Raw genomic sequence first — 143,239 nt, 5'->3', positions numbered from 1 at the left:
TCTACAGATCCATAAGTAATCTATCTGTCTTTGTTCTCTTCATCTTCAGCATCTGCATTATCTCATTGCAGAGAGCAGCAGCGACAGAGCACAGAGCAGCAGCGACAGAGCACAGAGCAGCAGCGACAGAGCACAGAGCAGCCTGTAGTGTGGTGTGAACTGCAGCTGAGACAGCGTGGAGGCCATCGGATCACACACACCTCCACGCCTTTCACTCACCTACCTACATACATTTGTTTGTTTGTTTTTGTGAGAACTTCTGAGCAGAGCTATCACCTTTTCCCTCTCATTTCAGATAAACCGGCAGCAGGAACTTCCAACATGGCCACTTGGCCAGGTCTGTGTGGAGACTGCAAACTCGCATACTCACAGTTAAGGGACGATTTTCACCGCCTGGAGTCTGAAGTCCGGAAAAGGGAACAGCTGATCGACGGATTCGTATCCGTAGCAGCGGCCCAGGCAAAGCATATCTCTATGCAATCTCAACTGGTCTCGGATACTGCGGACACTATTCCCTGGCTACCCGGCCCTGCGGACGGGGAGTGTAGTCGGTCCTCCGACCACGAGCTGAGAGGACCTGCTATAGACCCGACCCATAGCTCCACTCCAAAACCATCCTGGACGGAGGTGGTACGCCGCGGCCTCCTGAGAAAACCAGCTGGGGAGTTTCCGTTAACCACCTCCAACCATTTTGCAGTCCTGACGGAGAATACTCCCTCCCGGGCTTCCGCTACCCTTCACCCCTACTCGTTGGCGCAGACGGAGGTAACGTTAACTCAACGGTTAGATGCAAGGCTTAGCGAGATAGAAGTACGGCTCCGCACCATGGAAGCTAAGACGCTGGTGACTGCGGGCGTAGCCGATGCGGCCCAAACAGACGTGGCTCCCGCTAACCGTCTCCCTGCAGCCCCCGAGCAGCCGGGGGGCCGGGTGACTGCTCCCGGGAGGCTTAAACCTGGGGCAAAGCACTTGACTCGCCAGCAGCCACCTCGCGTTACAAACGGGTCTTCTGCACCCAGCAGAGTTCTGGTCATAGGTAGCTCTATTCTGAGAAACGTGAAGTTAGCTAAACCAGAGGCTACAGTTACATGTATACCCGGGGCCAGAGCAGGAGACATTGAGTCCTACCTGAAAGTACTCCAGACATCTTTACATGTTGAACCTCAAACAGCTCCAACTGTATGAGTGAATACTAATTCACACTTTGCATGTTTTGAGTAATTAATAGAAGTTTTAAACCACAGAATAACATGTGGGATGTGTAACTCACCTTTCAGGTCAAGATTTGTGTCATCAACCAAAAAAAAAAGAAAAAAAGAAATAGCATGAATGCTACATCATCCTTAATGTATATAGAGCTTCCTGTTTGCAAGAGTGTGTCAGCACAATTCAATGCTAAAATGCCCTTAACCTTTGACCTTCGTGGGGAGAACACTCTGTGGTGCAGAGCCGGCTGACGTTGGATATAAAACATATCAAATTAATACGAACTAATTTCATTCACTAAAAATTGGAGCGCAGAGCTCCTCCGTCAATCAATGAATTTATTTGTTTCGTGAAAATCGTACAAGGTGAAGTTATAACTTTTAAATGTATTTGTTTGGCCCAAAATCACACATTTGCCTCGGAGGGCTTTACAATGTACAACATTGTATTTGTGCAGGCCTAGTTATTGACCCATTTATTGGCATCAAACTGGAGTCCAGAGAGGCAAGAGGAATAGAAAATATCAAGATTGGTGCAGAGAGCAACAGTTAAACAGACGACATTATTAAAGTGTAAAGATAAAGAAATAATAATACAAAAGTAAGGAACAATGAGGAAGGAGTAAATAGGTAGAAAAAGGAATTGACATGATGAACCATGTTCAAGGGTTCAGAATCTGTCCAACCGGAACAAGAGCGTGAGAATTGGACGGGACATATTAAAAAGACTGAGAAGGAAACGTCCTTAATGCTAAGAGCTCAGAGGGAGAAAGAGAACAGTGCGGACTTCAACATTCCCTTTCACGAAGGCTAGGGTGAAGGATATCAAGAAAGAGGATTCTCTTCTTTTTTTCAAAATAGAGGAAGGTATTTAACTGCACTCACAGCTTCATCTGAACTGAAAGGAAGAGCTTGTGTTGGATTTTCTTTCTGGGCTTTAGAGAGTGAAAAGGAGGATCCAAAATGTTCAGGTTACTCGGTGCAACCGACACTCGTAAATCACTGTTCACTAAGCCTCATCCCCTTCTGTTGCTACACCTGTCAAGCTCTCTGCCCTCGCCCGGCACACAATAATGCAATTCACAATGATAACAGTAGCAGATAACTAGCCAAGATGTTTGTGTCATCTTTTAAACAATTGCTCCTTGATTTCAGAGCGAAGTAGCCAAATACAGCTTCTCAGTTCTAGTCGACAGTTTTCTGAAATAACAAAGGATCGCCCTTCTATGCAGTATGTTTAAGTATTGCTCTTGTATACTACAACCCCATGCACACTATTAAATCATGGATGGACATCCACAGTTTGACTGGACAATCGGGAGGTTAACTTCATAAATAGTTGAAAGAAACTGCTGTCTGAAACCATGTGGCAACCTACGGTTCTGCCGAGTGAAGCCAATGCGGAACCATCAGGGGGCGACTCCTCTGTAAGAAGTCTGATTGTGGAGAAGTCTATTCCCTCAGTAAACATTGTAAACATGAGTTTATGGTCTCAATCTCTAGTTTCAAGTCTTCTTAAATGCAGCATGATGTTCATTTAGTACATTATGGTCCATTTAGAGACAAATAGACCATAAAAGCGGAGTATGCTTTAGGGTGGGCTTACTGTGATTGACAGGTCGCTGCCACTACCAGAGAAGTACACGGCGTCTCTACGTCACTCCTCCACATTCCAAATATGGTAACTTCTGTTGCCTGTTTGTAAAAGGTCAAGATGGCGATGGCTAACTTGTTCAAGTCAAGGCTTCATAACGGCATTCCACAAACCAATGGCTGACGTCACGATGGCTATGTCTACTTCTTATATACAGTCTGAAGTCTATGTCTGAAAGTTTTTAAAGATTTGAAAAGTGTTGGTCCAAAAAGTTTTAAAAGGATAAAATATATCTGCTGCTCAGCATGTTGAAAGATGACTGAAGGAAAAATGCAATGTACCAATCCAGTCTCTGACAGTATGATTACTTATTCTAGGGACAGTTTGAATATCATATTTTTATACTATTTAGGTAATCTTGTTTTTGATAGTCATACCGTGAAGAGAGAATGAAAGCACAGTGCTGGATACTGCCAATCAGAGTGATCAATTGGGTCCTGAAGTGTCATATGTTTTGGTGTGTCTCCAACATAGTTCAGTGGGTTTGCCTTGTCCTGTCTTGTCGTAGTGAGCCACAGTGGAAATGAGTATCTGATTGTTCTGCGGTTTTAATCCCCCAAAGTTATGCAGCGCTGCGCTGTGCTTCGGTGCTTCCCCACACATGGGCGAATGGCTGATTGGGCTCTCACTTTCAGATGGATCAAACCTAATCTAAGCACAGATGTGATGAAGGAGAGAGAGAGTAGGAGGGGAAGGTGTTACAGCAATCTGGGAAGTTGAAGTTCGACCGACAACTTGTCTGTTCTCATCACGGAAACTGCTGTTTGCTGAATGACTCCACTGCTTTACTATTACATCTGGTCGTGTGGTTGTAGAACACTAAGCGTGGCCTAAGTAGCTTGTACTTTCTGTGAGACGACACTTACAATGACACAGATGCCTTGTAAGGCAAGGAGCATCTTCTCTCATGTTGAAAAATTACTTAACACTGAGGATCAAGATATCATTGTCTATCAAATGAGCATAAATACATCCAAAATGTTGATAGTGACCAACTGAAAACAGCCCAGTAAGCCTTTGAATTACGGTAATATTGGACAATTCTGCGCCTCCAATTCCAACATTCTCACCTTCGCACACCTGACTAATTTCTGCGTGAGGCTATTGAGGCAGTCACCTATATAACATCTAAAAGTATGAGTAACATAGGAACAGCTGAGTTTATTTATGAGTTTGCTGTGGTATGTGACAGGGACAAAGGGGGGAAACCCAATGGAATCCAACTGCTTTCCTCCACAAAGAAGCAGGACACAAACTTTTCAAAGCCGCAATTCAAGCCAACAGGGGAATTTGATACATAAAAGATAGAATAAAAACACAAAAAGAAATACTCCGTCAAGCCGTCAGAGCTACCATGGAGCACACACTGTCACTAACTGCAATCTATGAATAAATACATAATTTTTGAAAAAAGGAAAAAAAGCGATTTTAGAGACAAGTAGACAGAAGCGTCTACAATATGTGTTTGAATGATATATACAGGATGTCAAACTGATTCAGCAGCAAACACGATAAAAAGATAAAGATAGAAGCTCAAAGTTACAGATCACAGTGTAAAAGTGAACCACCACATCACCTGGTGATTGACAGAACACAATGACATTAAGTAAGAACATTGTTTCTGCAAAGCCGGGCAGGTCTTTATTCCCTGTTACAATCGTTAAGAAGCGAAAGCAGCATGTGTATACATTCAGTATACCTTTAGTAGCGAGTCTAGCATAGAGGTGCTAACAGTAGTTCATGATGTGCTAACGTACTCTGCTAATGTTAGCTCCACAAGATATTACGTAGAAACGTAGATCTTTTTCCAACTTCTCCAGGTAAGAAGTATCATTACACAACGGTTAACCATGACGAGCTCTAAATCCACAAAACCAGATAGTTGTCGGACCCTGGTCCGAAGGGGACCGATGCTACGCTATGCTTGGCCAGTCTGTGTTCGAAGGGTCAGTTGTGAGGATTGTTGAGAAAGCATTAACCACCGCTGACTTTCAATTGAATTGTTCTTTTTTTATGATCACTCAGGGCACACGGCCTTGTCCTGAAAAGGGGACTTTGTCTCATATTCTTCATGAGGGGCATTGTGGGGATGCAACTCCCCAACCACATACTAAGGGTGTGCCGTTTTCAAAATGAAGCCAAAGTCAGTGTCAGCTGAACACTTTGGCTTGCGGGGCCTCTGACCGCAAATCTCAAGAGCGAAGCTTTAGCTCAGCCTTATCAACGCTAAGTGCTGCATCTCACACCAGTAGGCCCTTCCTCAGCCAGCTTCTTCCTCTTAATGCTCAACACACAAAACTCAACTTTGGCTGGTAAGTAGACTACTGGTGTTTTCCCCAGACAGCCTTGTTCTCACAGCAGAGACCCCCGACACAAACAGGCACCCACTCAGACACGGAGTCGACGTTGGAGGCCCTGTTCTAATGAAGTGGGCTTCCTGTGGCGAGAGCAGAGGGAGGCTGTAATTACCTGGAGCTCTTCAAACGCTGCTGTTTGGAACACAACAGGCGCTCGCACCAATGCACATTAGTACACATTCAGACACACGAACAGGCTCACAGACACTTTACCCTTCTACTGGGTGCATCAAGCTAATGATAGACTGCAGGGGAAGACACTTCTTGGAGCTGTACGTACTGTATGTTTGGCTGGGGCATATGAAGGTTGACGTGCCTCTGACTCATCAAACCTGAGAAGTGTTTCTGGAATTGAAATTTACACTCCTGTTCATATTCATATATTATCATGACAACAGTCGGCACACAGAAAGTTGTGAGTAATTACTAAGCAAATACATATGCTGACATTTATGTTTTCTAACCCTTTTGGAAAAAGCACCTATCGCGGTGAGATTGGCGCTTGCTTTTGGGGAGTGACGAGGTCAAAGTTTCGGGCGCTTTCACACCTGTAGTTTGGTTGATTTGGTCCAGGCCAAGGGGGACAAAATGACAGACATTTTAGTTCTGGTCTGCTTCCTGTTCACGCTTACATTTTACAAACAAGCCATACGAGTAGATATGAAGTCATACCGGCTGCCAGGTAACTCATTGATTGGACAGTTTTGTCAATTATCATTCCCTCCCCACTCCCTGCTGTGCTGAGCTTGGTGTTTCCTTCGTAAGTTAAGTTAATAGTCCATTCTACATGAATTGGTTGACCGGAAAATTGCATTTTATGCTGGTGTTGATCCTCACACTTTTGTAGGATCACATCACAACAAGCCTCAGCCTGGTTCGGTCTACACTTTCTGACCTCTGACCTTGACTTACCAACCAACAAAGTAAGTTCCTTGAAACCATTCCTGGGCTTTATGATGGATGTCACCATTCAGTTTTCCTCCCAAGCACTGAAAGCTCTGGAAAAAGAAAGTTATAAGACATAATATACCTTAAACCAGTTCAGCACCTGCTCTGCCAATGCTGAGTAAAAAAGGTCGTAATCATCTGACCATGGATTGGGTGACTTAAATTTGTAGTATTCCGTCTGTATATAAGTAAGCGTGTTGTTATTTATTCACTTTCGAATGCGTGTTCCTGTTCCTCAGACATCATCAGAGCAGATGCCCAGCCTCAAAGCAGCAGGTTGTTGTTGTGTGTGTGTTCTTGTGCGAATGCTGTGAGGGGCCTTTTCTGTCAACATCTACAGCCTCCTGATGACATTAGAGTTAGAATCAATGTCTCCAGTCAAAGTCTTCAGTGACTCTTCAGTGACAGTGCTCACTTGATTTGCAATAGCAATAGGAACAGAGTGTTCCGCTGCCAAATTATTGGCCCTTTAAATCTTATGGGGATATTATCTCCAGCGCAAACTGTATTTACAATTTTGTCTCGTTTTGCACTCGTAGAAATAGATCTTTAGTTTGGTTTATGTTGGTGCTATGTGTCATCACGTCCCCTGGAGTGGGTTGTCTTCTGAACCCTAACTCTAGTTAAAAGATGTATGTATATATATATTGCATTATTATGTACATTTCAAGTTCTGTGCAAAAGAATGATGAACAAACCTTACACACAGCTTATTTTGTTCGTAGAAATATGGAGAAGTTTAAATGGAAAACATGTATCTTGGATACTGCGTTCATAAGTCATGGAGACAATGCAATGAGCTGTGACCACAGCAGATTATCAACAGTTGCGAATAACAATGGTTAGATGAGGACTTCACTTACAAGTGACCTCCTAAGAATGTATAACAAACAAGGTTTCAATTTATTCAAACACCAATTTCCTTGGAAAGTTTAGGCTAAAATCATCCTTTATTGCCATATTGTGCCGGGTTTTCCCAAAGTTTGAAAAAAACGAGTTTGAAGTGAGAATGTGATGTATAAAATGTGCTGACACAAGCCATGTACTTCCCTGGAATTATACATGATATCCACCATGACAGCTTGGCATTCAATTCAAATTACAGTATTCCAAATATGAGGATGTAGCAGCCCACAGTGGGTATTCAAAGCCTTCCTTTACTGAAGGCCATCACAAACTTTGACCTGTCGGCTCCTTTGCAAACTGCATAAGTCGTTCCCACAGTATCACAGAAAGAGAGCTTTCTGCTCTTTAAAGTCAATCCTATCTTCTCTTTTACCAAACCGCAGCAAGCTGTCTCACTTGTGAGATAGAGCTGTGAGCCGGCGATTATTCATCGTTCTGTAGGCTAAAGTGGTGTTTAAGAGACATATCTCCATCCAGATAAAGGGAGAGCCACACACACACACACAGAGATGGCCTTCCTCTCTGTAATGCTGTGCCTTGTGTCAGAGGAATAATGCTCTCCTCTTCTTTCTCTGTCTTTGTCAATATCTGACATGCTTGAAATCCCTGTTTGGTGTTTCAACAAAAGAGATTTTGTTGTCAACAATGTGAAAGGAATTAGATGCTTTTCAAATGTAGAGCCAGAATGCTTGTTGGAGCGGCAGTGACTTGTATCACTGAGGGAGCAGCCAGCCGCTGGCATAGGAGTGTGCCAAGTGTCTGGCTGCCTGTGTGTGTGTGTGGGGGGGGGGGGGGGGGGGGTTAAAGCTTGACAGAAAGGCCTTAATGGTAGTCATACTGACTATTGTGATGTGAGCTGCATTTTGTCCTGCTTGCTTTTTAAATCTGGGATGTGCTACCCCCTTGTTTTTTTACGGTAGTCATTTTGGATCCAAGGAAAAAAGCCTGACGCATAGTTCGCCCCTATTCACTTTCTATGGGAGGTGAGCGATTCACTAGCGCATCAGAACACTCTATGTAAAACCACACACAGCGCCAGCATATTGACACACACTCCGAATACATTTGCTTTTCTGGATAGACACACTTCAGCCACCCTACCATGAAAGATGTGGTGGGGGAAGGACAAGTAGCGACAAGTGGTTACAAGACAAAAACAGACCAAAAGACCAAAACAATGCTCTGTGCTGATTTCGTTTTGCAGTTCATACATCAATGGAGAGATTGGATTGAATTGGATGGACTGGTTTTAAACGCCGTTTTTAACCAAAAACTTTTCAAATTTACCTCCCCTACGCCAATGGCGTCCATGCACTTGCCAAACCATCGCAAGCAATGTGGGGTTCAGTGTCTTGCCCAAATACACTTCTCCGTGCAGACAGGAGGATCCGGGGATCAAACCGCTAAGCTAACCATTAAAGTGACGTCTTCAACTTGTTTCGTCAGTGATACAATGTGCGATACGTATGTATTTCATAACAATGTAAATCAGAGAAAAATCAGCAAACCGTCAAATTTGAGAAGCTGGGACCAGGACATGTTTGGCTGTTTTGCTGATGAACTCACTTCAAAGGATTCATGTATAATCACAGTTTTTGGCGATTCATTTTTTCAGTGAATTGAGGAGTCGGGATTGTCGCTTTCTTTATTACCAGCTGATTTTTTAGGCCTGTTATATATATATATATATATATATATATATTGAGTGTGATGGATCAATAAATCCACGGTTTAAGTATCTGCAGGTTTATCTTTCATGATCTGCAGTTTGAATGCGTCGTCTTTGATTCCGAGAGGTAGCGCTGTGCACAACCCTTTCTTTATTTAATCCAGGTGCAGGAGAATAAATAAATAACTGGACTCTTTTATTTGTTGCAGCCCCATATCATGAATTGTGGCTGACAGAGTGCAATAACAATGTATTAAATGGAATTCTTGCATATTTGAATTTGCAGGCAACACAACGTGCAGAATCCTGACCGAGATTGCTGCGATTATCACCTGAATGAGTTCTGTGAAGCAAATCCGGCCGCTATCTTGGCAAAGTAGCTCACCGTCAAGTATTGTATTTTCCATATCAGCGATAAGAGCTTATTAGTGTAAGGGCACACAGGGCAAAGCATGCTGGGTAATGGAAGGAGACAGGAGGAGAGAGAGTGAGAAAGATAAGAGTCACTGAAGAGACGGACGTTTTTCTCCGTGTTCAAATCGGTTTGTGATTGCCCGCGTATCGCTGTGTTTGTGGAGTGCCCCGTGTTGCCAGGGTGACAACATCAGCCATCACTTCCATTACTCATAGACTTTGGGGGGGGGGGGGGGGACACACACAGGACTCACTGAGCTACTCGCTGAGCTGTTCACCCACCAATCCGACCTGACAGAGGACGCCTAATCAGTGTCTGCCCGGGGGAGGGGGCTTTGGGACCATTTTTGGAGACTTCCTGTCTGAAATTTCCCCCTGAAACGGTGTCAAGAGAATAAACTGAGAGAGCGGGGTCATTAATGAGCGAGTGAGTCAATGACTCTTCCTGCGAGACGCTCTGACTCACACCTCTGTGGGCTTCCAAGCCTGTTGATAAGATTTCAGCATCATGGAAGGTTGATGAACGGTTTCTTTTATCTTCACGATCCAACAACAGAGGCCTGTCTTACAAACACAAACAAACGATTGTGACGACTAATGAATTAGGATGAATAAACATGAGCGCCAGAGCGACATTAGGAGGGTGAAAACTAAAACTGGTGCTGCTCCAAAAGGTGCTCTGAGGTAAAAAGCAGCTTGTGTGAAATTAACTGTGTTGATGCTGTTGGGGTCTGATAAATGGCTTCAACATGTGCTGTGGACAAAGACAATCAGGCCTTCACTTTGTCGAGCAAAGGGTTCATCCTGATTTGTAGTTGATAAGAGCAAAGGGATTTCACACTAGGGTGTGAATTCCCCCCCCCCCCCAAATAACCATGGTAACCGCGGCAATCTCATTGGCCGAGAGCCAAGAGACCCCAGGACCCCTGTGGTTCAGCCGATGTTCTATAAAACTCTCTGCTGCCCCCACCTCAAAGCTTTCCCCCTTCGACCTCGGTTGAGTTAGGAGGCACACAACCGCTCTCTTCGCCCGGACCCCCCCCCCCCCCGTCCAGGCCACAGAGAATCCAGCTTTCCCCCTTCGACCTCGGTTGAGTTAGGAAGCACGCAACCGCTCTTCACCCGGACCTTCGTCCTGGACGCATGAAGACACCTCGGCCTCTCCTCCCCCCTCCAGCACGCACGAGGCCACGAGGAAACAACGGCCCTCAAACCCTCAAACCCTGACAGGTCACGAGCCATTTCGCTGGACGAAACAGCCCGCGAAACGAATCCGCATCAGCGATCCGTTCTCTGCTTTTTGTTTCTTTTTATTTTGTGCACAAACCGGCACAGAGGAGCCCGACGAAGCCTCGCTCCTCTCGTGACCGAGGATTCCCGGCAAGACGCGCAGACACGTCGTCTCATCCGAAGTTAACTGTTCTCCCTGCAGCGAGTACAGACCGGACCTGCGTTTGCTCCAGCCACGCCACGACGGACCGAAACAGCGCCAGCTCACCGCCGCGCGACACACAGCGCCCGCTGCAAAGCCGCGCCGACCCGCAAGCTCCCCCCTGTCCCCCTTCCCGACGAGGAAAACGGACAGCTTTGCCACAAACACTTCCACGTTGCAACGAAGCATCTACAAGTAAGGTTCTTGGCATTTGGGCATAGCTTAGCGTAAATTAACTTAAGTTTAATTCAGGCCATTCATTTATATGTTGATATTCCCGTGTTTTTGTGTGTTTAAATTACTGTCGCGTGATATCGAGATATTACGCAACTCCTCGCGGACGAGAGAAGCTCCGCTGTATTCGTGTATTAACTGTGACTGTTTGCTTGGATTTATTTGATTTCTTTTCATTCATTGTCTTCCACTCCGGGTGGAAGTTCTCTTTTCATTAACTCGACTCGGTGAGTGAGCTGAGGTGCGTGGCTTATCACGGCATAAGTTACCGGCAGTTCCAAGACGACAGCGGTATATTTATGCATGATAGAGCCAGCAATCAGGCTCCCTACCACATCGCACGCCGAAGCGTGATTCACTTCGAGTCCTCGCTCCTTTTTTCTCTTTCCTCCTTTCACGAAACACGCACATACACATAGCTCCTAATTCTACCCCTGGGGAACCTCGTTCAAACGAGCGCCTCACATCACGTGCTGCCCAGGCACACGTGAGTACATACAGCAGCCTAACTGCCATTTTGTCCGGGTCCCTCGACTCCGCCATCTTTGTAGTTTTTAGCTGTAGTTCTTAAGGCCCCTCCCCTTTGGCCAGCGTCACTCGACGCCGCCATCTTTGTAGTCTTTAGCGTAGCTGTAAGACTCCCTCCTTTTCACCCACAGACCCACACACACACACACACACAGACATACACCCTCATCCATTTTATTCATTCTTTAGTTTAGGCATATAAAATCGTATGATAACGTTTGTTGGTTGCACTATTAATTGATTTGATCATTTATTATTTTGATTCAATAAACTCTGTTATACTTTAAGGAGCAGTCGTCTGTGATTACTTGTGCATATGTATTTGATAAGACTGTATGTAGTAGCCTGTGCTCGAACTTAACCCTTCACTGTCACTGAATGTGTAGTCATACGCAGACTATTGACATTATGAGTGACTACTAATTATGAGACTTAGTTTTATCGTTTGGTTATTGGTCCCTGTTCGCAGGGTGGTGCCCCGTTTATATTAATAATCATTAATAATTGTTACATACATCAATAATTCTATTGATGTCAAGAATTCAGTTTCTTAAATGCTGATAACCCAAACACGCTCCTTTAGATCCCAACAATGCAAAGTCACATTGGATGTTCTTTTCATTCGCATCGTATTGTTTTTTTTCACACTCTGGAAACATCCTCTATTCATGAACGCTGATTTCACAATATGGGTGCGACCTGTTATCAATCACACAGTTACAGTTACAGTTACAATATTATCTTTTAAGATTCTCGCCTCTCAAAAGCGCTAGCGTAATATTTTATTTATCAGAATCTTGTCATTTTTAAAACATATATCATTTATATATTGTTTATAGTGGATTATTATTACACATGGAACCTAGTAAATGTTCTCTGTATTATTACTACATCTGCCGAGGAGGTCTGTCTGCCTGTTAGTTAGCGGGGTATCTGAAGAACTAATCGACAGATCTTAGTGACATCTTCTGCAAAGTTTCCTGGACTAACGACCAACGACAGAGGGGCGAATAGAGCAGCATTTGCGGCCGCTAATCCTAAACAAATGAGACGCAAATAAAATGTGTAATCATCAGAGCACACATGAAGGATGAAATGCATCCATAACTGCGCTGCCAGGCAAATAGTTTCTCGGTGCTCCTGTGCTATTTGCAGGTCTTTAATTCGGGTCATATGGAGACATTTGTTGCAAAATTAGCCCCTTTCTACGCAAATTAGCCTCACTGACAGCTTAATTCACAATCTGTGCTGCTAGCCACATGTAGTTACAGTGAAACTTATTAGCGTTCTGCAATCTGTTGCAGGAGAGGGGGGACATTGCACTTATAGCTTTAAAGCTGCATGGGCATGTTTGCCCTGTGATGTCATCAGCAGGTTGTACTCTGTGACTCCGGCCTTCAGACAGGGCAGATAGTGGTTGCAAATGATGGTGCTATCAGTGAATTTGCCTGTTACGTTTTGTGGGAAAGTCATAACTCCTGAAACATGAGGCATAGATGCAGAAGTCTGAGATTGTAGTTTAAACCTGCAAAAACAGATTCAATTCATTTTATTTTGTATCGCCCAAAATCACAGACAAATTTGCCTCAGAGGGCTTTACAACAAGCTATGAACATAACACTGACGTGTCAATTTTAAAGTTTATCTGGCAAACCTGTGAGCAAACAGTTGTCTGTTTACATATACAGATACAGAGTAACCCAAGCAGTTATTTGTGTCCACCTGATGAACGCGAGTCCAACACTAACTCTCCTCTTAGCTCTGTTTTGGTCTCCACCAACGCCTGTGGGAAATGTCCATCTCTTTCACTGTGTCTGACAGCATCATTAAGTGGCATTCCAGTTCAACATATGCCACCATGGAAAACATTGATACTTTCTTTGCAACATTGACAAAAGCAGATCCAGGACTCCACCATTGTAAGAATGTAGTGGAGCTGAACACAGACCAGTGTTGTGGACACATGAAAATAAGCTTCTGGTGTTATGAAGCTGGTTTATGTTGCAGGACATGGAAGGGAAATGAAATTCATTTGAGTGTAAAAGTCATAATAAACACTTTATGACCCTACAAAAGCTGTCATGATCTGTATTCACATCCATGCACGCACCTGACTCATTACGTCCCATGCCAAGAAGACGGTATGTGAGTTAATGAGGCAACTAGGTTTACTGCCTAAGCATACAGACAAACACACACACACACACAGCTGGGTGTGTAATGTGCCATTGGCTGAACACACAGTGGGCTGAGTAGGAATGGAACCAACTTGAGCTCGGTGGCATTAGTGTAATTGATGGCACCCGTCCTGTCCAAAACTATATTTGAACGCAGGGTTTCCTGATGGCCCAGCAGGCCTGGGTGCACTGCAGTCTCTGGAATTCACTCCGCACCAATCAATACCAAAGGGAATGTACACAGAGACTGTTACAGATGAAGGGCAGCTTCTAGAACTAGTGTTACAGGACGTGTGGCCACGGAAGGCCTTAACTCTGAAACATTCATCACATGTGATTTGAAATCCTTTTTCATATGAATGAAAGTGAAAGAGAGGAGATATCGACAGCAACAACTGGCAGAAACCTGAAATGCAGAATGTCAAAATGAAATCAACCTGTCGAAACATATCTTACCATCAAATCTTCAAACTGAACTGACTATCCTGCAACAAGGCGAGTCACTGAAAATCACCTGGAGCTTTGCCATACTTGCCACTAGTCAGACGAAATGTTTGGCCTTCTGGTCACATTAATAAAAAGGGTATTCTTAGAATGTCCAGCATTGGACATCTCAGATGCAGACTCTATATTTCATTAGTCTGAACTATTCTTGGTCAGTTACATGTGTATAACATCAGCTGCACTTTGAATGAATGTTAACACATGCTAATATTAGCTCGTATTAGCTCGTTAGCATGTATTAACACGAAGCATTTAACGTTTGCTATGTTAGCATTGTACAATAACAGCCGAGGGTGATGGGAATTTGGTAATCTAGATGTTGTTTTTTAGGTATTTAGGTATTTAGAAACTGAAGCGGTGGATAAAATGAAATGAGTTGTATCTGCACAAGATGAAAAGTCATCAAGAAACGCCGTCTGGGGCCCGTCTGTTTACCAAATTTCACAGCAATCCATCCAAGTTTTTTAAGACATTTCACAGTGTGATAGTGATTACTGAGCGTACCTAACTGGGCCCTTAATTTGAGATCAGTCACACAAGTTAATGAGCCATAGCAAGACTGAAAACACAAGTCTATAAACCGAGTATCAGTTGTTTTTTCTTTGACACCCAAAAATTATTCTAATATCAGGTTTATTGGTATGATGTGAGAGGAATATGGGGAAAGTAGTTCTGAAATTGTCCCTCTTCCACGGATTACTGAATCTCAACTACAAGACAGAAGAGAAGCTCGTTGAAGAAACTTGCATGCTTGTATAATTTGGGGCGCTTCGGCGACTTTGGGTGTGCTTGATTTATCCTGCTGGACATTCAAATAGTGAAAGGAGCTTAAAATGCAGGTGTCTTTGGTTCTTGTGAGCTGAAGCAGGAGCATCTAAAATGTCCTGTGTGAAGAAGAGGAGCACAAAGATGGGGCCAAAATGGAAGAGAGAGGAAAAAAAAGACAAGGCTGGAGACTTTAGCACAAGGGAGAAGAAAGGGGCGAGGGAAGAAAAGTGGGAAATTGGAAGACGAAGAGCAGGAATAGTTTGAACGATTTCCACGGAGAAGAGGGGCGATGAATTCAGGAGCTATAGAGGGGAAACTACGGGTGGAGGGGAGATGGAAAAGGACATTAAAAGGAGAGGGGGAGGAGGAAGTGACAGGGCTGAACTATTTCTCCAAAGAAAAAGGAGAAAGAAGGGTGAATAGAACAGCAATGGAAAGAAAGAGACACAAAGACAGGGCATGGATTGAAGACAGGGCATGGATTGAAGACAGGGCATGGATTGATGGATAAACGGATGGATGGTAAACAACCGTCTGGGTCATAATGACACGATGCAGCAGTGGGCTCTATCCTCCCAACCTGACATTACCCCCCCCCCCCCCCCCCTGCTCAAAACAGATACATCACAAGCATAATGGAGTACTTCCATGGAGAGTACACATGCGCAAATATATAAATATATGTACAACAGCTCGTTTACACACACACACAAATCCAATCTTGGTGTTCGACGTTCTCGCAGCGTTTTTTTCATTTCAGCAGGACATCTCAAACACTTTGTTCTCTTCAGTATTTGGTCTGTTGGATGCATGTTGGCAGAAAGCGTGTCTCGGCATCCTGCAAACTTTATTTCATGTAAATCTAAAACCAATGCAGTTTGTGTTATCGTTTCTTTAGACAAATATAACGGATGGATGGTTTGATTTCTTCTACTTGATGTTCCGTGATGCACATGTACTGCACGGTGAAGTGCTCCAGATTGCAGCTCTGTTCGATCCATGTAGAAAGGTTGACTCGACTCGCAAATATGAAAGTGTGAATATATGACAAAAATAATTTACAAAATATGAAAGAGAGGAGCAACCAAAGCATGAAGTACTTTGAAGTACACCTGATTCAACAATCCTTTCATTATTCTCAATGTGCCGTGACAGCGTCAACAGAGAATGACTGTGTTACTGCTGCACTCTGCTCACACACTGATACTCACACGCAGCAGCAATCCTGCTTGGAACCACTTCAGGAGACGCGTTTCTCTTTCATGCGATGCATCATATGCACGTGTGTTTCTGGTTTGTTTGAAATAAAAGGTAAGGAGGACAGGGTTTTTAGCGTCGTGGCTGAAATCTGAAAAACACAAACCGTTGATCCACATGTGTTTTAGGCTCAGTCTATAACAACGCTGTGTGATATCCTTTATTGCTCATGGGACTGGTGCTCAGGAGAATCAAAGTTGTGTTGGCTCGTCCCAATCAGAGCGACATTGATACTTTAGCTGTTTCACAGTGAAACAAATAACAAACAATTGCTGAGGAGTTAATCTGCACTGATCTGCTGTGCGCTCAAATCCCTTCTCCTCCAGTTTGTCTTGAATCACTTTATAAATGTCACTATTTGTGGTGACTTTATTTCTTTAATTTTAATGAAAGAAATATCAAACAAACAGCCTTATACAGACAAAGGTGTAACACGAAATATACAGACATTAACATAGGACGTATGAAACAGATGCTATGATTTTAAAATATATAATTTAGCACAAGGGTACTCAACTTCGGAGGCCAAGAGGGCCACATTTAAACCACAACAGGTGCAAAGGGCCACAAATTATTATTAACATATATTTGTACCATTTTATTCACTGTATTTACTACTGCTGTTTAATATGCTGTCTTGGTATTCATTTTTAATGCATTCCAAAGCATGGAATATTTAACAAATATTCTCAATTTCAGTAACAAATGTAGTGTAGCGACTGCGTTTCCAAGGATGACAAGTGTTGGTCAAGCTGATGTTTTATTAACACTGGAGTGAATAACTTTGCATTGATGACATTGATAAAGTTTGCAATTGCTACTTTTCCTATTGAGAGCTCTGAGTCTGCATTTCACAAATATTAATAAGAATAACAATATAACAAACAACTGTTTACTTATTCCTAGTGAGAGCTCTGAGTCTGCATTCTTTTCACAAGTCCTTTCAGATCTGGTTGTTGCTCAGTTGTAGCTGCTCTGAGATAGTCTGCCAAATGTCTGTCAGTTAGACGGGAACGCTGCTTTGATTTTATTATTCCCATGGCAGAGAAGGAGCTTTCACACACATAAGTAGATCCAAAGCAGGTCAGGATTTTCTGAGCACACAGGATTAATGCAGGGTATGTGTTCCTCAGAACACAGGATATCCAGAATGTGTCAATGCTCTCCTCCTTGTGTCTTTCTTTGAGGATGTTGTTGTGCTGCAGCTCTATGAGTTGTTCCTCAAACGCAGCCCTTTCGACTCCAAATTGCCCAGATGTGACTGAGACTGAAGTAGCCTGTACGTCACAAGCAAAGGGATTCTCTGTGAATGCCAGCACGGGTTCCAAGGATTTAACGTCCGCGAACCGGGAGGAAAACTCCTCTTTCAATTCCATGAGGTAGGCGCAGTAAGGGGTGGCTGAAAATGAACCTGGTTGTGACACTTGGGCCTGTAGAACAGGAAAGTGTGTGAAATTTCCTACCTCAAGCTGCTGCGCAAACAGGTTCAGTTAGGTTTCAAATGCAGCCACATCATTCATCATCATCGGCAGAACCTTTTGTTTTCCTTGAAGCTTAAGATTGAGTGAATTCAAGTGACGCGTTATATCAGTCAGAAAAGCGGTGTTGTGCATGAATGTGTCATCTTCCAGGGGTGCCAGTAAATCACGTCGGCCCCTCGCTTCCAAAAATATGCGCACAGCTGGTAGCAGCTCCATGAAGCGATCGAGGACCTTTCCGCGACTAAGCCACCTGACCTCCGCATGCATCGCCAAGTCAGTGTATGCACTTTCAAACTCTTGGACCAAGGAACGGAACTGTCTGTGTTTCAATGCGTGTGCAAGAATACAATTGACTGTTCGTGTCACAGAGTCCATTGTCACTTTGAGCTCTCCATCTCTCAGCTTGCTGCACAATTGCTGTTGATGCAAAATGCAGTGATATGAGAAGAAGTCCGGCGTTTCAGGATCTTTTCTGAGCAAAGCAATTAATCCTTTCTCCTTTCCTACCATGGAAGGAGCCCCATCAGTAGTCAGAGAAACCAGCTTTTTTAAGTTGATGTTTTTGCCTGGTCCGTGAAAAAAGCTCATCATTGCAGAATAAATATCCTCTCCCCATGTTTGCCCTGTTAGCGGTAGCAAAGCCAGCATTTCCTCGGCAAATGTGTCCCCTTTGAGAAAGCGCACCCAGACTATAAGCTGCGCGATGTCTGTGCGGTCAGTGGATTCATCGAATGCTAGATTAAAGTACTCTGCACTTTCAATGTATTTTAGCAACTTTGATAAAAGATCGTCTGAAATGACTTCCACTCTCCTGGTCATGGTAGAATCAGACAACTGCAGCTTTGAGATTTGTCTGATGATGTCGTCCTTGTTGTTAAATTCCGAAAACAGTGATTCCGCACAGTCCGCAAATGTATTTTTAAGAAATTCTCCCTCTGTAGCTGGCTTCTTGGCTTTCGCAATATTCCAGGCGATGTTGAGCGAGGCCTCTGTAACGTTGTCGCTGCTTTTAACAACGCTGCGGAACATGGATTGCTGGGCTTGAAACCCACTGAGCAACGTTTGTATTTTGTTTCTTCTCAGGTCGCTGCCAGGTGGATAGGCATCTTTAAACTCCGGGTGAAGCTGTTCGTGATGGCGTTGTAAATTCGCTCGCTTTGAGACAGAGATTGTTTTTTGACAGAGGAGGCACATTGGTTTCCCGTGTATCTCCGCAAAAGCAAATTCACTTTTCCATGCAGAGTTGAAAACCCTGTTTTCGTCATCCACTTTCCTTTTCTTTGTCGCCATCATTAATTAAGGTGCAAAATATTTTGCCGCCATGACAGATGAGCTGGCGCGATAAAAAGGCGGGAACTTAAATTAAATTAATTAAGTTATTATGCATTTATAACCAGGCATGTCGGGGGCCACAAAATAAGCGTCTGTTGAGTAAGTCTGAGCTAGAGCAATGATGACGTGATCTATGCATCGCCTGAACCACACCCAGCGCTCACATCCAGCTCGGCAGCTCAGAGAGACAAACTGTTCATCTTTGTTCTGATGTGTTTAAATTACTGGACTTCCTGTTTTCCTCTCTGTCTGTTGTTGCGTCTCCGCCTCGCCCTCTTTTCTCTTTCCTCCAGCTCTTGTTTTCTTTGTATCTCATTTTCACAAGCTGTGGTTGCCAAGGTAACTCACATTAATTCATACGGCCATCAATTCAGTGCTCTACTTATTGCTATTTACAGTACCTCTCCCGGCCTCTCTCTCTCTGTGTGTGTGTGTGTGTGTGTGTGTGTGTGTGTGTGTGTGTGTGTGTGTAAACCTTCAACCTTTATTTGTGTCTGGCTTCATATTTATGTCTGGAGTTTGGTTATTCCCTTTTGTTAGATCCTGGGGTACTTCTGGCCCGATACGGGGCTACACTTTTTACTCTTTCCATGCAGACTTTTCAAGCTAGCGTAAACACACACACACGCATGCATGCACAGTGAAGTCCCAATTCTCTGCTGACTCCTCTCCTCCACATACATACACACACACACACACACACCTGACTTCATTATCTGCGCTCTGCGATCAGGATGTCAGCAGCAGCAACCATGGTAACAAGTTAGAGAGAGAGAGAGAGAGAGAGAGAGAGAGAGAGTTGAGATTCACAGCCACTTCACACCGATGCATCATTAATGTCATTTAACTCGGCCCTATGTGACACTATCTATCTCTCCCGTCTGTTTTCTCCTCTCGCTCCCCGTCTCCCCCGCTTTCCTCTTCCTCTGGTGCTTGGCTTCTCTCTCTCTCTCTCTCTGCTGATGACTGTAATACCTGGTTACCTCCCAATCTCTATGTGTGTGTGAGTGTATGCCAAGACATGTGTTGCTGTGGAGTCACTGCGAGGGCTAATAAGCGACCGTCTATGGATCGACTTCGTGCATTGATAATCCAGAGCAACACGTTCTGAGCGACCCGCTGGTTTCAGAGGATCCTCTCGTGGGAAATGAATGAGCCTCCCATTCGGCACAGCACGAGGAATCTCTGATTCACTGATTTATTTTTGTTTTTTTGCACGCGAGTGCATTCCTGCTGAGCCACTGCACTTTCTTAAACTTCTTCAAAGATAATTTCTGCTGTGATATTTCATTCAGGGATGAAAAGGGCAGAAAAGCACTTTAAAGCAAAGTGTGAAAGTCTAATTAATATATTGGGATATTAAAAATGCTCTATTCTATTCATTTTAAACTACCAGACACATAAACAGATATTATATTCTGTTTACGATTTTATAAACTGCATCAGTTCGAGGCTTTGCCAGGACAATAAATCCAGTGGATGTGTTTCCATAGAATGCTTCAGAAGTTTCTCTGGTGGGAGAGGACAAGGCCAGACGAGCCAACGGCCTTGGTTGATAAATGGTGTTACAGTGCCATCTGCTGGCCAATATTAAAGGACAATATCACTAATGTTTGTGTGTACTATTTCAAGAGTATATAGTGTTGTATTTGTGGCAAAATGATGATGAAGTTGGTAAATCCTGCAGTGTGCAAGTATACCGATCTGTTCTTCTCGTCCTTTGTTTCTGACCAAGCAGTGGCACCCGACAAAGCTTTAAAAAGGCATTTCCCCTTCTAACACCACATGTTTCTGTTTTGTTCTGTTTATTGAATTTACTTAATAACTATTAACTATGTTTCCTCCTTCATGAGCGAGGGTTGTTACATGTGATGTCTGGAGTGGTCGGGATCGGCTTGTGAGGCGTGGGTGCACAAATGAAGACGACAAGCGGTGGTTTCTAACTCAAACTTGTCCCCACACCAACCTCTCCAGCCACCTCTCTTTCAGCTGGGCAGCAGCCTTGGGCCCGGCAGCCCTGCTGACTATAGGAATTGTAGTCAGTTAACCAGATGCCATGATGGGTTGTAGTCTCTGCTGCAACCACTGGGAGGGGATGTATCTCCCATTGATGACACTCCCTCTCATGACATCACAATGTCTACTGGTTTACAATTCTGTATCTCATCTTTGTCAACTTTGTTTCACTTGTCTATTAACTTTCTCAGTCATTCCTTTTGATTTTCTTTATTGGACACAATTAATCTTCAGAAATGCCTTCAAATACCAACATTTGGTCAGTGCACCCCTTAGTGTCTGTATGAGACGCACCAGGCTTCCAACTTACTCCAGTAAAGCCATCAGCGTCAGTATGAGACGGTCAGAGCAACTGATGTGGTACACAGAGTGACAGAGTCAGGGCAGGGCAGGTGGGATGAGTAAAACAAACACAGTACTTTACCTTCGTTTTGTTACGCAATTTACGGATTTAACTAATGCCAGTTACGTAACAAACATATGCTACTTGGATTACGTCAGAAACAAACTTATTTTACAATCTTTTCCTGAGCCTAATATTGATAAAATGCTATGCAATCTTATTTCTTCTAAGGTGTAATATTTTACACCTTCTACTGTTTCGCAGTTAGTATGGATAAAATATACTTTATATGCTTTATAGCAGCTTAATAGTTTTAGCTTTAATAGTTACTCAGGCAATACTCATATGAGACGGTAGGGCGAGGGAGAAGCAGTGGAAGGTTGCTGGCTTAACTGCGTCACAAGGGCAGTGCCGCCATCTTAGGGTAGGCCCAACAGCCTCGGGCTGTATTAAACCAGTCCCCCCCCGCAGTCTACAACATTTCATAACACACTGACAGATGACTACGCCTTCTGGGACGGGCCAGTGTGGACGGATTTGTCCAGGCTCCTACCAGGTGGCTTACTTGTACAAACAAGCTCCGCCTGCTTCTTTGATTTTGACCAATGGGCTTCCATAAGAGGAACCTATATGAATTACTGCGCTGCTCTGTTAAAGGGTTGTTCTTATGGCGGATCTCGATTGAGAGTGAAGCTATTAGAAACCCATGCATGTTGAATTGCGGGGCTGCATAACTCTGTTGATAATAAAACTATTGCTTTTTGATATAACTAAACGCCTCTTGAGAGCTTTCGTTGTCCTCTTAAATCCGCTCTGAGTGTGGGAGATAAGTTTTTCTCACAACAAAGTTGGTGGAGGATGCGGGCATTTACCGATACAGAGCATCGGATTGGAGAAATGACGGACCTCTCTCTGTGATTTCAGAACCAAGAGGCTTTTTCCCGTGAGGCTGGGATTCCGGTAATTGCCGCCGGGGCCGTGCGCGCAGCTCGGGGAAAGTCTGATTGTACCGGTACAAACTAAGGTGAGCAGAAACCTATTTAACTGAATTCTGCATATTGTATTTATAGACATAATCCAAATTTTATCAGACTGACCGAACTGTGAGTATGACATAGTCGTAGCGTACTTGTAAGGATAATCAACCTGCAACAGAGTTGTTATACAGCCATTTGGGGGGTTTGTACACATGAGTGAATGAGTCCAACAGAAAACGTAAGATAAAAGGCGAAAGATAACGCATGTGTGGTATAGTAGAGTGAAGTAGGCAGAAGCGCGGCCACGCGTGGAGCACGAAGCATTCGAATTCTTGCCACAAATAGTGTAATCTTTACCGTAATTTATAAGACGTTTTGGACTACGAAGAAAACTGCATAACATGACGGGGATGTGTGTCAAAGGTCATTGAAAACTGAATAGAGAAAATAGACCGTGAATAAATACCTTATCAAGACCATCAAGTCTCCGGACACTAGGTTCGTGTGTAGCGTGTAGTGGAAAATCATGTTACCTCTGCTTAGAGTAACCTAGACGTAGTTTCTGCACGAGAGCACAGAACTTAAGTTAACCGATGTGTCGTTGATAACGGACGAAGTTTAAAGGGAAAGTAACCAGGAACGGACAGGGACGGAGAAGATCCCTAGGTTACGTGTTTTAAATTGTTCTGTTGATTTACTGCATTTGTTGTTTTAGGTTAGGGAAAGAAGTGTTTATTATTGGACTGTATTTGTTTGCTGAAAAGCAGTTTGTCATTTGTGTGGTGGCTAAGAAGCCAGCTGCACTGCAGTCGGTTTGCTGAGTTTGAGAAAGTGGATTAAGGGTTGAGTAATGCCATTTTACTTCGGGGACCGTGCTCGTGAAAACGCTATAAGAACAGATCATCTATATGTGATTTGTGCGTATTTCAGTGACGGCAGTGTATGGTTTCAATTTGGTATGGGTGAGAGTGATTGCGTGAAGCGTACATGTGTGAGAGACAGCTGAGGGTTAATATACGTGTTAGTTTTACTGGTAGAGTAAGGGAGATTACAGATGATGGAAATTTGGTTCCCTAGGGACCGTCAACAAATTTAGGAGCGAAGACACAGCAAAGGCACAGAGGCTCAAGGGAGTGAAAATTGTAGATAAGGGCCAGCTGCAGCCCAGACAGAGAAATAGTTACTAGGGACAGACAAGAACAGTTGACAGGAGCTTTGGCTCCATCTGGTGGACATTTGGGAATACTGCATTCAAACATTTTATATTTCATATTAGTGGAGACAGTGAAGAGGAGGTAGACATGGCAGGGAAAGAGAGCACTTATCTGTGCAATTTGGAGAATGATGTGCAGGATCAGAGTAGGATGCAGGGTAGAAGGAAGCATTGGCCAGTAGAGCAGCAAGCGTACAAGAGAATGATAAAGAGATGGAAGGATAAAGGCATTTGGGATGGAGAACGTGGGAATCGTCCCCCAACGGAAGAGGAGCTGCAACAGATAAACAAAGAGGTAGTGAGACACTACGAAGAGAAGAAGAAAGACTGGGAGGACAGAAATCCTAAAAGTTTGAACATGGGAAAAAGAAAGGCGTCAACCCATGTGGATGAAGAGAAAGGAGTGTGGCCCTACATCAAGAGGTGCTTTGACTATGACACGAAGAGGATGGACAGGAAGCCGATGCCCATTGGAGAACAGAAGGACGAGATGAAGCTGGCAGCTGGAGCAGTAAGCTCACCACTAGAGGCCGCCAGATATGGCAGAGGCATATTTCCGTCCTTAACACCCTCAGCCCCTCCCTCATATGACAACAACCCGTTCGCTCCTAACAACAAAAATAAGCATGAGCAGGAACAAAGCAATCTGTATCCTGACCTGCCACCTCCACCTCCCGAGGAGGTGCCCTCCAACCCCTTCATACAGGCCCCACAGAGGGTGGTGAAAAAAGGACAACTAAAAGGATTCTTCACAGTGGAGGAAGGAAGTCTGGAAATACCGATTTCCCCAGAAGAGAAGAATAGAAGAAGAAAAGCAAAGGAAGTTGAAAGAACAGTAAGTGTACTGGAAGAACGCCTCCGTGTACTCCAAACACCAAACATACCTAGACGAAGGAGCGGAGCGTGTGCAGACGCTTATGATGAAGAACTGGAAGCAGAAGCAGCAGCACACATTGAGCGCCTCACCAAAGAAATAAATTGCAGACAGGGAGTAGAAGAAAGAAGAGAGACACGTATGTTAAGCGAGCTCGACTTTGTAGAGCTCCCTGATCTACAATCAAAGATGACAGATCTCACCCTAGAGGAGGATGATGAAGGGCTGCTACCAAAATCGCCTCCGCAGTGCGGGCCAGCTGCAGGGTTTAGCGTCCAACAGTCGGTTTTTTACCACCCAGGTGAAGAGGAAGAGGAGGTTGGAGAAGAAGATGATAAGGAAGAACAGTCTACCTACCAGCGAAAGACACCGGTAAAGACACTAAAGACACTGAAAATCGACGGACACTTCACAGGCATGGCCGAGGAGGCGGGACAAACACGAAGTGGGCTACCATTCCGCAGCATTCCCATGATGCCCCTCAGGCCGGCTCCAACAGCCGCCGCACCTCGTCGAATGGCATTCACTCCCTTCTCCTTCATGGATATGACGACACTGCTAGCCGCACTGCCTTCGCTAACTTCAGGAGCAGAGCCATGGATCAGTGAGTTGGGAAAATTCACGTCAACACACAACCTAGCACTGGGTGACTACAGAGGCCTATTGGCCCGAACTACTGACCAGCACACGCTGAACAAAGTTGAAAATGCAGCTGGAACGCAGCAGATGCCAGATTCCACACCAATAGGCAGTGTCAGGCTGGCACTACATCAGTCCCTAAGAAGAGAGTACCCTACTCCAACAGACCACAGCCAAATGTCCACCTTCGTGGCCAAGCCTGGGGAGGCTGCTGCCAATCTCCTAGCTCGTGCTGAGCAAGTGTGGAGAACAACATTCAGAGAATCCCCAGATACATCTCAGACATCATTAGCACTCTGGAGGAGCATGGTGACCAAAGGGTTGCCCGGAAAAGTAAAAGAGGCGATTGAAAATACCGTGGGTATTGCCTCCTTCACTCAACCTGCATGGAGAGAACATGTACTGCATCACTATGATAAACACAGGGCAGCAGTGGAAGGATCGGATGTGGAGCTCAAAGCACTGCAAGTGTCACTAATGAAGAGACAGCTGGCAGAGCTTGACGCGGCTCAAAAGATTGCTAAAGATAAAAAGAAACAGATGGCTCAACAGGAAGCACAAGCAGAACAAGTGTTCCCGGTGATGATGATGCAACAACCATGGCAGCAGAACCAACAAAGAGGAGGCGCCCAAGGGGATGGCCAAGGAGGAACTTTCTACTGCTACAACTGTGGAAAGCCAGGTCACTACGCACGTGACTGCCGCTCGCGTGGCCCACCACGAGGAAGAAGAGGAGGACCCAGAGGAAGAGGAAGTTACCAGAGAGGGAGAGGCAATCAGGATCCGAGAAGTCAGAATCAAGCTGGACAGCCATACCAGCCACCACTAGGAGCCACTGAGCCATGGACGCCAAATGACCCTCGCTCTGGAGAACATGTCAACCAAGCACCACAAACACAGTGGGGGGATTTCAATCAAGGCCCCTACTAGGACACCCCACAACCACCTGGCACCAACACTATGAAATTTGGACTAGCAAGTGAGCCAACTCTCACTTGCACAATAAATGGACAGGAACACACATTGTTGGTGGATACAGGGGCAACATATTCCAGCCTCAGGTCTCCGCAAGTCCTGTCATCAAAATATGTGTCAGTGGTTGGGGTCTCAGGCACGCCAGAACGCCAGTGGTGCACTAAACCTCTAAATGTGCAGATAGGAAGTCAACAATGAACACACAGTTTCCTATCCGCTCCAAGCTGCCCAGTAAACCTTCTGGGCAGAGATCTGATGTCAAAATTAGGCCTAACAATATGGTTAAACAACGACGGGGTCCAGGTCTCACTGGACCCTCCCCCTGCAAGCACACTATCAATGCCTGTGCGAATACTAGCAATGCCACAAACATCCATTAATGTGGAATCATTGGATGAAGAAGTGTACTGGCTGAGATGTCTAGTTACAGGACCAAGCACACCTGCAATTCAGTTCTGGTTCAACATACACAGAGAGCGAATTCAAAGACTGCATCCATATAAAGCTCCTCTGCCATATGTGCACTGCACTATGAATGTCACGGAAGATCCAGACTGCCCATATGCTGAGGATTGGGACAACCATATGGCACACCTAACTCCATCAATCGTATGTCAAGATGTGTATTGTGGAAAAGAAGGAGTGGCTGCAGCAGTGATATTGGATGATTTTCAGACCAAGTGGTATGGTCTCAGCAAAGAATCGGCTCCACATGTCACCCTAGCGGTTGGATTTGGACAAGAGGCCAGAGGACTGGGCCCAATGATAAAAAGAGCACATACATTGTCATGGGTGCACACAGTTACAGCAGGACTGCTGAAAGCAACAGAAGAAGATATGTGGCGATGGGTCATCACTACCAAAGAGCACACGCTGCCTGAGCATTTACCACTGCCACGACATCATGGTAAACCATGCACTGACCATCCAGCCACTCAAGCCCTATTAGAAGGCGTACCTAAGAAGCTATGGACGACAGGCCCTTATGATGTGGGAAAATTGGCAACGGTCAAACCTGTGAAGGTGGCACTGCTGGATCCATTGGCACCTCCTATCTGGCACCCACAGTACAAACTAAAGCCAGAACAAATCGCAGGCATCGCTCCGACCATAGCAGGACTGCTACGAGCTGGAGTGTTGGTGAAAACTCAATCACCATACAACACAGCAATATTGCCAGTACAGAAGGCCGGAACCAACGCAGGATGGCGGATGGTACAAGATTTTCGACCAATCAATGCTGCCACGATACCTGCCGCATATCCGGTTCCAGACCCACACATTGCCTTGACAAACCTCAGCCCACAGCACTCGTATTTCACAGTAATTGACCTTGCTAACGCCTTCTTCAGCATCCCGCTGGACAAAGACTCACAGTCACTGTTTGCATTCACATTCAAAGACCAGCAATACACCTATTCTCGCCTACCACAAGGCTATCGTTGTTCTCCAGGTTTGTTTAACCATCATCTCAGACTACACTTATCTGACATAGATGTGCCGGAAGGTGTCGTCCTCATACAATATGTGGATGACCTCCTGATTGCTGCCCCATCAGCAGCCACATGCCTGGAAACAACTGAGACTCTGCTGCGGCTGTTAGCCTCAAAAGGCTACAAAGTCAAGAAAACCAAGGTCCAAACATGTAGGAGACAAGTCACTTTCCTGGGTCGCACTCTCTCATCAAGCGGCCTAGCTGTAAGCACAGCCCACAGAGAAAGCATTCTCCATCATGACAGACCTAGCACCGTGGGACATATGCTGTCATTCCTGGGTCTAACAGGCTACTCTCGCAGTCACATTCCTGACTACGCGGACCTCACCACCTGTCTCAGAAGCCTGCTTAAGGAACCAGGAACTAGAAACACCTCAGCCCCACTAGTTTGGACAAAAGAAGCAGAAGAAGCGTTCACCACTCTCAAGCAGACTCTATCACATGCATCGGCACTTCAAGCTCCAGACTATTCACTCCCTTTCCACCTAGATGTTTCTGAACAAAAAGGAGGGATGGTAAATGCAGTTTTGTATCAGAAAAAAGGGGGAGAAAGAAAGGTACTCATGTATCACTCATCAAAGCTGGACCCAGTTGAAGTTGGCCAATCCACATGTACAAGACACATGGCAGCAATTGCAAAGGCGATTGAGAAAACATCCCACATTGTCATGTGCCATCCTCTGAAAATCCACACACATCATGGTGTGGCTGCATTCCTCCTAAGCAAAGAATTCACGTTCGGAGCTACAAGAAAATCGAAAATTCAAAAAGAATGCACAAGAGCACACATTGTCTATGAAACAGGAGGAATCAATATGGCATCATCACTACAACAGGGAGATCAACCACACAGTTGCGAAGCAAGGGCAATCATTGAAAACAAACTAAGGCCAGACCTAGGAAACACACCGATCCTAGAAGCAGAAATGTGGTTATACACGGACGGATGTTGCTACAAAGGAGAAGAAGGAAACACAGCATCGTATGCGGTGGTAAGACAATGTGAAGACCTAAGACACTCAGTGGTAGCATCAGGGATCCTACCTCAACCAGCATCAGCGCAACTGGCAGAAGTCGAAGCGCTCATACAAGCCCTGAAAATAGCAGAAGGAAAATCAGTAAACATCTTCACAGATTCTGCTTACGCACATGGAGCAGCTCACGTGGATGGACCCATGTGGCGAAGAAGAGGATTCACGACATCAATGGACGCACCCATCAAACACAAAAAGGAAATGATGGCATTAGTGGAAGCTATGAGCCTACCAAAGAGAGTGGCAATCATGAAGTGCAAAGGACATGATGGTAAAACAAGGACCAGAATAAGTGTGGGAAATGACATGGCAGATGAAGCTGCTAAGGAGGTGGGAGGATACAGACCAAAACAGATGGTTTTGAAGGCAGCCATACAAGAGCCAGCACTCACTGAGAAAACACTGATTGACATACAGAAGAAGGCTGGATCATACGAATGGTCCGAATGGCAAAGGAAAGGAGCAACAAGAGGAGAAAGTGGACTTTGGAGATCCCATGACGGCAGAGTGGTAGCATCAGCAGAATTGTGTGTCTCACTGATACCAGAGGCACATGGACCAACGCATAAAGGAAAGAAAAGAACATTGCAAAGAATGCAAGTATTGTGGTGGCATCCACACATGGAGAGTATGGTGTCCCTCTTCTGCGACGAATGCACCACCTGTGGGGAGCACAATGTGAAGAAACCATACAAAGCACCTATGGGCTCTTATCCTGTACCATCAGCCTGCTTCCAGGACATCAGCATAGACTTCACGGACATGGGACCTGAAAACAGAGTACAAGGAAAAAGGTACATCTTGGTAATGGTGGACAGATTCTCAAAGTGGGTGGAGGCAATCCCAACTAAAAAAGAAGATGCACAGACCGTAATAAAGTGGCTGCAAACAGAACTGATACCTCGCTATGGGGTTCCTAGATGCATAAGGTCCGATAATGGTTCACATTTCAGCAATAAGCATTTGCAGGAAGTAGAAGCCAGACTAGGAATCAGACATAGGTATGGATCAGTGTATCATCCACAGTCATCACAGTTATCAACACTAACCAAGTAGTTTTGCACAAGTAAACCGAAAAATGAGGGATGCCTCATATTCAGTTCATATTGAAAAGAAACTGTCCATGTAACAAGAGGAAACTGTAAATTTCCTGTGAACACAGAACTTTATTTTGAAAAGACTCAATGAATGTAATGAGTAGAAACTACGTTTCCTGCAAACAGAGATGTTTATTTTGAAAATGTATGTTTATTTTGAAAATACTGTAATGAGCAGAGACTGCGTTTCCTGTGAGCACATGTTTATTTTTAAAAGAGACTATATGTATGTATCGAGCAGAAGTCGTGCGTTTCCTGTGAACACAGAAGTTTAATTTGAAAAGCCTGTGCATGTAACAAGCAGAAACTGTTACACACAATACAACACAATTTTATTTTTAAAAGACTATGCAAACTGTGTTTCCTGTGAACACAAAATTTCTTCTGAAAAGACTATGTATGTAACAAGGTTAAACTGTGCTTTTCCTGTGAACATGGAAGTTTATTTTGAAAAGACCCTGTGCAGGTAACGAGCCGTCCCTGACTCATCCAAAACTGAGAGGAACCTAGAGCATCATAGTGTGAAGTTTATAGGACCACTGACCAAGCGTCGGTATCTGACGATTTGTCGCACAGATCATGAATATTATCTTTCAGCACGATGACGCTTAGAGGAGTGCTGCTGGTGGCGAGAGAAAGGGAGGAAGTCAGGTGACGTTTTTTTTAACAATGACCACAAAGAGCAGTTACAGAAATTGTTTTTTGTTGTTGTTGAATGTGTAGGACTAGTTGGTACTGGTGGATCTCTGGGTCTTTGAGCATATAACAGAGCTGCTGTGTTAAGTCTTCTTGGTGCACTGTACATAACTGGAACTTGGAGTATACAGGCGCATAACAGCTGATTTTCTGTTGCCTAACTATTACTCTGGCCATGACTAGTGTTTGTCACAATGCAATGAGATTATCAGGTTTCATAAGATATGTCTTCCTTTCCTCCTCCTTTTGAAGAGAACTTGGCCTGCTGTTACGAGCCTGGAGAGAAAAGCACACGGCACTTTGAGCTAAGGCCTGAATGCTTTGAACGTCCAGCAGCCGGCACACTGAATGTCTCAGTGCTTCTTTAGAGAAAGAGGTACACACACTACAAAAGCCACGAAGATCCCTGTTTGACAGAAAAGTGAGAGGTGCACTGCACCACTTACCTCTGAGATCTCGACAAAATTATTTTACTGCTCGAACTGCTCGAGCATGCGAGGTTTTCTCCATTATCCTGCATCATGTCGGAGCGGCACATCGTACCCGTAATTCGGAGAGGAACACTCTGTTATTTGTTGGTCGCGCAGCCCTCCGAGCACATTTAAGGCCTCACCAAACCCAATAAAAGAGAGTAATCCACTCTTAAACGCATAACACAACCGCCTCGCGCGTGTTCGTATACATCTGTGCCTTTGCTACGTTATGGAACAAAAATGCAAATCCGGCCATATTGTGTGGACTGCTGTGAAAAAACTATTATTCAAAAATATGGTGCGACGTGCAATATGACCACTAATGCCAGCATGTGCAGCAGATATGGAAGACTCCTCGTGCTCATCTGTGGCTGAGCCGTAACACATCTCAGACCGCGAGGTGGATTGAAGAAATTATTACATTTCATGTCCTCAACATCTTGGCTGTCAGCTCCCTGACCTCAGGTCACCTCTCCTACTGTATTCCCCCCCCCCTTTCCCCTCCGTCCTCGCTTCCTCTGAAGTCAGACGAGCGAAGTTAGAGGACGGGGAGGACACTGACACTTTAAAACACACACACACACACACGTTCAGCCAAGCACAGGGCCACAAACGGACAGGAAGCTCATCGCCGCTGAGAAAAGTGAAAACATATTGCACACACACACACACACACACACACACACCGACTCCAGCTCAGTACAGCGTGAGACCCTCATAATAGCAGAGAGAAGAAAAAGATCCGAAGTGTGGCTACATTTGACTCCAGTAGATGCTGAGAACTGTCATCTCAGAAGCAATAAAACCCTCTCAAGTAAGGGAGGTAACACCAGCAGTCTGTCAAAACATTTAAAGACATTCATGTGCAGAAATGCGCCGTTTTCTACTGTTTGTCCAGGAGCTGTCCATCCTCGTCCACTGCAGCTAATGTTAGCGATGCAATACGGAGTTTGGTAATAAGAACAGGCTGATAAATGAAAGCTCAGCTCGTCTTTTTGTAGATTGTTGGTTTGAGGCTGCAGGCATTGAAATAGTATGGTCGACAATGTTGTTGCCGTTCAAGAAAGACTATTTGTTGACATAAAAATAATAAAGCAATGTTGATTATTTTTTAATCAATTGTCTTTTTATTCTCACAAAATCAAAAAGAACCAACAAAAAGATGTCAACTTAAACAAGTGTGCGGTGGCATTTTTAGGTGTAAATGGTCGGGCAACAACCACCTCGCACAAATGCAAAACCAGAAATGTTTACATTTTGATAAGCTGTTCGTTGCCCTGCCGTCAGCGTGTGATGGCGGGAAAACACCTGAAATACAGTTCAAACAAAGGTCTTAATGAGGGGGCCGTTTACTGCGTTACACTCTTCTCTCGTCCTGACAAGGGCGCTGAATACGATGCACAGACAAGGCTCCAGTGGTGAGGTGGCGACATCTGCTGACCGTTTTTGGTATTACACAAAATGACTTCCTCATGAAAAGTAAAGAAAAAGTGTCTAGATTTTGATGAATTGATATTCTTACAACAAATTAAACATAAAACTCTGTCTCACGTGTTTCACATACCCCCCTTACAGTTAAAACATTAGTGATAATCCGACTGATCACGGAGTCTCCTGTATTCCATGCACCGTATGGATGCGCTGTTCATTCGGGTCGCTCAGTTTAACTGTTGTTTTCATGTTTGCCAATCCTCTCAGAATAACACCACAAAGGCGTCTCCTCTGTTAAGCAAGCAGTCAGCCTTTTATCTCCCTTCTGGAAACCCACCGCATGTTAAATGTGATTGTTTTTTTACCGTTTGGTTTAAAAAGTGTTTACTCTCACTTTAACATTCAAGAGGCAGACTTTCAAAAGTGTGCTGAAGAAGATAATCCACTTTATGGTGACCGCAGTTACCATCTTTTTATTTTCTTTTCTTTACAAGAAACACGACCTTCTGCCATTACGAGCAAATTACAACAGTTCTCGGCAAATAGCCAATCAAACAGGTGACGCGCGGCAGGTGTGTCATCCACCTTCATTAGTAAAGGCTCCGCGCATGCGCATGTCGTTTTTACCACACCAGCGACACCTAACTTCTCAAATGTGGAGCTATCGGCATCTCAAGCCAAACACATTAAAAACTAAAATCTGTATTATTTTTATTTTTTAAATTTATTGAATTGTATTATGTTAAAAAACAGCATGAACACAGGGTTTTATTTATCTTCGTGCTAATGAGTTTACATTTCCGGGTCACTCAGTTGGCCATTTTAACGAATCTTACAAAAATACAACCTCAGATTTAACAACATTTCTTTATACATGTTCATTGTTACATCCATCTCAATAACTTCTTAGAGTCTTTTTTTTTTAAGATGCCATGTTGTCAGTGTCAAATGTCTAAAGAGTTTTTCATGTTGTTTTAAAATGTTTATGTAAAGCTTAATTTCCCCTCGGGGACAATAAAGTTTACTCTATTCATATATATGACTTCATAACCTTATCGCACTCTATTTTATATTTAAAGGCACAGTTCCTCTTTTGGCACTACCACAACATTTGTTAAAATACCCATCAGGCACTTGTTCTAGTATCAAGTCCACTTAAAACAGAAATAAAGCTGCAGTTTAAACTTCTGGACACTAGATGGCAGAAGTGAGACGTCACCACAGAGCAGACTCCTGCTGTTTGCAGACCAGTTGACCAATCCATTACATCCAACATGAAATTATGACTAAATCATATCGGTGGCTAAGTTTGTCCTGTAATTGTATTTTGTTATGGTGTTGAAGTTGTTTCTCCTTCCCCTGAAAAGTAAAGCAGAGGACTTGGTTTTGCAGAGCTCGCTATCAAGATAACTCAAGGTTCAATGTTGGTTTATTGTCGTTGTGCAACGCAGAGCTGGATAAAAACATGAGATGATCAACTGTGCCATTGTCCACTGATTAAAAACACTTGTTTAAAGTAGCACGTTTGAAGAAGTCGTGTCAGAGGGAATAGAAAGCAGAGGGACTTTCTGACATGACTTCCTGTTTGTGGTCCAGAGGACTGTAGATTAAAGAAAAGGAGGCATGGGGATACAAAGGAGCTCGTGAAGGAGAGCATAACACATTATATATATTATAGTATGACTAAACAGTCTGTGTTTTATATGGTGTGTATGTATGTATGTATGTATGTATGTATATATATATATATATATATATACACATATATACACACACACACACCATATAAAACACAGACTGTTTACTATGACTAACGGCATGAGGTCAGCAGTCGCCAAGGCAACCGGCGAGCCATCCTCGGAGGCCTCAGAGGCAAACAGGAAGTGGAGTGAGAACCGAGCACAGCAACAGAAACTGAAACAGCAGAGGAGGGCTTCGGTTAAACCGTGTGTGAAACCGTGTGTGAAACGAGGAGACATCTGCTCTGACAAGAAGACAAACCACACACACACACTCAGAACACACGGCCCCTTTGTTACGTTCTCGTCATTACACGCGCTGACTTGCACACAACGCTTTGTTTCTAATGTGGACCGAGAGCTGAGCTCTATCCTCATTCTTTATTGCAGTAAGGAAATATGTCTTCAACATGGACATGTTTCCTCAACAGGTGTACAAGTCCTCAGAGTGTCTCATGAGCCATAAAGCCGGACTCTGATCTCTGCCCAGTGTAACCCTTCAGCAGTCATAAAGCACACAGCCCTCAGAATAAATATAAAAACAGTCTTTATTCAGATTTACATGTTGATTCACAAGTAGTTTTCATTGCGTACAGAGAATAAACAGTGGAGACGCGTCGCGGCGACAAAGAATGTGTTTGTCTGCGTTGGCAGCCGAGCGGTTTGTGTTTTCCTTTGAACTGAGCGGTGACATCTTCCTTTGAGACACACCTCGCCTAAAGCTAAAGCAGCCTGGAACTACATGACAACAGCGTTACATCTCGTCGACGTCAACCTTTGGCTGCAGCGACATTCCTTTTACATACACGACACATCGTTGTAAGTGCACTTGAGTGATTCCTTGCGAGACCTCTTTCTGTTAAAGCGGTCGGGGCTTTTGAGGCAAAGTGAGTTACAGAGGGGGGGTCAGAATATTTGAATATTAAAAACATGGCTCTGGTTTAGAGGCCTAATGTGGACCATGCTGTTTGTATACAGAGCGACACTTAAAGCGCTTAGTAATCAGGAACATTTTGAGTTTCACAAACAATGAACAGCGTCTGAGCATCAACTACAGAGTTGTGATCTTTTTAAACATCGCCTTCAGGCAGGATGTGATCATGATGACATCATTGCCAAAGATTAAAAAAAACATAAGGATAAAAGCGCATGGGTTACTTGGTGATGACAAAAGGGTTAGCATGATAAACTATGAAGTGGAACCAGGTGGAATAAACCAATCAAAAGGCACATGGAGAGAAACATTTGGTAAAGCGACGTCTGCCATCAAGTGAGACCGAACCCCCCTTTGGTTCTTCCATGAATCCACAGTAACGTGCTCCAGTGTACGTCTCTAGTGGTCTGTCCTAGATTCCTACTGTCTTCCTGTTTGGAGCGAGGACAACGAACATCAAATATCTTCCATTTTGCAGCCACAGTTCATCATTCTGTGCACACATTTGCATTTAAGGCCTCAAAGAATTGAATATCTTCAAAGACTGAAGTAGATTAAGGCACGCGGCTACTGTGCTCTGAACTAGAGAGAATTAAGAGACACGAGGGAAGACTTGGACTGAGACGTCCGTGCGCTAGAGTCAACTGGGAAACGGGAAGAAGAGACAAGTTCCACTTATAAACAGCAGAGCCTCTGAGGAGCCTCTCCAGACCACGCTTCCCTGTTCCTCGCTATCGCAGCGAGACGTCCACGTCAAACGTGGCGGATTGCACTTCTCTTGCTGCTGCTCAAGTTACGGTGGACGTCTGAAACCCTGAGATTCAGTCTCCTTCCTCTAAACCCAACACTAACATATATGAGGATGTTTGTCACGCTGAAACCCAATCAGCCAGGTCGACACTCGTGCACAAAGACTCCTCCTCGCTCCCAAATAAAGCGCTGCTGTCTCGAGACACAGACAAAATTCCTGACATGCTTCCTGCATGTAGCAGACTAAAGCACAGGTAGCACACTCTGTCAAAGGCACACATCTTCAATAGGAACTTCTCTCACACACACACACACTCTCTCTCACACACACAAGTGCTGTCCATAAGGTGCTGAAGCAGTTTGCGGGCTTACATACATATGAGCTATGTACATTATTAACGGCAGGAGGCCGGAGAGAGGAGAACACAAGGATGCATTGTTCACAGTCTGTCCGTCCGTCTCGTCAGTGATTCTGCCGTCCTCTCCGTCCGTCTGTGTTACATTGTCCTGAGGTTCTCCAGACAGACAATTGACAATTGAAAATTGACAATTCCTATGATTGTCAATCTTCATCTAGAAAACAACAGCGCGCCTTTGATTCTTCTCGCAACTGGCTGCTGGTCTGCCGACAGAGTCGGTTGCTTCGTTTGTTCCGTCGGCGTGCGCCAGTAGAGCGTGTAGTGCCACGCGTCGCGCTGACACTACTCTGGGTTGGCCGGCGATCTGTTCTAATACTTCATGGCGAGTACATGTAGATGATGTTGTGGCTGAATCTGGCAATTTTAGGAGGTGAGATTTGCAACAAAAAAAAAAAAAAGAATAAAGTAAATACAAAAAAACCTTCCTATGATGAACAATGAGGAACAATGAGTTTGATTGGAGACTGTATACGGTCTAAAGATCCAACCCAGCGGATGGGCGTGAGGATGTAGTTTGAAACCTACAGTAAGGCAACACTGACTCAAAGAACAACTAAAAGCCATCTTTCATTTCAGAAAAGTGTCAAAAGTCTTTCATTGGGCATAATGCATGTTGAAGTGTCAGCACAAAGCAGCAGAGGACACACTCCACCAGTGACACGTGACTGATTATAGTTTCTAAAAAGGCCAGATATATAAATATATATCTATATATCTACATACACATAGTCCAGAACGGATGTGGACGGGGACGACTGTGCGACTATGATTTCCACATGTCTGCAGCCATGATTCTACCCTCGCACATGCTGACAGATGAGGTCATTTACACCACGCACTCAGACGGGTGCAGGATAATAAAGTGGTCAACCAGTCACGGAGGCTACAAAATATCAAGGGTGTCTGTCAGTCGTATTCAGGCTGCACGCTGCGCACGCTGCACGCTGCGCACGGACCCCCCCCCCCAGAAAACAAAGTCTCTCCGTCGTTCCTATGCCCTGGAAGCAGCGGTGACACTCCCTCGCCCGGGGGTCAGAGGTCAGGAGGGAGTCACGTCCGAGGTCTTCATGATGACGCTTGCACGCATCTCGTGGCTGGCCGACGCGAGAGAGTTCTGGCCGTAGTCTGGCGTCCAGCCGTCGGTGTGGTAGCTGATGAGCGGGGTCGGGTCCCGCGTGCTGGTGACCCTGAAGTTGGGCTTGCTGGCGCTGACGAAGCTGTCCATGCCGGGGAGAGAACACGTGGGAACCCTGAGGACTGACGTGTTGTAGTCCGGCCTCCAGACTGTGCTGACACCCTGTTCAAACGATGACAAAGGGAGAAGGACGAAAGGAACGTAAGCACAAAGGCAAGAGCCACAAAGGCGAATATCTGACGCATGCTGTGGTCAAGCACCACTGCAACCAACAGCATGGAGCTGAACCAGCACCTCTGTGATCCAGGAACAACGTTACAGTATATGCATGTTCACAGGCTGTTGTTATGAAATGCATTACATGTCAAAAGTGTCAATGTTACTGCATCCAAGAGCCAATCACTGCAGTTCATATTGACTGCTATTGTTAAGAGCATATAGTAAGTACATGTTTCTACATTACAACATAGATAAGAACCCTGTACTCTTACCACTGATAACGGTAGTGTGTGTGTGCGCGCGTGTTCACTGTGGGTACAATGTACTGCAAAGGACAACCTCAGATCAAACTGTTAATGTTTGACAGACACAGTTCCTGACAAGGCCCTCCCCTTTCTCAGTCTCTCGCAACTTTACAGGGACACACACACACACACACACACAGTTTCAGCAGTACGGTTGTAGCAGGTAAGGCAAGGCAAGGCAAGCCAAGGCAAGTTTATTTGTACAGCACATTTCAACAACAAGGTAATTCAAAGTGCTTCACATAAAACCATTAAAAGCATCAAAACATAAGGCAAAAGAAAAGGAGATTTAAAAACAATTAAAGAAACAGTGTAAGAAATACAATTCAGTAGTAAAAAGTAAAGGAGATTTAAAACATACATTGAAACAATAATCCATGTCTCCCTGAGACATTACGCTGCACGCAATCAACCATACACTGCCGCAATTCTGCAATTACTCGCACACAAACCACGTCTGGAAAAGATCTCTGCCGATCTGCGTTTTATAGTGTACGCCTTGCACGAACTCGGTCCCTGGAGGAAATGGCGATATATTGTGCAGTCCTTTTAAAACCATTAAAACATAAGGCAAACGAAAAGGAGATTTAACAGCAATTAAGAACAGTGTAAGAAATAAAATTCAGTAGTAAAATGCAGAAATGCAGGAAATTGATTAATATATTAATTGAACGTGGTTCAATTAAAGGCAGCAGCAAACAGAAAAGTCTTCAATCTTGATTTAAATGAGCTGAGGGTCTCAGCAGACCTGCAGCTTTCTGGGACTTTGTTCCAGATATGTGGAGCAGAAAAACTGAACGCTGCTTCTCCATGTTTAGTTCTGACTCTGGGAACAGAAAGTAGACCGGTCCCAGACGACCTGAGGGGTCGGGATGGTTCATAAGGTAGCAGCAGATCAGAGATGTATTTTGGCCCTAAACCATTCAGTGCTTTGTAAACCAACAGCAGGATTTTAAAGTCAATTCTTTGTTGGACAGAAAGCCAGTGCAAAGACCTCAGAACTGGAGTGATGTGGTCCACCCTCCTGGTCTTAGTGAGGACTGGAGCTGCAGCGTTCTGAATCAGCTGCAGCTTTCTGACGGACTTTTTACAGAGACCTGTAAACACACCGTTACAGTAGTCCAGTCTGCTGAAGATAAATGCGTGGACAAGTTTTTCCAAATCCTGTTGAGACATAAGTCCTCTAATCCTTGATATATTCTTCAGGTGATAGTAGGCTGATTTTGTAATTGTCTTGATATGGCTGTTCAGGTTGAGGCCTGAATCCATAACTACACCTAGATTTCTGTCTTGGTTTGTGGGTTTTAACATCAGTGACTGAAGCTGAGCGGTGATTTTCAATTGTTCGTCCTTGGTACCAAAAACAATTACTTCTGTTTTATCTTTGTTTAATTGAAGAAAATTCTGGCACATCCAGTTGTTGGTTTGTTCAATGCAGTTACCCAGCCCTTGTATGGGATTATAGTCCCCTGGTGACATAGTTATGTAGATTTGTGTGTCGTCTGCATAATTATGATAACACACTTTGTTGCTTTCCATAATCTGAGCTAGTGGAAGCATGCAGGTAGAAACCTGTTTATCTGAAGATCAGAGCGGTTAATGATTCATTCATCACTCTCTTCTCCGTGTGTATAATGGAAGACTCACGTCTTTGGTGTCCTCTGTGTCACTGTCTGTGTCGCTCCCTGTAGAAATAAAGAAATAAATATATATGAATAAAGGCACGGATAAGCAGTTAACAAATTAGTATTCAGGGCAAGTCTTATTTTGATCACATAGATGTTGAAGTGAGTAAACGAAAAGAAAGAAAGAAAAGAAGGGAGACATGGAGGATTTCAAACTGAACCCTGACTGTCGAAGCCATTGTAGCGATTGGAGGACAAAGAAGTGAGAGACAAAGTCAAGGAGCGACAGATGGAATGATTGCAGGTGTAGACTGATAGAAGCCACTCTGCCTGACTGACTGGTTGGGGAGGAGAAATTAAAACACATTGAGACGTGAGATGAACAGATCTCAGGGTGTGAATGTTTCCAGTGAGCACGTGTGGTTATGGATCTCTTTAACAGAGGAAGCGGGCCTTTCATACCTGTATATAGTTAACTATGTTGTCATTAACCTAATATAAATATGTAAACTGTTACACGCTAAAGAAACTCAACCAAAGCAGGATTTACATGTGCAGACCTTACTGGCCCGCCCACAGACAGTTGATTGACAGCTTGTTTCCTTCAAGGCGTAGCAAAAGGAATATGGAAAAGAATAAGAAAAATAAATAACCTACTTTATGCAAGAATATGTCGATTTTAAATATACTGAAAAATTAGTAATTTATGTGCAATAAATACATGTAATTTTTATATGTAAAAATAATATATACAGAAATATATAAGAATAATAAACAAACAAGTGAATGTGAAAATAAATTAAAATAATTGTAATTATGCCTATATATTTCCAGTTTTGTATTTATTGTGTTATTTATTTATATTTGTATTATACATGCATTTATTTTCCTGTTCTTTTGGAGATATTTTTTATGACACTCCATAAACTGACAAGTCTTATGAAATCAGTGTTTTCTTTCATGAATTGTCTTTTTTGTTTCACAACGATTTGTGGTTATTTTCAACATGCAGCTGTGTGACGCACTAAAGGTACGATCTGGGGACTACAGAGGACACACACACACTTCATGTTGATGATGTAATAGGGGGCGATGTCAGGCGTCCACAGTTCATGGGGTCACCATCTGATTGTGGTTCAGATGTTTGTTTTACTCGCTGTTAAAACTGAACACTAATAATCCTCACCAGATAATAAGAAGTGATTTGGGCTGGTGTGTTGTAACACACACACAGACCATTGACCATGTCCTAGAAAGCTGCTGCTTCGTATGTATGCTAACCGCCACGCTCTCAAAGGGTGGCTCTGCACAACTGGGGTTCCCATGTAACTAACCTATTTACGCTGCTCATCATAACAACGATGTGGTGATGTGTGTGTGTGTGTGTGTCGTCTCACCGCCGCATGAAGACACAGGAGAGATCTGGAGTGGGTACGAGTGGGAGGAGCTCACAGTCTGCTCTTCGTTCTCAGTGGTCACTTCGATGGTCTGACAGACGAATGGCAGCTGCTCGCTGGCGATCATGTGGTCTTCTATTGAACTGTCAATGGCTGTGAATGCACACGCCCGATACGTTACGACAGGCTGAACACATGAATTCACTCTAGTGCTGTAAATGAATTATTGATCGGTACATCTGAAGTGTGTGTTAGTTACACATCCACCCACTGATGAGATGTTATCTCCATCAGCTATTCACACACCTCAAACATCTCAGTGCAGTTATTCAAGAGCTTTAAAATCAAAACACTGATATCATAATGTATGTGTTATATATATATATACACACACACACACACACACTAACTGGAAACCATTCCTCTTGCCAGTATAGGAAAGCAGTTTGCAGATACTGGATGTTCTGGGGCATGATTTCGTTATTGTGCTGTGAACGTTCAACAACAAGGCAACCAGACAGCCAGAACCATCAGAACGTAACATGTCTGTGTTTAGAGTGAACTCGTCCAAGGAGAAATGTAAAACCAGGTACGACTGTACACAGCCCACAACGACATGAATGAAGCAGAGCGCTGGTGTGGTACCTGAGGCACTGTCCGTCATGGTGAACTCCAGTGGTTCCTCTTTGATCACTTCCAGTTTGATGAGGTCCTGCATGGTGTGGTCAATGGGTCCCACATGGGCTCCAGGAGGAGTCCTGTCTGGAGATGGAGAAGCTACCTGATGGTGGCAAACGATTGGGAATTATGTCCAAGAAGAATAGTGACTTTAATGTTACAGGAGCAGATGTGATGAACACCTGTAGCAGCAGTAAATACAGAGCAGAAAACCTTTCTTACACACAGACGTTCACTCATACCGGTTGTATGCACACCAGTAACTCACATGTCCATTCAAACACGGGGTCCCTGATAGAATAACGTCTTTACAGTTCAACTGATGATGAGAAACCAATCAAAGAGCAGGGGTGTAGTGATCCAGTGCACAGACATGAGTAAGCTTCATGCTGATGCTTTGTCATCAGGTCTTTAGCTATAACAGTATACTTCTAAGTGAGGCTTATAAACAGCTTATAAACAGCTAAGACCAGATCAGGACACAACCTGATATTGCTGCAGCAATCAAATGATTTTAAGAAGGTTGAGTCACATGTGAACAACTCCCTGAGGATGTATGTGTATGTCTACCTCTTTATTTCTCTTGGGCCTCCCCTCTTTGTCCGTCTTCTTCTTTCCTAAATGGACATACAGACAGAAACACAAGAGTTTTCAGTAATCCATTTAAAAGCCTCAGTAAATCTGGACAGATCAAATGTGTAGCAGTGACGGTTAACCCACCTTTCTTCATGCTCCTCTCGGAGGAGGAGAGCATCTTATAGACCCGGAAGGCATTGGTTCCCTTTTTGATGCTTTTGTCCTTCACCTCCTCGATGTCCGGCAGGCTGTTCATGGCACAGCGGAAGTTCGCCTTCCACGTTTTGGGATCTGGACGGTCTATGCCTGGCTGGTACTTACCTGCATGAACACAGCGACAGACAATCACAGAAGATTGATCGAATGGATCATTTTAAATATTGCATGTGTTACTACAGAGTGTCACAAAAGTCACTATCGTCTTCCTGCCACAGAATTATTCAATTATGATTTCTTCATATATTCTGCAACTTGCGTTTGTCCACCTATACTGCTGGGGATTAGACAAAGAAATCATTTCTCTCTTTTTTTGCTTGGTATGACACATCATACAGACAACTAAGACTGTAACTTAGTTATTACTATTTAGTTTGACAACAGCTGGTATAATCAAACATTTTCCCCCCAAACAATTAAAAGATATAAATGTTAAAAAAAACATAATTTATAAAAGATAAATAGGAGTTTGTAAATCTCATAAACACTTTTGTACAACTATTGTAAGTTATTGCTAGTGAGTATTTACATCACCAACAAACTGCGTCTGGACACTCCAGCTGATTGCTAAGTGGGTTCCTTTGAGCTGCTTCTCTGAAATAAATTATATTCCCCACTGAGTATTTCTGACTTATTAAAAACATTTTTACTGATGCAGCAAGGAGTTGTGGGACTCTCTACTCCCACTGTGTGCTCCCTAACAGAGGAACCTTTAGAGAAGCTTTCTCTGGCCTAAACTCCTACAACTTGGATAATTTTGTTTCCTTCCTAAAAACAAAACAAGAACAAAGAAAACGTTGCACAGATCGTAAGATTCTTTGATTTTAGAGAGAGAACCTGTGCGGTGTCTGGTGTCTGCCTGACGATGAGTGTGTGGGTAGATGTGACCGTTACCTGTATGTATGGCCCATCTCATGAAGAGCGGAGCATCTTTCTCCAGGTCCCAGCCATGACGCGCAGCATGCATCCACGGGATCTGGAAGATTCGCTTTTCCTAGAGACATTCACATTGTGTCAGCTCTCGAAATATCATATCAGCGTGTGTGTGTATGTGTGTGTGTGTGTGTGTGTGTGCACACTTACTTTGTTAACCCATTTGAGTCCTGGTATCTGACAGGAGTCGATCTGTTCCTCCAGCCACGGCCTCATCCTCATTCTCTCTACTGGCATTGTATTCTGTGAACACATTGTTTATTATAGATACCTTTTGTATGTTTGATGACAGATTACATTTCAATTCAACAAGTATTTTCTTCAAAAGTTGCTATATTATAGTATATTGTGAAAAAAAAGGGGGTTGGATTTAGGACAGACAACAAAACAAATATGAAAACATAATGGCTATGCGACTATATAACCAATGTGAGAGGAAGCAACCACTTAAAGGAACAGTGCGTAGCATTCACAGGGGTCTATTGGCAGAAACGGAATAGAATATTAATAAGTATGATTATTTGGTGTATGCTCACCTAAAAATAAGTGTTTTCGTTAGCTTAATATTCATACGTAGCGGGTCTTCCCTGCACGGAGCACGCCACCATGTTTCTACAGTAGCCCGGAAAGGACAAACCAAACAGTGGCTCTAGCTAGGGCCCTTCATGTTTTCACGCGGGAGAAGTTTCAGTTGGCCGCCATCTGCGACTTCTCGCTAGATGCCGCCGAATCCTACACGCTGCACCTTTAAGGTTAGTTTTCATACAATCATCCTTTGAGAGCAAAACAAAAAAAGGGAGAGTTCCATCCATTTTATCTGTGGTCGTAAAGATAAACCTCCTGCCAAGTCCATGACAGTGAACTCGCACTGTCTCGACTGCTCCTGCAGCCGTGCAGTCCACATATTTACCCTCTTTGTCTGGCTGCATTAAATCTTAAATGACACATTTTAGAAGACAAGAGAGTGGACGACAGGAAGAAGAGACGTTAACGAATGCATGTTCATCTCAAACAGTGGGCCAAAAAACACCACCCACCCCACCACGTCTGATTTAAGAGCAGGGCTGTGATCTCTGCAGTCTGGTGTGATCAAAGTCCGCTCAGCGCAGTGAGCCACCGCACTGCCTCCTGACAGGAGAGTCAGCTCCCCAACAGGTCAGACAGGGTGACATGGCGCAGTATCAAGTGCAAAATAGGATCCATTTTCATGAGCCACAGTCTCCAAGCTTCTATATAACCATGGCCAACATTGTGGTTGAAGAGGTGGTAGTAGGAATAGTGTACAGTATGTTAGTTATAATTGTTGGAGAGAAAGTTTGTCCATCTGGAGTCGTAAAAACATAGTTAAAATGCAACAAACGGCAAAAAAAACCATGAGGATAATTCAATAACTTTGTCCAACACTATACCAACACTATATTATATTACTATGTAGCAATGTGTTTTTTGTCACATTTACTGTTTAGATAGTTAAATCGCACAGACAGGCAGGCTGTGTGAACATTTAACTCAAACAGGTCTAAGTTGCAGAACATGACACGTTACTCGAGGTGCAGTTCAAATGACATACTTCTGACAGCACTCTGAGTTACTAACACACGAACGAACACCTGAATACAGCATGAATAATGTTCACAAGCCAAACCAGTTTCCCTCACACAACAGTTAAAACTACTAAGCTTTTAAACATGTCAAACTGACAAAAAACGCTCCCTTAATACTACGTTACCAGATATTAATAAAACGAAAAGTCCCATGCATGTTAGCTGTGACTTCGGGGAAATGTTCGTAACAGGTATATTTAGTGTTTCAGTTGAATAAGGGGTCACGTCTGTTTGTCTGCTAGCGTGCTGACCCACAAACGAGCCGAGGCAAAAGTGAAAATAAATGCCGTAGCTAGTCAACAAACGCAGAGAAGAAAATACAGCAGTACTTTCACTTAACGTTACACATCGAGCTAGCGAGCCGTCATGTCGTCCTGTGGGAAGCCTGTGCCAGCGCGAGACAACGGAGTTAATATGCGGAAATAAAAATGTTACCTGTTCAGTCCGGACGGCCTGCAGCCTCACGGTCCCGCTGTCAAAATAACAAGCGGCGCCGAGGTCGGACAAGTGAAGTTGTTTGTGGTTTTAAGCAGAAAAAAGGAAAAGGGTGGCCGTCGTTTATTTCTGTTTCTGTGTCCAGACCGAAAGCAAAACAACGGCTGGTTCGGGAAGTGGGGGCTCGAGCTGGAAATCCCCCTCCTGCTCTCGTGCTCTCGCTTTGGGTCGATCCGAGCGGCGTCGCGGAAGTCACTTGGCCGCGTGCGCGCCCGAACGAAGAGGGCTCACTCTGATTCTCATTTCTTGGTGCCACGAAAGCCAACCGGGCCGTCTATGCAGCCACCGCGCGCCGCCTCTCGTGCTTTGTTTATTTATTTAGCACATTGATGAAAACAGTAACAGAGCAGTACTAAAACTAATGTCAGAAAGAAGGCTGTTTTTTCATTTGTAGTCCCTGGACAGATGTCACCCTAAGTGTATACAAAATTAAAATTAAATTACCCCGTGTACCAGTGTCCTATATAGATAATAAAATTGTTCCAAATATTTACTCTCAATACTCTTCTTTGCAATTCGAAATAATGACATTGCCACCGCAATAGTGTATTGTATGGCAATGTTAATAGTTTTTAGTCATTTTTTATTTATGTCATTGCTGTTTTGATTTTTATTTCTGATATATCTTTGAGTTTCCTTAAGTTGTTGTGACATAATCGGCTGATGTAACACCATTTAGTATCGTTTCCCTTTTTTATCTTCCCCATGCACCACTGTCTACACACCACTAGTTATACGGTTGAGAACCATTGTCGATGATATTCTACTTGTACACCGTTATTCCAACAAAATATGTAAGGTTGAGTAAACAACTAAAAGTGTGATTTACAGTTGACAATGTTGTCAAAGTTCAAGAGCAGCGGAGCACATTTGGGGGCTGAGGGATGCCCACTTTTGAATCATCCTCTTCTCAAACATAGCCGATCTTTGAGCTGGATTTCATTTTCACTTCCTCTGTTGTATCTCCTCCTCCCCTTCCCCTCCCCTCCTCGTCCCCTCCACCCTTTTCTACACGGCTGATGCTGGAAACGAAACAAGAAATTTGAGGCGTGTGTGTGTGTGTGTGTGTGTGTGTGTGTGTGTGTGTGTGTGTGTGTGTGTGTGTGTGTGTGTGTGTGTGTGTGTGTGAGAGAGAGATTAGACGGCCCACCTGCTGCTATGAGGAAAGTGCAGATTTCCACTATATTTGCCTGCCCCGAACAGATGTCCAATAGTTAGAAATGTGGGTTCAAAAGACGAGCAAAGTACACTTTTACACTGAACACAGAAGTTTCCATTCGGAAATTGTTTTGCAGACTTACCAAAACTGCACCATTCATTAACATGATTAAAAACTGAATCTGAATATATAGAGCAAATGATAATTTTGGTTGCATAGGCTTATGAAAACAATAAAAGTGTCTGAATTTGTATTATTGTAGGGATATTAAAACCAAAGCTTTAGAATAAAAACATAAAGCAGCTATTCAAGCTGTAACGTGCAACCTTCCTACATCTTCAGATGAACACAGTCTGCCCCCTACATGGCCCTTTCTGTTTACAGCAAAGAGAAACCATAGTACCGTACAGGAACAGAGCATGTGATGTTTGAATAAAAAGCACTGTTATTTTAACTAAATATATGTAAACGGTGACAGGAAGACGTTATGAACGTCAGGTAGCAGCCATCTGGACCAGCAGAGACAGGGTTATCTCCCTCTGACACACACACACACACACACACACACACACACACACGTGCAGCCAAGACTGGGGAGGGGTCTGATAAACTAATAGAGCAACATAATACTTTGAACAAGGGTTATTTGTACACTACGTCTTGCTGTTTAAAGTATTGAGACACAGACAAGAGCGACAGCTGGAATGAAACATGGCACCTGCTCGTCTGCGCGTGCACCAAGGGGTTAAATGTGTACCCACAATGTGAGTTCCTGGAATGGCGCACCTCTGAGGCGCTGCTGATTTATTACAGAGAGACGGACCCTCAGAACGGCGCCACAAGTCTCTCTGGCGCCCTCTAGTGGCCGCGCGCGCACACGTTTCACCGCTGACTTCCAAAAGCGGTCCTCAGAAACTGTTAATCATTCACGTGAAACTGCTTTTGGACAATAGTCCCAAAGCAAAGTACACAACCGGGCTCAACAGCCGGTTCATTGCCTCTGTCGATCTGGATGTACGGACAGGAGAGTCCAGATGTTTTACAACGAGTCGCACGGATATAATGAGAAAAACAGCAGGCGGCCAAGTCCTGACTGTGAGTGGTGACTCACTATTCACTCCGTTATCTCCAGGCCTCAATGTGTCAATAGATTAAATACAAAGCAGCCCTGATATAGTGTAATATTAAATGTTCTTGCCAGGTGTTTGGGTGATTCTGCTGCCACCTCCTGGTACAGAAGTCCTCCAATAATCTTCACATTGCTCCAAATAAGCTGCAGGAGACTGACAGCAGTGAGACACATTTGGTAAAGAAATGGTCGTGAAATAATTCGTTTTGCAAGTTTATTTTTTTAGACCTATCTTTCCCGGTTCGTTCTGAGTTTTATTTGAGTTTTCAATGTGACAAATATTATATAGCGACACAATAATACAATAATAACTTCTCCCAGTGCTTCCCTTCTGACGGATCATCCTGCTTGCGATCCGGGTGGAGACAAAACAAAACGAGGACGACAATGGAAATAAACTTGGCTTTATTGTTTGTATTCTGGACAATGGCTTTGTCTGTAATCATATTCCACCCATCATCAATCCCAGCTACATGTATGCAAGCATCCCCAGAGTACAGAGGTAACGTCGTACAAAAAGCAAGAACTACAGTAGATTTGTGAGCTTAAAAAGGAAAGAAGTATTCTAGATATTCTTCTACAGTACTCACACTTATGAGCATTATGATCATTATCAGAGTGTTGCTCGGCTCGGTTCAGGTGGATTTACAATCATCTCGGCTACATGAGCATCACTACATTTTTAAAGAGACAGTGAAACCAACCTTTTGTTTTTTCATGTGATGAAGGCCTGGTGTTTTACCCTTTAAACATACAGTATTACGTATATGTAGTCAAATTAGAAGAAGTCTACATCTCCACAGCCTTTGCTAATGTGTATGTGTGCAGCCGCTGAAGCAGGCCGAGTGAAAACACATCCCTGGAAACTGTCCCCACACCCGGAAGCATCTTTTCTGCAACACGTGATCATCAAAGATAGAATAAAAACTGGCTTAGACCAAACACTAAAAATAAAAATCATTAAAAAACAAACAATCCAGGCTCCCCATAAACCGCTCTGCTCCCCTTTCTCCTAGTGTTGTTAATGCATGTGGGTTCTCCTTGAAGTCACAATAAAACGAATGCTGTCCTGTAGCGATACCAGCACGGTCCCTTCTGACTCAAGCTTCCCACAGGTTAGTCGTTGTTAAAGTAAAGACAGTCTTAATTCTTAGGGAAGTAGAAGTCTTTGGTCAGCATGGAGACGATGCAGGGGATCTGCTTCTTGCCGCTATACCCGGGTAGGTTGGAGGCGGACTCGAAGCGCAGCGCCACCTTGTGGTTGACCCGGGTCATGATCTGCATCAGCTCCAGCTCTCCGTTGAAACGCTGCAGCATCTCGCACAGCGACTGCATGAACCACGACCCGTTCTGAGTGTTCCTCCACGAGTAGTAGCCTGCAGGACGGTTTGCTGAGTTAAACGCTCGTAAAACAAGGTGCACACGAACAACAAACGTACGTTCACGTCCTATCCGTGGTTTCACGGGAGCTGTCGGCTTCCATCAGAAGTTACCTGGAGCGGTGGAATAAGCGTACAGGAAGTCGGCCTCCACAGGAATCCTCTCTGACGTCTGCGCGTCGACACTGTCGGTCTCAATGTCGGATCCTTCGTCCAGCTCTGACCCGCGGCACGCCTGGATAGGGTGACAAGGGAATCCAGGTGCACAAGGTAATTGTATTGCACATAGTCACTCAGCAGATTCTATGACAACAATATCTATGCAGCATATCACCACTCTAACCACCGTTGTACCATCCACTAGCAGTGCTGCTTTGCTTTGTATTGTGGACACAGGCCTTCCACTACAAAACAAGCATCTACAGGAGCCACATCAGGGGTCACTAACAACATCTACAGGAGCCACATCAGGGGTCACAAACAGCATCTACAGGAGCCACATCAGGGGTCACAAACAACATCTACAGGAGCCACATCAGGGGTCACGAACAACATCTACAGGAGCCACATCAGGGGTCACTAACAGCATCTACAGGAGCCACATCAGGGGTCACAAACAACATCTACAGGAGCCACATCAGGGGTCACAAACAGCATCTACAGGAGCCACATCAGGGGTCACAAACAACATCTACAGGAGCCACATCAGGGGTCACAAACAACATCTACAGGAGCCACATCAGGGGTCACAAACAACATCTACAGGAGCCACATCAGGGGTCACAAACAGCATCTACAGGAGCCACATCAGGGGTCACAAACAACATCTACAGGAGCCACATCAGGGGTCACAAACAACATCTACAGGAGCCACATCAGGGGTCACAAACAACATCTACAGGAGCCACATCAGGGGTCACAAACAGCATCTACAGGAGCCACATCAGGGGTCACAAACAGCATCTACAGGAGCCACATCAGGGGTCACTAACAACATCTACAGGAGCCACATCAGGGGTCACAAACAACATCTACAGGAGCCACATCAGGGGTCACTAACAGCATCTACAGGAGCCACATCAGGGGTCACTAACAGCATCTACAGGAGCTACATCAGGGGTCACTAACAGCATCTACAGGAGCCACATCAGGGGTCACTAACAACATCTACAGGAGCCACATCAGGGGTCACTAACAGCATCTACAGGAGCCACATCAGGGGTCACTAACAGCATCTACAGGAGCCACATCAGGGGTCACTAACAGCATCTACAGGAGCCACATCAGGGGTCACTAACAGCATCTACAGGAGCCACATCAGGGGTCACTAACAGCATCTACAGGAGCCACATCAGGGGTCACAAACAACATCTACAGGAGCCACATCAGGGGTCACAAACAACATCTACAGGAGCCACATCAGGGGTCACAAACAGCATCTACAGGAGCCACATCAGGGGTCACAAACAACATCTACAGGAGCCACATCAGGGGTCACAAACAACATCTACAGGAGCCACATCAGGGGTCACAAACAACATCTACAGGAGCCACATCAGGGGTCACAAACAACATCTACAGGAGCCACATCAGGGGTCACGAACAACATCTACAGGAGCCACATCAGGGGTCACGAACAACATCTACAGGAGCCACATCAGGGGTCACGAACAACATCTACAGGAGCCACATCAGGGGTCACTAACAACATCTACAGGAGCCACATCAGGGGTCACGAACAACATCTACAGGAGCCACATCAGGGGTCACTAACAGACGGACCACAGTCCGGATCCGGACCCAGGCGACGAGGTCCATATGTGGATGTCCAGTCAGTGTTGATGAAAAATGTAGTGAATTAAAGCAGCAGATTCCTCAGTGCAATGCATCCTGGTACATGTAGGCAGTTACTCATTATAGTACGCGCCGAGGATTGCATTGCTTCACCTGACTACATTTACCATCATCACGGACCGGACGTCCACATAGAAGGGGCCGAACGTTCCCGGTAACTCGCCTGTATGAAGAAGAGCTTGGGTTTCCCCACCAGACTCCTGCAGCGATCTCCTTTAAAGTGCTTTGTCAGCTCTTCCAACTTTTCAAAGCCGTCCGTGCCGTATATCACCCCCTCGTCTCCATGACTCAGCAACACGCAGGCGAACGACGCACTGTCACTGTGGTCCTCATTGGACACTAGGGACACAGAAGGACAGATGGAAAACGAGACTCTCATTTCAAACAGCATTCTCCTGAGGAAAGCCCTTTTAGCATCTCGCAGGTTTAGTTCTCACGCTGAAAGAACATACAGGTCCTTTCATGGATTGTTTTAGCTGTTTTAAAAATGAATAAAGAGAACTAAAGATAAGCAGATGGGGCGCATGTCACTTCAGCAGTGGAGACCTCGGATGAACGACAGACTGTAGGTGAGGTCACCTTGATACAGCAGTCGATTCATCTGCTTCGTGGTCAGGTCGTTGGCCACGTTGATCTTGTAGCCCAGCTTAGAGAAGGTCTTCACCGCATCGGCGGCATCCACATCCGTCCCGTTGCGAGCACTCATTCCTGGAGAGACGCACAAAAACCACAGGTAGGAATGCAGCAGACAGACGCAACACAACACGGGTCAGAGTTCAGACTGCCTGATTCAAAATGTCTGCTCTGGAAAAAGACCTAAGCTGTGGTCGAGTTGTCAAAAATAAAAAGATGTCCTGTGTCTTTTCCTAACCACTTCCCCTTCACCTCGATGGATGTGAAGGAGAGCTCATGAGGATGGAGGGAAAGACCCCCGCGGTGCTCAGAGAGTCATGCGACCTTATTGCTGTGGGTCTGCCTCGTCTTTAAATGCTGCTGCAAGGAATTGTGGGACGGCATTATCTCCTTTTCGTTCGTAAAGGATGGTCGAGTTCCACCAGCTCTTATCACGGCCGCTACGTAGACACGTCCGGGTCATTACCGTGCGCTCCAACACTACCACACTGTTCAGTATGTCCGAGCACTGACTAATGTTTGTTATCACAGCTACAGAACGTCTGTGCAGATGACCATACCATGGCAGACACAGGTGTGTGTTTGTGCATCAGCGGGTGTAGTTACCTGTGCTGCTGTGGAAGTTCTTATTGTTGATGATCAGGCAGGTTCCCATGCGGGGATAGTCCATGTTGTAGCGGTACGGGTCAGAGCCAGCTGTGTTACTGCTGAGGGCCGAGTCCATCTCCTCAGCTGTCCTGCTGCTGCCTTTGGGCTCTGCATTTGGCCTGAACATGCACGCACGTACACACACACACACACACGGATTTGTAGACACACACCGATTAGAAAGCTGAGGAACTCATTTCATCACTTTTAACACATTTTTGGCAACAGCTCAGTGGTTTCTAAACCTGTTCACAGTCTCAGTCTTCCATGGAAGTCCTAACCATTTCTTGGGAATATATCATTACACAAGGTGACTCATCAAAGCAGCATCATTAATGTCCCAAAAGCTGAGTCAGTGCAGTAGAATCTTTTTAATTCAGCAGAGGAGTAAGTCTCCAGCTCTTTCAAAATGACCTGCTTCATAGAAGTGATGGATGCTAATGGTTTCATAGCAAACTGAACAATGGACCGAGGAGTTCGAGAGAAGGAAAAGGCAGACACTTACACCTAGGAGTGTATATACAAAGGTGACCGACTTTGACAAGCACCTTTATCCTTGGTGCTCTGCTCAGCTTTAACGCTACCTGTATTAGAATAACTACCTCATTTTCAATGGACAGAGCGGACAGCTTTAGGCACATAACACCACGGGTAATCAGATAATCATCAGTCATCAATTACCTCTTTGCAAAAAACCCAAAAGCATCCAGAGTGTCCCCACCACTCTGCACGTCTCCATTGTCGTGGAGCTCAGCCATGTTCCTGCAGGCGAATGATCAGAGCACATTTAAACAAGATCCATCTGGTGAAGGTGGAAACCCCCCCCCGACATAAAAACAACTCTTCCAGTCTCTGGTATTCAGTATCTTGCACTTTGTCGAAGCATGTTCAGGGTTCATCAAAACACTTTCAGTGCAGCTGTAAAACAAACCTTTTACTTTCGTTTTTACACACAGTGTTTGAGAGTAGAGAGCTGTCCAATACTGACTGAAACACTTCATCAGTATGTTTCACAATGATCTAATATTGGATTCCATTATTTAAATAAATAACAATCACTACGTTTACATTCATGTCATTATTTGTTTTATAAAGTTAGGAAAGCGATGTTTAGTTCAGCCAGATGTTGATAGAACAATGATCAGCTCCCACACAGTGAGGCGGACAGCGTTTTACCTAAACACCGGGTCGGTACCGTGTGTTGTGTTCACGTAACAGCAGCAGCTGTTTCCTGCCTCTGTCCACACACTCACAGACATATTGCTGGAAACCTAACAGCCACACCTCAGATCCATTGCGGGGAATATGATCGTAGAAGTGAGCACTACATCACAGCCACGTATGAATAAATATGTGAGGAAATATATTTGAGGAAAGATCGCAACGACCTGGATTCGAATTCTCTCGAGCAAAACGGAAACATATCATCAAACACTGATCTTGATTAAATGTCAGCCATTCAGTCATTTATGCATCAAGACACCTCGTCAGTGTCCTGGGAACGTTTTGGTTTCGGGTGATCTGAAACAACTGGTTTCCTGCAGCACCGGTACCGGTACAGACACCCAAAGCCCAGGTACCGCTATCGGAACCGGGTCTGATAGGTTCATCCCTCTTTGAGAGTGAGGAACCATCGTGTTCAACTGTGATGTGACGTTCGCTCATCGCGAAACTCCATTGAGGAAGTGATTAACACATGTTTTATCAGCAGGTAGCTAGGTCACCAAAAAGAGAAAGTAAATCATATCGTGTTCAGAACCAACACGATCCATCAGAAACATTAGTCTACATTATAACCCACCGGTCCAATAGACATGACGATACATTTAACCACGTCTCGTGCAGGTTATCAGGTGTAACGTTACCGTTCACACATACTGCTCTCTGCACAAGAGGATTGTGGGAATATTGGTTCACAGGTGTGTGTCAGGTAACGCCAAACCGCAGCTGTCCTCTCCCGGAAGCACCATTAGATTACAACGCGAAACACTGACTAGCCAACGTTAACTTACACATGGAGTACACCGTCTAAATAGACGTAAGTTACCTTACCGGTACAGGAAACTCTCTATTTATATACATATATATATTTATAAATAAATATATATATATGGAAATATGTTTCCAAAATAGACATAACTTACCTCTTTTGACAGACAGCGGTAAAATTAGACACGTATTGGTGTTATGAAGTCTCCGTTCTTACTGTTACTAGAAGGAAATGTCAAGTTGTTCAAAGTCCAGGTCATGAAACTTTCAGCCAATCAGGGACGCTGCTCACCGTGTGGGCGGGTCAAACCACTGCAAGGAACTGACCAACGGGAGCAGCTGATTGGCTAAGAAAACTGGCAGCGTTCCGACCAGTTCCTCAAGAGGCGTTAAACGTATTTAGAGAAACTGAAACTACAGTATATATACAGATGCAGGGATGCATCTATCGGAGAAAATTACAGAACTCATATACAAGAGAAACCAATTTGACAACACACATTTAAAATCACCCAGGAATAGAACTTCTTACATTATTTTGTCAAGAAAAAACACCATAAAGAAAAATGGTTTATTTTGCATTTATTTATACTTACAGTATTGTTTTTATTAATCTAACAATGATCCAGGATGGGCAGGATTTGGGCTATATACATAATGACATCTGTACCACAACACATAATCCAAAATGTGAAGGCGTTTTCTGTACTGGGCTTTGAAACGGCCGTCTTTGAGTCTTTAACCGGTGTACATTCGGTGTGGGTAAGGCATGGCGTACTATTTCTGAGTCTTGTTCTTCCTCAGCTGTTTCTTGAGTCGGTTACTCCCAGCTGATGCTCTGCTCCCTGAATATGCTTGGTCTCCAACAGCAGAGCAGGCAAGCTGGACGCCCCGTACTGGACGGGACGGGACGAGACGAGACGAGGAAAGGAAGCAGTGAGTCACTACGGGACGTTCATTAGAACGTTATGAAGCATCAAATCAAGGTAACGGTAGTTTGTGTTGCTAAAGTTATACCTAAGGCTAAGACACACAGATAACCAGACAATAATCAGGTTATGATTTCCATTATTTCTAAGGTCAATATTCACTTCATGTGACTTGAGAGTGTGTGTGTGTGTGTGTGTGTGTGTGTGAATACCATTTCCTTTTCTTTGGGGCGTTTGTGTCGGTAGTCCAGGTATTGTCTGTTGAGCTCGCTGATGTCATGCAGAAAGGTGCGGCCTCGTCTCAGATCGGCCAACCGGACTTCAAGTTCAGCTTTCTCCTTTTCAAGCAACCACGCTTGCCTCTCTGCCCTGACCGATCACACAGCGTAAAAGTTATTAATCATAGATTTTAACAATGAAAAGACATTTTTTTATGTGTCAATGGTGCGTCTAATTGGCAATCCCTGTGGATGTTTTGATGACGAAATATATTTTGAGTTTACAGACAGTAAACATCTTACAGTAAACTGAGTTTGTAGAAAAGTAAACTGGTGTGTGTTGTGCATCTGGACCTCCTCTCACCTCATCAGCTCATACTTGGCTTTCAGCAGTCTCTGCGTCTTTGTGCGGATCGAAGACGCCACCTGACACATGCGCACACAGACACCAACGGGACCGAAAGCAAAAGTAAGTACAGGCTGCCATGAAGCGGCCCGGTGTTATGCAACACGACTAAGAGTCTCTGTGAGGCTGTACGCTGGTGCTTTGAGCTAATACATGCTCACAACATGTTCACAGTGACAACGCCGACATGCTGATGCTTGGCAGGCAGTGTCTAATGTTCACTGTGGTGTTGCTGGTATTTGTTCACTAAACAAAGCAAAGGAGAAGTCATAGCTTTGAGCGGACGATGGCGCTGGAAGAAAAGTCAGAGCATCACCAAACTCATGATCATTCATCCAGAGGGGGGGATACATCGTCTGCACCAAATGTTATGGCACTCCAAAATTCATCAATGTGGACCAAAGTGGTTCAACGACCGGCCGAGAGGAGTGCTGCAGCAATGAGTCCTAATCACGGACATGAGTCAGCACTTTAGGCACTCCCGGTTCTCTCGTCTCAAAGTCAAAGTGATCTTTCAAAGTGTTTTTGGGGAGATGGCTGAAATAAGGTCTGTGGTTAACACAAGAACTGTGATATAAAATATGTCAATAAATAGCCCTCTTATGAATTTTGAAGCTTTATTGTGTCTTAAAGGAGGCGGTTGCTAACACGTGGCTAAACGAGACCACAAAACGTTGTTTGCTCGCGCTGAAGATCAGTTTTCTTGAACGAAACAGTTACGTGAACGTGCGTTTGTCACAGAGATTATTTTCTGAATTGATCCAAAATGCAACGACACAAAGCCATTGGCTGTTAGTGGAGGGCACCGGTGAGATGCTAACCTGTGCGGTTAGCCTCCAAACACACAGAATCCCCGCGTCACTCTATTCCCATCCCTAAAGCCTCTAGCCGGGCGGGTTGCCATAGTTACCTTGGCATTTTGTCTTTTTAGAATGTTGAACTCCTTTGAAGACGAGATCTGGAAGAGAAGGAAACACCAGAGAACAGACACGTGTCCGGTTTGAATCAGCATTATTCACTTCTGTTTTGATGGACATGTTATCATGAGTAGGATCACATTTATTGTGCACTAAATCAACACCATGATGATGTCATAGCGGCATATTTTGGGGGGAAAACCTTGGGAAAAGGTGGTTATAAGCACTAAACTATTTATTTGTATCCTAATTCAGTTGAGTGTTTCTCTTCTTCTGGTGAACAAAAGTAAATCTGAATCTCTAAATGTCCCAAGAGTAAGTAAATAGACGAGCTAAAGTCTGACCTTTTCCAACAGTTGCTCTTCCACATTGGAGGAGAAAGAATCAACAGCCTGTTTGACGGCTTTAGACTCCACAGACTCTCTGAAACACACACACACACGTAATCCTCCCCAACTGTAGTATTTGCATAGACAAGTGTAACTGGTGGATAGAAGTAGTTGTTATGGTGTGGGTTAGAGCTCAGGCTACTTGTGTGGATGTCCTCGTTCACCTGTACTGGTCACAGAAGTCCAGGAAGGCCTCCAGCACCACCTCTGTCTCTGTCCCTCCCCCACCACGTCTCTTCCTCCTCTGCTGGTCTCTGGTGGCCTTCTCTGGTCCTGCAGACGCACTGCCTTCACGTGGAACAAGTTTTGTGGTTCAAAGTTCAAGAAGAATAGTAAATAAACATGTTTAATTTTGCAATAGAATAAATGAGAACGATTCAGCTGAACTCTGGATGTGAAACATTGGGTCGATTTCTTGTTGTGTTTTGTGTAACAATAAAACAGAAACCTTTAAAGAAATGCTTCCTTGCTGAGAGTTCGATGAGAAGATTGATACTCTTCAAACATCTGTCAGCTTAGCTTAGCTTAGCATTACAACTGGAAACGGGGCAAACGGCTAGCCTGGCTCGGCCCAACAGTCTTTATGCTAAGCTACGCTAACCGTCTCCTGGCTCAAGCTTCATATTTAAATGTGCAGAGTTGAGAGTGTGGTGTACAAGTTCTTATCTAACTCTCAGAGAGGAACTCTAGGTTCTCATCGTTCCTTCACGCAGAGTTCAAACGCATGTTGACGGGACTCTGTCGCTCTCTCCCCTCACCTGAAGAAGTTCTAGATTTGGACTGATCAGACTTCCTGCCTCTGCCCAAACTTAAAACCATGGCCTTCTTTGGACTCGGGATCTGAGTAAACAACAGAAAGGCAAAGACAGAGTTCAAATGAACGGCACATTCCTGTGAATGCTAGGCTCTGCTGCCGGGAGTCCTCACCCAACTCCCATCTTCACCCCCCCCCTCCTCCTCAGAGGAGGACAGCACTCTCTTATAGACAGGGTCAGCTTTCTCCTGGAAGAAAAAACAAACATGTTCTTCACGAGTCATACAAGAAGTCGCTATGATCTTATTAGCATAACTGTGGTATACGATAGATGCTACCCTTGTTGTTGGAGACACTTCATCCTTCACTTGCTTGTGGCTCACCTGTGGCGCAGCGTCACTGGACTTTCCACTTCCTGTTTCACTCTCTCTCTTCTTGCCTTTCTTGTTCTGCTGATTTTCCACCGGCCTTGTTGGGACACAGAGACAAGATTAATGATTTGATGGGAACACAGAATATTAGCTCTCACAATAGGAACGTGCACGGCCGTTATGAGCCACACCACCGTTTCTGCAAGCCGCCCCCTCAACGGACCCTTCACTCTAATCCCTGATCCACGTTCCGGACCCTTTGGACCCGGACCAGACTCATTGTTCTGGATGCTTTTCATGACAATTCTTTTGCTTTTTCACTTGTAATTGTCTTTGTAAATCATCTTTCTCTTCACCTTTCTTCTGTTTTTACTATAAGATTTGTTGTGAAGTTTTCCTGTGTATGGGTTTCTTTTCCCCCTTGCTTTGGGGGCAAGTTATGGCTGTATGAGTGTATGCATGTGTCTTGTATATTAGTTGACATGTTGGTATGTGTATATAGATCTCTATTCAGTATCACAGCTGTGTATTTTTCCTATTCAAGCCGATTGGATACTCCTCTCGATACATGGTCTGTAACGACTCATTACGGATCGATATAGCATCACTTTGATACCATCCGATTCACTCGTCACTTTGATATTTAACGATAACCTTTAATTTGCCTTACATCTGTAAGGATGATGTCATGTAAATACTCAGTCAGAAACTGTACTTATTTTTCATATTACTATTTGTGTAATAAATACTATTTTGTTCAATAACATGTCAGACATTCTTTAAAAGAATGTCTTTATAGACCGATATCATCATCACGGTCTCTGTGGATGGTTTATCATCATCATGGCAGACTGGAAAGGGACCTCTGTGACCTCACCTCGTCCCTCCAGTACTTCTCCTGCTCCTCTTTCTCTTCTCCTCTTCCTCCTCATTCGCTCCGTCCCTCTCCGTCTCCTTCCTCTTCACTGCAGGTCTGCGCTGTTTTACAGCGGTCTTCGCCGTCTGAGGAACTTCCTTCCTCCCGGCTTTGCCTCCGCTCCGCTGATCCTCCTCTGGGACGTTCAGATCTTCCTCCACGGCCGTGCTGTGCAGAGGGTTACCTTGTAAGCGAGACAGACAGTTATCTGGTCAGCACAATGTTGGTGGTTTGACATCATGCTAGACTCTGGAAACAAGGCCACCGCGAATAAACTGAGAAAGACAGGAAGAAACAAGCATGAATGTTACTGTAAAATCTGCTTTTCTTCAAGACTCATGGATCATGATACAGTGTAATAAACTGACCATAATTCGGCTGCAGTCCCTCGAGGAAGCTAGCTTTGTCTATAGCGGACAGGTTGGGAGAATCCATCTGATCATTAGATGAACCTTTCTGAATTCAAACACAACAGAGAAAACAATTCAAGTTCCACAATTTACAGTCGATCACGCTTTCTTTATACAACAAGGTGTAATAACACGATTACAGGCATAACGTTGCGTTTCACTGAGAGAAGAAAAACTCAGCTGACAAGGGACTGACCCGTTTCTATCCCATCAGTGCTGTTATCACAAATCATAGTGCAAATGCTACAGTGACCAACTCACCTGACTCTGCTGTTGTGGCCCCGTGAGCACTTTGGCTCTTCTGCCCTTTTTGGCACTGTGGAAACAAAGACAGGGGCATTTCTTCATCATCATCATCCTCTTCCTCATCAACCAGGTGACACCTCCAAACGAATGACTCGGGTCCCTAGTTAGCATTAAACTTAACGCTAGCTTCTCTGCCATTCGGTGTGCGTATACACTATATAACACAACTTAAAACAAAGGCCAAAGCTATGCTGGTTTGACCACTTTGCTCACACACATCTTCCAGATTACAGTAACGTTATTGTTCACGTTACTGAGTGTCGGTTGCGAACAGCACGAAGCTATTCAACAAGTTGTGCTTTAGCGTTAGCTAGCGTTACGTTAAGGTCAACAAGCAGGCCAACGTCGTATCGCTACTTAATCGCTACTTATGTTGTCAGAATTTTAAATGAAATGTGTGAATTTACCAGCATAATAAAGAGCGGTGTGTGTTGTAGATATGGGTTCATATATGGGTTCGATTATAACTTCAAATGGATATTTCTCACCTCATTTGGAACAAGTAGCAAACACGTTTGTTTTGAAAAGTCCGTAGCTCGAATTGGATAGAAGCAGCTTCCCGCAAAATGATTCAAGTTCCGGACTGTACCATTCCAGAAACACAGGGGTGGGAGATGGTACAATTTATGACGAAAACAGGACCTCCCAAAATGAGTTTATGTGGATGAATCAAAACGTTTCAGCATTCATTTTACGGTGACATAGTCTGGATGTAGTTTACCTTTATTAAATATTTGCACTTGCATTTTGTAAAAAAGATAGTAAAAACAGCTTCCCCGAGCAGATCCTACGGAGAGCGAAAGGGTTCAGTATCTGCTCAGAGGATCTTTTTTTAAGCGAAAGTGAAAGAGAAAAACAGCAGTACAATTTATATATTCATAACAATACAACTACAACAACAGTAGTTTCAGGACCTAGGAATAAATGTTTTTAATTTTTGTTAATTTAGTGTCGTGCATATAAACAATACAATCCATACTAAATAAAAGATATTGGAATAAATGTCCTGGTCTCATGGATCCCTGGAGTAAATATGAGACTCACTAAAACGTAACTACATATTTAAATAGTTTTACCTGATCACACAGACCTGATGAAGCAAAGGACATATCACACAGCTGTCTTGATGATTTTTTAATTAAAATCTTTACAAAACAAATCTGAGATGACAGAACAAACAGTTATAGTAAGATCAAAAGTACTTCCAACAAATTAAAACTTTCAACATTCAAAAGGATTTCATTTAGATTGTGAACAGTGTTATTTTGAAACGTATAGTTTCACCCTTCTTCAGCATGTAATAATAATTTAAGAAAACAGATCCCTTTAGCAAATCTCTTCCCTTTATGTGACCATAAATAAATTAAAAACACTCACAGTTTCCCTTTGTCCTGAATGTTCTTCAGTACCTGCATCCCTGTTTCCACCTGGCCTTGTTCAGATTATCTTTAATATGGCTCACTCGGCTGGTTAACAGGGTGCTAATTAGACCCAGAAACCCGTTATCCATTGTGGATTCAAACTTTCTCCCGAACAAACTCCAGAAACACAATAAGATAAGAAACCATGACATCTGAGAAAGAGGTTGCAGTGTGTGGAGCTGTTTGGGAACCCGTTTCAGTGGTCAGTCATCTGCTATGCTTGAAATGAAAAGGCGTGTGTGTGCGTGTGTGTGCGTGCGTGTGTGTGTGTGCGTGGTATTGTGTGTGGTTCTTGCCAGTAAAGTCCTGAGATGCTACAGAGCTGCACTTTGATATTTCCATTTTAAAAACATCCTGAATGAAAATATCTCAAAATAGCCGATTAGAATCAACACGTTATCACAGCATTTTGTTCTGTACATAGCAAAGGCAAAACTATTTCATCAATAGACGCGTGTATTTTAAGCTACTCTGGACCTTCAGAGGTCTTGTATTCTGTGCCACAGATCCTAAAGGGCTCTGAATCAAGTTCCACTAAAAGCTACAGCGCCTCCTGTTGCTGTTGTTTCTAGTGTTACTGGCCGTGAGGACTCAACGTCTGTGAGCTTCAGCTCGTGCTCCCGTCTTCCTCTCCCCTACGAACACCTTTGGTAGCCCGTGTGTCTCTGTTCCTCCTTCTTGGCCTCCTCCTACATTTTGATCCCAGCGTACAGCTCGTCCATCTGGGCTCTGAAGTACTGTCGCATTTCGTTCCTCTTGGCCTTCAGCGTGGGAGTGAGCAGGCCGTTCTCGATTGAGAACAGCTCGGTGTGGATGTAGATGGACCTCACCTAAAAGGAAACACGCACATGTTTCACTTCCAGGGACACCATTTGGATGAACACTGCAGAGTCTACAGAGCTACCAAGTGGTGCACAGGAAAAGATGACTCAAGTGTTTTACCTGCTCAAAGGACTTGAGGCCTCCTTCCTTGCCCAATCGCACCATGTCCTCAAAGATGGCCGCCTTGACTTCCTGAACAGATAATAAAGGGAGGTACCTCAGAATAATGATGTCACTTCAATTAACACTCGCTGCATGGGCTACGCTTTTCTGATACAGTCTTAATTCAAAATGAAGTTTCAGAGCAGTATTTGTAGTAGTTATTGGATTGCATTTGACTGTACATGTACATGTTAAGCACCTGATATTGTGTAGATCCCAACCTGATGTAGCCCACAGCCCTACCAGATGAACTCAAGTACCCCTCCATCAGCACCACCAATCAGGTTCTTTTCCATTTATTTAAAATAGATGTTACTGAACTCTATTAGAAATGCACATTTTTACAATAATTCAACACATAGTGATCCTTGAATTGGTCTTTTGTTTTCTGTTTTTTCAGAAGGTTTGCTCAAGTTTGCATTCATTAAAGCAACCGCTCGCAGTGATCAAAGCTGGATGTTTCCACCATTTTTCAGTTACTTTTACGAATCCATTTTGGACTTCTCTGCTTACTGTTGAGGACTCTCCTCGACTAAGAACTTCTGCAGTTGGTGTTCAGGTGTTACAACCGGGAGCCCAGTCTTGTGCTGGTAGCTGATTACTTATTATGTCAATAAACATACTCGGATCAGCTTCACACCACTTTATAGCCCTTCTAGTGGATGTATTTTCTCCTGTGAGACAAATAGATGAACTAGAAAGAAATACAGCTGTTTACTAGATCCTAGTTTCCTTTCGTGTGTGATCTGTGATCAAACTGTGTAAAGTATTACCGGTCTGTCACATAGTTCCTGGTAGCTGCCGTCCAGTGCCAGAGTCCTCTTGGTCCAGCTAGACAGGAAGTCGGGGTCAGGTACCACCACTGCTACCAGACACGCCTGGAGATAAACACGATACTTACAAGTTAATTACAGCAAATACAGCAACGGCAGTTACACAGGAATGAATAGCACACACATCCATGACACATACACAGTGAGAATGTCCTCCGCCTACCTGCAGACTGTCTCCATGCACAAAGACCTGCGCCACTGCATCGCACCTGATGTACACGTTCTCTATCTTTTCGGGAGCGATGTACTCCCCCTGTGCCAGCTTGAAGATGTGCTTCTTCCTGTCCACGATCTGCAGCGTGCCGTTCTGTCCACACACATGCACACACATTACATTACATCATCGAACGTCCACAGGCCGTCAGACACGCGATCAGCTCCGGTCAGAATAAATATGTGTGAGGCTGAGATGAATGATTTAAACATAAGTCAGAGCGGCACTACTTAACCTACAGGAAGCCATTTTCCAATGTCCCCCGTGTGAAGCCATCCGTCCGCATCGATGGCCTCCGCAGTCTTCTCGGGGTCCTTCAGGTAGCCCTGGAACACGTTAGGGCCCTTCACACACACCTAGAAACAAACACACACGTATGAGTGACGTGATATTGTGGTAGAAGACAGAGTTTCTGTGAAGACGTGTGCTTGTCTTTGTGTCTCACCTCTCCCTCGCCGTTCACAGCAAGGTAGTTCATCTCGGACACGTCCACCAGCTTCAGTGAGTTACAGGGCAGAGGAGCTCCAACGTGACCTGCAGGCATGAGGTCAAGTTCAGAGTGATCAACTTGTTCTTTGTAGCTCAGAGCGCTGAGATCTGTGACGCATGAACGAAGTCGTTCTTATTTAATACCTGCTTTCCATTCTCCGGGCATGGTCATGGTGCATCCAGCAGTGCACTCTGTTTGTCCATAACCTTCATAGAACTGAGACAAAGAAAGAACACATGATTAGTATTGTTATCATGACTACTAACCCTACTACAAGCACAGGACTATGCAATGTAGAACCTATTGGGGACAGATGTCGAGATCAGACCGCTGCATTTCTACTTTTCCAGATTTTCAGGACAGGTGATAGAAAGAGACATAGATAACATGTGGAACAAGGGCCTGTGTGTGTGTGTGTGTGTGTTACCTGGCAGCCTACTGCAGCTCTGAGGAAGGTGAGCACAGTAGGGGAGATGGGAGCAGCTCCCGTCAGCATGAGACGCACGCGACCTCCGAGGCTGGCCTGTAGAGGGCAGCATGCTGCGTTAGAGCCCGACAGCTCGATCAGTCACATGACTCACATCCACAACACATTCATGTCAATCTGAAGGTGCCACATAGTGTTTATGCCTTTACAGCTGTCTGAGGCTGATGACAATGTGATACACATTTTACTGTTGGGTAAACTCTTAGGAGATGAATCAATGCCTGGTATGATAAGCTAAGATAATCTTAGCTTATCTCCTGCAATGTTGCAGCAGAAAACATGTTGTGCAATATTAAGAAGCATTCGTAAAGTAAAGCAAGATATAATAAACAAGTGAAACTGTAAAATCTAAATGTAATCAGTCCTCCTACATATGACTTAAACCTGTGTCTGCGTTGACTTCATGAAACCTACACGTGTCTTCAAACACCAGGAAACAAAGTGTCTGAGTTTAGACTAAACTGTAAACTAATGGGCTCACATTAAAGGGAAACATTTGCCACTTTTTATGTGGAAGTACAATCAGTGATTATGGTAAATGTAGTTCATTGCAGCAAAAGAAATGTATTGATGCACACTACATTGACAGCAGGGCCTACATGTACCATGATGTACCAGGATATATATATAGATATATATATATATTATATATATGTAAAGATAACTTAATGGAGACATTTTACAGATTGTTCAAAAACAAAACGTCAAGTGAATGGAATGAATCGGACATATCAACCAGCCCTCGTGGAAAAACACACATTGGTGGACATGTAGCAGCCGACCGTACAGTGACATGCGAGGAGTTTATAAACCGTGCTGCTGGCTCTGCGTACCTGAACCTTCCAGAAGATGAGTTGATCCCAGATACTGTCTCTCCTCACGATGCCGCTCCTCATCTCTGCCTCCTTCCTCCTGGAGGCGAATCCCAGCAGCCAGCGCTTCAGGGAGCTGTTGGCCTGCCCAAAGATCTACACACACACACACACACACACACACACACGCAGGCTCACCATAATTAGTAGGAACAGCATCATCACCATCCTTTATCTTGATGCTACATTCATGCAAAATGGTGCTTACGGTGAAGTCTTGAACATTCACCAGACTCAGGAGCAGCGCTCCACCTCTGAGCAGACACTGTGCACCACCTACCTTATCATACATTCTGTTGAGCAGTCGGGGAACCACAGGAAACACAGTGGGTTTCAGTGTGTTCAGGTCATCCGACAGCAGGCGAATGTCTCCCTGGAAAAAGCCAATACTGGCTCCGTGCACGATCATCACTCCCTGTCAGCAATATCAGAAAGATAGAGAGGGGAGGAGTTAAGAGGCCACCAGAGCTTAGTATGCAATGAAAGGGAGGTTAACACACAAGGGTTTGCAGGAATAATGTTTGATCTTAAACAAAAAGGGCGACTATGGGAACTAAGGCGACAAACAATACCTGGACTACTCTCTCAAACATATGAGCCAAGGGCAGGAAGGAAATATGGACGTCACTGCGAGAGAATGGACAGGAAACCTAAAACACGGCGTGCACACACAGACAGGAAGACAAACACACACACACACACACACACACACCGATGGACATGAACCCGACAGGAAGGGAAAACAGTCAGTGGTTGTACCTCCACCACCCTCTCAAACATGTGGGCCAGAGGCAGAAAAGACAGCAAGACATCCTCTGAGGTGGTCTTAGCGTACGACTGGAGAGAAGAGGGGAGAGTTCACCAACAAACACTGATAATGTTTCATTCGTGGTTCTTCCTCTTTCAATAAGGTGGCACATCTGGATACGGATTCGGAGGGTTTGAGGTATTTTTAACCAACAAAGCTCAATCTGCACTAACCTCCTCCTTTTCTTACATTGCTGTCTATCCTGTGCTTTCACTGCATCGCACTATGTTCCTTCTGAGTTTCTCTGAATTCACGTTTTTCATAAATTTTTCAAAAATTTAAAACGTGAAATCTGTTTTAGTACAGCAGTAAAAACAGTTGTGTCAGTTATAGTCATGTCATATTATGAGTAATTGTAAGATATTTTATGTATTTTTTATTTCGGCGAAGGAAAGATAGAGGTAGAGTAGGGAGTAGGGGAGGAACGGAAGAGGTAGAGAAGGGAAGGTATAGAAGGAAAGGAAGAGGGAGAGCATGAGATGGAAAAGGAAAGGAGGTACAGCAGGAAACCCTTTGATTGAAATCCTTTAAAAGTCCTCCTAATAAAGGAGCTCTGACTGTTTCACTGTAACTTTAACAGCTCAAGAATCACACTCACCTCCGTAATTTTGATGAAGGCTGAGCAGTTAGACACAACATTTCTATGTGTCAACATAGCTCCCTTTGGGTTTCCTGAAAGCGCACACACACACAAACCATTTCTGTAGAGTTTAAGTGTATACGAAAGGTGTATTTAAGATACTGATGGAAACTGTATTGGGTGAAACTCATGTGTGTGTGTGACCTGTTGTTCCACTGGTGAAGCAGATGAGAGCCATGTCCTCAGGTCGTGGAGGCTGCAGGTCAAACGGTGCCACAGAACACACATCGTCACCATTTGAAGTATTAACTGGTAATCGCTCTTTGACAGGATACTGTTTACTTACCACTGGTTTTTGATAGTTGGCCTTCCCAATGGCCTGCACAACAACAAAAGCACATAAATGAAGCCATTGTGGATGAGATCACGTGACAGAGAAAATGACAAGAACACAGTAATAACAACAATATCTAGATAACAAAACATGACAACTGAATGAAGGCGCCACAAGAAGAAATCTAGCCAAACTAGTTTTCAACGGGTTTATAAAGGGTCATGTAGGTGACCAGCACATTATGGCTCCCCGTCAGGGAACCGAATATTTCCAAACTAAGTGAAGAGAAAAATAAACAACTGAACATAGAACAAAGGGCAGAGGAATTAAGGGACATAAGAAAGACCTGCTGACCTCCATCTCCTGCAGGCTGAGGATGTGGATTCCAGCCTGCTGCCCCCTGTGGACCAGGTCCACACTGGGGGTCTCCATCAGAACGATGTTTTTCACAGAGTGCTTCCTGTCCCGGACACAGTCCAGCACCAGGTTGGCTTTATCTACCACGTCGCACACGATGGTCGAGATGGAGGCTGCAGAAACAGATCAGCTCACACGCAGTTCTTCGCCACTAAAACACTGCCATATAAGGGCATTGATGATGTCATTGTGATGTCACTGCTGGGGTTTACCTTTGTCTATAATGTAGCCGATGGCTTCTGTTCCCAGTGTGTCGTACAGAGGGACTGCCACCAGAGAATAGGTGTAACATGCCAGCTCACTGATGGTCCACTACACACACACACACACGTAATAGCAGATAAGCCACTAATATGATTATAAACTGTACACAGGACTGTACACAGGAAGTATATTGATACCATGGTTCAGTGATGTACACTGTGCCTACAACTTAACACCCCTTTTTGGTCCTTTTTTCTGTTCATATTTTGGCTAATCAGCACCATTTAAAGTAAGCTGAATTGGCTACTAGCAGTTCCTTTATTCACTGTACAGACAACTAGAACTGGATTACTTTGATCCTGAAGAAAACCTAAAAATGTGATGCCAAGCAGAATCTTTGACGTTTATTCACAATGGACATCGGACATCATGATATCCTCTGAAAACTGAAAGTCACATTGAATCTAAAAATATGCACGTGTGTCTACGTTATGGGTCAGTGAAGCAGTGCGATATTAAAGCGATCAGGCTCGATGGGTAAAGGTCGTCTATACCTCGGGTCTGTTCTGAGAGAAGATGCCAACGTGGGGGTCTGTGTTCTTGGAGTGTCCTTTTTGAAGGAATGCTGAACCCAGATTCTCTGTTCGCTCCATTACCTGAAACACACACACACACCCTTTGTTCAGCCTCATTAAATCAATCATAAGGGCACAGGGCATATGCCATGTGTGGTGACTTTTGTATCAATACCAAACACTCAAATGCACGGTTACTACCACAGTAAACATGTCAGAGGCCACTGGCTTTACAGCAGTTGTAATCAGATCATAAAACATGGCGGTCACTCTGCTGGAATGTCCCATTAATATTTAACTTTGAGCTGAATTAATGCTTTACGAGTGAGACAACTTGTAAACAAATCTGTTCCCTGTTAGGAAATGATAGCGTTGGTAGTCGGAGACTGTAATCATGACTGTTACATTTAAATGGGGTAATAGAGTGATTAGTGTTGCTCTTCCATGAAGCTGGAGGACTCGAGATTTTTTATTTATTTTTAATGATCAAAATCGATGTAGCAGAGGCCTAGATGTTCTGACTTTAGAGCCTAGTGTGGGTCAAACTGAAAACATACTGGATCGCACACGTCCCATAATGCACCTCGATCGCACTTTTCCTTCCATGTAAATGCCCGTGACTTTGAAACTCTACAACCCGTTTATAAGGCAGGCTTTCTGTTATTAATGTATAACCTGCCAGCTGTGACAACCCTCTCTGGACAGGCCTCTTCAGAGAGGAGACCAGTGACACTAGAATAAACCCTTTTAGTTATGCTACTCTTCATGTGGTCTCCTCTTCGTGTAGCCTTGAGCCGGGTTGTGACGTATCTGAGATAACCTTGACGACATCATCCGGGTTATTTTCTCCTCCAGAGCCACAGAAGACAAAGAACTATTCCCACAGACTGAGTAGTACTCCTCACATGTTAAAGGTACTACAAGGCATGTTTAATTAGTTATCGAACAGTCTAAAGTGTTTCCTGATGCCTCTATATGACCTACATAAGTAAACAAGAACAACTAGAAGACTGGCGCGAAAATGGGTTGAATGAAGCTAACTTTAGCTGCATTTGTCAAGCAAAGCAAGGGCCCCAAAGTAATGTGAAGCTCTTTGTGACTAATGCATCTTTCTTGCATGCATTAGCCAGATCAAGATTTTTACGACATGAGGCGGTGGTGCTCACGGGAAATGCAGTCTTCATTCCGGGAAAAGAAACTTCCGCTTTCGTCCTCAGGAGACGCCAAAAAATGAAAGTTCCTTGTAGCTGCTTTAACCGAACTTTACGTGTAAAACTGGTGAAATGCCCCGTTATCGTTTCCAGAGCTAGAGGAAATACGATTCATTAAATAAGCTGCATTAGACACCAAATTCATACATGAAAACCACCACTGTGTCGCCCCACTAAGGCTATAATGTGTGACTCTCACCTCTCTGTAGGACATCCAATCATACGGCTGTTTTGGTTTCCTGGAGCCCAGACAGGGACCGTTATCTTCAGGATTACCGGAGAGCGACAGGGGGGGGGGGGGGGGGGGGATTAAAAAACAAAGATCTTTTTACGTATATTAATCCACCTTCTTATCACACATACATACTGTACCTTCCTAGCCCGTATACTCTGCTGCTGACATATAAGACATGTTTTTGTAAAAACACACATATGGTTCTGGGCAGCTGTTGAACTACGTTGTTTATAGTGGTGGCAACATGTTGTGATGTAACCAGGGAAGACTGCTGACTCGAGACTTTGGGGCTTATAGTGTTCAGTAAAGTGCAGGGTCAAAGAACACGGCTCAGTCATTGAAGTAAACCACAATAAGTCAAAAGATTCAACAATAAACAAAGTACAATGTGCTCTACTTTAATTCATGTTTAAACCACGGGTACGAGGAAAGGCTTCTTTGCTTTTTGGGCTGACAGCCTGGAGTAGCTAAAATAAATATGACGTATCAATGCATTTGTGACTTACTGGAGACTCGGACTCCTCTGAGGAAGAACTCATACATTGTCCTGGCATCGTTGTAAAAGTGAGACATGTTAGCGTCTCCGTTCAACAGAACTGATCGGCGTGCCAGCTCTCCACCCTGACAAAAGAAACAACGATTGATCCGACATCAGCTTCAGTCTCTTGCTCGGATGTTTCATCCACATACAGCTACAGTTCGGTTGATTGTGGGGCTGGCTGAGAAATAGTGCTGAGTCATTGCGCGTGCACTTTTCCAGGTCTAGTGATTGACAAACATGAATCATGCAGTAGTGTCTTGATGGCTGAGGAAGTTGAACTGTTTTTGCTTTTTGGTTTTTATTTCTGATTTGTTTCTTCAAATTAAGAAAATTGACTCATCAGTCTACATTCTGCATGTATGGTAACTGTTTCTTTTTACAAAATACATACTGTTCATTTGGGACATACAACTGACCCTCTTGCTCATGTATCTGCTGCACAAAGGATTGTGTGTCACAATAGATATGGTAGTTGTGGGCCGACATACTGCATTTGGCACGCTGTGTATCGGGACACACTAAATCACACATCCGTGCATTAAACTCACCGGAACCTCAACGGACTGCATACAGAGGTCACAAACCGGTGGCAGGGCCTTGGGCCGTGTTGCCAGGTAGTAGGTTGTCGCAGCAGCCACGGCCCCCACGCTGACCAACATCGGGGTGGAGACATTCCTGATGTACTCGCTGACATCGTCCAGATCTGGCAACCTGAGCTTCTGCAGGAAGCCCTGGCTCAGCATGATGCTGCTGATGAGCTGTAAGGGGAGTGTGTGTGTGTGGAGAGTGTACCCGTTTGTGAACGTGGGTGGAGTGGAGGATTGTGGGTGTGTTGGTTGTGTTTGATGGCCCTGCGGTGAGGTGAGGAGTGTGTGTTGTAGGACGGAGTGTGTGAGGCGGGAGGCTGGCCAGGAGGGGACCTAAAGAGAGGAAGAGAAGACCGGTTATTCATTTGTTTACATTTATAAAGTTGTCACTTCAAGTCATTTTAATCGGTAATTATTTTAGGTGTGTTGCTTATAAGATCCCACATGCTGTGTGTTTGTACTGTGCTTAGTTAAATCTTTACACAATTCTACCCTCTAGTAATGAATGTTGGGGTCTGTTATATGGCTTAAATATGTGCTGTGGACAAAGAGAATTAGGCCTTCACTTTGTCGAGCAAAGGGTTCATCCTGATTTGTAGTTGATAAGAGCAAAGGGATTTCACACTAGGGTGTGAATTTCCCCCCCCCCCCCAAATAACCATGGTAACCGCGGCAATCTCATTGGCCGAAGGCCAAGAGACCCCAGGACCCCTGTGGTTCAACCACTGTCCAACAAAAGTGCCTGCAGATCACACCTCAATGCTTTTTCCCGTCGACCTCCGTCGAACAGGGAGCACACCACGCTCTCTTCGCTCGGACCCCCCCCGTCCAGGCCACAGAAGAACCAACTTTCCCCGCCAGCGCAACGCTGGCCACGAGGAAACAACGGCCCTCAAACCCTCAAACCCTGTCAGGTCACGAGCCGTTTTGCTGGACGAAACGACAGTGTTCCACTTTGAGTACGGCTCCACTCAGCCCGCGATAACGAATCTGCTTCAGCGATCAGTTCAGTGCTTTTTGTTTCTTTTTCTTTTGGTGCACACATTCCGGCGAAGGAAAGACGACAACGTCTCTCCTGACCGATGATTACCGGGAGACCTACGGACCACGTCGTCTCAACCGAAGTTAGGTCATCCTCCCTGAAGCGAGGATTGATCACGTCTGCGTTTCGCTCCAGAACGAGCTCACGCCACGACGGACCGAAACAGCGCCAGCTCAAACGCCGCGCTGAGAAGCCGCCCCCCCCCCTTCCTCTCAAAGAAAAAGGACAGCTTTGCCACGAACACTTCCACGTTGCAACGAAGCATCTACAAGTAAGGTTCTTGGCATTTGGGCATAGCTTAGCTTAAATTAACTTAAGTTTAATTCAGGCCATTCATTTATATGTTGATATTCCCGTGTTTTTGTGTGTTTAAGTTACTGTCGCGTGATATCGAGATATTGCGCAATCATTACGGAACAGAGAAGTTCCGCTGTATTCGTGTATTAACTATGACTGTTTGCTTGGGATTCATTTGATTTCTTTCATTTGTTTTATTACACTTCGTGTAGTATTCTCTCCTCATTAAATCAACTCTGTGAGTGAGCTGAGGTGCGTGGCTTATCACGGCATATGTTACCGGCAGTTCAAAGACGACAGCGGTATATTTATGCGTGATAGAACCAGCAACTCAGGCTCACTACAACGCGGACCGCACGCAGAAGTATGATTAATGAGCCCCCACCTTTTTCTCTTTCCTCCTCTCACGTAACACACACAGCTCCTAGCTCTACACCTGGGGAACCTCGTTCAAACGAGCGCCTCACACACGTGCTGCATCGGCACACGTGAATTACGTACAGCAGCCCCATTCTGCCATTTTGTCCGGGTCACTCCACTCCGCCATCTTTGTAGTTTCTAGCTGTAGTTCTTAAGGCCCCTCCCCTTTCGGCCAGCGTCACTCGACGCCGCCATCTTTGTAGTCTAGCTGTAGCTGTAAGACTCCTTCCTGTTCACCCACAGACCCACACACACACACACACACATACACACACACACACACAGACATACACTCTCATCCATTTTATTCATTCTTTAGTTTAGGCATATAAAATTGTATGATAACGTTTGTTGGTTGCAATAGTAATTGATCTGATCATTTATTATTTTGATTTAATAAACTCTGTTATACTTTCAGGAGCAGTCGTCTGTGATTACTTGTGCATATGTATTTGATAAGACTGTATGTAGTAGCCTGTGCTCGAACTTAAAACCTTCACTGTCACTGAATGTATAGTCATACGCAGACTATTGACATTATGAGTGACTACTAATTATGAGACTTAGTTTTATCGTTTGGTTATTGGTCCCTGTTCGCAGGGTGGTGCCCCGTTTTTATTAATAATCATTAATAATTGTTACATACATCAATAATTCTATTGATGTCAAGAATTCAGTTTCTTAAATGCTGATAACCCAAACACGCTCCCTTAGATCCCAACATGAAGTTGTTGAGTTATTTCTGTCAGGACCAAAGTGATGGACTGACCAGAGCCCTCCCTAGAGCCCAGCCTGGCTAAAAAGGACAAATCTTGCGTCTTGTGTAAGAAATGGACGTGGTCACAGTCGTTTGTGGACTGCCGTTTTGAGAAGCCCCGAGTTCAGCATTCTGGCTGTCGCCATTTTGTTTTTTGGCAACCAGAAGTGACACGAGAGGGTGGATCTGATGCTGCGTTAACTTTCAACTGGGAAGTTGGTATTTCGGAGTTCCCAGTCGGAAATTTAAACTCGACCGATGCTATATAGGGCGGCCAGCTGCAGCATGATAAGCTGAGGGCTGATCATCCTGCAGCTGGCCGCCCTTGGGGAGGCTGTATCGTGTTGAAAGGCCGAAACACTCAACGACACAGGGGAACATTACTGATGATGTGTTCTGGGCCAAACTGTCCCAAAATTCTACAACCTAAACCAAACCAAGCTACACCCCACTCAAGCCGGAAAACCCCCACTTGTCGATCGTCAACCACTCAAAACAAGGTTAATTTCCTGGAAGTGCTCACCACCGTGGCACAAAGGACAGACAAACATCATGTCCTGTGTTTTTTGATTCTAACCAAAACCATTCTGTGTTCATGTCGGACACCATCTCTCTTTTTTCAATTCTTGAATCCACGCTCACTGAAGGTCGACCTCCAGAAACACGGTGTTTCTACAGCCGGCTCTCTTTATTCTGCTGCTACTGCTGTAGAATAATAACAGCGGCTCACACTGTAGTGTAATTACATCATGTATCGTATATTTAACAGACTCTCTGAGGACAAGTTGAGCAGGTTTTGTTTAACAGGCGGCGAATGAGGTTCTCAGTGTGGCGACACACACACACACACACACACACACACACACACACACACACACACACACACACACACACACACACACACACACACACACACACACACACACACACACACACGAGGCGACAGAGCAGAAGAGCTGTTTAAGAATAAACTGATTAGAAACAGAGTGTGAGGTCTTTATGTACCGGTAATACGGGGACAGGTCCACCTCCATGTGAACCCTGGGGATGAAGACAATGTCCTGGAACAACTAGTTCTACTGACCGGCTGCATTTGACACCAAAGCTTAGCAAATCAAATCAGTCTCCATTAGCATACGGAGGAGACAGACACATGGTGAGTCTCTTACTGTCATTCCCCTCTTTGTTGCAGTGAATATTCACTGATGAGTGCATGTGAAAAGCACTTACCGTACATTCTCATAAGCCCCTCAGTTGACATGCTAACTTGTTGGCAATGATATCACATCATAAAGAGAGGATTTTGGTCAGTATTATTTGTCTCATGGTGACACAATAATGTAATGTAACATCTGCAGGAGGGTTTCCTTTTTGCATTTTTAAAGAAATATTTTCTTCTCATTCTGAAATTAAATATTTTTTTAAATACTATGAGCGTTAAAATGATCCCATGTCATCACCAGCCACTGTGGCCACAAGCGACAATGTTATACTATGATGTAGAATAGCATAAGTAGAGACATATCGTCGGTTCCAGAGCTATAATGTCAACATTAACAAACACTCACCACCACAAGGTCATACCAGAAGCTTACCAATGAAACGTTTCGCTTGTGATTATGTGGAAGATTATGTTCTTTCTAAAGTTCTGCTTCAAGTTTGTCCATTTTTGCCTCAAGTGTGGGTAAAGCTTCCAGTTTACTTTACCACGGTTACAGGTTCAAAACTACAACATAGCTTACACACAACACATACAAATACAACTCATAGCTGCTGTGAATATCACAGGATCAAAGACATTCAACACATTTTATCAATCGGAGGTATTTGCCACAAATCAACTCTCCCACAGTCACTGAGATACTTCAAACTGTGCCAACTTCTAAGCTGGAACAACCCGCACAAGACTACGCCCGTCATCTATAGGTTTCAATAACTGCACGCAGACAGACGAGATGACGATCGTGTTGTTGTTACCTTCTATAAGAACAACACAGAGCTGTTTCTGTATGTCAGTGTACCGTTCTATTCTTTTGAATCCCCCCTCACCTGTAATAGTGAGACAGTGGCTTTCCTTGAGCTGAACGTCCACCGACAGCGACCGTGGGAATGCTGTTGTTACTGCTGCTGCTACAGCAACTGGCCCACTCGCTCTGCTCTCGCACGGTGGACACACGGATATTATATATATATATATATATAAACCATTGGGACAAAACACCCAGCAAAGATTCTGTTACAAGGTACAACTCAGCTAATCTTCCAATCAAAGGTCACACTTGCTCCACGGAGGGCTCTGATTGGCTGCTCGCGGCAAGACGTTCGGCCTGATTGACTTGGTGTAAACAATCAATAAACGTACGAATCCACAGAGAATATCAATGAGATAGTAAAGGCTGGAAGATCAATCACTCTGAGTTTGGGATCTTTGTAATTGCGGTTACCTACACAGTAAAATATATAGCATATCTTATACCACAATAGTGTATTGTGCATGAACACAGCCCCGTTCATCTGTAGCTTCCATGGGACATGAATAGAAATGGGACTTCCTAACGGAGTGCTTTGTAAAAGCCACCAGGTTAAAGCAGCGGCCTGGTCGCCTCACCTTTCCCCCAGTGACCTGCGACCCAGTTGTGGGCTGCTGAGATGATTAGGCGAGAGTGAGATAAAAGCTGATCAAAGGAAGAACTGCAGAGAGGAAGCTGTCCTGTCGACTCAGCGCGTTGTGGTGTATACTGTTGTTGCTTTCACATCGGGTCTGTGCTTAGAATCCATGAGGCTAATTAATGTCCCGAAATACTGAAAAGTTAGATTTACAATTTCTTAAGTCCTTAAATTGCTGGTTTTGCCTGACAAACACTGACAATATTCAGCTAAAAAACAACAAATCCAATGCTGTGCATGGTTACAGTTCAGTTCAATGGGAATACTTTAAACCCAAAAGGAACAAAGCACCAACGTCTTCTTATTCATTGTGGGCAAAAACAAACGCGTTTCAGCTAGAACTCATCTGGGACGGCAGTTTGTACACAAATGAGGTTCATACAACAATCAGTGTTGCTTTTGTAAAGTTTTAAATAGGTTGATTATTAAAAAAGGGCACATTTGACATTGAATCCGAGCTTCACTTCCCTCAGAAATGTCTGTCCCTTTGAGAACGCCATCACAGAAATGTACTTTCGTTTCAGACTGTGGTGTCACAGACATTCTTCAGCTCAATCAGTCGGTGATAGCATACCTTCACTGGATCAGCTGACTGAGACTGATATACATTGTTTTCTATAATCATACTATCATAAATGTATTGAAATACAGCACACATTAGGCAAGGTAGGAATTGGAAATACTGGTTGGTTTCTGGGACTCATGGTTGTGTTATCTTACATTAATGACTTTACTTTTTACCTTTGCATCTTGATTGTCGAATAATTACACATTTGTATGTATTGTTTGAAAAAATGTTCTGCACACATTGTAAGCATATGTTAATATTTGTTCAGTGCTTTGGCATCACTGTGTATCAATATGGGTGTGCCAATGAAGAACTAAATACACATTTACTCAAGGACTTTGATGAGAGTAGTTCCATTTCATGCTTCTATATACTTGTACTCCATTACATTCTATTTGTACAAAGAGAGCTCCGTTCACTTCACATTGATTTACGTTGTGCATACATTCATATGTTTTACAGGAGCACCTTGTTCCGAAAGTAAATCAGTAGAATATTCTTCAGCGACTGCAAAATCAAAGTTGTCCTGATTGCCTGTGGCACTTGATCCGCTTTAAGCACAGCGCCTGCATAAGAGCCACGCCAGACAGAAGAGAGAGGGGGGTGACACGTGTGTGTGTGTGTGTGTGTGGGGGGGGGGGGGGCATGCATACCAAGGAACCAATGAAAGAAGAGTGGTTTCATAGATGTCAGCCAATCAGACACGAGTCACCTTTCACCTCAAAACCTGCAGTGCCAGTGTCATGGAGACCCCAGTCGTCATATTTAACAGTCTCTGTCCACCTGTCTAATGTTTTCTTTGCAAATATATTTCTACAGAATAGTATTTTATCTTTACTGCAGTCATGCATACTAACACACACACACAAGCCAGCCACCGCAATGCAAGTCTATGCAGAACCGGCCGTTGACATAATATCTCACTACCATTGGACTTTCAACGGTAGTGTTGAGATATTATTGATATTATTGAACACTCTGGACTAGTGTCACTAACTCTTGGAAAACAAAACTTTCGCTATTCATTCTCAGCTCCAGCGTAACCTTCTGACAGCAGTGACGGGACCCAAAAGGTCAACTGCAGAACCATTAAAACAGCAACATGAACGGAAAACCCGGTTCAAGCTTTAGAAAACAGGGAGCGAGCTCGTGCAGAATCCGTTAAATGTGCCTGAAGCCATTTTGACGTAAAGTCGTAACGTTACAGCAGCATTTTAACAGTCTATCAATTAACGCTACACTTTAACTAGTGAACTAACGTTACAACTGGTTTACCGCGCAGACTCCGTGGTGTAACGTTACTGTAGTGAAAGGAAAGTGATGAATTAATACATTTGAACGCCGAATGAATAAAAAAAGTAGGACAAAACTGTCTCTCTCCTCTGTCACGAGTATTAATGTTTTTTCACACTGACTGAATAGTTCGACCTGACCTATCTTTCAATACCACTACATGGGTTTTGTGTGCTACATTTGTACAATTTTGTAAAGCATGTAGTATAGCAAACAAATACACAAAAACATGTTTGGTTCAACATTAATATACCAACAATAACTGGTTAGTTTGAAGTAAGTTACTTCCCACCTGTTAGCGGATGTTCTCCCAGCTTCTTGTTGGTCCTGACCACGCGCAGCTAAGAGTGTAAGAACACTTCCGGATAAAATATTTCAAAATAAAATCTGTTCTTACGCATAATAAACGTTACATGGTAGTAAGAGTGTAATAGGATACACTATTCCATTTGGGAGATTCTGAAGTAATCACAAATACGATTAGTATTCCCAGATTGTTTTTTGACGGCGAAACGGTTGTAGGATATTTATTTACACACTTTATTTTGAAGGCATAATAGCCTGATTTCCGGTCCATATATACCAAAGAGGCGTTGATATGTCGTGAATTGCCAAACATTGATCAATCTCAGTGCGGTCTAAATTTGATGATCATTGTATCTCTCTTTACTGCAACCACTGAATGTATGACACACAAAAAAAGACATAAGAAAATTGGAAATGATTCATGAATGACTCGCATGCAAATAAACTACTCAATTACTCTGTGTGATAATGTACATTTTAATAATAACGAGAACGTTTCAACAACAGTACAATAAATTAAGACTGATACAAATCTAAAACCCTGGTGGAAAAGAAAGTGGCATCATCCATCTGTCTAGTCACATTAGAGTCGTGCAGGTATTCATCTCCTTCTGTTGGTCAGCTGGTTGTTTTAAACAAGACTACATGTTTTTAAATTCATTGGAACACTGTAAAATTCACATTTAAAATGATTTGGTTTTTTTAATCATTACATCTGCTTTGTTTTTCAACTAACTCGTCCTGATTAAATATTTGAATGAAAGAAAGTATTGACAATCTCTCAGGAGATGAGTGTCACTGGAAGATCAATGTGTCGTGAGATGGGTGAAATTGAAAGCTTAAGCTCAAAAAAGGTGTGTGTATGTCTTGTGTAAATGCAATACAAACAATGAAAATGATACAGGTATTAAAAAAACACAATTCATAAATAACACATTTCATGTGTGCACTACTTTTGTTTTTACAGACTGCAGAATAAACAAGGTGCAGCTACGAAATATAAAAATCTGACTTCTTGTGAATCAGAAGAAGTTGCAGCACAGAGAAAATTAACAGAAGTCATTGTTCAGTTGTTTAGCTGCTAATTTACAGTGGAATAACAAATATTATATTATGTCACAGCATTCTGTAGGCAACACACAACCTCCATATTTTTTTTTTCCAACACATTAAAAACATAAAAATGAAACTGAAGAAATACATTTCATCTACTGTTTGAAGCCTGCTTGGAGAAAAGGTCTGGACTGATGCAGATCGATCCACTTTGTAGGGAATGTTCACATTCCTCTGTAGCTTGAAATAAAGATCTCTTTTGTTCCAGCGTTACTAAAAAATAAACATGCTTTACTTCTTCAAAATGCATTTTTAATGTATTTAACTCGTTCAATCGCTGAAAGTGGACAAAACGTCTCTTGAACCAGAGGAAGAATAGTTCTGGCTCAGTTCAGTCTGCTGACAGAGAGGTTCTGAGAGAACCCTCTTACATCACAGTGCTTGGAGAACTATCATGATACGAAGAAGTTCATCGTATCACCAATGAAGCGGTCCTAAATTCAGAGGCGGTTGAGCTTTCTGTGCAGTAATTCTATCATAGTTACTGATGCTTAAAATAGCTGTAATACATTGAATATCTGGGGCAATACATGTCAGACATGCTGATGCAGATTAAAGTCATTAAAAATTATAATTCTGCATTGTCCACACGTGCGCCGACTTTCCTTATGGTCAGCTGAGGAAATTCATCCAGTTGGTTTGAAAGCCGATGGGGACAGAAGAACAATATTGCTGCTGCGAGGCCATTTCTTTGGTCACTTTCAAACTGAAATACTGACAGACATGTAAAGCCATGTAGTCCGGATGACTTTCATTTTGTTTTTATGTCCCTTGTTCTTCAAGGAGCACTTTGTGACAGATATTACATATCTGAGAATAGAGTTTTGTTTTTCTTTCATTCCCTGCTCCTCACACATTTGTGAGTCTGTTGGTCTTGCTGTTGCTTTTCCGTGTTCATGTCCAGTGTGTACTGTGTGCTTAAAAAGCCCTTCACGACAGAGAAGGGAAGTGCTTTCGACTGATAGAAGTGCAGTGGTCAGCGGGGGCAGAAGGAGCAGTGAATGCCCCCCGTCAGGTCAGTGATGGCTCCCTCTCTGACGAGGCTCTGCAGGAGCTCAGTCTCTCTGTTCACGTTGTGGGAGGTCTGCTTCAGCATGGCGGCCATGGGCAGCTGGTCGTAGTAGTGCAGCGGCGCCCTCTGCTGGGACAGCTTGTAGCCGAAGCCTGCCAGGCTGACCTCGTCACACAGCCGGCTGGCTAAGTTCAGCGCGGAGACCCCCATGGTGGGCACATTCTGTAGAGAGAAGAGGGGACAAACACTATGTCATCATTTCTTTACTAACTTCTTCTTCTTCTTGACTCAAACATCATACTTTTGACAGACTGCAAGGGAAAACCAGTCAAATTTAGAAAAGATGGAACCTCAACAACAGACGGGGGTATTACAGTGTACTATATTTGGAAATCCAGACATTATGATTTTCAATACCGACCTGAATACAGACGCTGTGCTTTCTATGACGCTGCATTTATGTGATGGATTGTAATGCACAGCAGGCGCCACCAGATGGCGCTCTCTATGTTGTAACGAGTGGCAACAGAACAGTTTGCATTGCTTTGATTCCAGCTGCTTTACCTCGGCTGTTAGAACAGACAGAGTTAATCCCCAGTACGGGACGAGTCTATTACCTGGTCGCTTCCCCACAGGCGTGTTCTGGGTGGAGGGTATTGCAGTAGGTCCAATGCGGTCTCTCTGATGACATGAGGGTTTAGAAGTCTGAACCTGTGGGGCTCAAGAGCCATTCGATCTGGAACCTTCTGCCAGAAGAAGAGCCAGTCCCAGAGCGGCTACAACACAAAGCACACGACTCTAAACTCAAACTGTGCCGGCTTTTCCTTTCTTTCTTTTAAACATAAATAACTATTTCTCAAGATTACGGATCAGGTGTTTGAATCTTGAATCACACAAGTACTATATTCTGTGATGTCATCAAGAAGATAACCACGAGGAGGAACAGGCCAACATGAAAGAGTGACTGTAAATATGTCCACGTTTAGCAACACTACTTTATGAACATTATGCCTGGAAACTGTTTATACTTTCAGCTACAGTTATTGGATTTCAGTGTTCTACTTTTTGAAGAAGAAGTTTGCTCTTTTCAGTTAAAGGGTATCTTAGGTATTCGTTGGACTCTATTTCCCATGTTTGTGACTAATAAGTGACTTATGGGGACAAGAGTTTTTGAAACTGGTTCTGAGCGCCTCAAATGAAGCTCTAGCGTAAGTTCAGACAGGAAGACTATACTCTTGCATGCCTAAGCCCATAGTATATTCACCATACATCTGCAATCACTCCTCATGCAGGAATTCACCTGTCTCTCCTGATTGAACTGGCAGCCGCTAAACGGGCTGTAATGTGATCCACTAAAAGTGCTCGTTGTTACTCAGATTGTTGTTAGAAGTGTCTGACAACCTTATGGAAATGAACCTACAGAGAAATAAGACGCTTTTCTTTTCCTTCGCTTTCAGTTTGATGTTGTGTCATGTGACTCGTGAGGGTTGGAGAGAGGAGCAGCCGTCCCAGTTTGTTGTGTTTTCAAAAAGAGTTTTGATGTCACGGCTGAATATAATTAATTATTCCCCCCCCCCCCATCTCAAAAGGCTCAAGGACATACACACACACACACACACACACACACACACACACAACTCACCACAGAGAGCTTGTTGATCATGGCAGAGATCCAGCTGATGTCCACACCTTTATACACAACAGCTACAAACAGAGCGTGTGGGTCTGTGTCGATCCAGTGCAGAGGTGTGCCCTCTGGGTAACTCATCCGGATGCTGGTTCGATTCCCGACGTCAACGCTGAACTCTCCCAGAGGACCACTGTTCAACCTGAAGGAGGGAGCCACAGAGAGTAATTCATCGTTGTCGATGTCAGTGATAATAATTACCACATGTGGATTATCACGGTTAGAACATTTGTGTTTCTAACCTGATAATGGTGTCAAACCGGTCGATGAGCTGGCCCAGCTCCAGGCCTCGGAGAATGCCTCCATTTCCTATGACCACACAGCGCCGACATTCATGTGACGTCTTCTCTGCCTGGGGATCGGAGTCAGAGTCTGGAAGCTTGAAGAGGAAAGACAGAATCACGGATAGAATCGTCAGGTTTACAGGAGCATAAAGACGCACTTTTGGTTGGTTTTATTTCTCAATTAAGAATTTAGGTGTGAATTTACTACTGAGCCTGCTGACATGTGGCATGTAGCTGATTACAGTGGCCCTCAGTTTGTGAGCATTGGGGGTCTGAACCCTGCGAGAAAAGTCTAGATAAGCACTCCCAAAGATGAAGGTGCAGCCAGAAATCATTATTTTAGCAAATAGAACTCTTGTTATTCATCCCAAAACAAAACATTTACATTATATGTTATATATGTGGCAAAAGTTAGGCTCTTCGTGTTCAAGTTAAGGGTGGATAGTTTTGGCCTATCGACACACACACACACACACACACACACACACACACACACACACACACACACACACACACACACACACACACACACACACACACACACACACACACACACACACACACACACACACACACACACACACACACACACACACACACACACACACGTGTCGTCCTTAAATGAAGACGGCCACACTTTAAACGCTCAGTCGATTAGATGAGTTGCATGTGTTCCATAAGTTACATTCACCTGCTTCAGCAAGTCCTCCACTTTGCCCCGAAGATCTCTGAAGCCGAATGGTGGCGGGTCCAGGAAGAGGTCCTCGGGGAGCGCCACGTCCTTCCAGAGAAAGGGCTGGGTCACGTGACTGGAAGCCGGGAGTCGGGCCGACAAGCTCAGCCGGGTGCTGCCGGGACGACACGGACTCTCCAGAACGCTGCGCACGTGCTCGTGCACCTGCTGCGAGGTCACGAAAACACAGTGAGAGCTTGTTTTAGAGCAGTTATCCTGAGTTCATAGTTCATACACCAGGCTTAGTCAATAGTAATAGTAGTACAGTTCAGTCATTGCTTCATGATCCACGGCGTACTGCTTAGAAGCTAGACAGGTGGTTAGAATGTAAACGCTTGTATTGAGGGTTTCATTAGTTACAAAAGAGCCGTCAGCAGTGCGTAGTATTCATGTGGGCTTCATTGAGCAGATCCCGTATGTTCTCTTCGGCCCAAACCTGTGTCTACCTGTGTCCCCCTCAACAGGCAGCCAGGAATCCCTGCGTTTCGCTCGACTTCCTGCGATTGGGATTGCAGTTATGTTCTCACTGCAATCCTGAGACCAAGGCTGCTGGTGCACGGTTGTTCTGGTCCGCACTAGAGTGTGATAGACTGCAGTCAAATGGGACGCGTTTCTCAAATCACATATAGATATAGTCCGTGTCAAGACACAAGAATTTTCCCTCTCGCACTGCCAAGAATGACCGCAGAAAGAGCGCCGGGCTTCTAAGCTCATTTTACGTAGTGGCCAAACGGTGCACATGCTGTGTGGGGGTAATGAGGAAGAGCCAGGGAGTTTGATTTGAATTATATTCTCTGAGTCAGACTTGTTTTGCATCCAATGCTGTGAGTCGCCGTGCAGATCTACTCCACCAGAAGCACTCAAAGATGGAGGCCGGTTTACATTGCTCCATTGGGGGGGGGGGAAGTGTTTCTCCTCCTCTGTTGTCCTCCATAGCACTCAGCTAGTAGCAGCAGGATTCTGCTCAGCACGTGCACACTTCGGAAACCGTTTTAGCCGCTTTCAGCGTCCGGACTGAGCCACATCTGTAGAAATCGGATTCACATTTCAAACCACCTCCACATCTGGTTTGGATCTGATTATCAAGTGAGTTCTTAGCAGCTGACGTTTCACAGAAAAGGTTCTTTTTCCTCCCAACAGCAATCAGGGGCCATCTGGAACCACCTGTACCCTTTAACAAAGTGTTCCACCGTGACCACAAACAGCTGTTAGACAACAATGTACTGCTTTTCTGTCTCGAAATTAGCAACTGTTGTCCCATCCAAGATGGAGGACAAGTAGGTGAGGTAGACTCGTCTGATGCATACTGGACATTTTTTTATCCAAATTAGTATGACATCAGAATATTGTAGGTTTTGCTTGCATACTTTATTTTGGCCAAATCAGCACGTACTGATAGTATAGTCTGTGGTTCTGAATACAGCCAGAGTAAGAATATTTCCTGTCCTGAAGCTAAGAGAGCTTGTGAAAGTAGCGAAGCTCGCCGCTCAAACACCTTTCCCAGCTGAAATGTATCACCCAACCCCGTTATCTGTATCACATCGTCAGGTTTACTTCCAAATACGTTCAGGACACAGAAAACATGGAAGCCTGCTAGACGCTCCGCTCTACCCGTCCTCTCACCTTTCTATGTGCATGGTCCACGTGCCAGTCCAGAGGTTTGCTCGACCCAGTCTCCGTCCGCGGCAGAGAGACCATCCACAGCAAACCTAAAGCCACAACCACTACCAACACACACCTGCACCTAAACCCCCCACACACACACACACACACACACACACACACACACACACACACACACACACACACACACACACACACACACACACACACACACACACACACACACACACACACACACACACACACACACACACACACACACACACACACACACACACACACACGTTGGGATCTGACCATGTAGCCTCGACATGTGGTTTGAAACAAAGAGAATCAGGTCTTCCCTTTTGCAAAGGGTTCATCCTGATTTGGGTTTGATAAGCATTCAAACCCCCCAGAAAGAAGTGCACATCAAGGTGTGAACTCGTCACGCAATGCAACACTGCGATCTAATTGGCCGAGAGCCACAGACTCCCCAGGACCCCTGTGGTTCAGCCTCTGTTTCTATAAACCTTGCTCCTTCAGCTCTATGCTCTTCCTCGACCACCTCGGTTGTGCAAGGAGGCACAGGCAACCCTCGGTTAAACTGTTTTATATTCGCTGGAGGAATCCACTAACTGTTTATCTTGTTCATTTTGTTTTGTTCGCATCCTGGAAGAGGAAGCGAAACATCGTTTCTGCAGAAGTGAGGAAGTTTTGCAGAGAGAGAGAGAAGCGCATTTCTCAGTCTCCATCCAGGCCGCCCCTTTGTTCCGGTCGTAATGACATTGTTCTCTCGCTCTTCCCCCACACACACACACACACACCTACACACCTACACACACACACACTTCCCCCCCTCCTTTGCATAGGCTGTTGATTTTAGATAGCGTGCTCATAAAAGTAGAGTTGTTGTTAGTTTTAGATATTATTATTGGAACATAATAAACCGCTATATTTTAAAGAGCAGCTGTCTGTGATTACTTTGTGCATGCGTATTGTGATAATAACTGTATATGTGGTCTGTGCTCGAACTTAAACCTTCACTTTCACTCTGAATGTGTACTAGTACTCAGACTATTGACATTATGAGTGCACACTAATTATGAGACTTAGTTTATCGTTTGCTTATTGGTCCCTGTTCGCAGGGTGGTGCCCCGTTATTATTAATAATCATTAATAATTCTATTGATGTCAATAATTTAGTTTTTCTTAAATGCTGATAACTCAAACACGCTCCTTTACGTTCCCAACAGCAAGATGGAGAAAGGGGAAGATGCTGACAAACAGAAGTAAATTTGCAAAACACATGCAAAGCATTCAGAGGGCACCAGCTACACCGCTGAAGATCGCTGAGCAAAGTGTAGGGTCTGTGCATGAGAACTACGGGAAACATGTTGACCAGACACTGCATGCAGCACGGCCATGAACCACAGTGGTTTCACAGCTACAGGTGCACCCCTGTAAAAGACTCCTGACTCAGCAAACAGTGATCGCTCATTCTTGAGAGTTGGCACAAAACTATATTTGGGGTTTTATCTCTTTATTTTATTCTTAAAGAACATGTTATTTGCAGGCAAGGAACGGACTTTTGTCATCGGGCACACAAAGAGTCAAAGTATTAGAATGACATGAAGGGAATGTTTTTGGACCAGTAATATACAGGTTCATCTCGTTGAGACACTGGGGCGTGGCTGGAAATTATGAAGGCTGAGACGGTATGCCTGCTGAACTCACCAACCCTGAACCCCCGAAGCCAAGTGATGTCTCACAGTCCATGCATGTCTTATTTATGGTGCTATTGCTTCGTGACACTGGAGATGCATCAAAACAAAAAGAGAGGGAAGAGCGGTGAGGGAGGAACAGGTACACCCCATGTACAGTGAATAGGTGCTGTCATATGAGACTGGACTGGGATCGCAAAAATGTCGCTGAGCACCTTCTGCATAGAAAGATCGGAGAGATCAGCAACAGCTGCGTGTGCCTTGACAGGTGAAACAGGATGTGAGAATACACTGCAGCAGCCTTCTTAGACAATGCCCGGGACTATAAATACTTCAGTGCGGTTTCAACATGCAAAACACGAGTGCAGTCGAATAGGTTGGCCGACTAGCCACTTGGCTCGATTTATTACAGCGTGTGCTTTGTAGATGTAAGTAACTGAAGACATGTTGGGAACTTATAGAGGTGATTAAAGCCTCTTCTGGAGTAAATTCTAGAAGCCCTGTTTTAGTGGAAAGCATTCTCATCTGGTCTTGTAGTAAAAAAAAGAAAAGAAAAAAAAAGCCTTATTGGATATTTAACTCCACATCGATATTCACGTACACATTATACGTACATTTATTTCCACTGGTCTTTCGGTGTTGTGAATGAGTAAAGATCATTGTTTTCCCAGCTTTTTGTTGCTCCGTTGACAATTACACTCCACCCAAATATAAAATGAATCTGAACTGCCACATCTGGGTTCATACTGTAGATTTAAAGCGCTTGTTTGTTTTTTTATAAATGCTATATTTCCTTTTAGACAAACAATATGGCGGTGACTATGATATCACCTTCCAAGACCTTCAGGACGGTGGTACCTAAAAGAGAACAGCAGCCGTCTTTGTGTTGTGTAAGGTGAGCCTCACCTGGGCGCTGCCCAGCATTTAGGAAGCCTCATGCTGGTCTCCTCCACAGTGGAATCTGAGAAGGCCTCTGGTGTCTGAGGAGGGCGGTCCTGGACACACAGGGACAGTCATATATACAAGTCGATTAGCCACGTTAAGGAACAAAGCATTATGGGAAACTTACTCATTAATGAAGAAGTTACTTTTTAGATCCAAGCTCAGTGATGGCATGCAACAGCTGTCTGAGGACATATTTGCAGTGTGGGACAGGCAAGCTGGTAGCACTTAATTTGAATGCACAACTATGAAAAAGGTATTTGAATCCATCTCTGAAATAAATATCAAATTACTTACATTAAGATACTAAGTAAATGTCCCATATTCAAACTTGTACTTATGCGAAAGTGTGCAGGTTACAAAATACGTCAATTATTTAAAGTTAGCACTCATTACTGTATCATTACACATTACTGGTGGAGCACATTTAACGCTACATGTATGCATATGTAATAGTTAGTCTACTCCATAGCGTTAAAGTCATAACTCATAAACGGTTCATGTTATTTCTCTAAAAACGTTACTAACGTTAGTGACGTCGTCCCTCAGGTGTGGAGAAAGGTTCTCTCTAAAATGTAACGTAAAAGTATTGAGTTGAGGTGACGTCCACGTACGCAAAAAATGTAAAGTTCAGTAACGTTATATTTACCAGTTAATGAGACAACTTTCACTGACGACAATAACAAGAACGACAAATTCACGGCAAATTAACGTTGCGCCAAAGGCAACCGTCTCTCCAGCATTGAAACGTAACGTTAGATATCGTTAACTTGTTACACGTTATTGGGAGATATTAGTTGCTCGTACGGAATGTTTTTTGGAACCAAAGTTTAACATTTTTGTGGACCCCTCGCGACCGCCCGCTCTGTGGAGTCTCAGGAAAGCGTTTCAAGATAACGACGCTAACAATGCGCACTAAGCAGACGGTACATTGACTTAACCGCAGCTCGGAGCCTGCCGGATGAAATAACGTCACACCAGTAATATGGCCCGTGGATATTAAATACATATTGGGGACGGGGACATATTGTACTCCACTCTACACTGCACACTTGTGGTCAAACTACAAAAAAAAAAAAGTCTACAGAGACTTCAAGTAGCGTACAATGACGCCATGAGAATACTTTTAAAAGAGACCGAGATGGAGTAGTGCCAGTGAAATGTTTGTGGCTGCACGAGTCAACACTTTCCAAACAGTTTTAAGAAATCTCATGTACAAATTCATCTGTAGACTGAATGACTCTGCAAATGGGATCATACTTGTTTTAACCAACATAAGGTTTAGCACCACACGCTACCAGTCCCAGCTGTGGCGACATTCGTACGTACAGCTGTCTCTTTGTAAGGCATTGCTAGGCCTATGTACTTTTATTGTTTGTGTCTGTTTTTTTATGCATCTGCCTGTATGGACCCCGAGTCTGAAATAAAGTATATCTATCTATCTAATAACTTTACCGAAAACCACCTAAAAGCGGAGCAAAATATAACGTTTGGTAGCAGCAGCGACAATTAAAAATATGTTAAAATGCAGCTAAAGCAGCGAGCTAGCTCCCGTTGAGTTAACATCGTTCCTCGGTCTATTTACAGGGACACGGAGGCGAACATTAATTGTTTTATTGCTCCAAACCACAACACGCGCTGTTTTGCACTCAATGCTATCCTTTGCACTAACGTTACATGTTGTCCTCCATGTATCGACTTGCTCACTTACCCTTGCATGGAACCCACCGTTTGGGCATAACGAGTCCTTTAGACAGAGTAAGTGATCAGCGATGTATTCCGTGACTTCTCATCCTAGCCTCGCTCTTCAGACGGACAGCCAATCAGCGCCAGAAACTGTCGCAATCATTTCCGGTCTTCCGTAATAAGAGCCCAACACATCTGCCCAGTTATCTGATCACTGTACCAGTGTTCCCCTTAAAGTTAATCATTTATTAACAAAACAATTTAAATAATAACACACGTTGTTCTGTACACATTTATAAGTTGAAGGCTATTAAATACAAAAAAAGGGGTCGCTTGTCTAACAGATGTGTGGCTATGCATCCGTTTGTAGAATTATATAGTGATTTAATTTGCCAGACACAGAGCTTTAATTGTTTTACATTAATTCTCTACTGAATTAATGCAGATTTTTTTCTTTTTTTAAATCAAAACCTCAAATATTAAAGAACATTTGGCAGGAGCAGACAGTCACAACCACCACATTCAGTACGAACTGAGATACAATTTATTATTGTTGTGCATTTGTGAAAGAACTTGAGTGTCATAGGATTTTGAGTCAGCAGAACTGAAAGCTCTGTGATCATATCAGTCCACATGAAGTATCCCTATTTGCCACATCCATCAAACCGGACTTCTGGTCTCAATGTCTCCTCTCCTACTGCAGAGGCTGTTTCAGATCAAACAGTCCTGTTCCACCTTTCACCACCTTCCCCACCACGATGCAGGCTGATGGTGACACCAGCTGATCGTGTGACCCTGAAAGAGGAGGGGGAAAACAGCCATGAACAAACAAAAAAAAACACAAAAGGGAAGTGCAGCGGTGGCTCCAAGGTTCAAGGAGAACAAACGACTTCTGACAGGAAACAACAACGGCTCCGAGGAAACTGCAGCGACGATCGCCTTATGATTACTCCTGTAAAATTTAATTATTTAACTCGACTGCGCTCGTTTGAATCTCAGAAAGTGGAATGCTCCATTTCAGGTACTTAACGTACATGTTACAACAGCTTCACTGTCACATGTCTCTTCTCACACTCAGTCAACTAATGGGTAGATAACACATGTTTGTCTCTCTTTTTTGCATAATCATTATCTTCCATTTCCTCACCCAGCATGGTCGCCTGTTTGAGGAATTTATAGCTGGTCTCGAAGGTCATCTGCTGCAGAGGGGACGAGTTGGACTGGATGGCGTGCCGGTTCAGTGGCTTATACACGCCTTCGAAACACATGTAATCTGCTACCAGGGATAGATGTCTGGGGTCCACCTCGATACCTGGACAGACAGAGAAAAACAAAACCTGAGTGGTTCTGACAGCCATGTGGTCTGCTATCTGGGAATTGTACTCTGTGTGTGTGTGTGTGTGTGTGTGTACCATAGACGGCGAAGACATCTTTGATCTCCTTCTCTATGACCTTCAGACCCACTTCAATCCCATATGTTGTCGCCATGGCATGGACCTCATTGGAGTACAGTCTGTTGATGTCCAAGACCTGGAGGAAAAATGTAGTCTCAATGTTGGGATCATCACCAACCCAAGATAAAAAAATAACTTCATATACAATAATACTTTTGAGCAATTAGCCCAAACCAAACGCTCTTTCACAATGAAGTAGCTACATTTTATTTTTTAGCATTTAAAACGGTGCTTTGGAATATTTGAATCCACTGCAAAGACTTGCCTGAGTCACATTGTGACCAACACATTTGAATAGTCAGAAGTCTGAGTCAGTTATCTGAAAAGATTATTTTAAAACAGTCATAAAGGAAGTAGATACGACCAACTGCAACCGTTATCTGCAGTCATGCCTTTTGTTTTTATGAATATGGTTAACTTCTCGATTCCGCTCTGGGCAATCTGCCCTTCGTCCCTAAAGCCACAGTGTGGTCTCATGTTGGAAAAAAAACATACATCGCTGTGGTTGAACATCTCCTGCATGTTGATGCCTTCTGTGTTGAGCACCGTCTCCTTCTCTCCACTCTTCGTGGTGGTTTCGCCCAGCAGGCAGCGAGTCAAGCCTCTGGTCTCCACGATGACGGCGTTCTGGGCCAGCGTCGACAGGACCGAAGTCAGGTCAAAGTGCACCTTGCTCACCGGTAGGACCAGGTCCACCTATGAACGGGGGAGACGTGAGGCGGATGAAGGGAATGAAAGGTCGTGGAGAGGATTGAGCTGCTTGAGGCTGTGGCTACACCAACTGCTCTCAAGCGTCAACATGTAGACCTAGAATTCTTATTATCTGCCAAGGCGCATTACCGCAAAGGGAATCTTAGTCCTGGGACTACTTTTCAAGGAGGCCCGGGGACTAAGATCGTTTGGAGGATCCCATTGCTTTTCGGGGCAATACTTTCGAAAAGTACAGGAACTTTTGGGTGGAGTTTTCAGGGATGACCATCCCCGATTGGTCAAACACACACGACACCGCCGCTTCAACTCGTGTACCGCTTCATTCATAAAACAAGGAGGTACTCAAGTATCTATTTTGGACCATTTCAGGAAATGAAGAGAGCATGTGTTCTTGTTTGATAACATTAAAATTAAAGTAAACGTCACGGCTGTATTCCTCTGCCAGCTCGTCAGGTTTACATCCATGTCCAAAATGTCATCACATTTGTGTGAAATTGTCGTAATTAGCGTATGGATTCTTGGTGGACATTTGTGCCAAATGTGAAGAAGTTCCCGGGAACGGACCGGACGGACGGACATTCGGAAAACAGTGAGAAAAAAAAAAAAAAAACCATAGGTAATTTGACTTAAGTCTGTTTTTTGGATGAAACTTTCAGGCAAACTGAACCGCAGTGCGTTTACCTTTACCAGCGGCCTTCATCCCGTCATGTTGCTTTTTCATACGTCAGCGGACTCATTTTCCTAATCTTTGTGAGTCTTCACAGACAACAATGGGCTGAAGGAACCTTTTAGTTCCTTGAAAAGTTTTCCCAAAACTAAACATTAACGGGAACTTCTGAAGCGCGGCTCTCGTAACACGTACACACTCACCTCACACCAGAGCTCGTGCTGTAGATCGTAGCGATACCTCTCTATCGCCGGGTTGGACTCCAGAACCAAATTCATCCTCATCTGATCCAACGTCTCCTCTCCGTCTCCTCCCCCTCTTACTGCTCGTTTCATCCTCTTCTTCGCTCTCACTCTCGCAGGCTCTGGCTGGGGCACCTCCGGCGTGGTCTCCTCCTCCTCTTCCACCCCCAACCCTTCGTCCTCCCCCTGATCTTCTTTATCCTCGGCATCGTCAGCTCGGTCCTCTTCCTCGCTCTCATAGTCCACCTGCAGAGGCAAACAGAGATGGGACTTAATGGTTTTAAAATGGCAAAACTGCGCTGGTGCTAGATTTGTCATGTTTTTAATTATGGTTTAACCCTCTGAACCCAAAAACCCGCTGCCGGGATTGAAAGCATGTTTTCTTTAAACAATGGCCAAAGCTACACTGTTCGTTTTAGCCAGAAGCCGTAAGAACCATCATTATTGTCAGATTATCATCTTTCCGACGGTCCTTGAACACATCATGTGCGACCAACGATAATATTTCATGAAAACATTTTATATAAAATTTCACCCAAATAAACCTTTTGCTTTAACCAGATCCTGTAAAAAGCATTCCATTCAGTGTTTCTCAGCGTAACTATGAAGCCATGAGATCAACAGTCACAAGAAATTCTGTGAAACCTTGATGAACTGCAGGCTGCTGTACACATTGAGGAGAGGACAGGAGAGACTAAGTAGAGGTTGTAAAAATGTCAATAGTTTATATATATATTTTTCTACACTTAGAGGGTTAAAGGGTATTTTATTTTATTGAACCTCAGATCTTCAAAGTGAACAACTTGACAGGCTGTGGCTAATAAACTGTGAGACCCAGAACATTTGTGCTGTCCAATAGTTCCTCTCATGCCACCTAATGTGTGTGTGTGTGTGTGTGTGTGTGTGTGTAGTACATATTTATCCCCAGAGGCCATGATGGAGCACCATGGGGCCCATGAACTACACCTTCACTGTAGCAGCCATTTTGGCCAGTGGCATCCACGGAGGAGGAAGCACTGAATTTGACACGGCTGCACAGATGTGAGAGTGGTATCAATATTCTCATCCAACCACTGGAAAGAAAGATAATTAGAATATTTTCCAAGATGCTGAACTAGTCATTTAAAAGGGGGATTTATTTGAGGAAAACATTTTTTTAAATTAAAAAAAACATATATACGGTATATACTGTTCATACATAGAGCACATAGTACCTCCAATTACATTACTAGATTAGCAGTTACCCTATTTATCCACTCGCTCTAGTATGATATCAAACAAAGATACACGAAAGCATCGCCTCCTGTGTGAAGAGGAAGAAAAGAGGTACTTGATACACTGCTCAGAACGAGAAATGTAAAAAAAAAAGAGAAAAAAAAGAAGAGGGAATTCAAGCAGCAGTCTAGACTGTTTCTGTCAGAAATAACAGCTTCTTCAGATTGTTAGCCACGCTAGTTTAGGCCACGTTAAGAATGGCCTGTTCATGGTCCCCAGAGGAGGAGTCTTACTGATCTGGTGATCACCTGACTTTTCCTCTGTATAATTATACATTTCTTTACATCTACGAAATGGATTGGCACAAAATGATGCAGAGACATTCATAGTATTCTAATAAACTTGGTGATATATTTCCTCTGGTGCCACCATGCTCTGGGTGTAACAACAACCGGAAGTACTGACATATTTGGTACACACATTCATGATGATGAACTTTAATAACTTTGGTTATCCCTCAATTTTTCAAGAGACGTCAGAGCTTTCCAAATCCGGGAACATCAAGGGGTTGTGCTTTTACACGATATTGGCATATAACACAAACTATTTCACCCGTCTTCATACCTCCTCCTCCTGTTTGTCTTTTCGCTTGGCGTCTGAAGCATCGGCGTCTCCTTCGTTCGCCTGGTCATCAACAACCTCTCGCTCCACTTCTTCCTCCCGGTCATCCAACTGACGAGTACACGACAAGGATTTCCAAAGAAAGAAAGAAACATTCAGGTAAAAACATGCACAACACGAGCGACTACACTTATCCAAAATATCACATTCACTGTAATGAAAATTTACAGTGGATTCAAAACGGTATTTCATAATAACGGTAACATACAGTTAAATGTTCATCCCTTGCATGAAAATTAACAGTTAATGCCTTCAGTTAACCATAACAGCAGACTACTGTAATTAATCAGCATAATACAATATTTTCTGTGAAGTGGTGGATATACTCTTCTCTATACAAGTTCAGTGAATCACAATCCATCTACATCGTACTGTCTATTGTAGGTTAATGTATCTGTAATGATAGAATATTTGTCATTGTTCAAACTGCTCATTGCCTACAAGTCATTTTTGAGTGACAAGACGTGACCGACTGCTCCTGAACGTGACTTTGGAGCACTGCTTCAGTTCATCCTGCCGAGCACAGCCATGTGGAGATCAACCGAGGAGCCGATGTAACTTACGCTTAGTCCCCAGTATTGTTTTGTCTTCATGATTATTGAAGCGTTAACATCTCAGATGTTATACTTTGTCTGTTTCATTACATTAGGTTGCTAACATTGGCGGAGCTAGCTCTGTAACGTTAGCTTTGTGACATTAGCTAGCTCGAGCTCAATTAGCCTTAGAAAGGTTAGCTAGCTAACAGCATAACAAGTTAACATAAATAAAGTTCATCACCAATTAGTGTTGAGATGTAACATTAGTAACCTAACTTGTGCTCTTATTAAACCGACTGTAGGACCGCAAACGGGACGATTATCAAAATGGAGAGGGGACCAGAAATCGCCGACGTGTTCAAGACGATGAATAGTTAAGTTAAATGAACAGAAACGTTATGCGTGTGTTATCCCAGGAGCAACATTAACACCAGATCAAACTCATTTTAGTGTTGAACGTTAGTCCATTGTGGTCCATGAAAATGGACGAGATAAAATGGATGCATTCCTTTATTTAAGACGCTGCGCTACTTTGTCAATAAAGTAAAAAAAATACATTTACGACATCACTGTTCGTGAATCAAACCAATTTACATTAAATGTGCATATCCATCAAGTCTGACAGTGGACGACCACTTCAGCAAATAGTGCGCCGTTGGAAAAGTACTGGCATAGGACTCCAGGGACAGGTACATACCGCTGAACAATAGTAGCTAGCAGGAACGTGTTCAACTTAAAAAGTAGGCCTGTCAGAGGTGATAAGACTATGAGAACTGTCTTGTCCAATGATTTAAGAATGATCTGTTGTCTACCCGGAGGTTGCAGAAAGCGCGAAGGAGAAGGGTACAAATATGGGGAGACAACAAAGGATCGGGGCTCTTGGCTCTTTTGGGGTTTTTGGGTGAACTTGGTTCCTTGTGAGCGTAGTGCTTTTGACATTTTATATGATCTCTTATTTCAATTTTTTTATTATTCATTTTTGTAACCTTTTTCTAAACCTTTTGTAAAAACCAAATAAAACTAGTTTGTATTTTGTGCATTCCAACCAAAGTCCAGTGTTGCTCTGGTGGGGCCCTCGCAGTCTCCTCAAGGTGAGGGTGCTCTTCCTCTGGGATCAGCTGACAGTCGTAAATTCTTTAGACATTGTGATTTGAATGGCATTGCTGCTACAAGCTACGGTTAAGATGGTGTTGTTTATTAATGTTGTGATTTACTATCCCGTAGTTGTGCCTACAGTGTAGAAATGTGATAGACTCTGAATTGTAAGTCGCTTTGGATAAAAGCGTCTGCTAAATGACTGTAATTTAATGTAATTTATCTGGATTGGCTCAGATTGATTTTGTAGCTCTGCTTATGTATCATATGTGATGTTGCAGTGTTGGTTAATAATGTTTAGACATTAGCTGAAGTGTATTAGGAAACAGTAGGGATTAGATTGGTATTTAGGGTTAAGGGTGTTAGGGCCAGGGTCCTGAAGCTGCCCTTAATAACCAAGCAAGGTTCCCAACCACACGGGGTTCCTCCTCCAGCGGTGGCCCTCTAGAGCGGGTCCACCCTGGAGTACATCCAGTCCTCCCACACCTATTACACACACACACACACCTAAATCCGTTGATATCCGGCAGTCGGAAAGCACAACGTTTTAGCCTGAAATAAGTGATACGACGGTGGTTAGTGGTATTAAGTTATCCTGGTTTTCGCCTCCCTAAGCGGACTGAGACGGTCTCGCGTGTAGATTTTGGGGGGTGCGTTCGTTACCTAGGTCAGAGGTTATTGAACAAGCCGTCTCCCTGCGCTTCGAGAGCAACGGGAGGGGGTATCGGTTACGCAGCTAGGCTGTGCACCTTCTCAGTACATATTGCTGAACAACAGTAGCATACCATCGGCCACTGTTCGATCTCGGCGCTACTGGTCCGAGGTTATCCTCACGAGTTCAGTTAAGCCGGTCATTAAAGGTTTTATTTGTTTTCTTCTAAATATGCAGTACATTTTGAGTTTTGTGATGTAATACAAATGTCCCTTTATTATTTGTCTTGAAAACACGTATTAAACTGCAACATGTATTGAATGTATGTTGTTATTCTTTTATTTGATGGGAAATGAATGCAAAATGATTGGGTACCCTTTGTAAATAAACTAACATTCTGGCATATACCGCAAAAATCACAGTAAAACCCAGTTATCCCACTAGCACATACCGTAATACAGTATACTGTAAGATACCGTAAAAGCAAATTATGGTACTTTCACCGTAAACATTACTGGCGTCCTTGCTGCCAGTAAGTTACCGTTATTTTACGGTGAAGTGGTTTAGAGTGTAGGGAACACTGAAACAGAGGCAAGCCAATGAAAAACAGACCCCCGCTGGCTCAGCTGTTCCCTCGCCATCATGGTCCTTATCTCCGGGGGTGGCCTTCCTTGTTTCTACGGCAATGGACGCCAATTTGGCACTGCGCTTCTTAATGGCTTCGAGCAGGAGACGGAAAAATCTGGGAGGACAAACAAGTTAACATCAGGTTATTTCTTACTGGATTCTGGTAACAGCCCTCAAACAAACACAAACACAAACAAACACACACACACACACACAGAGAGACTGACAGATTGACACACCTAGTTTCCATGTAGCGGAGGATCTGTTTGGGCGATAGCAGCTTATCCTCACAGTAACGTTCTTGTTGCAGGAAGTGGAAGGACACTTTGAACGACCGCAGCTTTTGGTGACCTTCGATCCGCAAAGTTTCTACCACATCCACCTTCTGCAGCACCTGCTCCCACGCACACGAACAGAGTTGTGGTGAGTTCCTATTTTTAATTCCCCAACACCTCTCAAATGCAAAGGTGTGTGTAAAGCACACTGGTGAGGAGATCTCAAAGCACAATGAGTATCACAACAAATGCACGAGGAGACAGACAGCAGGGAAGAAAGGAACAAGTGCTGGCATCATGAAACAACAACAGAAAAACACCAAAGAAACCACACAACGAAAATAAAAGACGAGCTGAAGAGAAAAATAGAAAAGGAAAAGAAAGAATACAAAAAGAGGCAAGAGAAGCAGATCCTTACCTCAGCCAGACAGACTCTGGTGAGTTTCTTACGGAGTGTCTTGGCCCTCTTCAAGGCTTTCTTGGTGTTTAGCACTGGGACGCTCATCATGGGAGTTTTAATGTTGGAGCTGGCCACCATCAGGATCTCTCTCAGTCTGCGAGACAGGTAGACGGATTTCAAGAGAGTGAGACATAAGAGGACATAAATATGAGGAAAGCAAGTCCAAGAACGGTCCTGCCGGGACATCTGCAGAGCTCCAAACTGTCACACATTAGACTCTACTCACGCATGCTCATACCACAACTTTTGCTTCACACATTTATTTTTCCTGTTCGGTGAAACCAAAGCCGAGACCGACGCAACAGTCGACATGCGACTCTTATTTTTCCGCCTGTTCTAAGAGTCGAGATAATGTGTTCATCTGTACATAAAAGGGGAAGAGAGGAGACGTTACCGGGGTATTCCCAAAGTGACATTCATCTCTCCTCTGCCGGCAAAGTGGAAGGTGTTGAGGGTCATCTGGGTGGAGGGCTCGCCTATGGACTGAGCCGCCAGCAGACCCACCGCTTCACCCGGATCACACAGCGAGCGCTGCCACTTGTAGTGCAACAGCTGCCGGAGGCTGACGACACACACAGAGAGAGACAGAGAGAGAGAGAGACAGAGAGAGAGAGAGAGAGAGAGCGAGAGCGAGAGAGACAGAGAGAGACAGAGAGAGAGACAGAGACAGAGAGACAGAGACAGAGAGAGAGAGACAGAGACAGAGAGACAGAGACAGAGACAGAGAGAGAGAGAGAGAGAGAGAGAGAGCGAGAGCAAGAGAGAGAGAGAGAGAGAGAGAGAGAGAGTTGAGCGAGTTCGTAACATTTCTCGGCTTCATTAAGTTGTCATACATTTTACAGAATTTGTATTTTTCGCCCAGTCTGTACCTGTGGGTGTCCACGCTGTCTCGGCTCCTCCTGTCCTCGCCCTGGAGGTAATTCTCCGTGATGTTGTGGAAGTTTTCCGATACCGAGCCGAAGCAGACGTCGGGCTTCAACAGGCTCAGGGAGGGCTCGGGGCAGCGGGACGTCTTCCTGATGTATTTTGACCTGCTGGATTCTTCCAGAGAACGCCACTGTTTGAAGAGCTGCGGAGGGAGCGGAGTTCAGAAGCACAGCTCGGTCAGAGGAGGTTAAAAGGTCAGAGGTCTGTATGCACTGAGGCTGGAGAGTGTGTGAACATCCAGGAAACTGTCACATCTTTTCTACATGTTGATACCTGTGATTCAGCAGCATTTCTGCAGAAGTCATCTGTTGCTGTTCGTTCTTCCGTCTGCTTCAGTTTGGGCAGCTTCTTCTGAGAATACAGCAAGAACGCTCCTGACGGGAGATTAAAACACATATACACAAATGTAACACGACAAATATTCAGTACAAATACAATACAAGTACAAATTCAGCTACAAATATAGCATGCAACATTTCATTGTCCAATTCATGCATTGTCCTGATGACATTATTGACCCGCTACTGAACCAGTGGGATTTTAGACCACAAAGGGATTTATGGGATTTTAGAAACTCCTGTTCTGAATTACATATATTACCAAACGTTCAGTACGACAAACAAACGTTAAAATGAGTGGACACTAAAGTGTAGTTAGTCAGTCAAACTTGATTAGAAATCCAACAGCTCTCTGTGCAGCAGATATATGAGATAACGTTAGTGCCAAAGTAAACGTCATCTACCTCTCCGCGGACCTGCCACCTCTCTCTTTGCTCTCCAGTGCTGGATAGATGCAAAGTGTTGATTGGCAGCCTGAGGGTCCAGACGAGCCAAAACCTGGTCCAGGCGCTGGGACCTCTTGATGACCTGAGAGGAACGGGGGTGGCTTTTATTTTTTTACTGTTTGCCTTCATTTTCTACCAAATGGTTTGTGAATCGATGTGTTTAAACACTGGAGCACCAATGTTTTCTGATGTTCAATATTTAAGTTTGAACTCGTGTGAACTTGAGTCGAGCGGGTTAATCAACATCAAAAACAAACGGAGTTGGCGAGGGAGGATTGGACGTGTCACAGGCATTGCACCGAACTCCTAAAACAGCCCCTCAATGGTTCTACAACACAAAGAACTTCTCACTGGAAAATGAAAAATTGTAATGTAAAACTATTTTTGTCATTACAGCACACTATGGTTTGATACTATGGTGGGAAGATTAAAAGTGTTTTTTATCAACATGAGATTTAGATCAGAAATTTGATATTTCTCGATGGAAAAACTTGTTCACTCTCCTAACTCGCTTTGTTCGGAGTTTGATTGACAGACGCTTCATCCAATCACCTGTCACTTATGTTTTAAAGTGTCTGCCCCTTTCAAAACAATTTCCAATGACGGCTTCTCAGATGAATCTGTGCAACAAACCATCTGCTGGTCAGGTCATAGTAGCCTAGCTTAGCATAAAGACTTGCTAACGCCTCTGAGATGACTGGTCTGTTTTCCTTCATTTTTCCAGAACAATTTCAGTGATGATCTCGCTGGTATGACAGACGGGGGTCGCACCGCTCACTAAAATGTTCCTCTCTGAGCAAGTGGCATTCAAAAGACATGCGGTCTAAGAGTCAGGCTGTGGCTAATAAACGGTGAGACCCAGAACATTCGTGCTGTCCAATAGTTCCTCTCATGCCACCTAATGTGTGTGTGTGTGTAGTACATATTTATCCCCAGAGGCCATGATGGAGCACCATGGGGCCCATGAACTACACCTTCACTGTAGCAGCCATTTTGGCCAGTGGCATCCACGGAGGAGGAAGCACTGAATTTGACACGGCTGCGATCTTTCTACACCCTGATATATTGTGGACTGTGGACTAGTCCTCATGGAGCTGTTGCTCCATCATTGGCTGAGCTGCACTCTAAGGTTTAAGTTGTGTTTAAAACCTCTGCTGTCTGGAACAGAAATCATGTGTTTTCTCACACTCCTCACAAGCTGTGGTTGAACGTGGCCAGTGGTTTAACCTTTACCCACTATGTTACGGTCAGTGTCCATCCAACAATCCATCCATCTTCCTCTACTTATCCGGGGGTCGGGTCGCGGTGGCAGCAAGCCAAGCAGGCCGACCCTCTCACCAGCAACATGTTCCAGCTCATTCTGGGGGATCCCGAGGCGTTCCCAGGCCAGCTGGGAGATGTAATCCCTCCAGCGTGGTCTGGGTCTTCCCCGGGGTCTCATCCCAGTTGGACGTGCCTGGAAAACCTCCAGTGGGAGGCGTCCAGGAGGCATCCTAATTAGATGCCTCCATCTTACCCTCACTCGTGAACAAGACCCCGAGATACTTGAACTCCTTCGCTTGAGGTAGGCACTCCATCCCCACGGTCAGTGTGTCATGCAAAAAGCCCAAAACCAACAAATGGTCGCAGCAGCCAGTAAAGCCAAAAACAGATACCGCCATTACACTCAGAAAAATATGACAAAATGCATTTAAATAGCATCAGCATTATTGATGTGCGTGTAATTATTCATGGCACGTTCACAGAAACAACACTGCCTGCGCTTTGCTCTGTTTTTACCTCATAGTTGTCCTCTATGAAAGGGAACTGCTTTTGATGCAGGAACGGAGTCTTGGGGATATCCAGTCCGTCTTCGCCGTACAGGAACTGGACCACGGAGCCATCGCTGTCCCTCACCGTCAGATCGTACTGCACTACCAGGCCCTCCAGATGCTTTATGACACATCTGCAGAGGCGAGGAGGGAGGGAGGGAGAGAGCGAGCGAGAGAGCGAGAGAAGGGCGGTAAGGTCAGTAGGAGGAGAGGACAAAGCGCCCTAGGGTGGTCCTGCTCTGGTTCACACCATGACCCTTTGCTCCACTGATTCAGCTTCACAACAGACAGATTTTACACAGTTACATAATCATCATTTATTTTACTGAACCTCAAATCTTCAAACTGATAAACAACTGGACCAGCTTTGGCTAATAAACTGTACGACCCAGAACATGTGTGTATGGCAGCTGTGAAGTAACAGTGCTGCTCACTGGTTCAGCCCATACAACCTTGTGTGTGTGTGTGTGTAGTACATATTTATCCCCAGAGGCCATGATGGAGCACCATGGGGCCCATGAACTACACCTTCACTGTAGCAGCCATTTTGGCCAGTGGCATCCACGGAGGAGGAAGCACTGAATTTGACACGGCTGCGTTTTAGCGAGTACGAGCATAAGGGGGGGGGGGGGCTGATGCTGGGAGAGTGCTCCCTTTCTCCTCTCCCCACAGTAGTGGGGGGAGATAGGCTATATGAACAGTGTGAACGAAGTAGTACCCTTATGTGAGTAGGTCTATACTGTCTTTCTTAGCCCTTACCGTTAAAAAAAAAACATTATCTAGAATAAACTGATCCATCAGATTTTTTACTGAATCAACTTTCTTCAATGAATATGACTTTAATTGCTGCTAGATCGCCCGTTGATACCTTACAGGTGGGTCCTTTGTGTTGTTTTAGAAAGGCTGAACGCCCACAAATATGGAATGTGGAATATTTAGTTTGACAACATTTTATCAGAAATAGTTATTACAACAGTTTCTTTTTCTCAATAAAAGTTTACTTTTGGACTTTACGACGCTCTGGAGTTATTGAAGATGTTGAACTCGTGGTGTGAGCACTACTGGAATAGAATTGGGGCGGGAGACCACATTGTTACAGCCTCACAAGCTGTGGTGGAAAATGCACCTGTGGTTTGACCTGAATCAGAAATGTGTACGCTGATGTGCTTCATCGCCATTTTCTCAGTACAGCACGTCATCATTCTGCTAGGTTCCTCTGAATCTCCTGCGTGGGGTTCGCTGCTGCAAACTTTCTACATTTGCAAAATCAAAGACATCCAAACTTTCTGTGATCTAAGTTACACAAATGCTCAACAACACTGAGTTGAATATTTGGGTTACTTCCCAGCGCACTGATCACATAATAGTGGTTGCTTCATCCGTTGCCTTGAACAATGCAGTCAACCTCACAGTTCTCTATAAATTTTACATATACTTTGGGCACCAGATCTGATAAGATAAGGGAAACTGAAAACTGAAATAATTCATGCAAATGAGGTAAACTAGTGAAGTGCAACGTAGTGTGTCTCCGTTTCAAAGAGAGAGACTGAGAACATGAACCACGCCAAATGGGAATTGAATGCCTTTGCACACAACACGTTAAAGATGGCAGCAGCCTTCTTCAGTGAGCGGTGAGGTTTACGTTACCTTTGCAGGTATCCTGATCTGGATGTTTTCACAGCTGTGTCGACCAGTCCCTCTCTGCCGGCCATACAGTGGAAGAAAAACTCCTGAACACAACGACATCACACACGGAAAAGGAGAGAAAATGAGCCACATGGAAACAAGATTCACAGCATCGAGGAATCGTTCATTTTCACTATTTAATTCATTAAGTGAGCCCAGTGTGAGCAAGAGTCATAAGAGTGACTACTCTGATACATCGCTACAGGCCCCGCCGTTTAAAAATCGCCTTGGCAAAGCAGGTTAGCTAGAAAGGTGTGGTGTGCCTCTCACCTAGGGTTGTCACGATACCAGAATTATGACTTGGATACGATACCTGCCATAAGTATCACGATACCCGATACTTATGATACGATACCAGAATTCGATACAATACCACAAATACGATCCTGGTATATTTATCTATACTAGTAATAAATAAAACATCTGTACGGTTCCCTTTTTTACCAGCTTGTTCCTGCCCAGCTTTTTGAACACTTAACAAATGGCATTAATATTAATGTTTAACCTCTTCGCATCTTTTGAGCCTCTCTCATATTTCCGCTGGCTTTCAACCACAGCTGAAGGGAACTCCGTCTCTGTGTTGCTGCTGACTCTGCTGCCATCTGTCTGACTGTCTGTGGGAGTGGGTGGGTAAACAATGCTTCATTTACTTGCATCGTGAGTTTGATATTTTCACTTCATATTTTATCTTAATTCATGGAATAATTCTTTTTCCTTAACTAAAAATAAAAATAATGAGCTCAAGCTCCACCCTCAGGCTCCACCAGCATGGAGCCATTTTGCATCAATTGTGTTTCATTTAGTGCACGTTTGTGTGCATTGTGACCTCATGATCATATCGGCTTGTTGTCAAACTAGGCTACGGCTACTCGTGTTAGCGGTATATGGCTGAGCTTGGGGGTGTTCATGTTTATAATCACATTTGCTTACCCGTCGTTCTTTGAACTCTTTGGAAAGTTGGGGGTGTCTGTCTGAAGGTGCTTTGCCGTGTTAGACGTGTTGCCTCACTTTGTCTGTGTGGCTTTGAAACACGTTTTGCAGACGGGTCTCTGTATGTCAGTGGACGGAAATGGGGTCCGTGTACACGGACCCCATTTCCGTTTTTTGGTTTGAAACGAAAAACGAGAACAACATGGTATTTCCGTATTGTCGTTTTTTCGACTGAACGGTAAACCAGACTATCAAAACGTACACGGACCTTGATGCATGTCTCCCCTGTGATCACTCTCTGTGAGTGCGCTGCCTGTTGCTGTGTGAGCGCTGGGCAGCCCCGCCCCCTTGCAGTCAATGCGTGTGTAAGAAATTTGAGCAAATAACTGTGTGATCAGTAGATATAATAAAAGTGTTTAATAATTCATAATTACGAATTCATAATTAGTCATAAACATAAGTGTTTTGGAAATGCATAATTAAGATAAGCAAGTGTTTTAGGATAAGCAGCTAGAAGTAGAATTTGAGACATGAAGCTTTTGCCAAAGTTGCAGAAGTTTAACGTTTATACTGAAGGATTATTATAGAAGGGATTAAGCAATAACTGACAGTCTTTGAATGTGCTAGGAGCTCAGGGAAAGAGAGTCATGAAGACAGGCGTTTACAGAAGTGCACAGGGAAGTTAGCTAACAGAAGTTGAGATAGCCGGAAGGGGAGGAGTTGCGAAGGGATATGAGGGCGGGAGATAGGAAGTGTTTTTCTGCCTCTTTTTAGCGTGTGGTTGTCTGGGACGGCTGTGTCCTGGGACCAGAGGTAGTTTTTTCCAAAGTGGGTTAATATTGTAATATTTCTTAGGAGTAATTTACTCCATTGTGTAACTGTAATCGTACTTGCATCAGTGGATTAAATTCCTTTTAATTGTAAACCAGTTTTGGTAGATTTATTGTTGCAGCGTGTCGACTGTCCAAAGCAGCCGGACACGTGCTCTGGCCTCCTCGCTGTGGAACAGACTCAAACTTCCACAAGAGCAGGCAGCATGACAGGGAGCAGAGCAGCGAGTGCGCTCTGATCGCGCCAATTTTAATGAAGTATCGATACTAAAAATATGCAAAATCGTATCGTTTTTAACGTACAGGTACCGCGGTACCTTTTTAGTATCGATACACCGTGCAACATTACTCTCACCTACTCTGTAGCTCTCTCACAGCCCAATTTAGGGGTCTTGTTGACGTGGAAAGAGGCTGAGAACCACTGCCCCACACAACACAAACACAGCTCTCCTCGTGTACCTGTGGTTTGATGCCCGTGAGGAACCTTCCAGAAATGAAGCCCCCAGCACTGGGGGCGGGGTCATATGGCTGGAAGCACGGCAAGGACTTCCCAGAAGGCATCAGTGGAGGCCTGCGGCCCTCCAACTCGATCTGGCCCAGTAGACATGAAATCTGAAACACACACACACACACAAACACACACACAGGGTAAGGGTATTTTTGGTTTAATAGCCTTCGGTTCATCTGGGTTTATTGACGTGTGGGGGAGGTACCTGCATGGTGTTTACAGTCGATCCTTTGGCTCCTGACTGGACCATCAGTTGGAGGTTGTTGTCTGGGAAAGACGTGTGGAGTCCGCCGGGCATGCACACCTACAAACACACACGCGATGCAAACAAAGCAGTCAAAAGAAGAACCCGGAAAGAAACGAACAACATCAATCTGGTGGCTGAGGCGATGCAGCAACATCAGACGCTGCCTCTGCACCACCTGAGAGGCATTGTTTACCTTAACGTACCAGCTATTACTTAAAAATGTGCACCATGAAACAGGTCTATGGACCTCATGCTCACCACCCCTGCAAGACAGTAGATCTAGGGGAACCGCTGGACTGATGTAATGAATGGATTAAAAAGGGGACATGTATGTTTGATGGCTACGTAGACAATCTGTACGATACTTTTCATAAATGTAGCTTGTCTCCAGAGACTCAACAGCTATCTGACTGATAGTGAACGTAAAAATAACAACCAAAAATAACCAATAAACCATCATGGTCTGAACAGACACATTACAGACTTAACACCAATACAAATAAATCACATTTGCATTTCGGAACGTAAAACAGCAAAAGCAACACAATACTCAGTCCAGCACTGCATGATGGGAAATGTGGGCCGTCGCTACACACATGCTGGCTACAGCGGTGCTGTAGCAACAAGCTCATGCAGTGATTTCAGTGACTGCACAGCTTTCAAAGTCTTCAGATCGCTGCACCGCTCACACGACATAACTTGCTGTCTTAAGGTCAATGTGGTTTTCACTCTACGTGACTGTGCGGCCACAGGTTGTCACACACCACATGATCTTTTGTCACGAAGACACATGCGAGAAGGGACACAGGCGTAGTCGTGCTTTATGATGTTGGCGTTGGAACACATGTTTACATAATAGCCTATTTCCATACGTAGATCAGTCACTGTGTTAGTCTTGTTTACTCATGCAAACATCAGACACACAGGTGGGCTACAACAAACACATTGTTCAGTGCCTTCTATTGAGCACCAACTTCGTGTTCACGTGCGTATTGTCAGAAAAAAAAACTGACTTGAAGTGTAAATAAACGCTTCAGTTGAGGTTGCAGTTACGTGAGACGCAGTGGAGAAGGAGCTTTAAATGGTAAGAAGACACTTCTGACACCCTCAGATCTAGACACGCACAGGCTGGATGGGAATGACTGAACGCGTCTTTTACCGTGTAATATAGGAGCAATATTTACGGGGATACAGTGATTTGCAACTTTAACAGAAAGTGGGACTGGGCCATAAAGTGGGGTCCATGACAGACACTAAATTTGGGGAAAGATCCTGCGGTGGAAACAACATACAAGATGTGCTTCTATTCCATTTCTCCATGCCGGTATTATGTCTGCCATTCGGATTGAGTGTGTCAGTCATCGTTCGCTGTACTGACTGTCAGTAGTAGTAGTAGTGATGGTGGTGCTTCTAGTAGTACTGGCAGGTTACCTTGTTGATGTCGTTGTTCACTTGGTTGGCCACTTCTTTGAACTTGTGGTCGGCCATGCTGAAGTCTTTCTGGTCCGGGTTGAGGTGAGCATCCTGCCAGCGGCTCTGGGCCTCATCTTGATCCACATTGGCGGGCAGGTTGAAGGCTGCCTGGAGGGCCTGAGACATGGCAAGGAAAAACATAAGAGCACTACATACGCCGCAGCAGGAAGTTATTTTCAGGGGAAAAGCGGCAAAGACCCACTGTGCACTACCGGCTCAGCAGAACAGCAGACACTGTTGTTTCTGCTGCCCCCAAGTGGCCAAAATGATCAGTTGCTGCAAGTTTATGGTTGCATTTGAAGCCACAATATGTACAATTAGACAAACCCAGCAGAAAGTTCAACTCAACAGATTAATAGGCACTCGGTTTATTTTACTGCATGTGTGTAGTACATATTTATCCCCAGAGGCCATGATGGAGCACCATGGGGCCCATGAACTACACCTTCACTGTAGCAGCCATTTTGGCCAGTGGCATCCACAGAGGAAGCACTGAATTTGACAAAGCTGCGTTTTGTATTCTAAATACTCACTCGGTGGAGTAGTGCCTTTTATGTCATTATAATATATATATGACATTTGGTTTGAATAACACAAAATCGTTCCTGAAATACTTAAAACTATTGAGCATTTTCTGATTTTATCAAAAACATGTGGGCAGAATAATTTGACTTTCATGACTCACGTGTTTGTTAATATCAATGTGGAACGTAATGTTTATCATATCTGGATACATGATTTAATTATGATACGATTCCACTAAAAGACGATATAAATGATATTGAATTGTCACCCCCAGCCTGGAGATGATGGAAACAAATCTGATGCTTTTACTCACTCTGGTGCCAATCTGCAGAGATTCTGCAATGATTTTTTTCCTCTTCCTGTTGGCGGCTGGTTTCACCAGGATGTCTTCCACACCTAGACACAAGCACACAAAAGTTGAGTAATCGTACAGAAAAAGTGACAGACTTAAACCAGTAATGCCGTCTAGAATACGTCCGTCAGGAGAGCAACAAATGGCTTGGCATGTACATGAACTGTATCTGGGCTCTCACCCAAAGTGAAGCCTCTGTACAGCTGCAGGTAAGCAGTGAAGAGTCGAGCCAGACAGCTGAGCAGCTTGCCGCTGGTCTGCCCTCCGTACAGCTCGTAGCAGCAGTGGACCAGGCCGTAGGCTGACGAGCCGTAGTGGGCTTTGTCCAGAACCCCCACCAACAGCTCGCCCTGACGAATCACCACCTGGGAAATGGCGAAAGAGGGGTAAATACATTTCATTGTTTACGTTACGTTTGGTGTTAATTCATTATTTGATGCCACGAATAGGGAGTGTGGCATCATGATTGACAGGTGCGAGTGACGGCAGCTCCGAGTAAGGTAGTCACAGAGCGGGAGACTCGGGAAATGGCCCTTCGCTAAGTCCCGCCCCTCGAACACAGACTGGCCAATCATAGCGTAGCATCGGCCAGCTCTGACAAGAGTCCCAAAACTATCCGACTCTGCTTTTAGACTCTGGTGCAGTCGGATTTTTCAGATTTTCTTAATTTTCAGGCTGGTTTTGTGGATTTGGAGCTAGTCATGGCTAAACGTTGTGTAACTGTGATACTCGCTACCCGGAGAGGTTGGAAGGAGAGGAACTTTTCTAAAACGTTACGTTTCTACGTAAAAACCAGGGGATCTATGGGGACGTGGTCATTTTTACACTGTGATCTGCAGGCTTCTATCTTTAGAACCTGTTGCAACATGTGGCAATTTGATCATGAATGTTTTAATAGAGATATTACAGCTAAGTGTCTCTCTGGCCAAACAGTTACCACGGTGCTCACATCAGTTAAGTGCAGCAGCTCGGTCGCTCTCACACGAACAGGCTGAGGCCGGGCTGGCAATTGGCATCCGAAATATGTCACCAGCGCAAGATGGACCAGGATGGACCAGGTAAAGATGTTTTGTATTCATTAAAGTACTGCAGGAGGAAGTGTGTGTGTGTAGTACATATTTATCCCCAGAGGCCATGATGGAGCACCATGGGGCCCATGAACTACACCTTCACTGTAGCAGCTATTTTGGCCAGTGGCATCCACGGAGGAGGAAGCACTGAATTTGACACGGCTGCGTTGTATTCTAAATACTTACTTTGTGTGGATTAGTGCCTTTTATGTCTTCCCTATGTTCATTGGTTTGAATTACACAAAATCTCTCACAAAGACTCAACGCCATACGTCATGCTACAGGTAATTTCATGTCCACAACATATATCACATTATAGCAGGTTTTCTGATCATCTCAGAAATTGTCGATGTTGAAATACTTAAAACTATTGAGTATTTTCTGATTTGATCAAAAACATGTGGGTAAAATAATTAGATTTTCTGAGAAACTTGAGTCATGCGTTTGTTAATATCAATTTAGACAATGTAATGGTGTGTCATGATATCTGGATACATGATTTAATTATGATATGATTCCACGAAAAGACAACAAATGATATTGAATCATCGCCCAGCCTGGAGACAATGCTTTAACTCACTCTGGAGATGCGGCGTCCATCTCTATAGACAGTCTATGTTTGGCACATGTCTTGTGTGTGTGAGTGTACCTGTGAGTCACACATGCTGTCAGGGTTGTATCCTGGAGCAGCTCGTGGTGGGACTTGGATCCAAGCTTTGCTGGGGATTTTGGATTTGCCATTCAGGTTGAGAGGCACAGCATTCTGTGGGATTACATTCAGCAGGAGCGTCGACACCACCTGCAACAATCACCACATCAATGACACAATGGTAAATGAGTTCGCAGAGGCGTTACAGTCATGTACATTATGGACACACTCATAGTTTTCTAGTACAGTCACATTGATATTTCACTTCTCTCTTCCACATAAACACAAAATCAGACGTGTGCTCGCTCGCAGGAGGTTACTTTTTTGCTACAACAAGCAGAATTGAGTATCGCTCTGTTATCGTAGACATGTTGGGATTATCATCGTGGCATTATCGCGTTGAACGACAACCTCAAGCCCAGTCAAAAGTTACATTACCTGCTTTCCTGTCCAGAGTTGCTGTGGTTTGAGTATGGCCGGCGGCAGCAGTGTAACTCTGCCTGGTTTGTCAGTGAGTCCTCTGTACACCAACTCTATGTACTGGACTCGGGTGAAGAAACAGCCTCGTATCGTCATCCTCGTACCGGACACCATGTGGTCCTGGATCAGACCCGCGAGAGGTTTACCATCCTAAAGAGAGAGAGCGAGAGAGAAACATGAGCGCTGACCTGTGTGCGCTGTTAGGAATGTGTCGGCCACGAACAGCTGCCTGCTACGGAGCACAATCACGTCTGATTTTGCCCAGTGACAGCTACGCCGGCACCGTCTTCATAGATAACGTCACAACCGTGCAAGATGCAGTCATGAAACATTACAGGTGTGGTGTTGACATCATAATGAAGGTCAAGTTCGAAGATGGGCGTGGCCTGAGCAAGGAAACACCCCGGTAATTTGGTGCGTGAACGGTGTGATCCTGACACAAGATGGTCTTCAGTTATTATTAAGAGTCTGTCAACATTACAGAACGGACACTACAGAGAATCCTTTAACCTTTTATTTGATCTGATCAGTTTGTTACCGGTCGAACCACGTATCGCTCAAGGAGAAGTCTCATTCTAAAATCTCGTGGTGACTTGTTGCCATAAGACAACATAGGAAACGTGAGAGAGTTAAAAAAAGAGGAGTCCAGGAAATAGTTTGTTGTGTGGGAGTACGTGTTCGACAACGTGGATGAGGACTAACTCTCACGCGAGACTTAACAGACAATATCAGCTTCAGTTGTGTGTATGGTTTTGTAGACACTCTTCACCGGTTCAGTTCATTTGATTACATGCGTGTGTGTGTGTGTGTGTAGTACATATTTATCCCCAGAGGCCATGATGGAGCACCATGGGGCCCATGAACTACACCTTCACTGTAGCAGCCATTTTGGCCAGTGGCATCCACGGAGGAGGAAGCACTGAATTTGACACGGCTGCGTTTGGGTAGTACGAACATAAGTCTATTATCAAGACAGACAGTTTGTGTCATGGCACCTTTGTAGAAATAACCCGATACAGTAAACCCAAAACTCTGGGGTTGTTCAGTCGGGGTCTGTTTAGTCTGGCCTTTTCGAATGTAACGTTTCAGAAACAGATTTCTCCTTCCAACCTCTCTGGACACGAGTATCAGTGTTACATAACGTTTAACCGTGACTAGCTCTAAATCCACCAAACCAGGATGAGAACTAGGATGGTCTCAAATGACAGATGAATCTACAGAGCACAGCTGGATAGTTGTCGGACCCTGGTTGATGCTACGCAACGATTGGCCATCCTACGTTTGAGGGGCAGGACTTAGCGAAGGGTCAACTGAAGAAGAAAAAGGTTAATTTGCATGCAACAATTAGCCGACACTAATTACTGGCTATGTAATGTAAATTAATGTGCCACATAGCAGTATCACTAAGTCATTTCGATAGCGGCACTGAGAAAAACAGAGAACAGCACATGTTTGTGATTTTAGGAAGTTCCACCTGTACTCAGCTTAGTTATCCAGACAGTGTAACCCTGCTGTCTGAAACAGTACTCCGGTCGAATGGAACTAGACAGACCATTTAGCTATTGCAATATCGAAACACTCAATTATAAGCCTGATGAAATAATGAGTTAAAACAGCACAGATTAAAAATGTAAAACTTTAGATTGACAACTATTGGTACCGCGTCTATATACCAACCTTGGGGACGAGGTACTGCTGGTCAGTGCTGACTAACGTGTAGGCCTCTGCTCTGCCCAGCTCACTTTGAGGGAAGTGCGCGTTCATCTCATCTCCATCAAAGTCAGCGTTGTACGCCTTGCAGTTGGCATAGTGGAGCCTCAGCACCTGCAGCATCAAATGAAGACAAAACAGCAATTTGTTATACATCATATGTTGATTTCTAACACACAACAGAAGGAATGAGCCTGGACCGAACAGATGGTACCTTCTCTCCTGGTAAGATGCGTGCACAGTGGGCTTGTATGGAGGGTCTGTGCAGAGTTGGCTGTCTGTTGAGTAACAAAACATCTCCGTTCTTTATATGACGCTTCACCTGGACAGACAGAAGGACACCGACAATGTACGGTCAACTCTCACTGGAGGGTACACAAGGCTTCGTGTCTGTGCACTACAACCATTACACATCACAGTATGGGACTTACTATCTTCATGGGCATCTTATGTGGACCGGGGCAGGGCGTCAGCAGTTGTTTGGCAACGGCTTCTCTCTGTGCAAGGCTGGTGGGCGACAGGATGGTTTCCCTACCGTCCTCGTTTATCACCATGGACGCACCGGGGTGGACGTCGGGTCCGTTGAGGACGGCCTGACGAAGCTCCTTCACGTTCCACGGGGTGACGGGCTGCGGGTAGGTCAGCTTGGTGGCAAACACCTGCACAAGGATGGGCGAGACGGAGAGCTCCATTCAATCCGGCAGATGACCTCGTCGCACATAATTTGCTCAATTGTCTCATTGACTCTCACCTTTTCGAGTCCGCCACTTGCCGTAAGTCAGTTTAGTTCATATAAACGTTAGCCTCCTATAATGGTCGCAATGGCGACGATACAATGTCCGTTCTACTCCTGGCACTCTTTTTGAAATGATCAGAAACGGAGTCAAGACGTACCATAGGTAGGCCGATCTCGTTGGTCTCGATGTACATGTCTGGACAGATGACAGATCGTGCAGCGTAGTCCACTCGTTTCCCCATCATGTGTTTGCGGAACAATCCGTCCTTCTTCTCCAAGATCTGGCAGAGGAGCAGAGACAATTCAGAAACTGGCTTTGTTCGTCTTCTTTTGGCAAACAAGGCTTGTTACATTGCTACATGCTGCTAAACGGTTTCATGTAACCGATTGTTGGACCAGGTTATGATTTGTTTAGTTTGTTGGAGTGTTATTACATCAGATCGCTGTGGTTATTTGTTGATAGGATGGGGAAGAAGCAGCTGGAAAAACATAGTGATCTCACATTAAAACGGGTCGTGATGCACAGTGCTGGTTGTGTGTCCGATACCTGTCTGATTCCAGGGTATTTCTCCATCACCAATTTGTCCATGTCGCTGTCAAAGACGATGTTGATGTGGGTCTGTAGTCGCACCCAGGTGTTGTAGAGTTTATCCATTACAGTCACTCCGGGGATATTTATCAAAAATGTCTGGTCCGTCTGGTCCGTCTGTTCAGGAGCCTGAGAAGGGACAAGAGGGGACAGGTTGACATGTTGTTGACATGTTGCTGACAACCCCGTTTGGTTGACTGTAGCACAAAAAAATTAAATAAAATCAAGATCTTTGCAGCTGTGCCTTATTATACACAAACATGAATTTTAAAAAAAGGTAAGAAGAACAACTGTGAGGACCGAGGGCAACACTGCAACATCTCAGACACACACACACTTCCTCTTACCTCCTCCTCCTGCACAGTTTTCTCCCCTGCTATGAGAGCCAGAAGTTTCCTTATGACTCCACAGTCCTTCATGACGGCCTGCATGTTGACCGTCTGACCGTTTGTAAACATCTGGTCGCCCAGTCGATTAATTGGACGATACCTGACAGGAAGAGGAGGGGTGTGACAAAGCAGTATGGTTACACTACCTCTGCTAACATCAATACTGTTGAGATTAGGCTTTATGATGACACAATATCAATACGTCCACTACGACACTGTAATCCTATGTTAAACAGATTGTAACCTGATTGTGAACAGACAGTTTGAACACGCTCCTTTTGATTCTATTCTGCCTGAGAACTTCTCGTCAAACGTGATAGTGTTGTAGCGGTTGTTCAGGAGGTCACGACTAATGTTTGTGCACTTTTATACTGCCAGTGGCTCAATGCACGGTGTGTGAGATGGTTCGGTCCATAGACATTGAATAGCAGTAGAAAGGACATTTAACTGAAGGAAAGAAAATGGCGTCTGCTGTTAGTCATTATGGTGACGACACGTTAGCGGGGCCGGAAAGTGTTGTGGCTCGTTAGCTTAGCTATGTAGCTTATCCTCCCCCGGAGAGAGGAGGAAGGACCGTTAGATCCAACACTGCCGCTAGCTAGCCAGATTTCCGCTAGTTAGCTAGCTAGCTAGCTGGTTTGCTGATTCCACAATACTAGTGCTACACTGGTTGCAGTAAATGAGCCTTGTGCTTGTTTAAATCGTTACTACAAAACTTTACGTCAGTGAGTCTGCTACTTGCTGTAAGTCTGTTTCCTTTATTGGGAAGTTAGCCCGCTACAACAGTCAAAACAATGGCCGCCGCTCTGACCATCCTGATACGTTGCTTGTACTTCTACTTCATTTCTATGGTTGCGTCACACTGTACCTGCACGGTGGGACCACCATCATCTCCAGGAAGAAGAGGTCTGGATAGAAACCTTCCTCTCCCTCCTTCGACATCGTCCCCTCCTCCAGCCCAGCGAACAGACACTTCAAGAAGAAGCCTGGAACAAAGAAAGGAGATAAGAATGATTCCTTCTAACAGACAAAAGCGATTGAAGTTGTGGCCTTCTTTCCAACTCTGACATTAAACAATATGGCACTTTCTTCATATGCTTCTTTTCAAATCAAATACCATTCAAGTAACTTGGCACACTTCAAATACTCCCATTCAAATGTGTCTACATGATCTAAACTGGCCCTTTAACCAGGTTCATTTTGTTTGGGCCTACCTTCTTTCCCCCACAGTTTGTTGATGTGCTCTCTAGCAGTGCTAGCCGTCAGGTAGACTCTCTTTCCAGCCATCAGTTTGTCTACGGGAAGACAGAAACAAAACCCAGTTGACATCTATTTACTGTCTGTGTGTGCGTGTATAGGCTGGGCTTACAATGGGTGCCATGTTGGTGGTCTCTTTCCCACTCCGGCACTCAGACGTCAACAATACGTTGAGTCTCAGTCTCCTCCAGCCTGCATAACTGTTGGCACAATAATGGACAGCATGTGCACATGTGCTATACGAGCTATTTCTTTCTTTAAATTATCACTAACCATCAGTGGGCTTCACTCCTGATGGCATTGTCACAATCAGCTTACTGTTGTGTTCACGGCGCACTGTAACCCTGCCGCTCCTAACACACACACACACACACACACACACACACACACACACACACACACACACACACACACACACACACACACACACACACACACACACACACACACACACACACGCGCACGATTAGGAATTTCACAATAATCTATGCAAAACATCAAGCAACCTATATTTTCAGCCTCTTGTTAAGCAAATTTACCCATTTACACATCAGTAAGGTTGACTTCATTATAAGCATACTACAACACAAATATAGTGGACAGCAGTGGACACTTCCTCCTGTGTATTTCACTGTGGTCATATACTTCTGGTGGCCAGTGGGAGATTAGTCCTCAGTGTGCCATTTCATTGTACAACCCACAGACCATAACAGCTGGTACACAGTAGAGTATATACACGTCTGCAAGTATAGAGAGTATTATAGCTCAACATTAAAGGAGAACCAGGCTCAATGCGACACTACTTTTATCAAGTTACCTGCAGTAAGGGCACTTCCTAGATTTCATGTGGATCCTCCAGAAGTCCTTGATCAAACTGTTCTTCTTTTCAACAAGGTGCTTGATCTGACAAAAAGACAAGAATTAGGACAGTGTGCCTCCATGAGGACTGCATGGTGTGCAACAGTACGCTTACGGTTGCACACACTACACTGTGTGAGATGCTCACTTAGTCATTTTACTAAGTGATTTAAAGGTTAGCAGGTTTGTTTGAGCTAAATGCAATACCTGGGAGGGTTTCTGGACAATATCTGTCACTTTTAAATAAGATTAACTTTCTTGCACTTAAAGTATATATATATACACATATACACAAGTCTGTTTTATGTAATATGATTTTGTTATCTACGTATTTATTCATATTATGTACCTCTTATAATGTTGTTTGTTAACTGAATGTGTGAGTGTGTACTCACCGGTTTGGTGTTTTCTGAACCCTCGGCGTTCACTCCAACTATCGTGTCTGTAAACTGCTTCAGCACCAGCTGGATCTCATCTCCACTGGCTTGGGGATTCTCTTCCAGGTGCTAACACACACAATTCACACAAATGAGTAGGTAAAGTATAAACGGAGATCTAGACTAACACATCCACAGTAAATAAGAAATGCTATCCAACACAACACACAAAAATAACAACATTAAAATCCCCTCCTCCACATCAATGGATAAGTATTGCAATGATGAATAATAGTTGATGTATTTTTGGGGATAACGTGTGCTTTAGTCTGCCCTGACTAGTCTCCAAAGAAAGTTCTACACCCACCTGGTGGAGAACGTGATCTATTTGGTAGACCTCCTGCATGGCCCCATGGCCCAATAACCTCAGCTGGTTCAGCAGCAGGTGGATGGCAGCTCTGGGACACATTAACATGTGACACGAAAGACAGGAACCACGAATAAACAGGTAGAGTTTCTGATGCAGGAGAGTAGGAGGAGGTGAGAGAAAAGCATACAAAATATTAGAAACTTTTACAAAGGCAGGAGGATTAAAACTAGGGGTGTCACGGATCACAAACCTCACGGTTCGGTTCGGATCACGGTTCAGGAGTCACGGTTCGGATCATTTTTCGGATCAACAAAGAAAAGGGGAGGAGACAAATATAACTTTGCTTTCCATTGATTAATTAAAGAACTTCAAGAACACTTAAAGCAAAGAACTTTGGGCTATAGTCTTACATGAAAACAAAAATATTGAAGATGTCCAATTTGAAACAAAATGAAATAAATAAATAAAAATAATACATTCAAGAATTCTGTTAAGTTTAAGTGCAACATGAGGTATGTTGATATCCTCGTCCTTTCATCAATATTGAAAGAAAGAAACAGCCAGTGAGCTAGCTTCCACTGTTTACACTGAACTGAACTGCTCAGCAACAACTTGGGTCTGTGTTTACTTCCTGTCCGGTTATGTCATTCAAATACACAATAATGTTTACCATTACTGTGACATTATTTTCAAAAAGATGAGAATATCTCCATTGTCTGGGGAGAGGGTCGACCTTTCTGTGGTGACTGGAATATGATTGGGCCTGTCTAGCTTCACTCTGATGCTTCTGTCAGCACCTGAACCAGGTGTGTGTGTGTGTGCGTGTCTGTGTGACTCTCTCAGAGGGGGCGTGTCTACAGCACCGGACTAAGAATCACTCCTCATAGCGGTCTGGAACAGCTTCACACTGAAGTGGGTGCGTGAGTGGATTTCGTAGCGTGGCTCAAGCATTTTAACCAGATTTTCTACACCGGAGTGTCCCCGTCGCTGACATGCCCGATGTTTTGCCGTTGTCGCGTGTCTCTCTCTTTAAATAACGCCTACATACCGTAACGCTTTGTCCACCACCCTCATCCGTCATTGTACGTTACAGGGAAGACAAAATGTTCCCAAACTTGCGACTTAAATGACGCCGCGGCTTCTGACGTTCCTCCGCTCGCCATGACGCCACCGTTAAATGCTTCTAACCTGCTCCGTTCACGTGAACACACTACTGCTTTATATCTGTTCACTGACACTCTGCATTGATATTCGGGGACTTGTTACTTGAAAAGGAACAGCAACAGTAGAACTTTACACACTATGATGATTACACTGTAAAAAAGAAATAAAAATACTCGATTGATCCGCGGTTCAGGAGTGATCCGAACCGTGAGGGGTGATCCGAACGGATCACGGATCGATCCGTGACACCACTAATTAGAACATTAGACAGTGGTTACCAGTGGTAATAAATACCAAAAAGCGTATTCATATAGTATGTCATATCGTACGTTAACCCCTCAGGCTGGTCCATCAATACCGGTATCACACCCTGTATTATTGAGTCATAAACATGTGTGTGCATCTGTGGCCATGCTTACGTCAAAGAACAGCGGGTTGTACACAGGTAGAGGTAGCTCTACATGTCCCAGGTGTCCTGGACAGTTGTTGAAGTCCTGACAGCAGGTTGAACACACCTGGCAAAAACAATATCAGAGAGCAACATGAAAAATATGTATAATTTTAAGTGCTCCGCGAAAGTTAGGGCTCTCAATCTTAAACTTTACACACACAGGTACAACGACAAGTCAGGAACAGGCGGATCTATAGCATGCAGCTCTATCATCACCGTATCTGCAACACACAGGATGTATGGTATGTGATTTTCAGTGGAGACGTACCTCTTTGTTGTCTGCTGGTCCGAGGGCCAGATCGTACAGGCTGTTCGGGGCCACGTTCCCAACACCATCGAGGAGCCTGAAGTTAGTGATCACTTTCACACTCAGCTTCCTGCACAGGAGATGAGAAGAATGCTTTATGAGAACCATGTAACTGCTTCCACAATTATACAGGATTCTCAGCAACTTTTGGGCTATTCTATGATATCAGGGGATAACTGGTAGCTTTATCATATGGGTGTTATCAGTATTTCAGTGGTTAAGTGTCATCTTGATAGGCGCCTACAGGGCTGAACCAATGTAGCCTAAAATCTGAATAAACAACAAAAAGACAGGGGTATGAATTAAAAAATGGGGTAACGTTAATATTTAAAAAAAGTATTTAAAACATTGACGTAGCAACTCCTAGCTATGTATCTGTGTGATTAGCGAGAGGAGTGCTGGAACATAGCGTGATAGCATGCTGACACGAGCAGGCATGTTGTTTTGAACTCATGTTAGCTGGTTTACAAGCTATCGCTCACCTTATCTCTTCGGCAGAGTACATGCCAAACGACATGCCCTCCAGTTGCCGCCATGGCACGTCTTTTTCAAATAACATTTTGGAGAATTAGCCACACTTTAGGCTGGTTATTGATATAAATTCATGGCGTACAGTTTGACCACATGCGACGTAAAGTTGATCCTGTTCTGCACGTGGGACCGTCAGACCAAGCGTAAGATTAGAGGGGAGACAGAAATGCAGAGGACTAGGCTTTTACACACACTTTAGGCATACTGTCCTCTTAAAATGACTGATTCCATATTAAAATCAAAGCTGGCTCGATGTTACGTGTTCATAGAATGTACTATGTCTTCAAAATACAACGTGCTATATTTCATCTCTCCCCGTTTCTCTGCCCAGATGGTTTCTTCCTCCCAGAAGCCTTCACTTTGTAACAACATGGCGGCGCCCGGACGGCATGTAGGGCATTATATTCAAAGAAACACACAGTTTTTGCGAAATAATTTCGAGCAGTTATGGAGTCATCGGTAAGACCGCTGTGCTTTAAAGCAGAATGTTACTCAGTCGACTTAATTATCTTTTAATTTGAGTGACTACATTCATCTTACAGATGCAGCTAGCATCATTTGACAGGAGGTCATGTATTTATGAAGCTACGTCACTGCAGCTCATTTTCTTATATTTAAGCAGGTGTGAGGAGTGTTAGGCATGCAAACTGTGTTATACCTAAATAATTTGACACGGTTTATATTTGTCAGTTATCAGAACATGGTGCTTTTCCAACATGGCAAATGATGCGTGCCAGTCATCCTCTCTGTACCTCATACACCCTTTTAAACATGTTATCGTGGACACGTCCTTCCTCAGCATGTTTGATTTACAGTGCAGTATTTGCAACAAGGGGATCTATGAACCAACACGATTTCTTTTTTCTTTCCAGGAGTTTTGGTTGGTCTCCAGCTCTGCGACAACAAGCTGCAGAAGCGAATAAAGGTAATCTGGAATAATAATTTTGGATGATATATTTAATCGAGAACATGTATATATGATCACGGAGAAATGCTACCACCAATAAATACAATGTCCCACTGTTTAGGAAATAATGTATCCTTGTTAGCCTTAAAAGAAAAGGAAACAAACTATAAGCATGACCCATTTTTAAAGATTTTCATTGTCAGCAGGAACCAAAGGGCTTGAGGATGAGCAACTGACAGGGTTAAGAATTTGGAAAGTATAGAGAGATGGACAAACATATTGTTGGTTTTCGTCTTAGTGGGTTTGTTGACAAATAGACAGATTATTCAAAGGAATTAATTTATTGAGACCTGTTAGATTTGACCAAATCAACCATTACCTACATCAGAGGCCAGGCGGTATTTATACTTGACTGTAATAAATCAGTGATGTTAAATCCCAGCATTGCATCGTTGCAGAATCTACAGATGCTTTTGTCATCCCCAGGAAGAAAACATGGTACGTGTCCATCACTGCAACATGACGTCTCATAGAGCTTCTTTAAAAAGCAGTTTAAAATCAAGTCAGCCGAGTATTTACACTTGCATAAATGTCTAGAAACACACCTGTGAGTTAAAGTCACTTCTTTCTTGAACAGGAGCAAGGAGGCCGTGCTGGAGGCTCTGGCTTCGACTGTCGGCAGGGTGAGAGCTCCTTGGCATCCCTCTCTCTGATGATCGTTCAGTGTGGATGTTTACTTGCGTATCCGTCTGTCTGTGTGTTTTATTTTCTTCTTCTCTCCTTCCAGGATCCTACAGCACATCCCTACTATTTCCAGGATGACCCGTACCTCTCTCCCAGGACCTCCTCTGAGTTTGTACGTGAACAAAAACAGACACGCTAAACTTTCCACTGGCTTTGTGTTACTCGGCTGGCTTATTTTAGTTTTCTGTTCTGAAATCAGTCACTTGTCATTTATATTCCCCTATAAAGGGACCTCTGCTACCGTTGTTACTTCCTAATGATCGGTCCATTTCTTCTTCTTGTATTTCAGGTCATAACCGTTTTAACACCTGCTATGTATTTATGTTAATGCCCCCATTGAGAACACAGATGTGGTCAAACACAGGATGCAGAACTAATGAATCGGTGCAAGCAGCTCAGATTGCTGTTGTATCCACAATCACAGTAAAGAGAGCTCCCTGGGTTGTTATTTAGTAATTGATCATGTGACATCGTCCCTCTCTCTGCAGAGGCTGTACTCTCTCTCTCAGGAGTCTGGCAGATCCGCGGCCAAATACTTTGTCGACAGCAATCCCAAGTTCTTCACCAAAGACTTTGCTGAGCCACATATACCAGTAAGAAACACACATCTTCTCCAGCGAGGGAACACGTAGAGAGGGCTGGATAGTGTCTAGTCACAGGTGTGAGTAATTAAGGGGATTGAAATCAAACATCAGCAGGATACAAAAAGAAGTGCTGGAAGTTAAACTGTAGCTTTACTCTCAGGGCAAACGTATCTTCTTTGGTTTCACTTTAATATTTGAAACAATGCTGATGTAACACATTAAAATATCTAGTGATATTGTTTGATTCCTATTGTGTGCGTGTGTGTGTGTGCGTGTGCGTGTGTGTAGTGTCTGATGCCAGAGACTGTGTCACTGCTACTTGAGGAGATGAGTGAGGAGGCACTGAAGGAACGAATCAGCTTGAGGAAAGTTACAGCCGCTGTCGACATGTATGATCAACTGCTGCAAGCTGGTGAGAGAGCGAGCACACACACACACACACACACACACACACTCTCTTTCTCTGTTTATGGGATGCTGCTACATCAATTCTTCAATTCTTTCAGGCACAGCGATCTCTGTGGAAACGACCCATGAGCTGTTGGATCTGATCTGTCTCTACTGTGACAGAGACCCTGTCCAGGAGGAAGGAGCGCAGGCAGAGGACAAGGTGAGTCCTCCCCTGACCCCAACCTCAGGGGGATGCTCAGACACCGACAATTATTTTCATTATCAATTAGCTGCCAATTATTTCAACAAGTCCAACATGACATTTGAAAGTGTTTTTCTGTTTTGTCCCAACAACTGTCCAAACGGCAAAAATATTCAGTTCAGTTCAAGAGAAAAAAATCAAGAAAACATGGGTTTTTGTTGCAGCGAGTAAAGTAATGAATGAGCCTCATTCAGCGGGAGACTTGAGACGTCATAGTAGTACTGCACTGTGTATGTGTGCTTACTCTCGTGTGTCTCTGTGTCTTCAGGAGGAGTCAGCAGAGGAGGCGAGGAGACGGAAAGGGAGGTTCCGTCGGCCTTCAGACCTGCTGAGGTTCACCTGGAGAGAGAACAGCAACGCAGAGAGAATCTTCAACCTGCTGCCAGAGAGAGACACGCGCTGTTACTCTGCACTCATCAGAGGCATGGTGAAGGTACGCACAGCTTCATCGCTGGTGTGGTGCACACTGGAAGGGCCTCTTCATGGTTTATTGGGATTGTTGCTGCATCTGCTGCAGACTGAGTGTCTTGTCTGTCTCTTCCCCAGCATGGAGCCTATGCGAAGGCCTTCAGCATGTACACAGACATGCTTAACAACAGAGTGACCGGTGAGTGGCCAGAGAAAGTAGCGCATTAGATGTATACACCACGTTAATGGCAATATTTTGAGTAGAAATTGTCGGTTCAAGTGATGACACGTGCAGTTGTATTTTGTTTCTTTGCTTTAAAATTCAAATACAAAGTAGTCTGCAGCTCATTTGAATAACTTCTGCAATCCTTTTGATTTCTGTGGTTGAAAATGTCTTTATTCTTATTTCAAGAGGCAGTTTTGTGTTGTCGTCATGTTTCATTTGGATTTATCTGTGAAAGTGATATTTTGTTGAGTGTCATTTAGTGCAGTGCCCTTTATGATATGATCAGATATGCTAATAATCTTCAGTACACATCTAGACATCAGGTGCCTTCCCTGTTGGTTCACTGTCTTTCGATCTTCCCACAACTTAATTAACAGAAGCTTTGTTGAAATGAGCATTCAGTATGTTTGTTTTTAACCTTGTGTGTTGGTCGATGGTGCCAAAGAGTGACATTTTAAAACGGACAGCCTGCTGAAGTTTCTGCTCACCTTCTGTCTCCAGGTGACGTCCACGTCTTCAACGCTCTGATGTTGGCGGCTCCAGATGTCCGAGACAAATACAACGAGAGATGGGACCTCATCGCTGTAAGAGCCTTTTCACTGTCCCACTCAACGCATCACCAGGGCTCCTTGTAAAGTCTAACATTTATATTTTCAAATTTTCTTATCAAATTATTAAAAATTACATTTATTTCTTGTTTTGGGATCCCTAAAATATTTGATTAAAAAATATGATGAAATAAATACTCATTTGAATAAATTGTGTAGAAACTCATCATTTTAATATATATTTTTGTTTTAATAAAAACATACAAATAAATAAATATACCAGCCAGTAAAGCCCTGTTATGTAAATTAGAGTGATGAAATATTATATATATTGATTTATAATAATTTAGTTTAAAAAAAATCACAAATAATTGTTTCAGATATATTTATTCATATAATTTATTTAAAAAATACTTGTGTTTTTTATTCAATCTCCAAATATTTTGACAAAACTCTGATCAGGCTGTTGTGCAAATTGAAAATTTTGAAATTCTTTTAGCCATATTTGGTGGGAAAAGTCACTAATGTGGCAAGATGGCCCTCTCTGTCTGTCTGTCTGTCTGTCTGTCTGTCTGTCTGTGTCTCTGTCTCTCTGTCTGCAGGAGCTGTTGAACCAGATGAGTCAGCAGAAAGTTCAGCCCAACCTGCTCACCTTCAACAGTGTTCTCAAAGCTCTGAGACGCTGTGGCTATCTGGGCAAAACACAAGCTCTGCAGACGCTGAATGAGATGAAGGCTATGGGAATAGGTGACCACACACACACACACACGGGTACAGTAGTAAGACGACACCAGAACGATGGATGATCCATCGTCTTCTGTTGAAAACTAACTTTGTGTCTGTACGTGTTCAGCTCCCAGCCTGGCCTCCTTCGACCACGTGCTGGCGGTCTTTTCCAAATCAGGTAAACGGAGTGTGAGGCTCCATCATACCGACGCACTACTGCTACAGTCTCTGGTGTCGTCGTCTGACTTGCATTAAGCGGTTTTGTTTCCTCTCCAGCCTCCTCTGGCCAGGGCAACACTGACATTTTACAGGATGTGATGTCAGAGCTGGCAGGAAGCAGCTTCACCTGCCAGGACCCCAATGATGGTATGTTGCTGTGCATGCGTGTTATTATTCTACACATTTGATTTAAAGCGAGGGATGCACCGAACAGCTAGATCAGGTATCGGTGACAATGAGGCAGATCTGTTCAGTTCAATTCTATGTTCATGTAATATATACATGATATACTGGAACCTGTTCAGGGTTTGGCCTGTTTGTGGCAGCATTTCAAATATTTACAGTTGAATTGTAATTTCTGTTATTTCGAAGAAAGTTGCCGGCTCACAATTTGTTGTTCTCACAATAAATAACAATTCCACTTCCACGCAGTGAGGCGTACAGCTTATTGACGAAACACTGGTATCCGATCGGCACTCTGTATCACCTCAGGTCCTGGTTTCAGGACAGAAAAAGTCCAATTGGTGCATCGCTACTCAAACCCATAGTCTGTAAATAAGAAGTGGACTGTTAATACTCTCTCTCTTTCTTCCTAGTTCTCTTCTTCTCGAGCGCGATGAGAATAGTAAGTCATTTGTATTACTTGTTTAAATATTCATCACATATAGAGCTCTGCAAAGTGCAAGTCCTTTTTTAATGACGGAGTCTGAAGTGCACAGGTGGTTATTGTGAGCCTTGTTTTTTCATCAAGCTCGTCTGTCTTTTCATACTTTAGATGGATAACAGAGTTAATGTTACAATATAAATTACACCATTTTCTTAACATCCAATTCAATCAATCCTGCTCTCCTGTTTCTGAAGAACAATCATTTCTGTGTTTGTATTTGGATGTCGACTGGTTTGGACACTGATCTTTGACCACATTTAAATTGTCACGAGTATTTTAAGGCTTTTTAAAAGGCTGGTCTTAAAACATGCAGATACACTGATCCTGTCTTCCCATTCATTGTACATTTACATGGTTTCCTCTGACTGTTTTTTATCCCAACAGTGTTTGGATAATAAAGATGTAGAGCTGGGTTATAAGGTCCAGAGTCTAGTTGAACAGGGGGAGAACTGGAGGCTTCTGGGAGATTCCTACCAGCAGAGTATTTTTTAGTAAGTACAAAAACAACTCCCATCGACCGTAAACACATCCCCGTCCCTCCTGCATGTGGTCTCGGGGTGACAGCGGGAAACAACTGGGAGGTTCTGGTCAATGCATGAACCACATGTAAGATATAGGACGTAGATTCATGAGCCTCACAGCGGCCTGAAGCCTGGACTCTGGTGATTCTATCAATACTGTCGATGAGTTTCCACATTTCTGTCCTGTTTTTAACCTCTCCTCTCTTCTGTCCAGTGGTCGCTTCTTCAACCTGCTGTGTATGTTGGAGCACATCGACGTGGTGCTGAAGTGGTACAGACGGCTCATTCCCTCGGTCAGTACAGCTCTGTTCAAGCTGCACCACTCTAGACCATCTAATGCTGTATATGAAGAATCAATAACCCATTATGGGATAGTATGAGCTGCAGCTGGTACTTCACGCCATTATCAGGGTTCCCACGTGTCCCGGAAAACAGTTGAAACATGTGAAATGAGAGAAAATGTAAAATCCTCACTTCACTTTTGGACTTCCTTTAATTTGTCATACAAATGAATAGACTGCCCTCATCTTACCTCAGGATAATAAGGATAAGATGGATAATTAACCGTATAACTAAATATAATCATGCTTTATGGAAATGAACAGCATCTTGACTGTGTTTCCAGTTGTACTACCCGAACCCTCAGGGTCTGAGGGACCTGCTGCAGGCTCTGGACACAGACGGCCGCCTGGACCTGCTGCCTACAATATGGAAAGGTGAGTTTAAAGATAACCTGAGGGTTACAGGAATCAATCCCACTTGTTGTGGAAATGAACAGCATCCGTGTCTGTTTTTCCGAATCTCTCGTTCCAGACATCCGGTCTCTGGGTCACGACAACAAGTCCGATCTGGTGGAGGAGCTGCTCAGCCTGATGGCCAGGGACAGACACAGTCCTGAGGTCAGTAAAGGGGCGGGGCCGGTGTAACGCGATGAAGGGGATATGTCGTGTGTGACCAGACGGCTGCGTGTGTGTCCGCAGGTTCAGGAGGCGTTCGCCGTGTGTGCTCTGGACGTGAAGACTGCGTTTAGTGGAGACAGAGGGAGGCTCAGTCTGGAGTGGAGCAACGCCTCCCTCTCACACATCACCTCCCTGCTGCTGCGAGCCAACAACATCCAACAGGCCTGGTGAGAGAGTCGGTCCATCCACTGACACAAGAGCGCTCTACTAACCCTCACTGCCCGATCATGTTAAAAGACTTCTCCTCCATTGTGTCTGCAGGGAGATGCTGCAGCTCTTCAAATCCAAGAACAGAGTTCCTGAGTAAGTCTCCGCCTTCCACAGAGCTCTAATTGATGACATCATTTCACATTAAACAAAGAACATAATGCTGGTATTTTACTTTGAAAAACTACCATCATGGAAAAGTTTTTGTCGGCTCCGACATCTCAAACTTGTGGCGACAGGAGGTTTTCAACACAAACGGTAAACATGTCACCAGCACAAGGTGGTAAAAATGGAATTATGTTTTCATATAACGGTGAAGCACCACATGTAGAAATGTAACGGGCTCTGGATGCAACAGATAAAACAAGTTGTAGGAATGACGTTTGATCATTGGCTGCTTGTTCCCGCTGTGTTCTTCTCCAGAGAGGGGCTGTTGGAGGACTTCCTGTCGGCGTGCCGCAGCGTCGGCTCTCCCGACAGAGCAGTGGAGCTGGTCCAGCTGTCCGCAGCCTTCTGTCTGTCTACAACACCAAGACTGGCAAAGCAGACGCTGGCCCAGTTTGATGTGACGGAGGAGCAAAGGTGAGGAGTAGAGAGTCTAGACATTTGTACACGCCTGGAAACATAACGGGAAAAGAGGGTTTTTTGATAATAATTTCAGCATCTTTGTAGCATTTGAACTCAACATGATGTATCGTATGGATTTACTTTTCATGTTATTCTTCTGTCCCATCCAGAGCCGTGTTATCTGAGCTGGAGGCGACAGGAGAGCCCTCGGTCAACAGTGGGTGAACCGCGATGATGCCGATCTATCGATACAAAAATGTGATAATCCACGAGTGTGTTTCTGTTTCTATATCTGTGTAATAAAAATATATGTCCCGTAAATAAGATCTACACCTCTTGCAATGTTTTCTTTTGGTCCTCAGCTGGAGGCTGCCATTTCTCCTTCAGGGAGTGTTCAAGTCACTTTTCAGGGTCCTACCACATTGTGTCATATTTTACAGGTTCATTCCCACTCTGTGTGCATTCGACGATTCTTTTCAGCTCACCAGAATGTGACTGAGAGAGACCATACACCAGGGATGTGTATTTTTATGCATGACCATGAAGATGTGGTTTGGAGGGAAGGACGCAGAGGCAAATGTCTCTCGCTGATAACTGACCCAACTTCCTCAAATCACTGATAAGCCGCTTCCTTGTGCCTGTAATGCTGGTCTGGACATTTTCACTGTCCCGTTTTATCCGCGTAGACCTCCAGCAGGCTCAGCAGAGACATGCAGAGAAACAGGTGGTGGTGTGTGCAGGTGCAGGTATCCACTGGGTGTGTGTTTTTGCAGATTCTGAGGAATTTAAGGATAGCGTGTCTAGACAAGACAGGTGCCAGATGTGTGTGTGTGTGAGAGAGAGAGACACACACAACTTCATTTCTACATCACTCCAGCCTTTAGAAACACTGCTTTGAAATATAATTCAGAAACAAACTTGAATCTAATACATAAGGAAGCATAGTAATAGTGTTTATTGTGTTCATCTAGTGGCATTATTAGCAGCGATCCCACTCAATGCATGTAGAGGAAACATTGGTATCAAGTCGTGTGTGCCTCTATCAAAATGTTTTTTTTGTTCGACCAATCATGAGCCGAACTGTGGGTATGACCATATAAGGGCAAATGGGCTAAAGAGAGTGTGTGTGTGTGTGTGTGGGGTGTGGTGTGGGGAATTGTTCTGCCTAAAACCACACAAACAAATCCACTCGCTGCTACACGCTGATAACCGCAACAGGGTTGCCTTTCAAATGTAACACTCGCTTCTCTGTTGACCTGCTCAAGATAGTGGGGGGGGGGGGGGGCAACACAGTCACACCTTCCCTCATATGAACTCTCACATGCTCTCACACACGGAGATTTGAGAATTGTTAGCTTGCAAAAACAGGGTAGGTAGTTTTCTTTGTTCTGCTATTCATGCTTTTGTTCTTTTGTTGGACCCTTCTGTGATAAGTGCTGCAGGTGTTAAAGGAACAGTTCACTCCCAAATCAAAAAAATACACCTTTCCCCTCTTACGTGTGGTGCTTTTAATCGGTGTAGATTGTTTTGGTGTGAGTTGTCTGGTTTTAAAGATGCCGGCCGTAGAGGTGTCGGCCTTCTCTCCAATATGACGGGACTATGTGGCACTTGTCTTGTGGTGCATAAAGCACCAAAAAAATATGTTTGGGAGAACTCAACAGCAATGTCTCTTTTCAGAAATCATGTCCCGGTTCCTCAAGATAATCCCGGTGGTTTATCTTGAGTAACCAGGTTAAGATAGAGTAGATAGCACGACAGGTAAAAGGAAATGTTTGTATTTGTGATTTTGGGGTGAACTGTCCCTTTAAGGATTAGGACCAGCCTGTGACAGACTGAAGGACCTGGAATAACAGCAGAAGTGTAAGGTTACCAACAACAATCAGGAGTTTGATTCGCCTGGATAAAAGGCAAACACATCACAAAATAGTTTGTGTTCTGCAAGCTTGCAAAATGAAACAAGTGGCCGGTCACAAGCATTCCTTTCTCCCCCTCCTTTATGCAACAAGATGCTTTTGATGAGGAGGTCAGAGGTCAAACAGGATGTGATGGACCGTCCTCTAATGCTTTTGATAGCTCTCCCACGTGTTGCCTTTTGACATTTCTCACTCGATGTGAGGTTAAAGGGAAACAGAGAGAGATGGCGATGGAAGAAGAGGAAAAGGGGCTTTAATGGACCTCTGAACTCTCGCTGGGTAACTGTGTATCTCTGTTGAGAAAAGAAAAACAGGTCGGCAGCTCACGTCTACCCACGACAACATTTCATGGTGATTGGCAGCTGTAATTGGCATCCAGCTCTGTCAATCCCCCACACTGGAAAGAGCACAGGATCCAGATTGCCTGTGGAGACCTCCAGTTGGCTTTCGGTCTGGCCTCACAACATTATTTCATATCTAACTGGCGCTTTCTGTCCCAATAAACACTGAAATCACACTTCTTTTAACCTTTAATACCACAGCCGAAAATCCTTAAAACAGATAATAGGCCACATTGTTGCACTGGGTGACATCGTCCTTCATTACTATGACCATCGCCACTTAAGTTTACTCACCGTCCTGCTGCTGTAAATACTCGCCACACAACACTAGATGTGGATTCGTCCGCAGCTGAAATTAGTCCCGAACAAATACATCGTTTACTCCTGTTTGTGTAACATCTGTGAAAAACACAGGTACCAGTTTTTTGAGGAAACTAAAGTGTACATTTATAACTTAAATCATTGAGAAATGGACAAACAGCGTTGATGGTTTTGGTATCAATTTGTTGATAACAAAAAGACAGAGAATATCATAAGCCTTAAATTGAGTTACAATACAGATCTACATTTCAGGAAACAAATAGTTTTCCTGGAATGTCTAATTGGATTTTTCCTGGAGGATAATTAACCAGTGGATAAGTGTGTTAATAAAAACGTGTTTGTGCTGGAACGTCATTTCACCATTTCTGCTTTTGAGTTCAAGATGAGTTGTAAGTTTCATTCTGAGCTCATTTAAATGTGTGATCAGTCATTGTACAGTGTTACCTCAGTGATTCATGGCAGTGTAATGTAGGTTAACTCGTAGTTACCCCGAGTAAGTACACACACCACAAACCAAATAGCAAAATAGACGGAAGTCACACAGTAGCAGCTCATGTTCTGTATGTTTTGTATGTGTTTTGTATGTGTGTGTTTGGTTTATGAGTCACAGAATGGTCAGTCTGTCTGTGTCTCTCTCTGTCTGTCTCTCTCTGTCTGTGTCTCTCTCTGTCTGTCTCTCTCTCTGTCCATGTCTCTCTCTGTCTCTGTCTCTCTCTCTCTGTCTGTGTCTCTCTCTGTCTGTGTCTCTCTCTGTCTGTCTCTCTCTCTGTCTGTCTCTCTCTCTGTCCGTGTCTCTCTCTGTCTGTGGCTCTCTGCTATGCAGGTCTGTCTCTCACACATGGGGCAGAGGAGCCGCCAACAATAGTGAATTGTCCGACAGTGTTTTTTTTGGGCTTGTTGACATACCAGCGTTATCACACGAGCCACTTATCAGCTTCCAGCACCGGCAGACCCGATCCAAAGACCTTCAAATTATCGACTGTGGTCTCTGTTTCAATTTCACATTTGAGTACATTCCACGAGTCACGTATGTGTTTTTAAACACAGGTCTATCAGTACTGTGAAAGTATTGACTCCATGGAGGAATGCACACAGCCCGTATTGTCTTTTGGTCTCTATTACTGGCGCACTGGTTCTTGTTGCTGTTTCCATTCCTCCTGATGCTGGGAGCAGGAATGCATTACTGTTTCACTTGTGTTGGCTGTCATCTTTTTCTTGTGTAGAAAATGAGCTTCAAATGCATTTTCTTGCCAATAAATAAACCGTGAATCAGAACCTGAGCCTTGAAACGAGTTGTGTTGGGATGTCACAACTATATAATGTATGGACCATTTCACAGTTTTGGACGTAAGCGCTCTAAATGTCTTCCAGTTGGAGTTCATGTGAATGACATCAGCTGACAGGAAGTAAACAAGGATCCATTGAAATGAGCTAAAACAGAGGGTGGATACAGGTATATTTAAACAGACAGTATGAGATAAATAAGTATTTTGAATATTTAAGGCTTGTAAACATGTTCTAGTAGAAACCCAAGATACAAGTATGAACCTGGAAATGAACAGGGTGTGTCCTAAAAGCACAAATATAGCTTCACAATGGAAACTGCAAATCATGCTAATACATAACGAGATCCGTTATGAAATGTGGCCTCTTCTTGGGGAAATGATTATGTAAATGAGCACTTCTTCAGTGGGCACATGTATTTATTTTTCTCCTCCCTCTCCTCTCTGGGGCAGGTTGGTGGCGTTTTGCCCGGCAGGTCCGGCTGGTTGGTCGGCTGTGGGCGGTGATCTAATCAAAGTCCTGCTGCACTAAATCCAATCCCCGCGCTTCCTTTTCACATGTTGATGTTGATGAAAATATTCACTCTATGTCATCCAGTGACACAAAACCCATCACTGTGGGAAAACAGAAAAATCAAGGCCCTATCTGGAAAGATCTTCCTGGGAGTCGGCCTCGGAATTTACTCTGACAAGATTCAGCACATCACTCCAGAAACAGAGGAGAGGGAAGAGACGAAGGGGGAGGGATAGGAAGGAAAGGTATGAGGAGGAGGAGGAGGAATTCCTGCGTGTATAGACTGGTAGCAGCAGCGGAGCTCTGACACTCAACAAAGGTACACTCACTGAGAAAGTAAGTTTGTAGAATGAACAATCAGTAATCTGCAGCAGGTGATGCATCTTAACTTGACATGATGTGTTCAAGTGCTTCGTGTAAAGAAGGGCTAACGTGTGCTGGCCATGTAAATAGACTACAGTGGCATGTATGATTACACAGTGACAGTGTTACAGGCTTGAGCTGAACATCCTGTGAGTCAAAGATGTGTCCCGTTGCTGCTGCTGGGAGTCCTGACAGCTCTTTAGAAGTGTACCAACCTGGAGCTCATGCTCTACAGGAGACACTTTGAAAGTGATGAAGATGGTAGAGATGCTTGATTCTGTGTTGTGTAGTCAGAGATAATTATAGTCATAGAGTTTTTCTCTATGATCGCTTCCCAATTTGGTGGATTGTTGTTAATTCATCAGGGACACATGTTTCCACTGTCTTCGCCAAGTCCATCTTTGTCAGCTCGATCTGGGCCGTTTGATTACATCTAAGGAAGACGATTCAAGCCAAACATGAATAATATGAGGAAACAATCTTTTGCTTTCTCGTGATCTTCTACCAGGTGAACCATTGTAACAAAACAATGGTTTAGGGCTTGACCGGGGGTGATTCTTGTTTCAGCATCCAGATTGAGCAACCGTTCTAAGAGGTGTAACAAATGCCATCCTGTCTCTGTACATAACGCAGTCATCTTCCTCTGAGTGGAGGTCTATTGCGTCAAAACTCCACTTTGAGATTTGCGGCTGGATACCGGTTGCCTCCTTGTACTCGCTTGGTGTCCTCAGTCTGCATCCTGAATCAGGAGAGCAGTGTTCCCTGTTGAAATACTGGGTGGTGTACTTTCCAGCATTCAGCAGGTGGTCTTCTGGCTGACCGAGCAGATGGCAAACAGCGGCCAAAAAACAGGAATGCCACGACACATCCCAGTCCCCATATGTCGATGGCTTCAGATATGTGGAGGCCAAAGGTCACCTCTGGAGCTCTGTATGCACATGGTTACACACTCATTCTTACTTTGGAGGCTGGAATGGCCAAACCAAAGTCAATTCATTTCCCCCTGAAGGGCTCATCCTGGTGGTTGTCAGGTTCCAGGTCTGTGTGAAGGATGCCGATACCCTTCAGGGCTTCAAATGCTACAAGTAGCTGACGTGTTATGGGGCAGATTTCATTACGGTTCAGTGGTGCCTGTCTCTGCACCACCAAATCCTAAATGTCCAGCATCTCGAAGGCGAGGCGAGACGTGTCTTCGATGATAAAAATGTCTATGAATCTCACCAAGTGGTTTTTCTCTGGCTCAAGGGTCCTGAGTTGTTCCAGCATTTTCACTTCTGTGATGTGATCTTTAACGCCTTTGTGGATCTTGATGGCCGTGGTCTCGGATGTTTTGAAATTGACACACTCGGCTACTTTGCCAAAACATCCTTCTCCAATTAAGTCCAATACAAAGTATCGTACAGGCTTGTTGCAGAGTACGTTGTGCTTTTGCAGCTGAAATGGTGCAGGCGCTGACTCCTCGTTCTTTTCGTTTTCTTTATATGAGGTTGCGGAAGACATTTTTCCTGTCAGATGTTTCCAAATAGTATCGAAGTTGAGTCGATTCAGAGTAGGTCCTCCCCTGAGGGAGGCAATTATCCAACTTGAGGTCTTTAAACCTCAGCCAAGTGATGTTTGTTTTTAAATTGCATTTCTCCATGTCTGTGTCATCCACACAGATCTCAATCACTCGCCATGTATGCAGGCACACAGCAGGCAGCACCTATGAGCATGAGACAAACTACGATCGCCCCATAACAGTGAATCAACTCGCGCAGATTGCAACAGTTCTAACCGGAACCGTTTAATGCAACAGGCTTGCAATGGAACACTGCAAATGTGTTGCTCAAAGGGGAACGAGTGAGAGCGTGTAGTAGCATGGAGTGCAGCAGGGATGATGTGTTTTTGTAGGCCAACCTGAAAGTTGGCATCGCACTGGTTCCCTCGGCACAAAGTCAAAGGCATTTTTCTATTGGATTATTGCAGAAAATAAGCTCTGTGGCAAACCCACGTTGATGACACTTTGACGTTTCGTTAAACCAGATAATCTTCCCAAATGAACACCACTGTTGTGATTTGTTATGCGTGAATTGGCAGAAGTAAAAAAAGCTAAAAACAAACTACTACTAGTCGGCCGGATGACGTTTAGTAGTCGCTTCAAAAATCATAAAAGTCTTGTTTATTTGTGAAGATTATCTTGTTAGTCTACAAAAATACGTCATTCCTGTGCCGCCCTGTTTCCTCAAATTTGGCACAAACGTCCACTTAAGGTTGAACTGATTAGAATTTGGTGGTCATAGGTCACTGTGACTTTTGGCCATTCATTTTCATATGCTTATGTCACACAAATAGGATCAGCTGATGAGCTGATGACATTGTGGACAGCCATAGATGTAAACTGCGGCTCGTCTGTTTGGCGGAGGCATACGACCGTCAGGCAGTAATTCTAGGTTGAACTGTTAACCCCTTAAAATGCAGTGAATGTTGCTCCACCTCACATGTTTCACTTTCTTATGAAACTAACACACACAAAAACAATCTGTGTCTTTCACATGTCCATTTCTCACTTCCACAAATCCCCCCACACACACACAGCAGCAGGATGCAGAGTTCGCACACACACACACACACACACACACACACACACACACACACACACACACACACACACACACACACACACACACACACACACACACACACACACACACACACACACACACACACACACACACACACACACACACACACACACAGAGAGAAATAGTTTATTGCAGGCAGGCTGGGGAGTCCGATGATCCTGGAGACACAAGGAAACAGGGGAAGCTCAAATAGCGCAACGAAATAAAGGCCAAGCGCACCAATCTACCGTTACGGCTGCAACAACGATCTAGAGAGGAGTGAGCCAAGAACCGGGGTTCATATATTGCAGAGTGATGAGCTTAATGGAAGGCAGGTGTGGGTAATCACAGGCAGAGCCACACACAGGGAGCAGGGGGGAAACCCTGACAGCTGTGACAGGTTCATCTTATTCATGCAAGTGATTAGACATCTTACACATTCACTCAACGAATCATGTTCATGCACATACTGCTTTACTGGTGATTTGTGAAATAGGGAGGATCATTAAAATAATGAATATTTTTTACATTCACAATGGATCAAATAACTACTGGCGGGTAGTGATGAACTTGAGTTATCACCTGAGTGTCCCTCTGCGTCTTTCAGCTCGTTGCTTTGGGTGCTGGGTGAGGCTGCGGACGGGGAGGACGAATGTTTGACCACCTATTTGACCGATGATAAGGGCTAATATGCTACATCTTACTATGCATCTATGCATCTTACTAAATGGTTAGCGTTTTAGTTTACCCTAATGCAGCAACAGAGGTGGAGGCTATTTTATTTTGGACGCTAAACGCCAACAAATATGAAGATGATTGAAGAAGAATATTTCAATAGAATCTTCTTTTCAACACACTTCAGTGCAGCACGTACGGAAAGTGAAAATAAAAAGGAAACGAGTTTGGAACGCAGCTCTGGTCTTTGTTTAGCGCTCAAATGACGCAGTGAAGCATCAACCAATCATTTTGTGTGGATATCTTTCATCCTGTTCCATTCCATTAAAAAAAAAGGAAATTGTGATTAGCCAGTTGCCAGTGCTATTTAACGTCATATTATATTTGCTTGCAGACAGTGTAGCTGGCCACGCTCGGCTGTTTCGTCGTTGTTGCTCGTGAGCCTTCTGCGCCGTTAGCTTGGTGCCATCTTGGCTACGGTGCCACTATCTTAAGACTCATTGGCTTTTGTGGGAAAACGTAGACAAACCAACATAAAATACACAAATCGACAAAAATAATACAAAATTCAGATGTTTTTGGGGGTTTATGCTTTAGTGTTTCTTTCCCTCGAAATGTATTAACACACATAATCAAAAACTTATTTTTTCCTAAACACTGAGTAGCTAAAGAAGACAAATATTCCTGCTTGCAAGCAGGAGGCTTATTCATATCAGTACACATATTGTCATTAGTAGAAGTGGAAACACATTTGTTGGTTAAACAATGTCATACTCTTACTTATAATACAGTATGTGAATATGTGTAACTTTTCCCTGTAAAGAACCATGTGTCCATCTTTCCAACCTATTATTATCACATTATCCTACATGTAGCCATTTGGCTAATCAAGCTATATAGCGCATGAGTGTGTCTGCATTAAAATAGGTTAGCATTAGCATAACAGTCGGCTATAAAGTGAACAATTTTAGAAAACTGTATATATTTTATATATTTTTTCCATTTTATTAGTATTACTGTTTTTGGTAAAGTACGGTTACATTAATACAAGCTGTTGTTCTCCACTATAGCTGTTTATGTTTTCCTGCTGCCAGGAAGGTGGAGGAGGGCTCGGTTAGGGGAGGGGTGACGCGGCAGGGGCGGAGCGGTTCTCCTCACCGGGCGGTGTCAGCGGGAGGAAACGGGACAGAGGAGCGGTGAGAGGCCGACGCAGGGATTCATTTACCACCGGGGATTGTACTGGATTGCACGAGCGGACTTCAGGTAAGAGGAAGGAGCTGTTTAGGGCGTTTTCTCACGCTCAGGAGGGGGAAGTCTGGCGTTAGGTTTACTAAGGAGCAGTGAAGTGGATTTATAACTCACTGCGGCACAGCAGATTATATACATTTCACACAGTGTACCTGAGGATATGGGATGAGATGTGAATAAGAAAAACAACATGATAAGAATGTATTTGTGAGTCATGTAGCAGATGACAAAAACTGGGTTGGACACTGGAAAGACCATTTTCTCAGGACACGAAACAATTGTGAATGTAATCTAGTCACGTGTGCAAATGCATGCTTTATTCATTCTTCATTATAATTTTATGAATATATATATAAATATTTCATACATATTATATATAATAAACAGTATGCTATAGCCGATTTATTGTAGAGCACGTTAACCAGCAAACGGATTTCTAAATAAAATTGAATTGTATAAAGGCAACAATTTTCCTGCAGTTTTCTACAACATAAAATAATATTCTCAGTGAATAATACTGGAGTGTGAGTGGCAGCAGCCATGCGTCAGGGGGATGATGGTGATTTGAACTGCACCGTCACTCTTATATACAGTCAATGCTCTATATACACACAGACGTGTGCGTGTGCGCGCGCGTGTGTGTGAGAGTGTGTGTGTGAGGATTCCTGCAGGCATCGAAATATCATCCAGAGCATCCAGTGCGATGGGCTCATTGTAGAGCCTCCAGCAGTGATTGGCTTTAAGCTACAGGAGTGGTCGATGATGTGTTTTTTATTTATTTTGTATGAGGACAATATGGTGCTGTAAATGTGTTTCAGACTTCATTGTTTTTATTAACTTTATTAGCTGGGCATTTTCCCACCTGGTAGACACAGATATTTGATCAATAGCCCCCCCCCTACACATGCCTCTCTAATCTACCTCTACTTTAATGAACCTACCCAGAAACACACAGCAAGGGCAAACCTTACAAGCTATGGCGGTTCCTTGTGAAGCAGTGACATCTTGTGGCATTAACAATGCTTTTCTTTCTTTCTCTCTTTCTGTAATCCAACAATTCTGCATGAGCTTGAGTTACTTCACTCTGGAAAAGTGATGATGATGATGATGATATATTGCACAAAAAAAGAGACCAAGCAATCATGTCTGTTCATGCACTCTATCGGCTTTTCAAACGCCCCCACACTGTAAATCAGTAACCATTGTTTTAAGGTCTTCTGTTGCCGTGAGGAGGATACTGTCTGTATTGTGTACACAGAAAGCAGCGACATTCATTCTTCAAATAACTTTGGCAATAGATACCTGACATAAAGCAATGTGTCACCAGCCCACCGTCTCTTTGGAGACATTAGTGGCCCTGTGATTGCCTGCCTGTGTCTGTGCGTGACTGTCGCTGCATTGACACCGCCGTCTTTGCATGTTCGTGCTGAAGCGTAGCCCATTTGTTTATTTGTGAATGCTGTAACCAGATTGTGCGAGATTTCTTTCAAGGCATCCAAAGATGGATTAAACCGGAACTTGATTTGAACTAAAACAAAAGGTCAGAAGCAACAATTTGCTGCATTGCGCCAACAGAGCCTTGCTACTGAAAGCATCATCCTAGCCTAAGATCTGATCGGATCTAAAAAAACGGATATCGTCACCTACCTCAACTCATTAGACTGTTTGGTGGTATTAAAGGGTCATATCGCCCCAAATTACAAAATCATTTTCTCATACATCACACCGCAAATAACCCCACGACAGATGTGGTGAACCGAAGTATGGACAGAGATACATGATGCTTTGGCTAAATCTGTTCACAGTGAGGACTGTGGTGCTGGGGGGCTCAGGCTCAGTAAACATTTGGGTGAACTAATCCATTAACCTCTCAGACAGCAGATGTAAATGTGCTGGCCTACTCGCTGCTGTAATAGCTAATAATGCTAAATGGCTCTTTGTATAACTGATCATGCTACTGGGGGAGTTAACAGAGCTGAATGGCTCCAGTCTGACCCAAGCATGTAACAGCAAATAGAGCTAATAGAGCCTCATCTACTTTAACTCTCTTAACTCTGTTAACTCTGTCTGTTGTCCTTTAAGATGCCCAACTCATAACTCAGTCATTCTGCTGAGCTTCACTATGTTCAGCTACGTGCTGAATCTTCAAGATTCAAGATTCGTACAAAATGAAAACTCCAATTCATAAGCAGTAAAACACTGTTTCGCTCACTTCAACAGACTCGGGGGGGTTTGTTGTTGAAGTCGCCCTCGGTCTGGTATGACCAGTAGCGTACGCTGGCCAATGTTAGCAAATTCAACAAACGTTCGCTGACTTCATGACTCCTTCCTTCTTGTGCTACCACCACGCTAAGTTTATTATTTCTAGTCATCCCATACTTGTCTCTTGTGGCCACAGTGGCTGCTGCTCAGCATAAGTTACATCGGGTCACTTTAAAGGGGACTTTTTATGGTTATTTTCCATGGTTCATATTTCATAGTTCTACTGGAACATGTTTACATGCTTTAATGTTCAAAACACGTTTTATTTTTCTCATACTGTCTGTGTGTATATAGAGCCACCCTCAGTCTAAAATGCTTGCTTTTGGCGCGTTACAATGGAATTGTGGCGGAACAAAATAAACTTGGACACATTAACAATGTATAAGTTTAAAACTGTAAAATGTCTATACATGGTATAGTTGTGACATCACAACCGTACGGACGTCCTGACGTTTAAAGGTCTCTGAATATGGGCTGTGTATTCCTCCATTGAGTGCTTCGATACTTTCACAGTATTTATACTGCACTTAGACCCGCCCTATATATAAAAGACATGAAAATCTCACTTTGTACAACATGGGAACTTTAAGGCATGGCGATTTTGAGGGAAATGCTCCTCCGCAACAATATTATATGAATATGAAAAGCACAGACGTAGTCAACCAAACACCCACATTCCACTCATAACCAATCATCAATACACAGGAGCTCTTAACATCAAACCATCTCGTCCTGATCCAGCGTAAGAGAAAGCCGTCGAAAGATGAGGAACGCCGACTCATTTCTTTGAGAAACGCACACTACAACTTTAGCACGTGATGGTTACGCGTTATCATTATGTGTATAATGTATAACTCTTTTATTTTATAGGTGTCAACATGTCAGCAAGTGTCAGCGCTGAGGAGATGGAGGAGATCAGGGAGGGCTTCCAGCAAGTGGGTGAGTAACGCCATGTGTGTGTGTGTGTGTGCGGGTAGTGAAGTAACCCATCAGACAATGATGAACGAGTCAGCCATGTTTGAAGTGGGGTAAAGCAGCTGTGTGCGTCATCTGACAGACAGATGTTGATCTTGGGATAAATGGAAGGAAATGAAACCTTTGTTTAAGTTTTCTAGGTTCACTAAAGGGATACTGCAGCATTGCACTTAGATGTAAAGTCGGGGAACTTGAGACGGCGTAAACAAAAACAGTCAAATCGAAGACAGCAGCGGGAGGGATTTGTTGACATTTCGTCCCTGGATCAAACTCACAATGCAACGTCTTCCAAACTCCACGCGAACATCGAAGTCTCCAAACCCAAACTGAGATGATCCTGATGACACAACACGTGTTATTTCTTCAGACTGGACAAAGCTCCTCCAGAGCCACAGAGGACGCTACACAGTGTTTCCTCCACATGTTGAGGAGCACTCCTTTATGAACTGCCTGACTTTTCTGTGTACAATCTGTGTAGTGACGCAGTGATTTTAACTGAGAATAGTTATTCCTCTATTGCACAGTCCTGATATTGTCCCCTAGATCTTGAGAGATTTAGCAGCACGGGCTCCAACTAAAATCTTGCTTGCTATCTTCCCCCCCCCCTCCACCCCTCCGCCCCTCTTCCCTAGATGTGGATGGTAACGGGTACATCTGTGCCTCGGAACTCGGTGACCTCTTCAACAAGGTGGGCTGTTCCATGCCCGGGTACCAGGTCAGAGAACTCCTCCTGAAGCTGGACCGAGACAACGACAGCCGCATCGACCTCAAAGAGTTCACGGCTGTAGGTAACACTAACTGCACTAACTCAACCCATTCACAACCATTACCAACAGTTAACCAACTAACCATCGACGAAATGTTGACGAAGTAAAAGTCCCAACGCAATGACTGATATTCAGCTGACGAGATGAGTGACTGACTCAGTACGTATGTCCGCCAGTATCTTCACAAATGAAGCCACAACACAGCAGACGTGCTCTTCTAGGTGGGGGACAATTGGGCCCCGTATGGGCAGCCCGCTGTGGGCCCAGCTACCGTCCTGAAATGCCGGGTCGCTTGTGGGCCCCGCACTTTTGGGCCCAGGTGGTTCGGCCCACCCACATACTTCAAATACACTTGATTGACTCGAAGCCTTTTTTGTGTGCACATTCAGATTTTCCAGGAAATGAAGGACGACCGCATGTCCCAGAGCTTCAGGAAAGCTCTGAACAAGAAAGAAGGCATCTTAGCCATCGGGGGAACCAGCACGATCTCGAGTGAAGGAACTCAGCATTCCATCTCTGGTTAGTAACACTATTACCTGTAGAATGATACGTAAGGGCCCAAATGTCATCAAGCCAAGACTTATGACATCAGGACAGACGGGCACCTGATATTTGACTCCACTGCATTTCAGAGCAGGAGCGCTTTGCCTTCGCCAACTACATCAACTCTTCTCTGGAGAAGGATCCGGACTGTCAACACGTCCTGCCCATCAAGCCCGAAACTGAAGCTCTGTTTAAAGCAGTGGCAGACGGCATCATACTTTGGTAACATACTTTGGAATTATCTGTACTTATCCATCAGTAACTCTAATTCTGACCCTCATCAGCACCCTTCATGTTCCCATCAACCCTCCACTGGTCCTCACCTGTTAACCTGTAACTGTCTTTCAGTTCAGTGTGCTGATGTGTTGTTGTTTTCTTCTCACATGCAGTAAACTCATCAACCTCTCCGTCGCTGACACCATTGATGAGAGAACCATCAATAAGAAGAAACTCACACCTTTCACCACTCAGGTTCGTTAGCTCGTGTCTGAACTAGTTAAGATGTAAATGTTTTGTTTGGTGATTTAACTTCAACGCATAAATCATTAAAATAAACACATCGACTTCAGTGACCGTTACAAAGAGGGGCTTTTGGAAGACACACATACTTGAAAGCCATGTTTTTTAGGTTTGCTTCTGTTTGACTCAAACTGCATCCCTGGTTACACACATGTACATGATGCTGCATGGATCTGACCTCTGTTTTGGCCCTCCGTCACCCAACTTCAACTCCAACAGGAGAATCTGAACTTGGCTCTGAACTCCGCCTCGGCCATCGGCTGCCAAGTCGTCAACATCGGCGCCCAAGATCTGAAGGAGGGCAAGCCTCACCTGGTGCTCGGGCTCCTCTGGCAGATTATCAAGATTGGACTGTTCGCCGACATCGAGCTGAGCCGCAACGAAGGTGTGCGAACGGACGAGCACACGCTTGTCTGCCCAGCACGGACAAACTTTAAAGCACAGATTGTAATCGTGGTTAAAAACGTGAGAAGGACAGAAGTATCAGCTTGTGTCTTCTTGTTTACAGCGATAGCAGCGCTGCTGGAGGAAGGGGAGAGTCTGGAGGAGCTGATGAAGCTCAGTCCCGAGGAGCTGCTGCTGCGCTGGGCCAATTTCCATTTGAAGAAAGTCGGCATGTCCATATCGAACTTTTCTGGAGACATTAAGGTGAGGAAATGTCAGCGTGATAGCCAAACCGCTCACTGAAAACCTGTTTCAGGGTTTTTACCTGTGCCAGACATCTTAGATCTGTAATTGTTTATTCCACGGCAGTGAGCTGCCACCTGCTTATGTTCAATATGTGTCTGAGACAGTTATTTTGCAGGAAGGTGACGAATTGTACAGTAGGGCTGGGCGATGTGGAGAAAATCAAGTATCACAATATTCTTGACCAAATACCTCTATCGATGAGACGAGATTGTAGGGTTGACCAGTGGCGCTTTCACAGAGTGTTTACACCAGGAGACAAGTAGTAGCACAGCTGGGGTGCAAGTCTTTAAACCCAGGCCATATTACCACATCCAAGAAGAGGATATCTACTCGCATATCAGGATATCGATACAATACCGATGCATTGCCCCAGCACCGCTTGACTCCCACTAACAACCCATCACAATGCTGGTGAAGCGTAACTTTCTGTTTCTGTGTCTGTGCAGGACTCGAAGGCGTACTTCCACCTGCTCCAGCAGATCGCTCCAGACGGCAGCAAAGAGGACGTCCCACGGATCGAGGTGGACATGACTGGTCTTTATGTGAGTTAAGAGTTCAGCGTGCGTAAAGACAGCAGAGTGTGATGCTGAATGTATGTTCTGTGTTATTGAAACTAAGCACATTCAGTTAAAACTGCTTTTCCTTTGGCTAAAGGGGGCTAAAATGAAATCTGACTTCCTGTTGACCTTCCTTCTATCATTCTTCACGTTTTATTGTAAGCAGGGTTTAAATCTCTTTTTCCCCTCTGATATGTTTCACAGAATGGACAAAAGTGACATGGCTTCGTCTCTACAATACTACAGAATAATCTCTGTGGTTATCAAGTGTCCGTTTCATGAAACCTCTTTATGTTACATGTCTGAACCATCATCTCAATCCTGCCAAATGTCAGCGTGTCCATGAGGACATTAAGCCTGTTCAGTACAGTACCGTCCCTGTGAAACTCACATGCCAAATATAGTGTTTTGTAAATACACATATTTGGTTTGTATTTGAATTCCATTGCTGCCGAGTGCTGCAAGATGTAAATGTGTGTTTGCGTGTGTGTCACCCAGGAGGAGGATGTGATGAAGAGGGCGGAGTGTATGCTCAAACAGGCCGACAGCCTCGGCTGCCGGCAGTTTGTGACCGCCACCGATGTCGTGTCTGGGAACGCGAAGCTCAACATGGCCTTCGTGGCCACGCTGTTCAACAAACACCCGGCGCTCACCAAACCGGACGACCAAGACTGGGTTCTGGAGAGTAAGTGTGGATGAATAATCCCTCTCTCACATATACTCTCACATATACTGTCATCTCGTAAGGTCTCTCTCTCTCTCTCTCTCTCTAGGCGAGACCAGAGAGGAGAGGACGTTCAGGAACTGGATGAACTCTCTGGGAGTCAGTCCGCATGTTCACCATATCTACGGGTCAGCATCCCTCCGTCTGAAATCACTTGCTATGCCGACTGTGTATTTCCACACTGACTAAATAAGTCTGTGTACTTGTGTTGATGCAGCGATCTGCAGGACGCCATGGTGATTCTCCAGCTCTATGACAGGATCAAGGTGCCAGTGAACTGGGACAGCAGAGTCAACCTCCCTCCATTCAAGGGAATAGGAGGAGGGCATTTAAAAAAGGTAAATATACGAACTACTTTCCAAACGTAGGGGTTTGAGGTAATAAGGGGACATTCATATCTATATATATATATTAACTTTGTGTGTGGACAGATGGAAAACTGTACCTACGCTGTGGATCTGGGTAAGCAAGAAGCAGGTTTCTCCCTGGTGGGGATCGGCGGACAGGACCTCTACGATGGCAATCAAACACTAACTCTGGCACTGGTGTGGCAGCTGATGAGGAGGTGATTTACTCTTTATGGTGAAACCTAATATCATTACCTGGTAATTCTGACGGGTCAAGAAAATGACCCATAAACCAGCAAAACCACCAGTGAGAAGCTGCTCCACAGCCGGACACAGGCAGGGGGCGCTGCTCTGCCTGTGTTACACTGTGGAAGGAGGGCAAGGCCGATCGAAAGAGCACGTCCAACATGCTCATTCATTTCATTCAGAGAGAAAACATGCACACTCAGAAATACACAAGGGAAGGCGAGTTGACAAGAATTAACCGTCTTTGTGACTGAAAACAACGGGGTTCATGGGTAATGTAGTATTCTTACGTGTGGTCTTACG

The 143,239-nt window shown here is 44.1% G+C and overlaps 8 protein-coding genes across 14 annotated transcripts in view; 2 read left to right on the top strand and 6 right to left on the bottom strand.

Annotated features, from left to right (window-relative positions):
- Positions 1–34,398: 34,398 nt before the first annotated feature.
- irf2b (interferon regulatory factor 2b) lies at positions 34,399–45,232 on the bottom strand (the record flags this gene model as incomplete). 2 transcript variants are annotated; one of them, XM_079268062.1, is made up of 9 exons in its annotated part: positions 34,399–37,268; positions 39,278–39,315; positions 40,653–40,805; positions 41,298–41,433; positions 41,901–41,947; positions 42,051–42,227; positions 43,017–43,116; positions 43,206–43,298; positions 45,095–45,232. In XM_079268062.1, the coding sequence occupies 8 exons, from the start codon at positions 43,290–43,292 to the stop codon at positions 37,011–37,013; spliced, it is 996 nt and encodes a 331-aa protein (XP_079124188.1). In that variant the 3' UTR covers positions 34,399–37,010. The 2 variants fall into 2 exon arrangements, with proteins under 2 accessions (XP_079124188.1, XP_079124187.1); XM_079268061.1 differs by lacking the exon at positions 45,095–45,232 and having other exon boundaries at positions 43,206–43,310.
- A 2,617-nt stretch (positions 45,233–47,849) lies between these two features.
- casp3b (caspase 3, apoptosis-related cysteine peptidase b) lies at positions 47,850–54,188 on the bottom strand. Its single transcript, XM_079268631.1, has 7 exons — positions 54,101–54,188; positions 52,638–52,718; positions 51,915–52,075; positions 51,255–51,383; positions 50,839–51,014; positions 48,936–49,056; positions 47,850–48,818 (listed from the first exon to the last, which is right to left on the bottom strand). Exons 2-7 carry the CDS (start codon positions 52,712–52,714, stop codon positions 48,586–48,588), a joined length of 897 nt encoding a protein of 298 aa, XP_079124757.1. The 5' UTR covers positions 52,715–52,718; positions 54,101–54,188; the 3' UTR covers positions 47,850–48,585.
- A 348-nt stretch (positions 54,189–54,536) lies between these two features.
- On the bottom strand, positions 54,537–60,088 carry cenpu (centromere protein U). Of its 2 annotated transcripts, none has more exons than XM_079269263.1 (13): positions 60,050–60,088; positions 59,517–59,571; positions 59,214–59,301; positions 58,807–59,029; positions 57,942–58,026; positions 57,732–57,806; positions 57,563–57,644; positions 56,969–57,092; positions 56,760–56,838; positions 56,409–56,456; positions 55,457–55,518; positions 55,087–55,243; positions 54,537–54,841 (listed from the first exon to the last, which is right to left on the bottom strand). In XM_079269263.1, the coding sequence occupies exons 1-13, from the start codon at positions 60,052–60,054 to the stop codon at positions 54,746–54,748; spliced, it is 1,179 nt and encodes a 392-aa protein (XP_079125389.1). In that variant the 5' UTR covers positions 60,055–60,088; the 3' UTR covers positions 54,537–54,745. The 2 variants fall into 2 exon arrangements, with proteins under 2 accessions (XP_079125389.1, XP_079125390.1); XM_079269264.1 differs by having other exon boundaries at positions 54,758–54,889.
- Positions 60,089–60,682: 594 nt separating this feature from the next.
- LOC306777384 (long-chain-fatty-acid--CoA ligase 1-like) lies at positions 60,683–77,734 on the bottom strand. 3 transcript variants are annotated; one of them, XM_079268467.1, is made up of 21 exons: positions 77,691–77,734; positions 70,316–70,687; positions 69,733–69,847; positions 69,191–69,255; positions 67,760–67,861; positions 67,214–67,313; positions 66,939–67,114; positions 66,597–66,629; positions 66,455–66,506; positions 66,269–66,342; positions 65,622–65,699; positions 65,143–65,277; positions 64,824–64,958; positions 63,931–64,026; positions 63,647–63,719; positions 63,459–63,547; positions 63,253–63,369; positions 62,963–63,106; positions 62,740–62,844; positions 61,925–61,996; positions 60,683–61,812 (listed from the first exon to the last, which is right to left on the bottom strand). In XM_079268467.1, exons 2-21 carry the CDS (start codon positions 70,508–70,510, stop codon positions 61,672–61,674), a joined length of 2,097 nt encoding a protein of 698 aa, XP_079124593.1. In that variant the 5' UTR covers positions 70,511–70,687; positions 77,691–77,734; the 3' UTR covers positions 60,683–61,671. The 3 variants fall into 3 exon arrangements, with proteins under 3 accessions (XP_079124593.1, XP_079124592.1, XP_079124594.1); XM_079268466.1 differs by lacking the exon at positions 65,622–65,699 and adding an exon at positions 65,435–65,512; XM_079268468.1 differs by lacking the exons at positions 65,622–65,699; positions 69,191–69,255; positions 69,733–69,847; positions 70,316–70,687; positions 77,691–77,734 and adding exons at positions 65,435–65,512; positions 68,947–69,064.
- A 433-nt stretch (positions 77,735–78,167) lies between these two features.
- Positions 78,168–88,607, bottom strand: st3gal5 (ST3 beta-galactoside alpha-2,3-sialyltransferase 5). 2 transcript variants are annotated; one of them, XM_079268908.1, is made up of 8 exons: positions 88,513–88,607; positions 86,766–86,854; positions 84,157–84,277; positions 82,492–82,701; positions 81,759–81,895; positions 81,472–81,658; positions 80,447–80,605; positions 78,168–80,051 (listed from the first exon to the last, which is right to left on the bottom strand). In XM_079268908.1, exons 2-8 carry the CDS (start codon positions 86,795–86,797, stop codon positions 79,794–79,796), a joined length of 1,104 nt encoding a protein of 367 aa, XP_079125034.1. In that variant the 5' UTR covers positions 86,798–86,854; positions 88,513–88,607; the 3' UTR covers positions 78,168–79,793. The 2 variants fall into 2 exon arrangements, with proteins under 2 accessions (XP_079125034.1, XP_079125035.1); XM_079268909.1 differs by lacking the exon at positions 84,157–84,277.
- A 235-nt stretch (positions 88,608–88,842) lies between these two features.
- polr1a (RNA polymerase I subunit A) lies at positions 88,843–118,224 on the bottom strand. Its single transcript, XM_079268185.1, has 37 exons — positions 118,065–118,224; positions 117,544–117,652; positions 117,244–117,339; positions 115,658–115,807; positions 115,309–115,419; positions 114,873–114,958; positions 114,329–114,408; positions 114,013–114,093; positions 113,667–113,784; positions 112,757–112,898; positions 112,368–112,538; positions 111,979–112,101; positions 111,516–111,743; positions 111,299–111,406; positions 111,052–111,198; positions 109,333–109,524; positions 108,895–109,044; positions 107,357–107,540; positions 107,137–107,219; positions 106,257–106,415; positions 104,784–104,882; positions 104,530–104,682; positions 102,272–102,354; positions 100,593–100,758; positions 98,772–98,895; positions 98,303–98,403; positions 97,972–98,171; positions 97,497–97,664; positions 97,061–97,196; positions 96,607–96,761; positions 96,353–96,482; positions 93,401–93,508; positions 91,523–91,807; positions 90,437–90,637; positions 89,900–90,017; positions 89,635–89,799; positions 88,843–89,282 (listed from the first exon to the last, which is right to left on the bottom strand). The coding sequence occupies exons 1-37, from the start codon at positions 118,139–118,141 to the stop codon at positions 89,182–89,184; spliced, it is 5,088 nt and encodes a 1,695-aa protein (XP_079124311.1). The 5' UTR covers positions 118,142–118,224; the 3' UTR covers positions 88,843–89,181.
- A 220-nt stretch (positions 118,225–118,444) lies between these two features.
- ptcd3 (pentatricopeptide repeat domain 3) lies at positions 118,445–126,361 on the top strand (the record flags this gene model as incomplete). Its single annotated transcript, XM_079268442.1, has 23 exons — positions 118,445–118,572; positions 118,986–119,038; positions 119,479–119,518; positions 119,658–119,703; positions 119,808–119,876; positions 120,253–120,357; positions 120,637–120,760; positions 120,855–120,958; positions 121,269–121,433; positions 121,547–121,607; positions 122,136–122,218; positions 122,785–122,929; positions 123,036–123,086; positions 123,185–123,274; positions 123,724–123,752; positions 124,179–124,285; positions 124,530–124,608; positions 124,941–125,031; positions 125,129–125,214; positions 125,296–125,441; positions 125,536–125,577; positions 125,905–126,063; positions 126,219–126,361. The coding sequence occupies 23 exons, from the start codon at positions 118,445–118,447 to the stop codon at positions 126,271–126,273; spliced, it is 2,058 nt and encodes a 685-aa protein (XP_079124568.1). The 3' UTR covers positions 126,274–126,361.
- An 8,873-nt stretch (positions 126,362–135,234) lies between these two features.
- LOC306778009 (plastin-3-like) overlaps positions 135,235–143,239 on the top strand; it is an 11,349-nt gene continuing 3,344 nt past the window's right edge. Inside the window, exons 1-13 of one of the 2 annotated variants that reach the window (XM_079269337.1) lie at positions 135,235–135,321; positions 138,439–138,507; positions 139,176–139,327; positions 139,700–139,829; positions 139,943–140,075; positions 140,243–140,324; positions 140,592–140,757; positions 140,881–141,020; positions 141,509–141,604; positions 142,118–142,304; positions 142,393–142,471; positions 142,561–142,681; positions 142,775–142,908. In XM_079269337.1, the coding sequence (XP_079125463.1) occupies positions 138,447–138,507; positions 139,176–139,327; positions 139,700–139,829; positions 139,943–140,075; positions 140,243–140,324; positions 140,592–140,757; positions 140,881–141,020; positions 141,509–141,604; positions 142,118–142,304; positions 142,393–142,471; positions 142,561–142,681; positions 142,775–142,908 (1,481 nt within the window). In that variant the 5' untranslated portion in view covers positions 135,235–135,321; positions 138,439–138,446. Of the gene's footprint in view, positions 135,322–138,438; positions 138,508–139,175; positions 139,332–139,699; positions 139,830–139,942; positions 140,076–140,242; positions 140,325–140,591; positions 140,758–140,880; positions 141,021–141,508; positions 141,605–142,117; positions 142,305–142,392; positions 142,472–142,560; positions 142,682–142,774; positions 142,909–143,239 lie in introns of those variants that run through there. The other variant, XM_079269338.1, reaches the window with a different exon arrangement.

Source organism: Melanostigma gelatinosum (genome assembly GCF_949748355.1).
Source record: "Melanostigma gelatinosum genome assembly, chromosome: 5".
Lineage (NCBI taxonomy): Eukaryota > Metazoa > Chordata > Actinopteri > Perciformes > Zoarcidae > Melanostigma > Melanostigma gelatinosum.
Note: the sequence above shows the minus strand (reverse complement) of the source record. Positions and strands in the feature narration are given on the sequence as shown.

Bases quoted from the DNA above. Each gene is read 5' to 3' on its own strand.
- cenpu (XM_079269263.1), bottom strand. The intron at 59,030-59,213 runs GTCAGTTTATTA...CTCGCTTACAAG, and splicing joins GGGACTGCAGCCGAATTATG to GTAACCCTCTGCACAGCACG. The intron at 57,093-57,562 runs GTGAGGGGAGAG...TTCCACGTGAAG, and splicing joins CAAATCTAGAACTTCTTCAG to GCAGTGCGTCTGCAGGACCA.
- st3gal5 (XM_079268908.1), bottom strand. From the start codon at position 86,797: ATGAGGCTTCCTAAATGCTGGGCAGCGCCCAG. The intron at 82,702-84,156 runs GTGAGAGGACGG...GTGACCTCGCAG, and splicing joins TGGACCATGCACATAGAAAG to CAGGTGCACGAGCACGTGCG. The intron at 81,896-82,491 runs GTGAATGTAACT...TTCCTCTTCAAG, and splicing joins TGGAGGACTTGCTGAAGCAG to CTTCCAGACTCTGACTCCGA.
- casp3b (XM_079268631.1), bottom strand. From the start codon at position 52,714: ATGGCTGAGCTCCACGACAATGGAGACGTGCAGAGTGGTGGGGACACT. The intron at 52,076-52,637 runs GTAATTGATGAC...GTGCATGTTCAG, and splicing joins TTTGGGTTTTTTGCAAAGAG to GCCAAATGCAGAGCCCAAAG. The intron at 51,015-51,254 runs GTGACCTCACCT...CTGTGTCCCTAG, and splicing joins GAATCGACTGCTGTATCAAG to TGTCCAATGAGGACCACAGT.
- polr1a (XM_079268185.1), bottom strand. From the start codon at position 118,141: ATGTTATTTGAAAAAGACGTGCCATGGCGGCAACTGGAGGGCATGTCG. The intron at 117,653-118,064 runs GTGAGCGATAGC...TCTCCTGTGCAG, and splicing joins TACTCTGCCGAAGAGATAAG to GAAGCTGAGTGTGAAAGTGA. The intron at 114,094-114,328 runs GTTAGTGATAAT...GTCTTCCCGTAG, and splicing joins AGGAGTGAAGCCCACTGATG to ACAAACTGATGGCTGGAAAG.
- LOC306777384 (XM_079268467.1), bottom strand. From the start codon at position 70,510: ATGCTGAGCCAGGGCTTCCTGCAGAAGCTCAGGTTGCCAGATCTGGAC. The intron at 66,630-66,938 runs GTCAGCAGGTCT...GTTGTTGTGCAG, and splicing joins TCAGCCTGCAGGAGATGGAG to GCCATTGGGAAGGCCAACTA. The intron at 64,959-65,142 runs GTAGGTGGTGCA...GTGTGTGTGTAG, and splicing joins TCAACAGAATGTATGATAAG to ATCTTTGGGCAGGCCAACAG.